General features: G+C 43.6%; 1 protein-coding gene across 7 annotated transcripts; it reads left to right on the plus strand.

Moving 5' to 3' along the window:
* The first annotated feature begins 3,607 nt into the window (after window positions 1-3,607).
* On the plus strand, window positions 3,608-120,522 carry LOC146172892 (xibalbin-1-like). 7 transcript variants are annotated; one of them, XM_084584857.1, is made up of 6 exons: window positions 3,608-3,766; window positions 7,774-7,929; window positions 76,206-76,329; window positions 88,777-88,911; window positions 101,085-101,142; window positions 117,863-120,522. In XM_084584857.1, exons 3-6 carry the CDS (start codon window positions 76,239-76,241, stop codon window positions 118,002-118,004), a joined length of 426 nt encoding a protein of 141 aa, XP_084440983.1. In that variant the 5' UTR covers window positions 3,608-3,766; window positions 7,774-7,929; window positions 76,206-76,238; the 3' UTR covers window positions 118,005-120,522. The 7 variants fall into 7 exon arrangements, with proteins under 7 accessions (XP_084440983.1, XP_084440982.1, XP_084440980.1 ...); XM_084584858.1 differs by lacking the exons at window positions 3,608-3,766; window positions 7,774-7,929 and adding exons at window positions 18,363-18,498; window positions 18,974-19,219; XM_084584855.1 differs by lacking the exons at window positions 3,608-3,766; window positions 7,774-7,929 and adding exons at window positions 18,369-18,498; window positions 51,244-51,375.
* The last annotated feature ends 23,657 nt before the right edge of the window (window positions 120,523-144,179 follow it).

Here is a 144,179-nt window from a genome sequence, read left to right on the forward strand (position 1 = left end):
CAGAGACAAGGAAGGGAAGGAAGCGAACAAAAACACGAAACAATAGAAAGAAAATGAGGTAGCGAGGAAGGAAGAAGGTAAAGAAAGAACAGAAATAAAACATAAATGGACAAGATGATAAATACAGGCAGCCGGGAAAAAAATTTAAAAAAAAGTGGCTCCGGCTTAGCTGGGTTAAGCCCGGTTCTGCAAGCAAAAGCTTTTTTATGCTTGGTTAAGCTGTGTTGCTAGGCCAGGTTAAACTCATATAGGCCTCAACCATGTTTAGAGAGCGAAAGCTCGATTAAGCATGGTCAGCCATGGTTTGCTGGGGTTTAACTCGTTCATGGCTGTCTGCGATCGTGAAGGAAACGCAGCGGTAGCATTGGTTCGACCGCGCGACTCCTCCCTGTCTCTCGGCGAACTCCAATGACGTCACAGTCGGTTCTAGACGACCCAAAGTTGTCGAGGACATTTTGAAATAAACGATTCCAGAAGCGAGCCGCATCTGCAGCAGTGGAGTTGGGGAGAAATGGTAATCAGGGTACTGGAAGGATGTCAGGAAACGTTGTTCATTTGCGGAGATATGTACGGGTGGAAATAACGTTTACCAGGTTTGTGAGGAAGAAGCATAGAAGAAGAAGCGGATCAGCAGCAGAAGAAGAAGCAAGCGTTGCAATCCGCGCACAGCACGTGCTAAGAATGAGCCGGCACGGCGCTGGATTCTCACGGATTACCTGAAGTCAACATCGTAAAAGAAAATAGCGAGAACAGACAAGACACGTAAGGAATAGACACACACATGCCTGTGTGCGTCTACTCCTTACGTGCCTTGTCTTTTTGCTCTGTTTTCTTTTACGATGTTAAATCATCAACTCGCCCAGCAACACTCTTTGATAGCTAAGGTCAAATTTACCGCACCGATGACCTTGTCTATGCGAGGCCTGCGAAAATTCCCTTTAAACGGACTAAAAGAAGAGCAGAAGAGATAAAAGATTGCACTAAAGAAATGATTAAAATGATTACAATACCAATCATTACAATACTCGCCAATGCGAAATTTGAGCAGATCTATTTACGTCTCAGAAACCCTGACGTCTTCTTCGTCAGCGGCGGTGTCGAGAACCATGCATCAATTTTTTTTAGTCGATATTTATTGCCTCATGGCATCAGTAGGGTATGAGATGAAGGATGAATAAATGATTAAATGAATGAAAAAAGGTTGGCTGATTTTATGAAGTCCAGAAGTGAGCGATGATGAGGTCCCTGCGTCCAATTTAGTCAATGGCACATTCCATTCTATACTAGAATTACGTTTTACTGTAGTAATGTCACACAATTCACGCCGCTTCAACAAACGAAAAGTAATACCATCTTATGAAGATGGGAGCAAGCGGTCTTCCTGTGCCTTCCCACTTGCCTTCCTATTGGCCAAATGCATTCGCTCTTTTCCGAGCGTTTTTCTTTTCTGTTTTTTTTTTCTTTTCATGGGATACTACCTCCTCTTTAGCTCTGTCAAACAGCGCGTTGAGTGCATTTCGCTTAGTTTGGCCGGGCGTCGATGAGTGGCTGCTGCATGGGGAAACGGAGGTTGTGTATATGAATCGGTGCCGAGGTAACGAGCGAGGCGGCATATAGTTTCTGACAGCTAACGACAGAAGCATTTGAGTGCAACGCCTTATCGACATTCAGTGTTAATGTCTAGGCAGCGAGTCAACATTTAACGTGAACACATTATGGCGCAAATACACCCTGAAAAGCTCAAGCGAATCCTAGCGCTGGCGCTCACTGCTCCGGACACGGCCAGTCTCTAAGAAAGCGCGCTTTTCTCTCCTCGAGACTGGCCGTAGCACCGCGGGAGAGGAGGAATAATTATGCAGGAGGAGGAAGAAGGTGATGGCGTTACTTTTAATTCATTGAGGGGCTTTGCTAGCCGCTGTAGTTTTACTGTGATGATGAGGATGATGATAATGATGACGATGATGGTGAAGAGGAGGGGGATCCCGTGGCTGTCCTTACGCATGAAAGGGGGGGGGGGGCTGAACCTTCGCCATTTCCATATTTTTAATAGATATCTCTTAGCATCATTAGCGTCCCCTTTTTAACGGGATGCTCACAGGTGTCACCCAGCTCGTAATGCGTTGAGAGCTCAATATTTTAATTAACCTGATTATTTCCTTTCTGCTGTCAAAAACTACACTCTTTTGACCTTTTTAGCTTATCCTCAAGTCACGTCTTACTTGCTTCCACCCTTTCATAATTTAGCTCGCCATGACTGTCCTGAAACCCCAGCGCTGTCTGAATCCCTGCGTCGGTGTGTAGAGCACTGATTGAAGTGCCTTACATTTTATAATAATATGTTCCTGCTGAGGAGCGTCGCCTATTGCCAATAGCAGAAATTTTGTGAGGGCGAAATATCGCGCGATTCCTAAAGCCTCCGCTTGAGCAGCGACAGCCGAAAGTAAATGGGTGAAATTTTTTAAATGCTCATCAAAACGAACAAGAGCGTAATTTAACATGCTTCTATAGCTCTGTGGCGCAACTAATTAGCGCTGTGTTTTTGAAAGCGAAGAGTGGCAGTTTGAATCCTCTTGTTCTGATTTTTTTCTTTCTTTCCTTTCATGCATTACTCTACCGGGTATTTTTTGTCAACGGGGAGCAAAATTTGAAGAGACATTTAAGGTTCACATTTATCGGCAGGAGGCGATAGTGTTGCCTCGGGATTCCTTCTCTGCCATTGCGTGCATGTTCAGGATGACCACGACAGGTGGCCGAAGAAAGAGCCCTAGCCCAGAAGGCCCTAGGTTTCCCTTTGCCAGTCTGAATAGGGCGGCCACCCGTGACACCCTATTTCGGGTACACTTATGCTTTGCCTTAATATGCAGGAAGAGGTTTCTCAGTATCTCCACCGTGCGATTCAGGAGCCTGCCCGAGACATGTGTGTTCCGAATGAACTTGGCAGGTTGCATGAGGCCGAAGAAAATATAGCACCCCAGGTTGGCCAGTTGGTCAGCGCCGGCTATTATATAAGTTGGCTCCATGGGCATCCAAGAATGCCCATCGATTACGCCGGCGCCGACTGCAACGCTGCTCATGCCAGAAACGGACGCCTGAAAGCTGAGCGCTAAAAAAAAAAAAAAGAAAAAAAAATAGGAATATAGAAAAAAAAAATAACGAAATAAACAATGAAACGCAAGGAAAGGAAAAAAATGAAGAACGGAATATAGAAAGAGAGGAGAAATGCAGGATGGGGAAGGCATGAAAAGTTGAAAGAGAACGAAAGAAAAGTAAGAAATTAGGAAGAAGCAAAAAGACCAGAGAAAAGAGGAAATGAGAAAGGAACGGAACAAGGAAAGAAAGAAGGGTGGAAGACAGGAAAGAAAGGAATTGCGCAAGGCAAGAAATGCAGAAAAATGCATGAAAGAGAGAACTGGTGAGGGAAAAGGAAGAAATTGAAAGAATAAAGAAAGTATCCAAACACAAGCGGCAGAGATGCTCTTGGGAAATGACGTGGCGTCGCGCTCCCACACAGGAACAAAAAACAAGGTAGGGGAAAACAAAACAAAAAACGAGCTAAATTGAATGGCGCCTTGTTCGCTAGGCCGGTGTTAGTTGCTGCATCGCCGCGGCGGAGCCCCCGGGGGGTGTAAGGGATGCGCCACGTGGCTAGTTCGTCCTCAGTGCTGGCACAATAGCGATGGGCCTCCCGTCGCTTCTGCTCTGACGCTGCACCTCGATCGGAAACTGCTGCAGCTAGGGACCGAGAAAGTAGGACCTCGAACGTAGGGTGAGTTTCCATGCGTCTCAATGAAAACCAGGAGAAGGAAAGTGAGAAATTGCTTGGGGGGTTCTGAATGATGATTTACCTAGTGATGAAATTACTGATGTATTCGCCCGTGAAGAAAATGATACTCTAAGCCAAGAGTCGCACAGGTCTGGAATGATCCGGTTTGATTCCAACCTCACAAGCGTCTTTTCTTCGTGCGCAGTGTGTTGAGGCATGCGTACATATGCTCATTGCTTATTGGTATCACAATACGCAGAATATGAGATGCGAAGGCTAGAAATTGGTTGTACGAGACGACGTAGTGTAAGGCCCGTTATCCCAATTAGCGTCGTTTTCTAAAGCGCCGTTTCCTCGCTGATCTTGGATCAATTGATTGGTGAAAACACAGGAACAGGATTTCGGCACGGATGCTTCCATTCCCGGTTCCTGTGTTTCCACTAATCAGTCGACTCGAAGTGAGGGTGAAAACGGCACTTCAGAAAACGACGCATACTAGAAATATGAACTCAGCTGTCCGGCTAATTTTGGACTATATGCACTTCTTGAAAGTGCAGGCATAATGCGCAGTACACGGGCTTTGTTGAATTTTGCCTCCGCCAAAGTGAGCCTGCCGTGGCCATACCATCCCGCGTTCCAGGCTCGGGTAGCCAAACGCTAAAACCACTGAGCCACCACGGCGCAGTCTATACGGCGGGGCGAAAAAGGGGAAGCGCGCATTCTGTAAGATGGTTCTCATGCACGGTTCCTTCAGAATTGCTCATCATTCCATTAAAAATAAAACAATACAGATTGTGTGTGCCGCCGGGTCGTGTCGTCAAGTTCGGCATATTGGCTCTGGCCTAAATACGGAGTCTATTGAAGACGTGCGATAAAGAAGGCGCGAAATAATAAGGAACGTCAAAAAGTATTATGTGCAAAAACAAACAAGAAAAAATAATCATTCGTAGATTTTTCCCCAGGTTTCTAACTTAGTGCTTAGTCTGTTTATTTTTACTGCATTTCTAACCTTTAGCGTTCAAATTACGTGAAAGGGATCGTGACAGACCGCGTCAGAAGAATGTGAAGCATTGCAACAAAGCAGCATTGCAGTGATACGTCCGTGATAACGTGTTGATTTAATATGCTTCGAAGTGGCTTGGTATCGTTTATGAGATGTAAACCTCCCAAAGTGACTCAGGCTATAAGCGACGCATTAGTGGAGGGCTGTAGAAATTTCGACCATCTGGGGTTCTTTAACGTGCACTCACATCGCACAGCACACTGCCGCCGGTTTTTTTGCCTCCATCAAAAAGCGGAATTCGATCCCGTATTTTTTCGGACAGAAGTAGACCTCCCTAACCACTGCAGCACCGCGACAGGACAAATCTTCGTCGAAGTGTTTATTTTCTCGTCGGACATCATGAAAGTGCCGAGACACAGGGGCGAAAATAGAATTTACGATTCTAACCGCGTCTGATATCATGTGTACAGAAAAGGGAAGTTTAGCATGCTACCTCGAAATCATTTTCGTCTTTCTCGTTTCCACCACATCAGACTTTACCATGTCGAGTGGTCGCTATGCTTCATGTTCAAATTTGTAAGCGCCTTTGTGATGGCAACCTCTAAAGGTCGACGCGCTTGTCGAAATCAAACCGCATGTTGATAAGAACATTACTGAAGCGAACGAAAAATCAATATCAGTCTTGTGGTATTCTGTTCACAATGAACCAATTCCAAGCGCGATTGCCAGCGGCGCAGTGGATCTGCTTTCAATTCACTTGATAGTCAAGCTCAGTTTTCATGTTAGCTCTGCCCTTGAAAACGCTTAAGCGTCAGGTGAAGATTTAATCTCGTCAAGATTGCACCAGTCCCTCTCAATAACGCATCCGTCTTCAAAACACTTAAACGTTAGTATTCGATTACTTGATGTGTTAGCGTCGCTAGAATAAGTCTATTTTTGAATTGTCAGTGCTAAGCGTTCAACTATGCCACGAGGGAGGCAGCGGTCATACTTTGGCCTGAGTTCAGACAGAAAATGGCATAAAAGAATTGCAAGCATTACCCTGAAACTAGAGTGGGCTCGCAGAGTTGCAGCGCTAAGAGTATTGCAACGTCAGCATGTTCGGTTGGCAGGGTTGTGTCAACAAACGCACCGTTTGCTTCCCCACACAAGCTCCCACTAACCGCGCTAACGGACGTCAACCCGTGTTTGCATCGGCTGCCTGGATGTCGACCTGGTGTTTACCTGTTTCCCGAGTAGACCTCTATAATTGTCACGTGACCTCAACATCAAGTGAAGCTAGAGGTCAAGGATAACAGCGTACCCTTTTGAGGCAAACAATCAGACTTTGGTGGCGGTAGCCGGTAGATGTCATTACCACGGCGCACCGATACTCTTGTTGGTGGATGCACTGTTTTCATTCGCCATAGTGCGGAATGATATCGGGTTGCACATATATGCTCGATAACCGCTATTATTGCGATTGCTGCACTACAGGTTGCCTTTGTGGCACAATCGTGGGCTTCCAGCCTCACAGTTAGCTATATTGTGTGATGGCAATGGTGCATAATGACTATCGGCGTCAGCACTTATCTCTAATGGCAGTAGCGGCACGATTTCTACCAAAGCAGAGTTTTCAGCATCAGCATAGCTACGCAACTCTAGTCTTACGCAGTGGGTATTGTGTCTATTTTGGTCGTGCCAGCCTTAAACACAACGCATACACAAGTACTATGCTATGAATGTGCAAATGTCACACCACTGTGACTGGGCTTGGGGGAACGTTTTCTCCGATGCAGCCGTGCTTTGATGCTCTCTAGGTAAGCGCTTGCCCTAGGCACATTGCGATTACAGCGGCTTTCGTCGACGGGTGCCGCTTTCCGCGTATATGATTTGGCAAGTATGGTGACAAGAGTTTATTATATTTCTCGGGAAGAAATTGAAGCGTCATTCCTACATAGGCTTCATCAATGCAGATGAATGAAAATTCAGAGAATGAATCTCCAATATATGAGGTGGGTGCATAGTTGTCCTCGACAAGATCGACTCTTCTGAGCTAGACGAGCACATACTGCGTCACTCTCAATTGTGGGGCTCAAGTGACGCATTACTCTGTTATGAAGGCAGCGGGAGGCGACATGTTTAGCTCTACAGGTAGAGCCACATTGCCCTATACAAGCCAGGTGAGCCGGACATCTTGGTCCAAAAGTATGGGCAGCAGTAGAATAGATTTTTTTTTTTGTGGTGCCTCACGCACTGCTATCAATAATAAATAAATTCGCAAATAAATAGAAATGTAACCAACAAAAAGTAAAAAATTTCGCTTCTGGAGAAAAAAGACAAACGAGATTGACTGTAGATATAAAAAGACTACTTGGCACCTTCGAGATGACATTAATGTGCAATAGTCTTGACCTTCCTTAGGTTATAGGCATCACATTTCGCTGTTTGCGTTTAGGTATCATCGTTCGTGCTTTGTTGGCTGCTGATAGTATGTTTACAAGCAGCTATAGGATTCCACTAGTCGAAGTGAAATTCAAGCAAGGAAACAGCTGCATTGAAGAATGCCGAAGCACTGTATGTCGCTATGCTACAAAAGAAAGATATAGTATAGGGCCTTCAAGACAAAACAAAGCAAAATCCTGAACCACCAGAGGGTTGGGGCGACTGGCCAAGAAAAGAGGACCAGCAGCACCGGTATCGGCACAATGACGTACCTGCAGTTCCAACAAAGCTCTCAAAAACTACCAGAGGTGCTGTCAGGAGGGATCAATGAAGACTTGGCAGACAAAATAATGACCAACGCTCTCAGAGAGCTGCCCGATAAGACAGTAATTAAATTACGTTACTGCTGTTAACGAAAATTCTGTTCATGAAGCCTTGAGGTTTATCAAGGACGCATTGAAGCGAAGATAAAAGCAAAAAAGACGCATATGTCGCTGTTTACACGTGGGCAATTCCACAGATTTAAGGGGGGAAATTCGAACTTCTTGCCGGTATAACAATCCATAAAAATAATTATTTGCAGGGTAGAAGAAGAAGCCGACCTCACGCTGCCGAAGGGATCCGAACCCACTACCTCCGATTTCCTCGTCAAGTGGTCTGCCGATTGAGCTACGGTGACATTCATTGTCCTGAATGCCTTTGTTTCACAAACATATACAGTCTGGCCGAACTGTCAAAAGTGAGCGCTCTCCGGCAGTTCAAATATCCTGATTTCTTCTGTGTTTATGTCGCTTGCAAACTATCCTAGGACTATCCTAAATAGTTATCACCAGCACCCCCTCGTCAGTACACTCTTAATCTATTTCCACATACGCGTTAAAAAATTTCCGGTAACTTCCACTTATAAGTGGAACTTTTATGACTCGTATGCGGAACCAGACTAAGAGCGTAGCTGTGGACATGAAACGTCCCCTGTTATTGCGAATGTCACTTGGAGGCGTCACCGTGTCGCACATTACATGAGAGCGTTGCGTATAGCCTCCATCAAAACGCGGCCGCTGCGGCCGGTATCACCAAACACATAGCTGCATTTTACGTTCAGTGGGTCACGGTGAAAAACGTCACGAATCGCTTCCACATTTCGGTCGGGCATCGGTGTTTCTACAAACATTTAGAATGTTTCGAAAGGCATGTGTTTCTAGCTGAAATGTCGAATTAATCTGTTAACTTTTACACTAGAGCTCCCTGAATATAAAACTTTGCTAAGTTATTTTTTTTTTTTAGTTGTAGTGGTTTATTTTTTTCTGCACGTTAAATCCTAGCGCCATAAACCAACTGACCCTTTTGGACAAGACACATGGTCCTTCTATGATGCAATGTGTTGCGCCTGATCGCACGAGTTCTGCTATGCGCTTCGCCGGATTGTTTTCTAAATCTTGGTGCGAACACTCTGCCCTGCTTTCGTCACTCGTTTCATCCATACATGCAATTATGTGTCTCCCATTCCCACCTTCGTTAATATCCGTTTTGTTTACTGTAGCGCAAATGACTGTTCATCCCTCTTTTGCGCGTAATAAATAATGCCCTTTTGAGAAAGTGTTGCAGGCAATTAACAAAAATGCCTGAACTGCCGAGTGAGCGTGAAAAGGGTGATTATTTATCAATGACTGGTATTACCTACCCTAACTGCCGTCAAGCTAGAAAACAAAACACTCGGCAGCTATAAAAAATGTACAGCAAAACTAACTCGCTCAGAGTACTTCAAATGCACACGGTATACATTTTTAGAAAATAGAGAAGGTTTATACACTAACGGCTGTTGCGCTTTGTGCTTGCAGTCACCCCAAATCAAACTTTTCTGAGTCAGTCTAAAGGTATGCTGTAGGCTAGTTCAAATGGCGGAATTTAGAAACTAGCAGGGTTTTGCTATGAACCATTCTAGAGGCCAATAGAATGCTAGGACTCCATTTCACTGAGCGTCGCATCTGTCGTCTTAGCTCTTTTAATACATGTTTGAAAGTTCCGTCAGGTGGCAGCGGTTACTATAGCAGTATAGCTCCTGAACAAAAAAAATACTTTTCATGCGTTCCGTGGCAAGGACATATGAGCAAACTGCCAAGTAGACTGCCTGCATTATCTATTTCGCCTGATACGCTGGCAAAGTGTAGCGCAGCTAGCACAAGGGAAAATAATTTCACATTGTGCTCTGTTCGCAGATTTGGGGTGGGAATACAGGCTGTGTGTCTAGGTGGGATATCTGTTTAAATAACAAGTTGTTGGATAAAACAGGCTATGTGTTAGTTCAAACAGCCGCGAGCGTTACTGTTCGTTTCTTTCTTCAAGAGAACGTAACTCTACTTTCTCCCCGTCTTTCTGTCCGTCATCTTCCATTATTTTTTCTCTTCGTCCTTTCTGTAAACTCGTGCTTCAGATATTCGCGATTTGCAAAGATATTCATTCTTTATTGTATGAATGGCCTTGAAACAAGCTTCAGACGAAGCATCTAAACGCTGCAGCCTTTGACGAGCTAGCCTATTATTTACTAAATTAATTCTGTGAAGAGACCCAGTTTGTGGTGTTTACGATCACTTAACGCGTGACTTTATGCGTATAGTGGCGTATGGGGACGCCAGGTATGAGAGCAAGTTGTGGTTCTTAACCACCTGAACAAACAAAAGGCAAGCATAAAGCAGTACCTCATCTGCATCTGAAGCATCCTTCAAACACATCCGTCGAACTTTTTGTTTTTTATTTGTACAGGCTTCTTCTTAAATACTCTTGCATCCTCGTATCAATGCACCAGTGCTTGGGGTCTTTCCACAGGCGTCACGAGTAATATAGGCACTCACGTCAATGACATTTAGAAAAGGCGGAATGACGCTCCAGCCACAGTTTCGCAATGCGGCCTGGACTCGTGATTTACATAGTGAAATCGAAGTTGTAAGCAATGGCACTCTGCACGCTCTCATTGTTTCATTCTGAAGAATTTTCGGACTTCCGATTGATTTCTTCTGTGTGTTAACAGTAAATGTGCGCACTGTGATTGTATCCCTTCAGAATCGATGGTTCTCCGCCTTCTTTTGCGTAGCACTACACACGCCATCTTTTGTCAACCTACGCGTTTATTAGTCCGCCCACCATTTCGTTCGCTTTTTCTTGAATACACAGTGGTAGAAGTCTAGAAAACCACGTGTAGGTGTGGCAGCAATGACTACCGCAAGACTGCACCGGGGCTGTATGTCAGCGGGACACAGTTTCCGAGACACGTCATACCATCTTTATTATCAGAAGGTTCAATACGCTCTGAACAGCTGTCGACATGTGCTGCTTAAATCCAACAGCCAGGTGAAAAGGCCCGAGTGCTCGCTCTGAATGTTTGTTTTATCCATTGCTATAGTGTCTCTTGTCTATAAAGGGCGTCCGAGCTAAATTTAGTCAAGGACAATTGACAAATAAAATATATGAGATAGGCCAGGGAAACCACAGGCCGTTTTGTGCAAGACAAACATTGCCTTGTTTTGCAAATAATTGAATAATGAAAGGGATATTTTTTCTATATATTATTAAACAATGAATTTAGGCAATAAATGTGAGTGGCAATGTGAGTTGGAGAGCTCTTTCAGAAATACAAAATTTATTTATTTGCGATTAATTAAGAATTGCGCATATTTTTGTTATCTCCCCCATATAAAGCCCTCGAAATACAAAAGCAGTCACTTTACAGGCACATCGTGCGTCACAATTGCGCTGCTCCCCGCCGTGGTTTGAGTGAAAGAAATCAGCTGCGGCCGTGGTTCCACGGCCCCGTTGCTGTAACAGGCCAAAATGTCTGCGATGGTTTCTTCTCTCGCGTCAGCTAGTCAGCACACATGATAGTGCATGTTGCAGCAACGGTAATAATTTCTCATCCATTCATTTCAACAGTCCTAAGCGTTAGTGCCAATATTTCATCATTTTCGTCCGGTCGTTGGAAAGTAAAGAAGAAATGAAGGTTTGCGTGAATGTTGCGACAGATCGTGGAAGTTTGCGATAGTTCGTTAGGTTTCGCTTAACAAATTTACGACGGTTTTGCATTGACTGAACCCGGCTCGGTGTATACCGCATATTTAAAGTGCGTTCGATACCTTCGTTTGTTCCTTAATTTACCTTCAGATTTATTTCCATTATTCTCTCGTTCAATAAAGAGTCTATGAAGCAAGCGGAATTATGGATCATAACAAATTTTGTTTGTAAACCGATTTAGAATGAAACTTCACATGCTAAACTTTTTACCCTTCCCCATGCAATGCCGATGGAGTCTCTTTCATTCAAATAATTCATTCATCCATTCATATTTACATTGTATGCGCTGTGCATATATCGCACTTTTCAAATTGGTTGTTCTACTGCGAAAGATTTAAGTGAAAACACGTTGTTTTTGCAACCTTACAACCACACAAAAATCATTTCCAAACTCAGGGCTCGCTTCAAACGGCCGGAAACATACGTTAAGGGTTTTATGACGTAAGGCCTGAACGTAAATACACTTCACTCAAAGTATGAACTCTGAGAGAAGCCTGGCAAACAATGTAGAAGCAAAGATAACTCGCCGCCTCGTGACAGCACGCGTAGCTGAAGGCAACGCAGATGCCTCTGGAGTTGCTCAGCGTGCCGAGCTCCGACAAGCTGCGCACATCGTTCAGACAACTTGTGGTTCTAAAATGATAACAAGAAGTTGACACGGCGACAAGCACGGTTGGGGAAGAGAATACTTCTCACTGTCCTTCACCGAGGGCGGCGAACGACTAAACCTCAACCTGGCAACGAACGCGGTGAAACGTACGCTGTCATGTTGTTTACAGCAGAAAAAAACTAGGATAGAAGGCAACAATAAATCATTCACGACAGAGTAGCTAATTAACTCCCGTCTGGACACATTTTTGTCCTCTTCCGCGTGCCAAGCATTAAACAGCAATAATTGTACTCAAGGAAGACAACGGCAAACGAAAAACGTTTACCTGGACTGATGACATAACGAGACAAGAACTTGTGAGAGTTTTATCAGCTAATTATAGGCGAAAATTTGCGAGAGAAACTGCAGTTCACAGGGCACATAAATGTTTACAATATGGTCTTTACATTAGACATGCCAGGAAAAGTTTACAGTCTCATTTTATTTTGTTTTCAGAACATTGAGGAAATAGTTGATCTCTACTGTTCATTTTTCAACACAGTGCCGGCTTCTTGTAGGGCACTGCAAGAAAGCATTTTTAAAATGCGTCTATTCAAAACCGTCTTGCGATCATCGCCTCCACAGGTTCGTTTGTTGTGTAGGCTGACCACATCAACGTTCCTCCATTGCTTAAATGTGTGATGCATTAGTAAGGGACGCTAAAAATATCCTGCAAAGTGTGAAAGTTGGGAGACAAAATAAATGGCTTTATATTAAAAGCATATACAGCTAACTCCGAGGTACTCAAAGTAAATATGTCATAACGCAGGGGTTACCAATCTCTACTTATTGATATCGCAGAGGTTTACGACACTAGATGTTATAGTCCAACAAAGACGCTCTCTTGGGAAACACATTCAGCTGCAACAGCTATCTATCTCAACTCATCGGAGTAGCTTATTTAAATTACCAAACATCGCCACGAAATGTTATCTTATTTAAGTATAACGCCCCCTTTTAGAGACCATTCTAAACCATGCTTAACAGAGCGTTCGCTCGTATAACCAGGCTGAAGCCATGCTTTAACTCCCTCGTCTTTTTTTATCCAGGCTTACCTATTGTGATTTCATATCATAATAGAGGACAAAAAAAAATAAGGCTATATTCTACTGAAAAGGAATTGCTACATACCCGTCGAGATGTTTCTTGGCAGCTCACATAACTAATAGGCGCGCTGTAGCTGATCAATATTCCTCATGTGCACGGCATGTTCGACTTGGCCGTCTGCAAGGTGGGGCTCACTAACGCCACTCAAGGTTAAAAATGCCAACTTTCTGACTTTAGACTCATGCTGCGCTTTTCACCAAGGCTTGCTTGCACTGAAAACTAAAAACACTTAGCTGCCTAAATAAAACATTTTTAATATCATACCTTATCGTTTAACGTATTCAAAATAAGGGAGAAGGTTTGCTCGAGAATGTGCACTCTCTGCCTTCGAGTCTGAAAAGACAGACGATGTCCTAAAGAGATAACACGCCCTCGTCTCACCTGAAACGGGCATGACAAGCGGCTGTCAGCGAGTTTGTTTTCATATAGTGTGGAAGTCATGATATTTTGATTGTCGATGTCACAGAGACGGCAATAAGCAGCGTTGGTGCGGTAGCTTATTGCCAAATTCTAGATGATCCGTTCCCTAGAAACGGCTTGCGCCCAGGGGAGACTTCGGATAGGCTCCTTCGAAGCGAGGATGCCGTGACGTCATCCCCTGGCAACGCGAATGGAGCACCAAGCTCTGATGTGCGGCTCTTTTTAAGGCAAAAGCGTTTAGAGGCTGATGACTCCTTTTCTCCTCCTTCTCCTCTCTAGCGAGCGCAGCCAACGGCGGAACACGCGGCGCATTTGTGGTGTAAACAGGTCTTGGCGCATGCGCACTGCCACTCTTTTTCAGGCACCACGAAATGCGCGAAGGGAAATGTCGTATAGCTTTCGCTACAAAATATGAGCACACTGAAGAAAGGTCCCACACGATAAATGCTCGCTAGCAACAACCGCGTTTAATTCAACGCTCACAATAAACGAAGGCGGCAGAAAAAAAAAAAACCGAAAGAAAAAAAAACACCAAAGAACAAGACAGAAATTTGCCATTACTACAGAAAAATGCAAGTTGTGTCCCCAAAGACTTCAACGACTTTCCTTCACAATGACTTCATGAATGAGTTCAAATCGCTGCGCTGCGCAGGATTCATGACAGAAAAGTACTACTATTCTAAAACACACAAAACTTAAGTGTTTACGTGCAACACTTTCATTCTGTGTACGAGGTGGCAGCGCCGTACGGGCAGACGTTGATCTGAAAACATCGGTCGTAGTTTTTCGTCGTTCATAATTTCCTTCGAGAATGCTGTTGCTCATTGTACCGCTACCAAAGAGGCCCAAGCCAAACATACACCAGTGACTGCGCCTTCAATCGCGCAGCAGAACGCAACAAGTGTGAAATGCGAAACGGAGGGTCGGGTTAGCCAGCCACCACTTTTTCCCCCGAGGATCAACGCACCCCACAAACATAGGGAAGAATCGGCCATGGCGAGAACACGGGCGAATGGGCTGCCCAACAACCAAAAGTGATGAGACGTGCCTAGCGACGAAGAACGTGATACAAGTAGCAGCAAGACGAGAGGCTGAGGAAAAAAAAAAATGTTCAGAAAAGTGGTAGTAAGTTCGGCTAATCAGACGGTGAAGTGGAGACAAGGAGGTCTCTGGCTAGTCTTTAGACCTTCTTGGTTGTTGTCTTTATGTCCTCGGCTATCTTATTTTGTCCGCTTCTTCCTTCCTCTCCTTTTTTTTTTCCATCTTTCGTCCTTTATGTCTTCTGCTCCCTCCTCGGGCTCTGTGTGCTCGCGAGGGACCTTGGCTGTCTTGTATTTTCAAGCACCCGGTGTTGTAACGCGAAGGAGTTCTGTGGTACGCACGGATCCCACACGCGAAAAACACCATGTATAGAAGACTTGGTCCTGTTGGTTCGGCCATCGCGTATGACCGTGGATAGGATTCTGATTTCCCATGGCGCAGCCAGTGTGACAACTGCCTCAGCCGGGCTGGTTAAGCTATACGTGGCAGGCTTCACAGAAAGCCGGTTCGCAGGAAGGGGGAGGGGGTAGGTGAGTACTGCCCCCAATAAGGATTCATTGCAACGGTGTTCGTGCATGAGGTAGCCCAGCTTCAATACGCGATAAAAAAAAATTAAATGTAGTATGCGCCCTGACATTCTAGTGGAAATTAAGAAGAAGAAATGGGCATGGGCAGGACATGTAGTGCGAAGAGAGGATAACCGATGGTCGCTTAGGGTAACAAACTGGATTCCAAGGGAAAGAAAGCGTAGCAGAGGGCGGCAGAAAGTTAGGTGGGCGGATGAGGTTAAAAAGTTCGCAGGAGTCAAGTGGATGCAGCTAGCACAGAACCGGGCTAAGTGGAGAAATATGGGAGAGGCCTTCGCCCTGAAGTGGGTATAGTCAGGCTGATGATGATGATGACGATGATGATGATAATGATGATGCGCCCTGAAGAAGCCAAGTAGAGCAAATGCTGCAGTATAGATTAAGACAGCAGGCAAGGATGGCGGTTCTACAGTATTTCATCTCATTTTGTGTGTATACTACCGGCATGGCACTGGCATGACAACCGGCTCGTCCGTACTCAGTACCAGCCTGGGGTTTTATCATGAAAAGCCGTTGTGATTAGACATTCTTGAAAAGGTCTTCAGGTATACAGGGCTTCGACATGCAGGCTATCTCTGGGTGCTTAAACGTTACTCAGAGTGCGAGTTTAGAGAAGTGAACGTCATGAAAAAAGCGTCTCCAGTTGACGCATGTAACTAACAGAGAACATACGGAATGACAAGATGTCTCAAGGCAAAAAGACTTGTGTTCGCTTACTGAACATACAACCTCGTGCCAAGCAAGAAATATAAAACAATAAGAACGGCGTGTCTCACCACGACAGCAGCCATCAAATCTGTCCCTGTTATGGTTTCGCCTTTTTCCGACTGCTTTATGAGCAATGAGCATCTGATGCCAGATTAGCTAAGCTAAAGAAAAAAAACTGTCCCTACAATCATCGTAAGTTAACATGAGCCGATCTTCTAAAGAATTTTGACGTCCGAAATTCAGTCCCAAAAAAGAGCAGTGCTTGTCCAATAGCCGTGAAGATGCGTTAATTTGGCACCATGTTTCCTTAAGTTCAGTTTGCTGATATGCCACTCTTGGAACAAGAACACGAGTAGCAGTGTTTCTGAATAATTCAAGTCACTGTATAAAGCGCTCCCAGTCTATAATACTTACATTTTCTATTTTTGGTGGCACTCAATTCTGCAAAGATACTATTGCGGCTCGGATGCAGGGATTGATTGATTGATTGATATAAGCATTTATTGAATTTAGCAGACCATGGTGAATATATTTTGATTGACAGGAATTATTTTTGGGTGGGGTGAGACAGAGCAGTGGTTTTGTTGTTAACCTTTTCTACCCTTCCCAGTCGAAACAAGCTACAGAACTGAGTCAAAAATACGACAAAATATCCTGTAGTTCTGTCGTACCCATCAAATATTTCTGTAGTTCTGTAGCACTTCTCTGTAGTTCTGTTGTTTTTCTGTAGTATATTTCTCTTGTGTGTAGTTCTGTAGCACTTTTCTGTTGTAATTAAAGAAATTTCTGATGTTACTACAGAATGTTCTGTTGTCACAACAGGTTTCCCGTCAAAAGCCGCACAGAAATTCTGTAGTAACATCAGAAAATTTTCTGTAGTTTTTTCCGACTGGGTTGATTTTGCGGTGGGTACAAAACTGTTGCCGCCTTTCTTTTAAGACGAAAGCTTTTCTTGGCGCACTGGCTGCGGAAATGTTCGCAGGAAATGTGCGCACGAACTTACACTTAAAAAAAAAAAATATGTCCCCAGCGGGAACTGCACCTCTGTCCCTCCTATCCCCAACCAAGCGCGCAAACCACTCGGCCACGCGTGGCTGTTTTTTTTTTTCTTTATTACTGGAATATTCATACAAACACAAACAAGGCTCGGGAGAAATCAATCGTAACTTTTTTTTCCTTGTTTAGCATGAGGATAATAGTAGTGGTGACAACGACGATGCAGTCAGTGATAATAATAATGATGCTACTAGCGATAACAATGACGCTGCATTTGGTTGATAATTTTATGATATGGATGATGATGACAAAATTGCCAGGTGTACTGGCGAGAATAATTAGAAAACAACTTACTGTTCACACTGAAACGAATTCCTTTGCGCTTGCTAATTCGAGCACATAAGTTTCCTAGCGAAAGCTTAGAAACACCTTGTGCCATTGTGGGGAAAGTGTCATTTATACGATCCCCATCTGTGACACCTTGCGAGTTCGATTCACGCAGGATTACAGTAAGAAAGGTAGTGCACTTTCCGCTTCTGTTTTTTTTTTTTTTTTCACGCAGACGGGCATTTTATCACCTGCCTTCAGCTTCTCTCATGCATCACGATCAAGTGATACTACAGCGGTGGCTTAACTCCCTAAAGGCATATAACTCCCGCTTATCGTGCAGAAGGGGTTGGATCCGACCCTTTGTGTTGCCAGGTATAGCGCTCGATTTCTTTGGACTACACTGCTCGTGGAATCCGGCTTCTGTCTCCACCATATCTAAATATGAATAGAATGCGTCATTGTGCTCTTTCATCAATTGTGTTCTTCAGGCAAACAAATTTTTTATCACCTTTAGAATTAACGAAATTGAACAATGGACACGAAATTGAAAATGGGCGGACGATGAGCAGTGCAGAAAGGGTCTGAGAAATAACTCAGGTCACTGACATTCTAGTCGAAATTAAGAAGACGAAATGGGCATGGGCAGGACATGTAGTTCGAAGAGAGGATAACGGATGGTGTATAAGTGTAACCAATTGGATTCCAAGAGAAGGTGAGTGTAGCAGGGGGCGGCAGAAAATTTGGTGGGTGGATGAGATAAAGAAATTCGCAGGAGTCAGGTAAATGCAGCTGGCACAAGACCGAGTTAATTGGAGGAAAATGGGAGAGGCCTTCACTATGCAGAAGGTATAATCCACCTGCTGATGATGATAATGATGGTGAGCTCTATAAGTAAAAGGGTTAGTTAGCTACGTTCTAGCTGCCGACACCATTATGTGAACCGTGAGCAAATATCTCGCATGATTGCAACTATAGGCACCACTAACAACGAACTGGTTAATGGAACAACAACCATTTCCTGTGACTGCCATTCCACCGAACGATGCCGCAAAGATAACAGTTCTTCTCCTCATAACCCGGCCATGGCCTGACATTTCTCGGCCGACAATACCCAGAAAGAGATGACAACGGAAACGCCGCTCTACACGACGGAGAAGCAAAGATAGAAGCCGAGCCCACAGACTGAGTGGGATAACCGACCGCCTCACGTGGACTTCCGTTTCCGTCCTGCTGAAAAGCCGGATGACGTCTTCGGAAGCGCCCGCGCCATCGCAGCCCGCCACAAGTTGCTTGGACCGTCTCTTACTCATCGTTGTACATGCGCCATCTTAAATGCTGATGAAAGGCTATTCAGTTGTTTCTTGCTGATTTTAGACATACGCTGGGGGCCGACAAGGGCATTGATGAGGTCAGTGCGTGTCTACATGTTTTTTTCTGCTCATCCCCTTTTCGGTAACAAAAAGCAATATCTAAAAAGTTTTCATTATGTTTCCCGCTATTTCGTGCGCTTGTTATGCCAGTGCATTCCCTTCGGTACCTGCTCATACATGAATGTCGTTTCGCTGACTGTCGCCTTATATTATGTATATTTGGTGCACTACTGAAGAAAGTTTTCACTGGTACCTTCAAGTCTTCCTTCCTGTTTTCTGAGTTGAACGAGCTGACGCTTTGTTTTTATTTAAACAAAATGGAATAACACTACTTAGGCTAAATCAGGCACTTGGCTAAATTTGGCTACAGCTTGTTTGAAGCGTTCGATGATAGCCTTGATGATTCCGATAAGGCGGTAATTTTTTTATATTTATCTGTCCACGACGGAGCCATTTAGTTTCTTCCATGCCACTTCATTATTAGCTTTTTTTCCTCCTGCCATCACCCTGTAGGCATAACACTTGGCTCGATTTGTCTTGACCTGGAGTGCCAAGTTGAGCCATGACGGGAGAAGCATTGCGACAGGCATCATTTACAAGACAACTTGGGGCGGCATGCCACTAATTGAATTTTCTGTAAAAGCGAACACGCATGGAAATTAACCACTTCATGCTATATACTAATGACAAACACGGTGCGGAAGAGGTCGAATACATTACGGGAAGAATGAAACCGCTACACTCACAGAAACAGTTTAGGTAAGTCTAGTTTCACAGCTTTGTTAACTGGCATGGTGTGGGTATATGATATCAAGAATTGTTCTTACGGTTTCGGTTGCCCATTGGCTCTTAAATCAAGTGTGGCACATAGTTCCAGGAAACAAGCCTTATAGTTTCTTGCCAAAACGTTATTTAGCGATAGCAGGCAATCAATGCACGCCTCGGTTTCACGTCGGCGCAACTGCAGTGGGGTTGCTACAGCAACTAGTTCCAGTTTTGCTACCGCAGATACAGACGAAGGCAAGGGTTACTGCGTAGGGAAGATGGCATAGACGTAGCGGGGCTATATACGAGCAATTTAGGCGCCATTTACCTTAGTTCTCAGTTTCTCGTCGACCGTTTTTTAGTCGACGCTTCGGCAGGCGCCTCCATGCATATATAAACAGGATGTCACACAACTTTCCCGATTATCCATTTTATTCCAACAGTTTCGGACGGTGGACCGTCCTTCTTCAAGGTAGAATTGAGAAAGTTGTGGGAGAATCGGGAAAGTTATGTGACATCCTGTTTGACTTTAACTCTGGCCCATTAGTAAGAAGCAAACCACGCCTAAGTATATATATATATATATATATATATGTGTGTGTGTGTGTGTGTGTGTGTGTGTGTGTGTGTGTGTGTGTGTGTGTGTGTGTGTGTGTGTGTGTGTGTGTGTGTGTGTGTGTGTGTGTGTGTGTGTGTGTGTGTGTGTGTGTGTGTGTGTGTGTGTGTGTGTGTGTGTGTGTGTGTGTGTGTGTGTGTGTGTGTGTGTGTGTGTGTGTGTGTGTGTGTGTGTGTGTGTGTGTGTGTGTGTGTGTGTGTGTGTGTGTGTGTGTGTGTGTGTGTGTGTGTGTGTGTGTGTGTGTGTGTGTGTGTGTGTGTGTGTGTGTGTGTGTGTGTGTGTGTGTGTGTGTGTGTGTGTGTGTGTGTGTGTGTGTGTGTGTGTGTGTGTGTGTGTGTGTGTGTGTGTGTGCGCGTGCGCGTGTGTGTACCTCCGAATAGCGCGTCCGGTGCTCTTACCGACTGAGCTATGTCGACGGTTGTCCATCTTTCTACATTCTTGAGTATTCACGTTGCCTGTAACCGAACCTTGAGACTGTTCCAGCGTCACCCTCATTCATAGTGGTGGACGTTGCACGTCCTCGCGGTAACACAGGACACCCTTTTCTTAGACCCTTCATTCTTGAGATGTAGGTGCGAACAATACTTTTTATAGCTTATGTGGTGCAAAAAACTGTCCTTCAATGAAAAGAGAGAACAGATATTTTTTGTTTAACGGCATAACTATATATCAATGTTCTTGAATCTTCTCAAGAGAAAAAAAAAATGATAAACACGCTTAGAGGAAGTGAATCATATGATTCGGTTGCAAAGTACAGGTTACCTGCTGCTTGAAGGAGCACGCCTGAGAACCAGAGCAGCTAACGCACTGGCTACCCTCGTTTCAAAGCAGTCCGAAAAGTCTACACATACAAAATACGAACGGGCAGCCTGAAGAATGCATTATGGTTTGCAGCAGGCCGGAAGACAAACGGCTCTACGCATCCCACATCCCAAGAACCCGGGCACACAGTCGACACAAGCATTCCACGAAAATTGCTAAACGTTTCTCTTCCAAAACGCGAAAAAAAAGCGCAATACGAAGACCCTCCGACGCACACCGCACATACGCTTCATCATCTCCCCATCCTCCCCAAGCTCCTTAGTTGCTTCGGCGGTAAACAAAACGCTCTCTCCCCCGGTACCTCTACTCTAAACCCCTCTATGGGTATACCGAGGTGCAAGACCCTCTGTCTCATGCACCCTCCTCTATAAGTGCTACTTCTCTCTCAATCTGTATAGCAAAAAAAACGCACAAACTACTTCCTTCTCTCATCTGCTCCGCAAACGTCTCTCTCTCGCAAAACGTTGGTAGCAAACGTTCTCGTACAGTACAACAGAAAGAACAGCGAGTGACAACAAGGCGGCCAGGGCCTGGTTGGGCCGAGATAAAAGAGACACACGGTGCATCTCTTGTGGTGCGTAGCTCGTCTGTGCGTGTGTCGTAGCACCGACGTGTTTACTCAGTCATTTACTCTCTCCTGCACCAGACGTGCGTGCCTCTGCAGAAACTGCGGAGGCGGTCTGCGTGGGAGGCCGGACGCATTACACGGGCTCACGAGTCCCTATCTCTATCCGCATATGTGTCCACGATGACCCCAGTACCACCGCGGTGCCTACGGTACACACAGACATGGAGAGCTTAGCGAGGCCCGCTGAACAAACTGTGTTCTTCTAACGGGAAATATGAATCGCTTGCGAAGAGACGTCGCATGCTTTCTTCGTGCGGCAGTTTTTTATTTTGTTTTTCTTGTGGAGGCTCTTTATGAAGCTCCTGCGCTCTCGTAAATGTTCTCCATCGACAAAAGGAGTGTGGAAAATTTTAGCAATGCAAACAGGCTGCTAGCTGCTAGTCTGTGCTGCAACTTTCAGTTTCGATATAACGGGATGTCCTCCGCCTTGCGTGCACAGAGGACTGTTTTGGAAATTAGAAAAAAATTAAGAACCACGACGCAGTTATCGACTGAACTTAGTCTTGCGATCCTTGAGGGGTCACAAGCTTCAAGGCTGGGATGTAATCCTTCGAACGTTCACTTTATTCCGGAGAACGTGTCCACCGACTCTACTGCTTTTTTTTTTTTTTTCATTCACTGCCTTTCTCATTATTGTTGCTACCTCAGCTTGCGCTACTGCTTAACTACTTTCACATTCCATTGTCCTTATCGCAGTTCTTGTTTACTTTGTGAACATGTTTATATAGTACCAACAAATATCTTTCTACCACCACTGTAGTAGCCACTGACTGCGGTTTTAGCTTATATGGGCTAAAGCAGGCGCAAAAGCCAGCGTACCATCAATTCTAAGATCCTACGTTAAGCTAAACTCTATATCCAGCATATGGCTTAGAGCTCTCTTGTCGAGAATGCCGAGCCTGTCCATGTTCTTTTTTTTTTTTCGAACTATTGCATATGTCGTTTATATATGTTTTGTATATATGCCTCAAAGGCCGTTATGAATAGATATTACATGAGGGGATAGAACATTGAAGAAACGAAATTCTCAATGGATGATCTCAATGAGGATGAGTCGGTTAGATTCACGAAGGCTTTCGACAGGTCATTCAAATCCCTTGCAATATGTTAGAACGATGGAGGATAAATGTGCAGATGTCGGGGCAAGCGGAGTGTAGACAGTCTTCCCGTGGTTTTTGCCGTCGGAAATGCGGTGGGTGAGGCTGATAATATTAATGAATGAATGGTAGCAAAACTTCTGAAATAACACAGCCTGGCTATTTCGCGATGGTTTGCTAAGGTCATGAGATTAGCATTACACTTTAGTTCAAAGACACAGTCATTATAAGAATAAGCCGAGAAAGTAAATTGTGCAGTGTGATTTTATACTGCTTTAAGAGTAGTTTGAAGGTTATTCTGATGAAGTCCGGCCTTGAACTGCTCATACATATTCATTTTTTTCAGGGAATAAGTGTTAAATAAGCGTTACTATAATTAAGTGTTTATTTTGCTGATAGGGGTGCTTGTCGCAGTTTAGCCGGAAATAAACAAAACGATTTACATTGTTAATAAATTGAGTTATGTGAAAAGGACAACTTTGATTACGTGGTAAATGAATGCCTAGTTATTTGTAAGTTGCCACTGGAGGTAATTTCGGAATTGCCGATAACATACCTGAAGTATGGTTGTTAAGTTCGTTGATGGAATAAAAGAGGTGTTTTCTTCCAATTTAAGCACATTAGTCGTGTGTTACACCAAGTTAATATGCTCTGAATGCAAGGCTGAGAAAGCTCAAGGTCATCCTTGTTATTTATAGGAAATAGATGTCATGCAAATGTTAGAACACTTGTTACTAGGCGGACCGTTCATGCATGTCAGGCAAATACAAATAAGAGGCCCAGAACTGGGCCCTGAGGTACCCCAGATAAAACAGAGGAATAAGATGATGAACATTTGTTACCATGAACGCTACTATTCATTAGCGAGGAAGGTAAAAATCTAATTAAGGAAAGATTATTTAAGATTAACACGTGAGAAATTTAGGAAGAGTTGTTTGTGGGGAACTTGGCAGCAGCCTTTTCCAAAATCGAGGATAAGGGCGTGAATTGCAATTATAAGGCAAGTGATGGAGTTCAGCTCGTTAATGAAGAGAGCTAACTGCATGTCGCAAAATAAACCTTTTAGAAAGACATGTTAGTTAGGGTGAAAAACTTTGGCAGACATTAGGAAGTTTATAATTTGGGAATATTCTGTATGAATTTGGAAGATAATTATAAAGAGAAAATTAAGAACCTTTTTTCTGGACCGGAGAGACCTTGTCGGTTTTCCACTCGTGTGGTATAACACCTGTTGAAAGCGATTGTTGAAAAATATGAAACAACGTTGCACTAGAAGTATATTTTCTGTTTTTCACTACTATAGCATGAACTCCATTCATACCCGGCGGCGATATTAGGTTTAAGGAATCGATTACATTGATAATATGGGCTCAAAGGTGAATCCGGCATAGCTGGGAAGTTAAGGACTAAAATTCGGGAAGGTCACGTGGGCTCGTATGAAGCTTATCGGGTAGGGTGGACGGAAAAAAAAAAATATGTGTTCTGTTTTTTACAGATGTGGGTTTATAGGATATCTCGACTTCGCAATAATGTCGCCGCGTGTGCGAATTATTTGTTCTTTGTTGCTTTCTTTCTGAATATTCTTTTTTTTTCTTCATTGTTGTTAAGACGGTTTAGCGTCGTGTTAAACCAAGGCAATTCACGGCGTTCGGTTACAGTGATGATAGGTGTATGTTTGTCGATTAGGGTATCCATTTTGTTCTTCAGCAAGCAGTTAGTTTCAGGGCTGATTTCGTAAACATCGGCTGGGGGACCAAATCCAGAATGCATCGAGTTGACTGTTAAAGTTCTTGTAATTTCATGTGAAGTGTGATAGCTTTGTTTGCATTTAAGAACCTGGTGTGTGAATGAAAAGCATCGTGTGGATTACTGAGTGGTCACTGGTAGAGGCATGAGTGATATTAACTTTCTGAGGGACACGTTAGTATTAGATCTAATATGTTAAATGATTGAACATTGTCTTTTTGGGCTGGCGATCAGTTGCGTCAGAGCAAACACTCCGTACGTGTTCAGGCAATGGCGTGCAGACGAATCAGACTGGTTACGCCTATTTATTTCGGAAAAGATAGAATGCCTTAGTACGAAGAGACTGATGTCCAGAACTTTTGAAGTTACCACGTCAATGACATCATGAAATGAATGGACAGAGCGTCGCTATCAGAAGAAGAGTACCAAGCGTAGATTACAGTTGGTCTAAAGGAGGCTTTCGATTTCGAGGGAGAGTCAATTTTTACCGTGTGGAATCGCAGATTACGAAGAGTTGCAATTAAGACCCCATCGCCTCTTTTACCTTCTCAGTCATGACGGAAGACGTCGTAGGTTTGGAAAATTAGCAGCACTTCGTTATCTGCGATATTCTCATTTAGCCTAGTTTCTATTAGTACGATTACGTTGCTTTCTGTGGTTTCGATTAGACTAGTTAGTGCATCGCGCTTAGGTACGAAGGCTGTAATGTTGGTGTAAAGTACTGAGTGTGAGTTAGGAAGGCCCTTTTTCGATGTGCTTAATTCATAACTAGGGCGGTCCAAAACATGCTTACTTTCTTTAATTTTTCTTTTCGGTCGAATCAGGTTCTAGCTGCTAATAACAACAGCTCGGGGACGACTTAAACAAAAACGTGGCTATGCAGGTAAGAGGCACAGATAGTAAGAGGGCGGCTGTAATGGAAGTATGTTGTGTGCATGTTGGGTGGAAGGAGTACAAACACCAGCGGCCACTGCTGCCTTGGGAATACATCGTAACACTACACCAATGTGCCAGCACAGTCGAGGCTTACGCACACAAGAGGCACAAACAAGCCTTAGTAGTAGAAAAGACATACCAGCCTGATGACGCAAAAAAAAAAAAAAAAGACACAGGAGGAGAATGGAAAGAAGCAAGCGAGTCCTGGGAACAGCAGTCACATGACTGTCTCCCTCCCCTTTCCCACCCGCCTTCGCAACAGAAGACGGGCACCCGTGACAACGAAGCGTTACACGGGAAAGCTCTCACTCTCCGCACACAGAGAACCGGCAGCGATCTGCTTATGTAAGTTTATGTTTTTGCTCGGTTTCCAGAGAAGACAGATTAACAACGTGTGGACAGTTTTGTTACGAGGGTCGTTCGCCCGCCTCATGTAACGGGTATGCGCTGCTGGTTTAGGGTTCTAGGAAGTCGGATGTTGACTGGCCGAGGAGAGGGGGGAAGGAGGGTCCAACCATGCAGGGAGGATCGCGTTTCACGTCGAGACTCGGGTTTGGGTTAGCTGTGACGTGCAGAGACGCCAGAATGACGTTATCAAAGTGGTATTCTGGGACAACGGAGGGTATTGAACCCTTTTGAAAGAGCTCCTGCTCCATCGGCAAAATGTGGCCGCTCGAAATGCGCGACACGTCAGTCCCCAGGTCTCTGACGTTGCTCTTAGCAGGACCCGGAACCCCACGGGAAATGACCTAGGCTGGTGAGCGGCATTCTGTTGCCCTGGAATGCAGCCTTTTCATGCGTGAAGTGGATAGATTTTTTTTAAGCGATTAGAAGACGTTAGGACATTGAACCCTTCCTTCATTGGAAACAAACGGAATTGCCTTCGACGTAATAAAAAAAAACAAGAAAAAAAAACGAGATGACCCGTACAACAGCTCGCGCTCACAAGTTCTAGGAGCAAACTAAATAAACATGATTTATCCAGAGGAATTATTTTTGTGTTGCTGCATTGAAATAACAAAAAGCAAACGAAATCAGTTTGGTGCAGTGTAATTGGGGGCCGTTTGCACAATCAAATTTAATGAAAACAATCAGCAGACTTCATTCGCGGAACATATCCTTGCTACCACCTGAAATACAGGCCATATGTTTACAGTTTCCAGAGTTCACAATAATTCATCATTTTAGGTGAAGAGAATGCCAAGCGTTGCTGCCATCCGATTAGCGTGTGTTTAGCAGCCAAATTGCAATTGCGCCGGCTACATTAGCTGAAATAAGTAAAATGGAAGAAACGTACAGGGGACAGATGTTCAAAACACAGCCCTAAAAACCAGGGGCGTTTCTAAAGTGTCAGAATGACTTTCGGCAGTAGCAAAACACGTCCCGCCCTGATAAGAAAGATCTCGGAAAGAGTTGAAAAACTGGCCACGAGCCCACGACAATGCATCTAAGAGCGAACAGGCCCTAATTTGAGTTTCTCATTGTACGAGGAATCGCAGACGCGCTCGGGGGTGTTTAGGACAATGTCTCCGCCATTCTCAATGTCCCATTGCCGCACCATCCCTGACCATCGGAGGGCGGCGGGAAGAGGCTGAAGGGAATGAGCAGCACCCAACGCCAAGACAGGCGCGCATTGTGTGATGTTCGGTCTTTCCGAGCCCCTAAGTGGCCGAAGAGGCTGCTCACATCCCGCCTGATTTGAAGAGAGGTGCAAGCTACGCGAGCATCGTGCCGTTGATCCTTGGTCGAGCCAGCTACCAAAGGCATTGCAACTGCGGGGCGGGCGCCCCATTTAGAACGTCCAGCGTGAAGGAATCACCGTTGGACCAAGCCGGACAGGCTCGCGCCTTCACGTAGAGCAATAATAGAAACAAATGCCGGACCCAGTAGGACGAATTAGGCCATGCTTAGGGAACCTTTAGTATTTCCCATGGGATGGCTGACCGTGGCAGATTAGGCGGGGACCGGAATGCACGACCGATATCCGTCCATGGGAAAGTGATGCATCGTGAAGCGAAACAGTGCAATGAAGACAGATACGGCCAATGTCCAACAATGGAAACTGATACGTTTGGGTGCAATAATTGCCTCAGTTTGCGAAGATATCAAGGCCAAGGAAACCATTGGAACTGGTCCCTCTGCCTGCGTGTGTTGTCTCTTGCAGCGGATACAGTTTTCTGGAACCCTGGGAAGACAGTCGGGCCTGATATTCAGCCCCGTGGGCATATCTAGGGGTGATCGCTGCTATAGACCGTCATGTTTTTGAAGCGAATTCGCGATTTTTTTTTTTTTGCGATGTGTACTTTAGAGGCATGGGTTGCGTATACCTTACCGATGTCAGGGGGGTTTGAACCATTCGTCTGGCAAATTCACCATGACTCGGTGATCTGAAATGTGGAACGGGCTAAGCTTTTTTTAACCAGACCCCCCCCCCCCCCCCTTCGCGCAGAGTCTAGAAAAGTGTTCTGGGCTACTTTCGGATGCAATGCATTCGTGATAAGTGAATATTATGTCTTTTCCTGCCATTCGGAAAAGCTTAATTCAGCAATCTATGCTACAGTGATGTCAAGTGTTTGAACGTACTGTGCCACTCTGTGTTACAGCCTCACGGTCTTCTGTGTCTATTATTGCTGCCAGTTATGAGGCATGTTTCTGTCAAATCTTGTTCTGTAGATGCACGTTTATACTTTTTTTTTACCACTGGTTGTTTTTGCCATGTGCCTACAGCTGATTTGTAGGGGTGGTGAGGCCCGTCAAGCGGTGTATAATTCACTGCATTTTTCTCACCATCACCAGTTTGCGTGTACAAACTGAAGTAAAAATTGATTTATTGAACTGAATCTTCGGCTACGCGCGGGTGAAGGGTATCCCCTGTTGCCGGTGAGTTCCACGTTTTTGTTCTGTCTCTGGGCTGTAAGATTGGCTGAAAATGCCTGAATTTGTAATTACAGCAAATTTCTGCACATCAAAATTCAAGTATAGTTCTTCATTCCGGTCATCGTACAATTCATGATCAAAACTGCCTGGGACTGGGCACCTCTGGTGCGAGAAAAGCCTCCCAGACTTATCATTCTAAACTCGATATGTGTTGTTGTAAATCATGCTTCACAAACTTTCACGTCAAGTTATATAGCGGAGTGTCCAGTTCAATGCTCCGTCTCGCGCCACCCCTGTATAGCGGCTTCCCCGCACCTTTGAATATTTAACTCGCAAAGCTGATTTTAACGCTGGTCACAAAAAAAAAAAAAAAAAAAAAAAAAAAAAACAACATTTTCAGAAGTGAAATAAACTCGATAAAGAGAAAGAACGGAACCTTTTTTCAGATGCAAAATAATTTAAAATATTAAAGCCCCTTCATCTCGCTTCCCGGTTCAAGGCAAGTCCTTCCATGCAGAGGATTCTGTACCCCTGTTTACTGAGCAAAGAATTTTTCTGCACTAAGTGCGGCAGATGAGTGTCTGCTATAATAAATCGATGGCTACGAACTCGTCAAACGGTGCGAAGTTACAAACAGGCATTCGACCTTTTCTACGTAACAACCTTATTGGTAGCTACAGGGTAAGGGAAGGGGTGACCAGGCAACAGTTTTGTGTACTTTCACGTGGTGGCTTCAGCATGACCGCAAGCGTTAGACCTAAATACCGGCAAATGAAGAGGTGACTATACAACGCAGAGTACCTCAGCCACTCTTACAAAGGACTAGCTCCTGCTTTGAGAGCGTCATTTTGGTGTGCCTTTGGCAGGCACCGAGAAAATCGAAGTGTCTAAACATTAAGCCTGGTCCTCCCTTTCCTCAGGCAGCCAGCTGCTTTCGTGATAAGTAAACTGCGTTGCTTCTAGTCGAGCCGCATGAACAAATTTTTCTATCTTTTCCTTTTTTTTTGCGAACTCCGCCTACATTTAGTTGCAAAGCAAGTTACTTCACCTTTCGATTCAGAGCTTTGAACAACTGCTATGACAGTAAGCCGCTTAGGCCGAATTCCTTTCCAGGGATTACTTCGAGGACGGTTCTTGCATTTAGACAGCCGAAACAAATCAAACTTTGGCGGACAATTTTACCCCGAAAGAAAATTTCTGGCTATTCCACGCTTCGCCTGTATTGCCCACATCCTGTTTTACTGCAGTGTGTTGTCAGTAAAGAACCCATTATGTACCCGTTTTCTTGAACTTGCCTTTAGTGTTGCCTTCAAGGAAGGACCCGGTTGCCTCCAAGGAAGGATCAAAGTTTCGTTTGGTTTAATTTTCAAGGTTTAACGTTTCAAAACGACTCAGGCTTTAGCGTAGTGGAGGGCTGCAGAAATTTCGAGCACCTAGGGTTCTTTAACGTGCACTGGCAACGCACAGCACAGGGGCGTCTTGCTTTTCACTCTCTAATTCTCCAAACTTTAGTTATACAGAGCGAAAAGCTCTGCATCGGCAGGCGAAGCTATTGTAGATGACGATGTAGAAGTCGTAGCAGAATCAGTTATTGCTTCCTGCCGTCATCTTTCACAGACATCCTGCCGTTGCTTCTTTAATCGAGCTTCTCGTTCTCGATCGGTTTCAACAGCTATAGTTAAGCGTGTTCCCTCTGCAGTAATAGTCCTCGGCGAGTTATATCGATTGGACGACCGGGCGCGGCCTGATGCCGCCTCCAAACAGTTGCCGCACTCGGTCCGCCGCGCGCCTCCTGCATGAAGAAACTAGAGGAGAAACCGCAAGCGAATCAATTTGATTAACTCTTATACCCTCTCCTTATCACGTGGCATCAGAGTGAAAGAGTCTGCGAACGCTATCGCCTCGTTCTTCGAACTCGGCGAACGCTAAACGAAGCAGATATAATACCATCTCCCAGTCGGGAGATATAAACCACCACCACGCAGCCCAGGAGCGAATGCAGGTGTATCTCTCTAATGTGTCACGTGGTATAACGTCACAGTCACTGCTGCGCTCCGTCGGCTCAAAGCCAAACGCTCGCACGGCTTGACCTAGCCAGACAAGGAACAGTGGAGGTCTTCGCTCTAAAAGCGGCTGTGGCTGATAAGTGGCCAACTCCAAAAGTGAAGAACGACCTCATGCACTGGCGAATATTTTTTCCGTTACCAAGTATCCCTGTGCCTGTGTCGGTCTTGCTGCACTGCATGCACGAGACGCCATTGTGCGATGCGTTCCTCGCTTCTCTTTTCGCGCCTGCTTCCGTAGCGATCACTGTCGCTGCTTCAACTCGTTCGCTTGCAGACTGCTTTCCAGTTTTAGAGCGATGCCTCCTGGCTATGAACGCATTCTGGTAAAGGTGACAAATTCATGGGACTTCCGCTTTCACCCCGCCATGAACACAGTCATTACACATTCATCAGGCGCTCGGCGCTCCTGTTTAATTAGACGTCGGTTTCCTGTAATTCGGAGGGACGGGTGCTTTCTACGACCGTTTGTTCGAACTCACGTCCATCTGTACGCGGTAGCGATGTTCAATTTGCAGTAAATCAAAGGGCCGTCTCCCTCTTTTTCATTATTCGTGACGCTCATCACTGGTGTCTCTGCAGAGCTCCCGTGATGAGGTTGGGGCAGGTTGGTCACTGCCGCTTGCTGCGGGGGCTAGCCTGCCACAGAATTTTTATCTGTTGTAGGCCTTCATTGCACTCGCCACCGTTTCGGTGGTGGACGACGGCAGTTGTTGCTGCACGCGTCTTTATCTCCCTCTGCTTTTTTATTTCTTCTCTATTTTCTCTTCTGTCTGCACGAGGCAGCGGAGGTGGCTCAGCTACAGAGCCAGTAGCAGGTCCGTGCATTTTATTTTCCTTCTTCCTACAGCCACAACAACTGGTGTCTGCGCTCCTATTGATGTAATGTGACTCCCGAATTGCGCGTCTTTCTTTGCCACGACACTAAAGTGTAAACCAGCATAGTAGCGCGCACAGAACAAAGGATAACGATGATTGGAAATTTAGCAGTGTTCACGCTCATTCCCTTTGCCGTCCGCAATACCTTCTTTTATCTATTTTTCATTTAGCATGTCGCTCTATCCCCTAAAAACAAGTCAGCTAACCACTACAACTAGCAGATGCGAAGAATGTTCTTGAGTCATGCATTCATAGAGCGCAAACCCTGCAAGAGTGTGGGTAGCCGGTTCCAGGGAATGCGGAACATCCACTGGACCGATCTCGGCTAAAGACTTCTCTGTTGAGGCGTCGAAAACGAAACATTACGCGCCATTCGATACTCATTCTGCACAACCTTTCAACTTGACTATGTTTTAAGAGTTTTTTTTTTGTTTTTTGTTTTTTGTCGTGGGAAGAAGAATTTGAGAAGGTTTAAACAATGAATAAAAATAGAACTTCCACCATCAACTAAACCACTAATGTTAGTAGTGAAGATTATAAGTACCGAATACGAACAGGTCACACATCCTTGAGGCTGTAACTTAGGGATTGGAGGCAATCGCTGGCACGTAAGTGTGTGGGGGTTCAAATACCGTTGGAACTTAGACTTCTGAATATGTTTTGTGTGGTTCTGGCGTGCGGTTGAACAAAAATTTCCGGATGGCGAGAACTGAAACTGAGAAGAAGGAGGAGAAACTGTATCCAAATTTATGAACTTCTACAATACCAAACACTATCTATATCAGCCTTTTTTATTACCCTGTCAATGACGCCTTGCTTTGTTTTCTGTCAAGTTTAGTACGCGTTCGGTATAACGAGTGGTTCGCTAAAGGGGGATTTGCTGAAAAACATTTTTTTTTTTTCAACTTAATCACGGTTGTCGTGTAACATGTGAGCTTATGTATGTGCGCACGTCAAAACATCAGTGTGAAAGCACTTGCACGGAAGCCACTACACAGAACAAATTCTTGTCCTGCTTCTGGAGCCTTACATATTTATAGCAATAGCTGCATAGGAACGACAAGCACAGTCATGACTATAAAGGCGGGGTATTTAATTAAGCAATAATAAAGAGATGTTTAGGCGCCGGAAATATGCAATTCAAATTACATTTTCGGCCGAGCATGGAGAAACATAGGTATTAAAAACTTTATGAAAGCTTGCGCATTATATGTAGATGAGTGTATATATATATATATATATATATATATATATATATATATATATATATATATATATATATATATATATATATATATATATATATATATATATATATACGGCATTTTATGCTACAAAAGTAGAATCAACGAAAGCTTTAACAAAATTTCATGTATTTCAAAATAATGAATGAACCCTGAATTTAAAATTTCTGATGTATAGGTCAAAACGTTTAGCTGAGCTTATTTACTGGGGATATGCACGATGCCTAAGCATTAATACGTTGCCATTTATGCGAACAGTGTTTGTTTCACAGTGACTTCAAGTGTCTGGAGCCACGTCACTTTCTATAACGGTATTTGCCATTAAAAGGGTCGGAACGCCCCGAAATAGCTGCCGCAAGCGAAATCTCCCCATAAAGTACTGCTTCACGCTGAATACGCCGGTAAAGATAGTTATTTTCCTTGGGCCTAAGTAATTGCGCTGAGGGCCCATGATGAATAAACGTCCTTCATCTGGAAAATACAATAAATTACTCTAAAATTAGTAGCACACAAGCGCCATATCCAAGTTCATGGGCTCCAAGTTACGTTCCTTATCGCTCAGGAAAAGATTGTAAGCTGAAAAAAAAAATAAAGAATCGCTCGAGATTACCTAATGTTATATCAGTGTACTTGTACCTCGAAACGTCTGGTTGCTTTATGCGATTCTGTAGTTCAGGATCTTCAACGAGAAATACGCTTGAAAACCACTGAGCACTGGAAACTTCTCTTTTTGTCCGAGATGGAAGGAACCTAGTGCAAATCGTTTCGACAACTGCTCTCTGAGAAAGAGCACCAATTCGTTGCTGTACGTTCTCAATTAGTCCAATATAGGTTATGACGCTTAGACCACCCGCATTATGGTTTATTTAAAGTGTTCTCGGGAAAACAAGTACGCCAAGTCCTCTAGGAGCTTGTCCATAGAGACGGCAGCTTGAGCCCGCCTACCTGAGATATTCTCCTTCACCTGACGGTCCTTAAATCAGAAAGGTGGCAATTATGGCATTCAATGTATTTAAGCCTTGTTACCCAACGTGTGATGATAGGGTTCAGAGCGACAGGCGGTTCCGAGTGCGAGTGGGCGCTTTCAAAACCCATTCTTGACTGAAAAAGAAGTTCGTTAACATCCTTTCGGTGTATCGGTCCTAGCACGAACTTGCCCTTATCACACTTTTCGACCTTTCACAAAGGTTGTGCTACAACCGAAAGGCTGAAAGAAATATGTTTCAAGTGTTTCAATGTGACTCTTTGAATATGCTTTTAATCAGTTGCCCTGAAAGCGTTTGATATCCCTAATATATGTATAAGATGAGGTAGGGGCACACAAACGAAAACAATGGTTTATTTCCGACGTTTCGGCCGGAGCCCGGCCGAAACGTCGGAAATAATCCATTGTTTTCATTTGTGCGCCCCTACCTCATCTTATATACATATTTCTGGATCCTTGAAGACTTATGAAATATATATATATATATATATATATATATATATATATATATATATATATACAAGTGAAAAATTGCTTCATACTGTTTCCAAGTTTATTTGGAGTCGACGTTTCGGCAGGGCTCCTGCCGAAACGTCGACTCCAAATAAACTTGGAAACAATATGAAGCAATTTTTCTCTTGTATATATACTCCAAATAAACTTGGAAACAGTATGAAGCAATTTTTCACTTGTATATATATATATATATATATATACAAGGGAACAATTGCTTCATACTGTTTCCAAGTTTATTTCGAGTCGACGTTTCGGCAGGAGCCCTGCCTCCCTCAAGACTTCTTGAGAAAGGCAGGGCTCCTACCGAAACGTCGGCTCCAAATAAACTTGGAAACAGTATGAAGCAATTTTTCACTTGTATGTAACCTCTAGCAACCAAGTACGTCTATTTACTTATGCTATATATATGAAGGAAAGAAGTCAACAGTCGGCGAGGCCAAGGAAAGCTTTGGAGGTGGCACTTTGTCTTTTTTTTTATTTTAATTTTTACTTGGATGACCACAGAAATTAGTAATGTAATCTGTTTTAGGGGAAAGATAATTAAACACAAAGTAGAAGAAAAAACAACCTGCCGATGGTGGGAACCGAACCCACGACCTCCGAATATCGCGTGCGGTGCTATATATATATATATATATATATATATATGTGATGTGTGCGTGTGTGTGTGTGTGTGTGTGTGTGTGTGTGTGTGTGTGTGTGTGTGTGTGTGTGTGTGTGTGTGTGTGTGTGTGTGTGTGTGTGTGTGTGTGTGTGTGTGTGTGTGTGTGTGTGTGTGTGTGTGTGTGTGTGTGTGTGTGTGTGTGTGTGTGTGTGTGTGTGTGTGTGTGTGTGTGTGTGTGTGTGTGTGTGTGTGTGTGTGTGTGTGTGTGTGTGTGTGTGTGTGTGTGTGTGTGTGTGTGTGTGTGTGTGTGTGTGTGTGTGTGTGTGTGTGTGGTTGGTTGGTTGGTTTGTGGGGTTTAACGTCCCAAAGCAACTCAGGCTATGAGAGACGCCGTAGTGGAGGACTCCGGAAATTTCGACCACCTGGGGTTCTTTAACGTGCACTGACATCGCACAGCACACGGGCGCTTTTGCTTTTCGCCTCCACCGAAAAGCGGCCGCCGAGGCCGGGATTCGATTGTGTGTGTGTGTGTGTGTGTGTGTGTGTGTGTGTGTGTGTGTGTGTGTGTGTGTGTGTGTGTGTGTGTGTGTGTGTGTGTGTGTGTGTGTGTGTGTGTGTGTGTGTGTGTGTGTGTGTGTGTGTGTGTGTGTGTGTGTGTGTGTGTGTGTGTGTGTGTGTGTGTGTGTGTGTGTGTGTGTGTGTGTGTGTGTGTGTGTGTGTGTGTGTGTGTGTGTGTGTGTGTGTGTGTGTGTGTGTGTGTGTGTGTGTGTGTGTGTGTGTGTGTGTGCTTTATACTTCTGTCCCTCTGCTTTCTCCTCTTCATTTCTGGCGATCCCCTTTCGCGATCTGTGTAACGAAGCTGCTTTGCCAGGCACCGCTAATGAAATGCACGCATCCTACGCAAAATCATCGACGTAGCGGGAACGCCCCGCTACATTACCCGGCCTCGGCAGCCACCACAACTCCAAGAACGCGAACAACACAAAAGCAACCCTTCCGCTACTCCGCCGGCTACAAATGCAGCGCGGAAATACAAAACGAAACGAGCAGCCCAAGTACAGACGCAAAAGAACGCGCGTAACTGACGCAACGGCAATAATGGCCTGTAATCCATTTTCGGCGCCTACAAAGTGGACTGGCCTTCCTTTCGTCCCGAATGCTGGACCAGACTTATCCCTTCCACAAGGCCCAATAATGCAGTGTAGGACGGCCTCGTTATGTAATTTATTCATCTCCATCGGGGCGTACATGCAATACACGCTGAACAAATGAATATGATGTGCAGCGTCGTGGACTGTAGGCGTCCGTTCTGCGCTCTCATATATATATATATATATATATATACATGTATGCAAGCACTAACAGCCAGAAGCCCGTCGATGGAGGAAGAAAAATAAATGGGAGCTGGACTAGCTGCGCTTGCGGAAGGGCATAACCCAGTGTATGGTCAGAGCGTGGTCAACCAGACAGTTTTCCTTATGCTGCTGCCACTCACGCCGACTGCATTGTTGTCGGTTGCGTCGGCATCCATGGTTGCCGTAGGCAACGCCGGGGATAAGAAAGACAGCCGAGACAAGCTGTTCGTAGTGGCGGAACAAGTAGCGCGCTGTTCTTTCGGGCCGACTGCACATGATGAACAGCGGTCGAATGAACCCTCCTTGCCCGATTGGAAGATATATTCCACTAGGGTGCCTGTGAGGAGGGAGATGATAGACTACGCAGCGTTCACGCTCGCTGCACACTGGCAACATTTCGCAGCCCAAACGTTCTATCCCTTATCGCGTGTTCGGTCGGCTGTGCGAAAGGCCTGGCACGCAGCGAATATGTGCCACGTGGCGATCGGTATTGCAACAACCAAGCGTTTATGTGGGAATGGCTATGTGGAATGATCTTTCTTTCATACAAACAAATAAATAAATGAAAAAATCCAGTTTCCTTTTTTCTGGCGCACTTAACGGCAGTAAACAGAAAAGCTTTTTCAGTCGATATTACTTATGTAGTGCGCTCGAGAATAAGCCTTCGAGACGTGAGATGATGATCGTGCGAAGCACAGCATTACTATAATGACCACTACCGCCGTGGTTTGATCTGCACGCAACGTTTTCGGAGAGAAAATGGTAAGCTTCAAATAGAGCTTTCTTTCAAATGTAATGCACGACATCACGGAGGACATCACACAGTCTTCATTCGATCGCAGCGGGGAAGAAATCACAGCTTTCCCAAAGGTCCCAACAGCAGACAGCAACGTTTTCCTTAGACTGTGTCTCCACTGACAAAATGTAACGTAAAGCGAAGTATATATATTTATTTTTTATTTTTGTTCGAAACAAGTTTATTTGACATTTCCGAAGCGCGCAAAAAAGATGAAACCTCCTCCTCCATGCAGTAAATAGTTTCGTACCTCAATACTTGCTTCTCTCTGAAAGGAATTTTGTAGGACGGGGTTTCACTAGCCGCCACTGTTTAAAAACTCATTTCTCTATTATTTTGCACACTGTTATATATGCTGGCGGCACAGAATGTAAAGAAACATTGCCGTGCTTGAGAAAAGCCGAGTATAGTCATTTGGACTATTTCCACGTTTTATTGTACACAAAAATACATGTAGCTTGGCTGTTACGTTGAAGATAACTATTGCAAAATGTCTTTAAGTGAACCTTTCAAAACGCTCAGCGGGCAGCACACAAAGATAGACAAGGAACAAGACTACAATTTGTCTGCGCACGAATATATGACAGATGAGGTTAGTTTATTTGGTACGTACAATGAAACGTCGTTTCCTGCGCTTTATAGAAATTCTCCTTTTTCAAAACCCATCCACCTAAGCAGACACACACGCACACACGCACTCACAAGGAACTCACTCTTTCATGCACGCTTGAAAATATTTTGTAGCATTCTGATGAAGACTGGTCCAATATATATATATATATATATATATATGTGTGTGTGTGTGTGTGTGTGTGTGTGTGTGCGTGCGTGTGCGTGTGTGCGTGTGTGCGTGTGTGCGTGTGTGCGTGTGTGTGTGTGTGTGTGTGTGTGTGTGTGTGTGTGTGTGTGTGTGTGTGTGTGTGTGTGTGTGTGTGTGTGTGTGTGTGTGTGTGTGTGTGTGTGTGTGTGTGTGTGTGTGTGTGTGTGTGTGTGTGTGTGTGTGTGTGTGTGTGTGTGTGTGTGTGTGTGTGTGTGTGTGTGTGTGTGTGTGTGTGTGTGTGTGTGTGTGTGTGTGTGTGTGTGTGTGTGTGTGTGTGTGTGTGTGTGTGTGTGTGTGTGTGTGTGTGTGTGTGTGTGTGTGTGTGTGTGTGTGTGTGTGTGTGTGTGTGTGTGTGTGTGTGTGTGTGTGTGTGTGTGTGTGTGTGTGTGTGTGTGTGTGTGTGTGTGTGCGTGTGTGTGCATAACAATTTGTCAGCACCGGCGCGCGCTGAGAAATTGTGAAGAAATAAGATTGTTATATTCTGTGTTCACTATGACTTAAATTGAATATATGTAACCTCAAAATAAAGCCACTAGCACGTGCATCGATCTGGTAAACTGAGACCGAAATAAGTTTCATTATGTGCCCTTCAAAACACTCGGCATTCAACGCAGCCGATCGAGAGTAATTACTTCAAATACAAACATGTCACGTCACGTCACGAGAACAAAATAGCGCTTCCTGATTGCACGCATCGAATGCGATTAATTACTGCCTCGAGTTTCGCGGGTCATTCCAAGCCTGAGCAACAAATTTTGCGCAGGCAAACAGACCACGGGAATCGGGATTGGCACCACCTTTCTTTCTTATCATTTCATTAAGGGACGATGCAGGCAGAAAACGCGGCCATGTCATCTCGACGCTGACATGCGGGAAATTAAGGCGCCAACAATCGCAGGGAACCGTTCATTGTTTCCTAATTCACTGCGGCAGGAATAGAATTATTTAACGTCTGTCCCACCTCGCTGCCACTTAATTAAACCCCCGCAATCAATACTCCACCGACGAGGCACATTAAAAGCTACGTCGCAAATCTAAGAAACAAAATCTAAAAAAGTTTAATAACCCGCCCTTCAATGAACTAACTGCCACTTGACAGTCTGGCGCAACCGCTCCATGGACATCCGAAGCCTGACGAAGGGTCCACTTCAAAAAAAGAAAAACTTTGAAAATTGGAAAAATGGAAAAATGTTTGAGAAGATTGAGGTAAGGAAGAATTCAAGGTGCATGAAATGTTCACCATGTTTAGGATCCTTTCTGAATTGTAATAGTTGGAATGGCAAGGTTAACCAAACGAGGTGTGCTGCCTGATTACGAATCAAATACATAGACCCCTTATGGTTTATGCCCCGCCGGGATGGTACAGTGGTTACGGCGCTCGACTACTGTGTCCAGGGACGCGGGATCGAATCCTGGCCTCAGCAGCCGCTTTTCGATGGAGGTGAAAAACAAGGCGCCCGTGTGCTGTGCGATGTCAGTGCACGTTAAAGAACCCGACGTGGTCGAAATTTCCGGAGTCCTCCACTACGGCGTCTCTCATAGCCTGAGTCGGTTTGGGACGTTAAACCCCACCAGCCAATCCAAACCAAACCTTATGGTTTATATTCAGGGTGAAGTAAACCTTCAAAAGTGTGGTCCATTGATGACATATTATGCTCAGTGGAAAGGTAGCGAAACGATGGGACAAAAAAAAAAAAAAAAAAAGCCAGAACAGGACAGATGCTCACCCGTCGCTTCTTCCCCTTTCCTTGTCCCGTCTTTTCATAGGTTTCCGTTAAGCATAATTAAATAAACGTATCGTAGCTTTCTTGCTACCTTCTGTGATACAACTTACACCACATTTCGGAAGCCAGCAAAAAGCGAACGAGACGAGTATAAAGACGCATATACAAATGCGACGCGGATAAATTTTAAACAGTTCTTTTCGGAGAACCAGGCGTAGTGGGAAAACATCGAGTCTCCGCGCAAACTGCTCGATCAGAAATCTACGCCTACTACTAACTTATCAGGGCTACTTGAGAGAATAGCTATAGATATTCCGCTCTTCTATTCTAGGAGAGGTTCGATGACATCATGGGCTCGCAAATCCAATTACACTGGGATGTCGTCGGGGCGGAACTGGCGTATAGGTCGAATCTTGCCGCGTATTAGAAACGGAGGCATTTTGTTGGCTTCATTGGCCCACCCAAGCTTGCATCAGCAAATACCGTTTCCTACATGCGTGTTCTTGCTGCCATTCCCGACTCTGTCGACTTAATTAAATAGACTGAAATGTCAGCACTTTTTCTAGGCGGCGCCGAAGAAATTTTGTATTTTCTTTCTTTGCATCGCAAATCATTAGTTTCACCTGTTTTCAGTAACGTTCTTCAACTAGCCGTTTCCTTTCAGGTGCTTATATCTCTTTATGCATTGGGTGCGTATTCATGGTTTTGTTTTGCAGTTTCGTGGGAGCAACGTGCTTCATTTTATTAAGGCCGCGGCAGTTTCCTGTCAGCAATGCTTAAAGGCACCAATCAGTCTTGAGCCCACAGGCACGTATATAATTATGCATGAAAACCGATATTTTTCTTAATCCGATAGCGGGAAACGGAATTATTTGGTCATTTTAGATATAGTATATCAGTGTTTTTTTTTTTTCGTGCTATGCAGGATAGAAGGGGGAGGGTGTTGAGAGGAAAGTGCGAGCTCCGCGTTTTCTTTTTTCTTTTTGCCTTCACCTCAATTTCAAGCCAAAGATAAAAAAGAAGAGTTACGTGAAATTGGTTCTTGCCAATTTTGTCCCGTTCAGAAATGTCTCCCAGAATATTTTTTGTAGCGCTGAGGTTTATCATTTTTCCTTCAAATACCGGAATTTTTTTCAGGGGAAAAGGGTCTCGCATTTGCTTAATATTGACATTCTCGAGTGATGTATTGTATTTACAGTTTCAAATTTTAGCCCTCCAATTGAGTATTACGTATTGAGATTGCATAGCAATAAAGTTTCTCATCCAAGCTCTGAGATGCAATAACGCGCGAGATTTTTTTCAACCATCATAACGCAAAAATGACTTACGAAAATCACAATAAATGACTCTAAAGGTCATGTTATGAAGTGTTTTTATCAAATGTGATTTTAGCCCATCATTTCGATCCCTTACAAAATACCACTGAATATAAAAAACTGCACTCCCGATTATAATGGATAGAATGGACTAAAAACATAGTTGTGGTTTAACTCTAGTTGACCCTAGTTGAATTGCTATAGCAACGACGGAACCTTCTTTTACCTGCTACATTTTTCCCCTATCACTCCCTATCAGTGTAGGGTGCTATATTATGGGGACACTTCAGCTCATCTTTAAAGAGTATGACACCAGAGCTTTAGCTACGAGTCCACATATAAATGAGAAGGGTTCAATGCTGCTGAATCGAATGTGAAGCGAAAGCATTATCTGCGGTTGACCGAGCACTCTTCTTCTTCGGCTTTTTCTTCGTCTTCTTCTGCATATTTTTCTTCATCTTCGTCTTTTTCTTCTTCATCTTCTTCGCCTTCTTCGTCTTTTTCGTGGCTGATCAAGGTCAAACGTGGCCCTTCCCGGAAATACGCGACGGGCCGAAACCTGGCGCAGTATTGCTATCGAAATGAAAGGTGGGCGACGTTTACAGCTATTTGTTTCAAAGTATGACAAAGAATCCAGTTAGATTTCGTAAAACAAAAACAAGAAAAAAAGATAACAGCGGTAGAGCGCACTTAGCGGGCGCCGTCTTTTGCGTAAGCGTTTCTGACGGTAGCCCTCGTTTTCTCGTGCTGTTTCTGCAAGCTCAACGTCAACCTACGCTGACCAAACTTTTCTTTTGTGTGCTACACAACGAAAGTCAGGGAAATGAAAAAATACTAAACAATTGAGCTATTTTTTTTTTTTACATTTCCAATCTCGTCTCTGCCTAGAATCCTAATCTCCGTATTCTCGCGAAAGAATTTCAAGTCCAACTGACAGAAGCGAAAGGAGTAATCTCTGCACGCTGCCTAGGCGGGGAGGGGGGGGGGGAGAGGGGGGGGGGGGGGGGCGTAAACTTTTCTGCATGGCTCGTGTTCAGAGCAGCAGCAGATTTCTTATCAAGATTCCAGATAATTAAATACTAACAAACTAATGTTGATCTGCCTCCGATAGTCGCTGGCGCGAGGACCCCCTGGATTACGCGACGTTACGTGGCATTGCACGTCTCTGGGGGAAGCGAAATCGCATTTCTCTGAGGGAGCGCTGTTATTGCACGCTATAAAAGACCTGCACATCGCCAGTTAGGCACGGAACTGAAGCGACTATTGGACCAGCGAAAGCGGCAGGTAGTAAAAGCCTCGTGCCTAGGCACACCCTCCCTTCCTTCTTCGGAGAGGCCTGTCCGGAGATTCGCGTATCCTGTGACGCACGAATTAAGCACCGGCTAGAAACATTGCAAGCCGTGACAACTAACGATTGAAGAAGGGAAGGCGGCAGAGAGACGCGGCCCAGGAACCGTCTCGTCGTAGGCCCAGAGAGATTGCGCGTTGGCATTTAGAGCCTACGCGCTGCTCGGCTTCTTGGCGGGTGCGGTCGTTTCTGGTGACGCATCTGCCCGTTGTGTAATTATTTCCGGTCGCCGTTGGCGCTAGCATTTCATGTCTTTTGTAGTCCATGCGTATGTCCATGCTCTAGCAGTTAAAGCTTTTGTAGTTATACTGATCATATGCGAAGAAGGTAACGATGAAAGTTTAAACAAGGAGAGCAATTACACAATTATTGTAGGAAAACGAGAAAACGAGGGAGACGAGGGAATTTCTGTGCTGTTTTTGACAGTGAACTTATTGTGACAACAGAAGTTTCTCTAGAAACGTCAGAAATTTCGGTAGTTACAACAGAAAAGTACTACAGAACTACAGAAAAGTACGGCGGAAAGAAGTGCAGACTTATGGGAAAGTACTACAAAAACAATAGAAAATTCGTACATTTACGACAGAGCTACAGAATATTTTGTTGTAATAATAACAGCGTTCTGTAGTTATTTTCACTGGGAAGAATTCAGAATAATAGAGCGGCTGATATAGGTATTGCCTGTATAGAGATATAAATAAAATGGACAAATAAACAATCTCAAACTATATATTTCGTGCCCTAAACTTGAACTTCAACTTCTTTGTGTCTAACTTTTAAATGCTAAGAACGCTTTCTAACACCTCTCTCTATTCTGGTAGAACGACTAACATATTTCTCTGAATGGCATATTCAGGCTTCAAAAAGATAAAAGTAAAGACCCTAGTTCTCATGCCGAAAACATTAATTCCTAATTGTTTTACGAATATATACTTGCGAATATATAATATATGCGAGCGGTCGCGGTGGTTACAAAATGCGGAATTGAAATTTGCAGGTTTTTCATATAAGCACCCGAGAGACTGTGAAAGAAGTTCGTCTCAAAGATGCACACCCTCCCAAGTTTTCGACTTGAACGCGTGAGCGTCGACCAACAAGTTGATAAGCGCCGTGTAACAGAGCGCAGCGGCGACGTGTAATTCCGTCTCCTCAACGGTAGGTTCCCGCAACTTATTTCTCCTCACTGGTTGCCTCGCAGCGCGTTAAACAACAATTGTTACCGAGAATGTCTGTAAACACAACCTAAAGGTAACATATACTCACTGAAGGCAGGAAATTATTACGGTTACTACATCTGTTCTATTACGGAAGGCTTTAAATGCGCTCTTATTCGATTTTACAATATTTCCGCTCTCTGTCGCCAGGTGACGCTGCTCAGAGGACCCACAGAAACAATTAATCATATTATACTCGAATGTAATGGTATCCATCTGGAAGCCGATGCAGGCGCAGTCACTCTTCCTGAAGCTCTGGGGTTTAGAGATAACAGTGGCCGGATGAATGAACCTGCGGTGGAAGCTAGAAAAAATGATTGGAAGATTGGTGGCTTAAAAGCAGAAAAGTGACATAATATTAGTAATGTATAGAAACAAAAATTCGATAAATATAATGATGGTATAGTTAACCAATCTAAAACATAATTAAGATATAGGAGGAAAAATGAGCATGATAGCAACTGCTACCACCCTGTTTCAAAGGGGGCGCTTCTATATCCCATCCATCCATATCGTTGAGAGAACGGAATGACACAGCGGCGACCTGTGCGAGAATACACGTGTGCGCGCTATGTGCAGCCCGGTGAAGCTGTGCTATGTCAGGTTGTTCCGGAAACAGGACCTTATTCTCGCTTCGTCTCAGCACGCTATCACGATATCTTTTTTTGTATTATTATTTTGTGGACATCGCCATCATGTTATAAATAAATGGTGAAGTGGTAGCACTTGAACTGGGTGGAATGCGAAGTAAGCCCACTGATTATGCTACGTGCGTATTGGGATTTTTTTATGTATTTTTATGGTTTTCGCATCAGTTTGTTGCCGTGAAAAAGCTAGGTGTCTGTTACAGCAGGTCATGCTGATTTGAATCTTCCATCTTGCAAAGAATAGCGCTGACGTGCTTTCATTATTTTAGCGCGAAGCAAGAACAAAAGAAAAACAAGGCCTCAATAGGAATTTCTTTACTTGCGCTGGTAAGAAAGCAGATTAAATGCGCTGCACAGCCTGAAGCACGAGAAGAACGACGTCATCTAATCGGACTATTTCGCTTATCAGTTCACACGACGCCATGTTTCCTATTCCAGTCGCTTAGCGGCATGCAGATAGCGGAAGGAAGAGCGATGACGGACAAAAAAAGCAAGGGTTGGTTTCGGCTCTTGTAACAGTCTGGCCGCTGCCCCGTACTGTTCATCGCGTAAGCGCGTATTTTCGCTGATATGGCCGGCACTTGTCGAATCGGCCTACGATGCTCTTGCGTCCAGGTGAAAGATTGGGAGGACGTATGTGTTTATCTCGTCTAAAAAAATAATATTGACTGCCGGCAAAAACAGTCCGAGTGTAAATGGCTGAGGATGTGCTATCAAGCTAACCTTTTTTTTTTTTCAAAAGTTTTGCTTACTGGGTTGTCCAAATGTCACAAAACGCAATTTATTTGCCATGTTAATGGTACTTAAAAATCTTCAGTGTCGCTATATACGAAAGACACTGTGTGCACACAGTCTGAAAGGTTTACATGGAAGCAATTGAAAGTTCATGTGATCTATAGTTGGCAGTAAAGGCTTAACTACATCTGCCTGTTTCATTTCTTTCTTTGCGTATTATACGCAAGCAAATGCGTGACCTGGCGCTCGGTCGACTGAGGACTTGCGCAAACAAATAAAAAAAATTGAGCGCAGAATTTTTGTATTTTACTCTTCCATTGGCACTGAATTCAGCCAAAATGGAATATCTTTCATAAGCTTCCACATTCATCCTCGCCTTGAACGGGATATAGGGAAACCCTGGGAAAGGAAAGCTTTTTTGAGAGCTCAATCGAAAGAAAAAAAGTCGGACGAAGTAACAGTGGCATGACGTACGGGCGAGATAATGCGAAAATAATTTCACATTAAGAAGCAAAAAGCCAGAATTAGCCGTGATGGAGAAAACTCCCGAGTACAGGGAAAATAATGATTGAACAAATAAGTAAGGGTCTGAAAAAATTATGCACATTAAAGAGGACGACCGTAAGTTGGAAGTCAGATATACCTATAGCAAGTAACAAAAGAGTAGTACGAAACCGTGGAGACTTTAAGGTAGGCGGAAGCGGTGAAGAGAAACAAAACTCCGAAGGGCGATTTGCATTTACAAACAGCAAGAAAATGGTAAGTAGTACAGTGAAACACAGAGATCATGCACACCAGCGTATTGTACGTTATACGCATTTAAAGTCTTTCTATTCCACAGTTAGCGGAGGCTGCTTGATCTGTGTATATCAAGAAGAGAAAAAGAAAAAAAGACGAGGCGACAAGTAGTTTCGTGAACGCTTCTTGATATAAACGTATTACTATCTTAGCATTTAGCGTTCTACTGTGTGAAAGAAATTCAATTTGTTTTCATCATCATCATCAACCGGACGATACCCAGAGTAGGGCTTTGCTTGTGAAATGTTTTATTCGCTTTAATGAGAGGACGCGGACCGTCGAAGATGGTGAACACCGGCCTCAGTTGGTCAACAGCCCCAGTCCGGGCCGCTGCAAGTGCCAGCCGCCTCGCGAGCACGGCGGGCCAGGGCCTTTTGCGCCCCGACCGACGAGCATCCGAGGGGGGAGGCCTCCCAAGGCCTCCCAAGAAATATACAACTTTCAATGATTCGCTACCTTGTGAACAGCTGTTCCTTCCCGAGGCTGTTGAATAGTCAGTCTTCTGCTTATTGATTTTCAAGTCTACCTTTCCACTATTTTTGTCTAGGTCATCTTTAATTTCAGTTCATCCCCTGAGTTACTTAGCAAGGCAATGTCATCAGCAGATCGTAGATTACTGAGGTATTCTCCATCTGCTCTTATCCCTAACTGCTCCCATTCCAACTCTCTGAATACTTTTCTAAGCAAGCTGTGAATGATATAGGAGAAATCGTGTCTCCTTGCCTAACACCTTTCTTTATGGGAATTTTGTTACTTTCTTTATGTAGAACTATGTTTCCTGTACAGCCACTATAGATATCTTTCAGTGCTTTCAAATATGACTCACCTATACTCTGATTTCGCAATGTTTGCATGGCGGCCTAGGTTTCTACTGAGTAAAATGCTTTTTCATAATGAATGAATAATATGTATAAGGGCTGATTATATTTCGAGTATTTTTCTATCACATGATTGATGGTATGGATGTTATCGATAGTACACTACTCTTTCTAAAAACTTACTTGATCTTTTGCTTGATTGGAGTCTAAAATTGCCCTAATTTTGTTGGTGATTACCTTATAAATAGCTTATATGTAACATCATCATCATCATCATCATCATCATCAGCCTGATTATACCCACTGCAGGGCGAAGGCCTCTCCCATATCTCTCCACTTAACCCGGTTCTGTGCTAGCTGCATCCACTTGACCCCTGCGAACTTCTTAATCTCATCCGCCCACCTAACTTTCTGCCGCCCCCTGCTATATGTAACATATAGTAAGCTGATTACTCTGTAGTTTTTCAAGTCCTTAGCGTCCCCTTTCATAACAATTAAAATAATTCTTGCGTTCTTCCATGGTTCCGGTACTGACGATGACACCGGGCACTACGTTTACTGGGTGGCCAGTTTTCCTAGCATGATATCCACCCCGTCCTGCAACATATCTGTTGTTGCTTGATCCACCCCAGCTGCTTTTCCTTTTTTCATAATTTGTAAAGCTTTCTTAATCTCGTCCTTCGTCACTGGCGGAATGCCTGACTGCTTTTCACTGCTGCCTATCCCATTATTGTCATTACTTCTTTGGCTACTGTAGAAATCAGTATAGAACTCCTCGGCTACTTTGACCATCTTGTCCATATTCGTGATCACATTGCCCACTTTGTCCCTTAGCGCGTACATCGCATCTTGGCTGTGCACAATTTTCTCTTCACCACTTTAAGGCTGCACCCGTTCTTTAGAGCATGCTCAACTTTCTCATGTTATACTTCCTTATGTCGGCCACTTTACGCTTATTGATTAGGTTTGATGTCTCTACCAGTTCTCTCCGGTCTCTAGGGTCGGAAGCTTTTACACTTCTGCGTTTCTTAATCAAATCCTTTGTCTCCTTAGATAGTTTATCGGTATCCTCTCTAACTATGCTACTACCTACTTCTATCACGCACCCCGTAATTATATTTCTGAAATTATTGCACATTGCTTCTAGACTAAGGCATCATACTTGGTTATTGCTGAATATCTATTAGGTGGTAAGATCCTGAATTCTTCTGCCCTCCCCCTCATCGCTAATTATTCGATGAACTTCTTTTTTATTAATCTGTTTCATTCCCTCTTCAGATCTGGATTATTTCGAGACCTTACCATCCTGTGATCACTGCATCGCACATTTCCAATTATCTTTAAATCCTGCTTAATGCCGGTGTTAGAACACAATACAAGGTCAATTTCATTTTTTTCGCCCGGTTAAGGCTTTTCCATGTTCACTCCCGGTTTTCTTTTTTTTTTCGTTTGCTGAAGAAGGCATTTATGATTCTTAAGTTATTGCGCTCTGCAAACTCAACTTGTAACTGCCCGCTGCTATTCCTAGAACCAATTCCACGGTCACCCACCGCCTGTTCTCCAGCCGGCTTTTATTTTACTTTCTTGAAATCCTTCCGTGCATCTCAGGTACAGGTATCTTCATGTTGTCGGCGCTGGAGTCTAGGCAACATTAAACCTAATTTTCTTTAACTCAACAACTTCGGTGCACAAAAATTGATAACGGCACTTCCAAGACTGTCTTGACGATTTGTTATCTTAAAAAATAAGTTCTGGAGCTCTATTTTAAATAACCTAAACTATTACATATATCTCGCCGTTCTCGTAGCTATCGGTGGAATGGTCTTATATAGTTTTAGATATGACAAGTACACAACCTCTTATGTAACATTATGTAACATTATTATGTAACATTCAAAGTCTCGGGGCGCTTCCGTTTTACACCCGCCCGAACACACCGACCTTGGCGTCCCGGATAGACCCGAAACAGTGCCGGCGCTTGTTTGCTTCCAAGGCGGCCCAGAAGAGTCGGACGCGACCTGGGTCGCAGCCCCAGTCGGAAATCAAACCAGAGCAGTGATGACGTCATTGTCAGTGTGCGCAGCCGTAACCGTGCCGTCTCGAGCCATTTCGTCCATTCTTTTCTTTCTCTTCCGAAGCACGGCACGGGCTTTGTCTCAAAATAAGAACTGGCGGGGTGTTGTCAAAAGCTAAAATGGCAGGGACGCAGTTACGCGAAGCGAGACCCACCGTTCTCGGGAAGCTTTAGAGCGTGACACGGTCTTCCGGGGCGGCACATTTAGCAAGCAGCTTCTTCGCGGCGGACCCTGAATCCTGGTGGTGTTCGCGTCCCGCTCTTTCTTCCGGTTGTTTGTCTTGTGCTTTCTCGAAATGCTTCCCCGCAAAAGGTTTGTTTTTTTTTTTTTTTTTTCGGGTTAACACGGAGCGAGCTGCCGACGATGAGGGAGCTATTTTGATTGCTGTCGACTTTCAACAACAAAAACAGAAACTTTTCTCTGGCGAACTCTACCGCCCAGAAAGACACGCGAGATACCAAATAGCAGACATGAAGAAAACCTTAATCCGGGCAGAAATATAAGTATCGTTGAGCGCTTACACGGTCGCAGGCGTTCACTCGAACGCTTTTGTTGCTTTCACGCACACTGTGGCATCTTATATCCCACGAAAGCTGCAGCTTCTAGCATCACATCGGTGCCCTTGCTTTTGTTATCCACTAGCAATGACAAAAGACTTGGCGACTTGGCAAAAGTTAGAAAAGAAGCTGTTGTTATAACAAGCTCTTTCATTCTTCGCTTAACCAGCCACCGCTTATCACAGCTGTATCACTCGTATATTTCACCGTACTGGCCATCTCTTTCATCTTGCCCGGCCAGCATCACGCACATCTACCTTTTCTGCTTCGTTCTGTGTATTAAACTTCGCTACGCCATGTATCCGCTAGCAGGCCACTTGACCTTCAACGAGCCAGAGGTCACTACGTGGCTGTATTGTTTAACCTTGATACCAACTAGGATGTACCCCCAATTGACCTTTGAACTTTGATGACAGATACAGCATCACGTGTTCCCTCTTGTAGTTGATGTCTTCTCAACTCCATAGGCTCGACAATTTAACCGCTGCAAAACAACGTCTGCATATATCTGAGCCTAAGCATGACCAACGTAAAACCTAGCAAGGCGACGCTTTTGTTTAGCATAACTAGGGTTATACCTCAGCATTTTTTTTTTATTCGAGCAGCAGTGGATCGTAACGCATACCCCGTGGCATCGTCAACGTCGCTTCATCATTTACTTTTCAAGAACATGTTTTCGATCCGCGTAATTCCGTTTTCTCAACGGTAGGGTCCTTCAAATTCTTTCTTCTCACTGGTTGCCTCTCAGCGGGTTAAAAGGCGATTGTTACCGAAATGTGTCGCTTAACTCAACCTAAAGGTACATACACTAACTTAACGCATGAAATGATTACGTTGAAGGTAATAGAATAGTGTTACCGTTGTCATGCCGTCCCCTCGTGGCTCTGTTCATGGCTGGCTTTCTGGCTATAAGAGTTAAAATCATCACATAATGCAATCTAAAGTGAAACACCCCGAAGAAACAATCTTGGTAGCTTATGTTACGCTGCGAAATCACAGTGGCACCTACAGGATTCGAACAAATGTTTTATTCGTTCAGTGCTCAGGTTAGTGGTGTCACTCCATTGCGCCACTGAAGCAATGAGTACGGTAGACTTTAAATGCGCTCTTATTCATATTTACAATTTTTCTGCTATCTGTCGCCAGGTGACGCTGCTCAGAGGGCCCTACCGTTGAGAGAACGGAATCCCGCTTCCGATCCACTTCAGTGCTAATTCGTGTTAAGGCGAGATCCTTTCTTGGCTGATGGTGAAAACCTCGCGTGCGCAAGATCTGTTCGCGAGATCTGACTGCGAGATTCCATGAGATGTGTTCTCCTTTTTTAGCGTTCTTGCAGTCTCCATGACATGCCCGGCCCATACTATCACCTGCGAGAGAAATGCCGGTAATTGTTCTCAACGCAATAATGCCGACGCCTGATTTTCTGGAGAACGCGGCCTTTAACATTATTGTTCTATAACTGCTTCAATTATTCGCAGAAATCAGGCATCACAGCAGCGCTGCTCTATTACATGAAGGAGCATTGTTTTCGCCTGATAAATTATTTTTATTCCAACAGCACGCCAAAGGCGCCTTGCACTCCCGGATTGTAACTACAGTTGAACTGCGCACGAAATTACCACTTGGTATTTGCATGGGTTAGTGTGAAATGCGCTTCTGAAGCGTACTCTGCCGCATGAATTGTGGTAAAAACCACCTGTCAGTAAACTTTTACTTCAGCCATATTTTAGCTGTTGAAAGACGGCAAGGTGAGGTCGGCCAGAGACACGCTCCGTAACTTCCTTACCTCCTTTTCTTTCGCATACTGTATATGCAACCTTTTTTTTGTTTATCTATTTTGTTATGTTGCCATTGTACTCATTTGTCTCTATTTTGCCGATGCAATTATGTTCTTCACCTTGTTTGTATTTCTTATATATAATGATGTGTAAAAGCCCCTCCCCTCTATAACACTACTTGTAAGCCCTGAGTGTACAAATAAATAAATAAGCTGAATTTTTCGCAATACGATGAAAGTATAAAACAGCTTAATTTAATGTAGATTAACGCCAACGTGGTAATGATTAGCATGCCACATCTCTGGACAATCACATTCAGTGCACGATAAAAACTATTATCAATATTCTGCGGCACGCCTTCGCTGCATCCGTAAACGTAACTAAAGTACACACATACGTAGATATTTTAGTGCTTTGCACCGATGCTACATTTTTTTTTCAACCCTAGTCAACCGCCTACCGATCCAGTAAACATTAGGAGGATGCACTCAATCGTATTCCCGGTTTAAAGTTTTCTTTTGGTAGGAATGAAAAAGGCGATAATGTTTCAAGGGTTACGCATAGAAAATGTTCTTCTCTATCCCATAAGTGCATTTCATTCAGTTTCATTCTTCAACCACACCATCGTTAAGGAGTTTTTACGTTCTTTAGAGATTTTTCTTCCTGTTACGCTTTGAAAAGGGACATAATATGTATAAAGAAGCGGGATTTTGATTTCCCCATTCTACTTGGCACAAGATGGTCTCAGTAGCCAATGTGCCATAAATGATTAAACCTCTGCTTTATGCGTCCTCGACTCACGGTTCTCCGCTTTTATCTTGACCGCGCCCTTAACTGTTCAAGCCCACACCTCTCCCGAACTAGAGCAGGGCGAAAGAGCTCCTCTCTATCATGCTCGCTCAAAAGCAGACAGGTGAGGTCACACCGGAACAAGGGCGGTTCCAGAAAGGGATCTGCAAACACAACCACCTCAACACATTTCCCTCCTTCCCCTCCACTTCAACGGGCCCTCCTATATCCGCAGCTCTCCACGGCGTCTTCATTTCCTGGCCTGGATTGGAGGAGATCCGCCGCCTTCTTCTGCGCACGGCTTAGGATTCCTGGCTTGGCCTCTGCGGAAGCCACCCTCTTCCACCCCCGGGCTCTCCTCTAACGCGTTGGTCTTCTTTCTTTATTTCTTTTTTCCCCTTTTATTCTTATTCCTTCTCCCCCATCATAGCATCGCTGTTTCCATCTAAGAGCTCTTCCTATCTTAGCCCGGTACATTCGTTTCCGCGCAGATTTTCTTGAGCACCCTTTGATCTTTCTGTTTGGGCATGCCGTCCCACGACTCGACGTCATCTGCCCTTTTTTCTACCTGCTTGTCCTCCTCCATTTGGTGAAGTGAGGGCCTTCGGTTACTTCTTCGGTGTGTGTGCGCATTTGTGTGTGTGCGGCCACTTTTTTCCCGCCCCCTATTGGCTGGCCGCTTTTCCCCATTTTCTCCCATCGTCCTGCCATCGCAAACCGCCAAACCCGTTGTCCCCCCAAACGCTCTTCAGTTTTCTCTTTTCATTACTTCACCTTCACCACGCATGGCTCCTTTCGAACTTCAGATACTTTTTTATTACGTCTACTTTGTACGCGTTATATATTTGGTGCGCCAATGACATCTCTTTTCTATTTTGTGTATATGTGACTTTCGCTTGCTACTAGATTTCCACTTGCTTTCTACAGTGGCTTGATCGTCACAGTCTTACTCTTTTCGCACTTGTTTCCTTCCCTTTAGTTTGCTGCGCCCCAATCAAAGTCATCATTCGCAGGCTTTCTTTAGCTGCAGCCCTTTTTGCACTTTATATATTCCGTTCTCTTCTAATTTTCCTTATTTTCTCCTTGCAAGCAATTTCCGAACTTGCGCCCTAATCCCGCGATCTTCACGAACTTCGCTCTTGCCGACCGCCATCGCGTCCCAAAGCTTGCACACTCCGGGCTCTGAAACCAGAGAGGTCCACAGTCAAAGGTCGCAACACCCTGCCTTGATTGTAAGCTTACTGAAAGATCTAGTAACACGGGATGTTGTCCAGCGCCATCGCACGAACGAAATATGAGAGTTCCTGAGAGAGCTCAACGAGGAATGGGTGGCAATGTTACTTTGTCATCGGAGTGCAGTGGTAACTGGGTAGGCAAAAAGAAATAAGCAAAAAAAAAAATCTCTTTTCTAATTTTCTCGGAATGGCTCATCTCAGCAAGGGCACCGTGATGAGACGACATTCCTGGTCTATTTGTAGCTACTGAACTGCTTTTTTTTTTTTTTAATGCATGATTTCATTTTCTCCAGTACTTTAGGGTAGCACTCACAAGGAGATTACAAGGGAAAGAAATCACACCCCCCTTTCTCCTGAAAGCTTTCCAATAACCACTATTAAGGCAATGCTATATAAAAAAAATCACTATTAAGTACAGCCGTGAAGTTCATATCTCTTTATTAGGTGCATGCCCGTACGAAACTGCCTTGTTTCTTACCTAGTGAAAGCAATTTCAGTTTAAACACCAAGAAGACGATGTTCTACAGTAGCAAGTTTATTGTGAACAGTTTTTTAATAATTAAGGATCCATTGAGTCAATAACCTACGAAATGACACACAATTAAAACAACAAAATACTCAATCAATTAATTAAATTTTGCTTCTACTTGAAGCGCTGTCGCCGGTTAGGAGTGAAAGTACCTCGTTCTTTTTTTTTTTTTTCTTGCCATTAAAGAGACTATCAGGATGTAGGAAACGTAAATTGAGTTCTTGGAACAGAGACAAAAATGTGAGTTCCTTTTTAATCAGCCCGAAACTCTCAGAGCGAAACAGGCGCATTACAAAACCCAAGCTCATTATAGTGAAAGGGAGGTTGGGGGATCGAAATCACAAAAATTAAACGCAGCCTTCATTTTGCTCGGTGTGTCGAGGCAACCGTGCAGGGAAATAATTTCGCCATGTATTTCATGCGGTTCATCATCGTCCTTTTTATTCATACATATATACTTGGTGCGTAAGGAAACTCGACCAGAGTTCGTTGAAGAAACTTGCTGTTTACTGGTTTATTTTTATTATTTCTGCCACTACCTCTATTTCCAAGATTTCAGAAAGTATATTTTTGTTTATTAAAATAGTATGCACATGTTGCAATCTTTCATGAAATTTGCCGTCAGATAGAGATATACAAATAAAACTACCACTCGGCAATTTGTGCGACACTATGAAAGCAAAGGAAGACGCTCGGGAACAGCCAGTCAACTACGAATTGCGCTATCTACGAATTATTTCAAAAGCAGGGCACGAGTAAAATCCGGAAAGGAGTATCAAATTATTATAGCACACGCTGCAAATTTGCTTTAGGCAATCAGTTTGACGAGGGAAAACTGAAATATTTAGCTTTTATATGTTAACGGTGAGTAATAAGACATTTTTAATTAGCTGCCAAGGCCATTCGCGGTGACTTAATTAAAGCGTGGAAGAACTTTAAACACTCAGGAACATGAAGCAACTGCCAGTTCAAACAGCTGAGAAGAATGGAAACAACCTCTGTAATATGGAGCATATATACGGGCAGTGTTTTTAACCGAGTTCAATGGGTTTACAAGCAAAACCGCATGCTGGTTTCAAATCATCCAGCCATAGCCTAGGATTTGATGGACTCTGGTTTCGTGTGCAAGTAGCATGTTACAGTGGAGCAACACGCAAAACGAGCTGCAAGCGTCTGAACCTTTGGCTAGGTTTATTACGTTTTATATAGATGTGTTTAGACCATCATATTGCCCGGATGTATTTAAGGCCGGAAAACTTCTCCTCCAGAACTAACGCGCATATGTGAACACCGAATCAGAAGAGAGTGTGGACAGCAGCTCGAAGGCATATTTCCAAAAATATGCAGATTTGCCATGAAACCATGCTTGCAAGAGCTTTAGAAAGACTTATTAAAAATGGTCCTGATTCCGGGGTGGTTTATGGTATAATAAACACAAAAATATCTATTTTATAGTGGCGGATTTGTTCATAGATCAATCGGTAGATCAGTTATGGTTACAATATAACTATTAATGAGCGATGATCTATATTGGAAAGTAAATATATATATGCTAGGAGTCATTAATGAGAAAAGTATTTGGTTGACATGAACTAAGCCACTTTTGCAAGTCTTCAGCAAAAGACAGGGCCGAAAGCCTATGAAAAGTTGATAAATATTTATTCCACCTGTTAATTTATATCAGGCGGCCAAAAAATGACGCCGAATAAATGATAAAATCTATATGCTCCATGCTATTCATTACATTGCTGAACTCGAGTTAAAGTTTAACATGTATATTAGCAGTTTACATGAAAGGAAGATTGGGTAAAGACGCTATCAACGTCCATTTGTTACCGGGGTAGCGTGTTTTCAGCTTAAAAAGTTCTCATTTTATCATTTCACAGATGTAATCGATAGTTTCCTGCATATTCGTTGACTGTTCCGTCTGCTTGTCATTCACCACTTTGTAACCGCTCATGATGTAGGTGTTAATGCTTTGCAGACGTATTTGCATATTTAAACGAGGCGTGTCCTAATTACACACAATGTCCTTTTTTTATGCTCTTCTCCAAGAATAAAGAAAATGGAACCAAGAGCGCTTGGTTAGGGGAGAACTGCTATGTCAATTCGGGCTAAACATGTTTTGGAGACTCCCGTATGATGAATTGTAGTTTTGAAATAATCGAGTCCACTGATTACCTTTTAAATTACCTTTTCTAAGCAGTGGTATGCCGCGCTTAGGTGAACAGTAATCAGTAATTACTCCATTATTGCAAGAGGGACCGAGGTCTCTTTGTGTGTTTTACTGCTTTTATCAGAAGAAAAGTATGCGATCTTGAGGGCGTTATTAAAAAGTGAACATAATTATGAAATGGCTGACGGCCTTAAAGAGACACTAAGAAGAAATGTATGTTCGTATACATTATTAAATCACGCAGTTGCATCGGCAGCAGTATTTTGCGAAACATTGATGCTTGTGAGGCTGCAAAACGTTCAAGTTTTTTGTCACCTCCAGATTTCATAATTATAAACTACTCGCTTCACCACACTTTTATTGCGCGGATCCCAGAAGGTTGGTTTTGTTGCCATTCACATCAAAAAGACAATCGTGTAACCCTTTCCCGTTCAGACAAATAATAATAATAATAATACAATAATAATAATAATAATAATAATAATAATAATAATAATAATAATAATAATAATAATAATAATAATAATAATAATAATAATAATAATAATAATAATAATAATAATAATAATAACAACAATAATTGGTTCGCTGGATTGTAAAGGCGCAGTATCTGTCACACTTGTTTCTGTGGACACCTGAACCACGCCATGAGAAAAGGGAGGAAGGTGGGGGTGGAAGGGGAAAGAGAGAAACAGGAGCCGTAGTGGAGGGCCACGGAGTAATTTCTACCACCTGGGGATCTTTTTATAAATTCATCTTCTCCCACTAATAATGTGTCTTATACTACGACTTTGTACATTGTCGCACGAAAAAGACAACGTATATATACCATTTTACAACTTTTCATCGGAACCACTTACAGAAAGAAATATGCACTTGCATCACCTCTGTGGTTATGGCTCTCGACTGCTCAAATGAAGGACGCGGGAGCAAATACCCGGCCGCGGTGGCTGTATTTCGATGGAGGAGAGACGCAATGGGCCCGGCCGTGCACTGAGATCTCAGTGCGCCTTCAAGTACTTCAAGGCGATTAAAGTTACCGAACCTCTCTACTATACACTATCCCTCATAGCTTGATATTCAGTCGGTATGGGGTCACGAACCAAATTAAATACACATTCAGCCTAACAGTTATCAGCTCATATGCGTTGGCGGTAAGAAAATAAAAATAATCAATATCGGCCGACGCAAAAGAGTCCGACGTCCACAATTCCACTCAATTTTCATAATTCGCGCGGGACGTTTTCATTACGTTCTCTTTCCGCATTTTAATGGACTTCTCCGTTTAAGAAGGCGCTTGAATAATTCTATTTGCATACATAGAGAGTAATATCGCTATGATTCTTTATTTAAACCTCGGCCCTTCGGAACCGCGCTTGCATTAAGGAGAGGAATGATTTTTTAGCATAAATTCTCAGGAATTTGGTTCTGCAAGTCCGAGCCACTTTAAGCCATAAAGAACGTACTGAGCAATATGCTGTCCACAAAAGTTTGAAGCTGATCGAGTTCCACGGAAGCGTACTTCGGGCTCTAGGCACGATGAATCTTTAAAGGGTTAAATTTAGAAGGAAAGCGCGTTTTACTTACTGTTGGGAAACTGAAGCGTATGATACTCATAAATCATTTTTTATACTTACCCGCACAATTCAGAAATAAACAACTCGCTTTTCCGTCGCATTACAATGGAATGCACCCGAGCAGGGAGGAAAAAGCAGTGTGAAAATCTTTCAGCAACATTATTGCTATCATGATTTGGTGGCGAAAGTCACATGAAAATAGGTTGCATTGTTAAACTCTGGTTCCTTTGATTGATTGATTGATTGATTGATTGATTGATTGATTGATTGATTGATTGATTGATTGATTGATTGATTTACTTACTGCTTGGTAGAATAATTGTATTATTCATTGTCATTTTGACTTTTGTAAATGTTTTGCGCATAAACAGATAGCAGGAATAATCGATAGCCACAAACCCACACTACTTGAATGCAGAGAATGCACAACACCGTCCATGGGCTATCCGTCAGCACGAAAGTGTAATACTAGATCGATAGTTAGAGGCATTCGCATCGTTTCGCGGCTGAAGCAAAACATGTAATGTCAAGCGCAATGTTCAATAGTTCGCACAAAAGCGATGTCATTCGATACCTGCAAATCTTACTTTTGTGATTGGTGCCAGCGACGAAGCAAGGAAACGAGACTGAGCAAAAAACAAAAAAGAAAGAACTGCAGTTTAAACGTTTTTGTTTGCAACAAAACACCGTTCGGTTTTCGCGCAGAGTATTCTTTTTTAGTCTAATTAAGGTTGTCAGATTTTATGGCTGTGGACGTCTCTCATAACCTGAGTCGTTTTGTTTGGGCCGTCAAACCCCGTAAAGAAAACACTGTATGGCAGTGGGCACATGGTTCTTCATCCCGATTTAATAGACTTCTATTGGAGTAATATTACAAAGCCCACCGAAACCACTGAAAGTTGACCTTTCGAGAGAGTAACTCGCGGACTTTCAACTTTTTTTTTATTTAACTCTCCCATTTATTTACTCCGCACAGAGTACAATTACCGATTTTCCAGAGCTCTACTGTATCTCAGGGTCATTTCTCAGTAGTTTGCAACATTAGCTTTGAGAGAGAGGGGGGAGGGGGGGGGGGGAGTAAACGGATATATCCAAGATTAACCTGAAATAAAAGTAGTTGTGTGAGGTTCAGTGTCTTCTAACAAATACTGGATGCCCTTATAGTCAAAGAAGAAACTCAAATAAAAACTTTTGCAATGCACCAACGACAGCAGGCAACTTTGCGAATTTTAAATAAAGTATTTTTTGTGTCTTCCCACCGCACAAATAATGGCACATAGCTTTTTATCCCAAAAGGAGGAAATTGAAGCATTTCAGTGCTACATTCTAGAAAGACGAAATGATAGCTGTATTATATATACATCACTCTCGCGATTGTGAGCGGAGCAGTAAACGATGTTCAAGCAAAACACGCGTCTTTCATTATATTGAGATCGAGTATCAAATTGGAGCTAATTACATGATATTAAATTTCAAATATATTTGGGCAGAATAAATTTGGGAATGTTCATGAAGTAAACAAAATTATTCGGGAATGTATCCCTAACTCGTGCATATTGATTATGTATTTTATTGCCTGAATGAATATGTAATATTTGTTCCCTTATAACCGGATAACAACAGTCCGTTGGTTGCAGTGTGTAGCTAGCTGCTGTGGGAGGGTGTGCGTTGCAAATTTTCGGCCCTGTTTCCCAGCCTCTTGATCTAGGGAATTTAACTGCCTTCCACGAGTAACGAAAGAGTTGCGTTCGGAATTTTAGCCTGCACAGCGATGTGCGGAATGTCCGTGTTCTGCTTGGACACTCAAACATTTATGTTAGGAGTAAAAAGATGTCAATTATTTTTTCTCAATTTCTTCTCAACTGCCAATTTGCGCTAAGGAACCAGAAAACTTTACCAACGTACATCCTCACGCCGCCATATTATTCTCGGTGGCACTGAAGTATCTGCGAGGTGATTTCTGCAACATAGAAAAAATGAAAAAAAAAAAAGTAATCAAGCAATCGAGTCTTCTTTTGTTTAACTTTTTTGCTCATCAGAGAGTAAGGCAAATATTCTCCCTGGATGTGTTTTCCCTGAATTTAAATACTGCGCCTCTGTTACTAAGGATGCAAGACCAAAGGTCATGGCAGTCATTGACGTTATATACTTTCAGTGACCAACAAGAAGAATTTGCAGTCAAATGGAGACAACAACCATAATTTTTACTTGATGGAATGAATATCTGGCCATACGGTAATTATGAATTAGCATGTGCTGATTGACAACGGCAATGCGCGGCTAGTGTTATTACGTGCCGTATATGTATATTTTTGTTCAGCTTTTATACGTGAAGGCAGCAGTGCTACCAACCAGTTTCTGGCGTCATGCATGCCGCTTCTAGAGCTTTACCGGCGCTTTTGCGTTCATCACTGCGGTCCTCAAACATCATTTGCAGGCGCTGAATATCTACGGCGCTGCATTTCTTGTCCGTCTCTTCGGCAACTTTTATTCCATAGCTATTACGAATCCTCGGGTCATTTACTCCTGGATGTGGGGATTAAATTGCGCCGCATTAGCGCGCAAGGAGGGCAGCTAAAAGCCGCAAGGATGTAGGCTGTGCTGCTGTCTTCAGTGCCAAAATGAAAATGGCTGGCGTAATCCGCAGAAGTTAATTTTTCTGCGCGCTGCTTACAGCGACGTGTGGGAGGCAAATGTAAGAGCCATTAGGGAGCCCGTTACTTGCGAAAAATACATGATTAACCATTAATTAAGCAGTAAATATTTTTTATTTTTACCAGACATAAAATATGGGCCCCCGCACCCAGCAAGTGCTGACACACGAGCATATAGTGGCCTCTGATTACAGCTGGATACGTTAATTGCCTTTCTTTTTTATTTATTTAAGGGCTTGTACAACATGTTTGCTTCGCCCGCATCCATCTAAAAACGACTGGGAACAGAAATGTTTGTTACAAGTGCTTAGCTTGTGTTGTTATCATCTTATCGACGGTAAAAGGGTTCTTTTTTTATGCAATGGGAATGGCAGCCCTCGGGCGCCGCTACAACTGTGCCATCGCGTGTCTTAAGACTACCCTGCCGCCATTTGTTTGCTTAATAACAAATTCGGGGTCAATTTCTCGGAGAATTATAGCCGCAGGCATCGGCGATAGCGTTCCTAGCATATGTGCTCCCGAAAATAACAGCCGACTACAGCTCATGTCATATTTGGCTTCTCTGCGGCTCAGCAATGTGCCCCTAAATTACCGAAGGCAGGTGGCATGGAGAAAAGTTGGTATTAGGGCTTGAACATTGCTTGTTCTTTTTGCTAGATTTTGCTGTGATGGGTGCGAGACATCTCATTCCATGCTGCGATCCTCTTCGTGACGAAATTCAACAGGCGAATGGTTTTGTAGTGATCGCTGGCTGCAGCCGATATGAAGCGCTGAATTACGTACAGGAGGCCGAAACACTACAATGCTGTTGTTTTGATGCAATGAATCAGCAAGGAGTATATACAAAAAAGAGATGCGGGCACTTTGGAGCCCTAAAGTGCGACGAGGCGAAAGCCTTTGCTTGATACTCCGCTAATTCCGACTTCAATTTACTGCGTCTGTTTCTGTATGCTGTGCGGTGCGGCGTTCGAGCAAGCGCCAAGTGAAAGGCGCAGCCCTCACGCCTGAATCGGATGCCCGGCGGGATCAGCTTCGTATCAGCTTGAATCGCCTGGTGATGTCATCGATCATGACCGGATGTAACGTCATTATGACGTGACGCAACGTCCCGTCATAGCCGACAACGTCACCAGCTGATGACATTCCAAAATCGGGGTATACAGCGGAATCTCGCCAAGAACGGTGGCACTCATACCCAATGGACACTCATGACCCTAAAAATGCTTTCGCCCTAAAAACTACAATATGCGTCTCAATTAGCACCAGGCTTTCAGGTGACTCTTATTAAAGAAATGGTCTGTCCTTCGTTTTTCTATTTTCCACTCAGACTATTTAAAATATGGACATGAAATCCAGTGCACTTCTAGCGCACGCAGCATAAATTAAAACATCATTTTAAGAGACATTTAAAGTGTTTAATAAGTTGTTTGAGCCTCATGCTTTCTTTTTCATCTTGTAATGTGTACAGTCTGTTGACATGATCATATCTTTGGCTGTAATACTCTGTTTTTTTTTTTAGAATGCGTGAACTTCTTGATGATGTTCTTATTGTATGTAGCACAAGCAGGGAAGCCTATGTGACCACATTTTCGTGTATCACCATGTTACTTCCGCGATATATTTGATATCTGTTTGTTGTTTTATGTTTGGTTTGAGTGCTGTCGTGCATTTTCGGAGCTCAGGAGCCTGTTAAGCTCTTGAGAGCTTTTTTTCTCTCGATTTTCCCTCTCATATGTGGGTAAATAACCTTCAACTTCAACTTCAGCCTAACTGGGTTTATTGCAGAGTAAAGCCATATTACATGTCTCTCTACTAAACCCGCTCCTGTGCCAGATGCAGCAATGCAGGAACGATTCGCAATTCAGGTAAATTGTTATGGGCGTAGTACATTCTTTAAACTGCATCGAAGTGGTTGGTTATTCGTTCACCACCTGTCATTAAGAAGTTAATACTGCACATTTCAAGTATGTTACTGTGCGTAAACGTTATGCAATGAGCTAGCAATGCGAAACACTATTCGCTCTTGACCTCAATGTTAAGACCTGATTGATTTGGTTTGGTTTGTGGGTTTTAACGTTCCAAGGCGACTCAGGCTATGAGAGACGCCGTAGTGGAGGGCTCCAGAAATTTCGACCACCTGGGGTTCTTTAAAGTGCACTGAAATCGCACACTAGTCCGTGTATTTCTTCCTTCCGTCCTCATCTAAGCCGCACAGTTCTTCAAAATGGCATACCAACTCGCCCAAGCATCAGTCCTAACGAGCACATGGGCACCTTGCTTTTCGCCTCTATAGAAAAGCGTCACCCGCAACCAGGATTCGATCCCGCATCCTTGACCAAAGCAGTCGAGCGCCCTAACCGCTGCGCCATCATGGCGGGGGAAAACGTCATTGACATTCCACGAGTGCCACTAATGGTTAGGATTTTCCTAGAATAAATAAAACTAAACAGCATGATCACTCGCCATACAGGTCCACTTCATGCTCGGTCCAATGAGAGCGATGACTCATTTTACATGCAATGAAGACTTTTATTGCTATTTAAGCACTGGAATTGAACCTTTGTCAGGATTGGTCGAATCTTTTCGGAAATCTCACTGGGTGTGTATGTCGATGAGTAATTATTCCCTTTTTGCTCCTTCATGACTACGCTGCAGGAAAAGAATCGATGGTTGAGGAATGTATGTGGTTGGCTTTTACATATATAAGTAAATCGTTAGCTGACTGAATCCTGTAGGCGAGTACGAGCGCTTTTATACCCCTTATGTTGTTACCAAAACGTGTCTGTTCATTTAGCCTCTCTCGGAATTTGAATTAGAGTTTCTGGCTTGAATCAAGCGCTACAGGATTCAGCCAGTGGAGCAGATGAAGGAAAAACACCATCCACGTCGGCATCAGCTCACCTTTTGCGCCGTCACTTGTTCAAACGGCGGCTATTTTGACACGACAGGTGAAATTGCGCAGGGAAAATATCATTCAACAACAACGCGAGCACGCTTGAACCGCTTGATGAAAACGTTGTATTTAACGCCTCTGATCAATGTTACCTATATGGTGAAAATGATAACGTCATTTCTTCGACCACATTCTGCCGAAACAAAAACTATTGAGGCGTCTCATGCACACTCACCGACGTTGGAACCTGAGCGAGAGATCAAGGGCTGTAGCCACGCGCATTTAACGCTTCGCGTTGTCTTACGGTCAATGCTTGCATCTGCTTTCCCCTTCAGTGACTGTTCGGGTCACATTACAGGAGGTGCCTTATAGCTTTTATAAACGGCTGCACAATGCAAGATAGGTACTGTTTTGAATATCAGGAGTTACAAAAACTTCTTTTGTTGTTATTGAGGAAGAAGTTGAAATGCACACATCGTCTAAGCGTCTGGGTTGCTCGTTCAAAAGGGCCGCTGGCACGCAAACACAGGAACAGGTACACGGCTGAGTGCGCACGCAGCAAGAGGGAAAAGTGGCTTGCTGCCGAGGTCATATAGTATTTCCGAGCAAAGTTTCTGCAGCCAAAGCCACTCATTCGACGCCAACCAAAACTAGCCCCGCAAAAGCACAGCGGAAGGGGTCCAGTGTTCCGAGCAGGTTGGTGCGTTCACTGCCTGAGTGTCGAGGCCAGAAAAAGACCGCGCGGTTGTGCTTGAACACCGACTGCGGCAAGCCACAAATCAGGGGTAAAAGGAGACGAACGGCTTCGAAAACGGGTCGTCCAGAAATAATCCCTAGCTCTGGAGGAAGCCAATCTACACTCGGTAAAAAGAACGCCCCCTACGTGTGACCTCGGTTTTGTCAAATAATGGCGACGCGGTTCTGGGAGGACTTTTGCTGTCGTTGATACTCTTGCGGATTTCAGGAGCTGCGAGAGGCTTGAATTAGAGATCAAAAATACAGCAGAAAGACGCTAAAGTGAGGACTACAGAGGAAGCTCTTGCTTGACGAAAATAGAAATGGCTATATTAACGCTTACAAAAGTCATTTTCCTGTTCTGCAAGACCACTTGAATAGCTTCGTTTGCCATATGACGGCCAGGCCAGGCTACGGGCATATCAACGTCTCTGAAGAGCCTATTGTTCAGCTTGCATGCCTCTATTCGCGGAGTGAAGCACGCTACGAAGGAAATAAGATTAAGGAATATATACTTAATAAAAAGTGAACTCGCCAAGGAGAATATATTTTTAAACTTACAACGATGAGCAAATTTGTCTCGCAGTTTTAGAGTTCGTTTTCTTATATAAATGTTAATAAAGTGAATATAAGCGGATAATTTTATATCTGTGGTGATATAAACGATAACTTAAGAGAATTGACAAAACTTGAAGTTGGGCAAGATGGGGCATAGCTACTTGACTGAAGATAAAGCGCACAAGGAAGCGCGTGTCCTGTGTTTCCTTTCTTTTGTGTGTGTCTTCCTTGTGCGCTTTATCTTCAGTCAAGTAGCTTAAGAGAATGTTTGAGTGTCTCGTTTCGGTTATGGCCGCATTCCGCTTACATAGGCGAATAACCTTAATGCGCAGTAATAGAGCATTCGTGTTTCAAGTACGAACGCGGTTGTTTGAAGAATGATATATGTACCATTCACAGCTCTCTTTCTCGATTTCTGTTCAAATTCCAGGAGAGCTAATATTGTCGTGTGAATGGAGTGATTAAAAAGAAAATAAGCGAATTCATTTGCACTTTTCTAGTGGCTATAACAACCTAATCCGCCGACATGATCAGGCTTCCAAGCCTGACATGAATCAGAAAGAGCAGGTTGGTAATGTCCGACTTCGAGCTAAACGATCACTCCTGTCTACCCCTCACGCATATTCAGTGTCTATCGCTGGTGCTTATCAGCCGATGCCGTTTCACTGCGTCCGCAATTTCCATGGTTACCCCGCGTTCGGTTGCGGAAATAACGAAGTGCTTCCAGTTTTTACTTAAGGCAAGCAGTCGATGTGCGCAGCATCAGCTAATCGATGCGTTGGTAAGGAAGCACTAAACTGTCCTCTTTTTGTTTTCTTTTTTTTCTTTTTTTGTAGGAGGGCGATGAAGAGCCGAGAACTTGGAGTCATGTAATAATCTGCTCTTGAAAACAGACGCCAATATGTGAAATCTGGCATCCCCTCCCTACCTGCGCTTTCAGGACAGGAGCGCTGCTAATCCGGCCGCTGATAAGGGGGCACATGTTGCAGCTGCCATAAAGAGGGGCGTTACCTGAAAGGAATAATTGACAAAAAATAAAAACAAATGTGGAGTTCATTAGAGTGCTTCGTGATGGGCTCGAACTAGCTGCACCATATAAGGGAGAAACTCCTTGATAATCCCCACGTCAAACTTTTTCTATGACGTTTTTTGGAGGGGCTATTGCGAGACCGGATGAAAAGTTGCGTACGTGACGTAGCTAATAGCGGTATTAACATTTTCCACCTTTCCCAAATACACTTTCTCACCCCCCCCCCCCCCCCCCCCCTCCTCCCAGCTTCAATTTATAGTCTAACTCGCTCACCTCCTCATCCACTCTTGTTACCCTTTTTTAACAACACAGACAGCACAGAAAGCAGAGATCTACTTTCGGAGTGCATCGCATGTTGAATTTGTTTTCTATTTTCTGTTCTTGATATAGTTCAACGCCACCCAGTGGAGACTCAGCGCTCTGCGGCCATGTCAGGGCGACTCTCTCTCTCACTCACTAAGCCCAGGGCTACTGAGAGAGCAGTGTCGAACAAAAGCCAACAAAGATTAGCAGGCCAGGACGCAGGGTCGCACACACACGCACTGGAAGAGGTCAGGTCACGTGAAGTGAAGCGCAAACGACAGCTCCGCACCCTCAGTTCCCAGCCGGGACGAGTGCCAAGGCGAGAAACTTTGCTTGGTTGCTTGTTGTTTGCCAAGTAGTTTTCTCCTCTGTATCGCCGCCGCGAGCGGCGCCACAACAACACTCATCCGATCTCTTCCGCGACTTATCCCCGCGCCCGCCTCACGCATAGCGTATTTACTCGTCTATAACTACACGGTTCATTCATTCGCTCCATTGAGTCTCAACTTGATCGAGTTAATAAAGCGATTATCGGTATTTATTATCCAAACTTCCTATGACAAGACGTATCACTATATTCGCGTAAAGACATGTGATATATGCAAAAGAAAGAATGAAATGGACCGCCTAATTGAATTGCATTCCTTCAGATTATCCGAAATTCACCCCGCTAAATGTCGACCTTTGTGTGTTTATTTACATATGTTGTCAAAAAAGTTTCACGTTGTGAGCGAGAAAGCCGGGTAACGCTGTGAGCGAGTCTCGGCGCGAAGAGCGGGTTTCCGCACTTGCCGAGAGAGCGAGCGGGCTTGGCGATGGGGCCAAACTCTGAGAGAGCGGGAGAGAGTGCGCGGGCGTGTCTACGAGAAGGTCTCGTTCCTCTCTCTCGTCTTGAACTGCAGACGCCAGCTTGTCTAGTCAAGAAGGATCCAGAGCTTCCCGTCTTCACACTTCGCCTAAGTGTGCTGCAACCCACAGCTGATCTTGCAGAGAAAAGAAAAGAGCGAGGTTGTTGGACGTCCTCCGACAGTCATTGAGAATCGGACTACCGTTGGAAGGGCTGTGAGGATACTCTACGGTGCTCTTAGAGTTTGAGTTGGATGACCTAAACGCTCCGCTTCTCCTCGTGCTTGTCAAGAAACTTACAGTGGACCGGAAACTGAAGGAAGACTCTTTGGCTTAGATAAACTGCATTCCATTGCACTTTCTTTGTCAGTAACGAGCGTGCTAGAGAAGGTGATTCGCGCGCTGTAAACCTGAAAATCTCCGGAAGTCTGTGTCCAACGCAAGGACAAGTAATTTTGTTGACAGCAGGAAGAGAGTGCATCGTCAGTGTTGTGCACCACTAGAGGACATCAACTTGCCAGAACGAACATCTGTGATTGCATTTTTGTAACCCAATTAGGTGCCAGAGTGCGCAATCGTTGCTCTCTATGGGCGTGCGACAGTGTTATATAGGCAACTGCCACCACTGTGTCTAGGCATCCACGTCACCGCGGTGATCGTCGTGTCCCCGGCCCAGGTAAAGGACACCGTTCATTTCGCCGTCCAAGAGTGCGTTAAAGGCTGTTGTGGACCTATCTTCACTTCCTCAGCAAACCGACAGCTATAAAAAAAAAAAAAATCACGGCGTTGTTGCTTTAGGACTGTGCTCGGACAAAACCTTAATCCATATTTCATTCCTTCTTCAACAACGCTCTCTATATTCCGTCGGGATTGCTTCAAAATCGGATCTGTCTGTGCATAGTAATTGATTAAATATCAACAATATCTGCCGACATCCGCTCGTGCTTCCCCGTCACCGCCAGATGCCGGTTGCTCACCAAGAATAATTCTTTCCCGAGTGTCGACGTTCTGAAAGGATTTCTTGCGTTCGCTTCAGTTTCTTTATTTTTGTACCGTGAACACTTTCAAAGTGAACTTGCTCTGGAAAAGTGCCTGAAGCTGCACCAGATCATTGTGACTTTTTTTTTTTCTGACCGGTAAGCTCAACTATCTCTCCTATTTTTCATAGCCTTCAGTTTTGTTTTCGAAACGCGGCAGACAATGTTATGTAACGTTAAATGCTTATACCCTTCGTGTGAAGGAAAGAACCAAGGCCCCATCAGGAATTAAAAGCAATTTTAATGGTTAATCTGATTGATTTAATGAAATGAAAGCAGTTTCAAAGGGTAACGTTTACATTTAGTAATTGGTGTACTTTTTAAGTAAAAATGAGTGCCCAGGGTAATTAAGACACTGAAACAGGCTTCAGCGCTATCGTTGTGAATTAATGCGAAACGGGTATGCTAGCTTTTCAGTATTTCATGTGGTCAGGCATATTAATGAGCCTTTCGCCACTTGACTGTCATTTGCTTTGTTAAAAAAGTTTGGATCTGTGATATGCTACAGGTTGCAGAAAGCATTAATTTGTTTATTTTTTTTTAATTGACGGTAAGGGCCCGCGCTTTAATGATTTGGAGTCGAAGGCGAGAGTTGTTCAGTGCTGGCTAACTTGCAAAGCTTATTATTTGTCGCACCATCCGTAAGAGAAACAACGTGGGTAGAGAAAAAAGCGTATAAGGGTTCTTTTTCAAGGGCAGTGCGTTCACTATACCTGGAACGTACATTCGGGCGTAGGTATGTAGTGCAAGATCATCATACTTTCATACTTTCAACAGCGGCTATAGCCACTACGCCACATTCAGCAGTAAACTGAAGTCCTGGTTGACTTTACTCGGGAAAAACGTTTATCGCACTGTGCGCGGTTAGACTCTGGCGCTAAAGCAATGTTCTTTTTTTTACAATATATGCAATTTTGTATCAGCAGCTGCCTCAGCATGTTTCATTCGCTATTCAACATGCATGCAATATGGTGTGGAGGTTCAGTGCTATTGATCAAATACGTTTATAACAATAGTGCGCTTTATACTGGTTTGTTCTTTTTCATTTTTTCTGCTCTGTGATGTAGGCAGGTCAACCTCTGAAGCTATAAATGTAAAAAAAAGCACGTCTGTTTTGATTGCCTCCTGCTTACAGCTGATGGCTTTTAGGCAGATCTCATTACAATCGCAGCTTTTTATAAAAGGAAAACATATGCCTAACTGTTATGCCTAGAATACGTGTGGGTACATTTCACAAGTGTTAACATCGAATAGATTGTCAGGGCACTATTCCTGGAAATTTGACTCGAAAAATGGATGACATATTTTAAATTGTTTTTTTTTAATCATACTACGCCGACGGACGCGGTTAAACTAAACCAGCAGACATCTCTGTGTAATACCTGCTCTATTAACGCTTCAGGGACTTCGCTACAGCTGCCAGAAAACAATTTCAAAAGGCATTAAGTCCAAACGAAAGCAATAATCCGTTCGGCTTGTATAGTTTTTTCAATAGGCGCACTCTTGGGAGTTTTTGTCCGGAAGTGTTAGCAGTACCTAGGCTGTTAACTATTGATTCCCTGTTGGCGGCAGATTCCCAAACTTTCCTTTCGACTAAAATATCCTAGCTAACAAAACAATCAAGCCTTTAGCCCTTGCTCCTTTTCTCATTTTACCACTTTTAGCCATTGGTAGTAACAGGCATGAAATTATTATAACTCCCACAACTCGCCGATCCCTTCCACCATTACTGCTCAGTCAAGCGATTGAAAAGAATATATTGGTGTCCTGTACCGTTAACGCTGCTCAAAAGGCGGCAATTTTGGGAGATTGAAACTGGCTTAGAAATTATACAGTGAGCGAAACCACTCCTCGGAAATACGCGGATGCTTTTAGCGGCTTTAACAAAGGTCTGTTGTTTCTGCCCGTTTCTATTGCTTCCCTCTACACCGTTTTAAGAGCATTCACTTCGGCTATACGGCCAAAAGTACAATCATAGCGATTTTTTTGAAGCCGCTTTGTGGTTTCGAGCTTAAAGGTCGGCTTTTCATGTTATCTATTTCTTGAAAGATTTACAAGTTCCTAAAAAGGTGTATTCTTTGATACAGGCGGCTGATGCATATCCTAAAAAAGGAATTCTCTGCTTTTTGACCATGAATGCTCTGTACTCAGCAATCTGCAAAAAACTATTGTTATCCTTGGATTCTTTTTGTCTTTATCTCTATGGTGTATCAATTAAAGATTGTCTTTGACACAATGACGGGTTAAGGTCTTGATAAAAGTCGTCGAGGGCTACAGAGCGGCAGCGGACTAGGGCAAGCTAGCGGCTGAACGTCACAGGCCCAACTCAAATATAGTTTTTCTCACCTCGAGGAGACACGTAATCGCGATCAGCGCAGAGCGAAGACGCAGAATCCACCTTGGCAACGTGTATGTTGTCCAACTTTCGTGTACGTATGAATGCAATACCGCTAGTGGCGCGCCCGTTATAAACTCTTTGCGCCTTCGTGCCTCTATATGAAGTACTTCTCTTTTTATTTTATTTTTTTTACATGAGGATCACACCTTAAGATTTTTCAAGGGTGCTTCAGTTAGGCTTAGCAGCGCGAGGAAGCAGGATCTAATCCCGCTTACAGCGACCACGTTTCGATGAAAACAGGAGACGCGTGAACGACGCCAGTTGGTAGAACTTAATCACTACCCCCTTGCTACAGTAAACGTGCAGGTTTGAGACTTCAATCTCGGCACATCGAACAATGAATTAAGCTAGTTGCTAGTAAGGTCTACTTAACTGCGTTATCGAAACCTCGTGCACGTAGGGCGTTTGAAGCATTTATAGGTGACTAAGATAAAAAGATTGAAGGTAACATTGAAAGTTCTCGACGCAACAATAAGACGTAGAATTGGAAGTGTATTTGTTAGGTACCAATACCTGTTAGCGCAATAAACGGAAAGTGCAGGTAAGCATTCAACGCCATTCTTTTACGCTCCGTCAGAAATTTGAAACAGCTCATTATGCATTCTTTAATCTGGCTGAAAGAGAATCTTAATTATTGCGGCAATCCCGTTAGTTTTGAAAACTCGCGGGAACAAGCGCGCTAAAAAGATGACTTGAATTAACAGCCTTTAAGAACGTTTCTAGCGGCAGGAGTAATTAAATGCTTGTGTTAATTGAGCTTTCAATAATTCAAGCTAGGTCGCCTAATTGAAGTTTTTGCTTTAATGATCCGGTATTTTAATTCCCCACTCCTCTTCCTCCTATTTCATCTTCACACCTCATTCAGGAGAGGTTGCGTTAATCTAATGGCTTCATTCAAGTCTTTCTTCCGCTGGTAATATTCTCATTTCTTTCACTGCTAATTATTTCTAGCTAATACGCCAAAAGCGCTAGGGAACATAAAGATAGAAGTGTAAGTGTGGAAAATACAAATACAAGCGTTTTAAAAAAAGAAGGCTCCTAATGGTTCGTTGGTCCCATCCATCGGCTCACACACTGAAGCGTTGCAAAGGCCAAAGCCGTTTCTGGCTCCTTTAATCCCACTGTACGCTCCCGTCGTCGCTTCATTTACGCTCATTAATCACAAGCAGTGCGAAACAATGGCGCGGCCCGCATTAGGCACGGTAAGTGGGTATACGCTTACTAAGCCCCAATCGCTTTTTCTTCTTCTGTTTGTTGTTTGATACTAGTCTTGCACTTTTTTATTGTCAATAAGCTCGGTGAAAACAGGCATTAAACCGTTACCTTTACGATCGAGGGGATCATCCATCACATTTAGAATCTGTAATTCTTTTCTCCAAAATATTCAGTTCCGTTCCGAAACAAGGGTAATTTATCTACTCTTTACCTGCGCTGAAAGTCAAGAGGCAAAAGCCAGTTCTCGTTAAAACGTTACGCGTGAACGTAATAGAAACGCGTGCCGAAAATGCTCAGCAGTTGAAAATTGCCATGTGGCCATTATTTGTGACCCTTCATGCAGTACGTTTACCGTTTCCGCTACAAAGCAGCTCGGACGCTAGGTATTCTCCGAGTGTCTGCAGTCCTTTTCATTATCTGCATATGTGGGAGTGAAATCACGAGCATTTTGCATTGTTGAGACGGAGAGCTCGTTGCGACTTACGCTCAATATCCCCGTGTTGGCAGCCATTCCCGACGGTGCCAAGTGCAGTCTATGCTGGCGCCAAGTTCCAGCATTCTGTGACACCTTGTAATCGTGAATTAATTAGGACCTACTGTTACACGCGCGTTGATAGGGATCGTTCAAGCTTGTCACCGTCATCGGCGGTGTTTTTCATTGAAAGATTTTTTTCCCCTCGCACCCAGTAGTCTAACCTGCCATATGGGACAAGTGTGGATTATTATATTTTTATTATCAGACTGATTAAAATATCTTCTTACCCCGACGAAAACGAATAGAAGTTAAGAAGGGGGGGGGTGGGGGGGGGGGGCAGCGCGTAAATTATATAGCGAAACACTATAACCCTGCCTAGTCGATGGCGATAGTTCAGTTATAAAGATGTGTCAAAAAATGCGCTTCAGTTCAGCTAAGCCCGGATATGTATGGCGAAAGATTGTTACGCTTAGTTGCGCTGCGCTGCTGAGCCAGATTAGACTCATATAGGCCTGAACCTAGTTTACAAGAGCGAAAGCCCGATGAAGCATGGTCACACATGATTGGCTCTGGTTTGACTCCTTCACGGCTGTATGGGTACGCCGAGAACATCGAAGCCGTGTCCAGGGTCCAGATGACACGAAGGTGTCGAGGGCATATTTTGGGTAGGCAGGGGACTGTGGCATTGTGTCAGGCAATGATGTATATATGTGGAGATATGCATCGCTACAATAAAAGATTGTCAAGTGTGAAGGACAAGAACAAGAAGAACAAAAGCAAAAACAATAATAATAACAATAAGAAGAGGATGCTGATGATGATGATGATAATGCGCCATTCTACCTCAAAAGCGAAAACAAGCCCCGCCGCGGTGGTGTACTGGTTAAGATGCCCGACTACTGTGCCGGAGCACCCGGGTTCGATCCCGGTGGTCGGCGGCTGCGTTTCGATGGAGGCGAAACGAAGGGGCGTCCGTGTGCTGTGCGATGTCATCGTAGTAGTAGTAATAACTAAAAGTGCTCTGGTGATCGAAATTGCGCCGTAGCCCTCCACTACTGCTCCTCTTCCTCTCTACCCACTTTCGCTCCAACCTTCCTCCCTTCCCTTACGGCACGGGTCAGGTGTCCACAGGAACAAGTGTGACGGATGTTGCTCCTTTCCCTTCCTGTGAACCAATCATTGTCATTTAAAATGCGCAATAAAAAAAGCTTGAACATCGTCCCTTATTTTCTCCCTTCGTTATTTCAGTATATGTTCACTCAACTGACCAGTAACTCACCTTAAGGCAGAATGTTGAGAAAATGTAGCCTTAACCATGTTTTCCGCAGCGTCCATATGTCTTGGACACTAGCTTGATTACCTGCGGGAGTTGTCTGAAAAATGAGTTGTTTCGCAAGGGGCAGCTTAATCGCACTGTTGGTACTGGCAGCTGTTTTCTGCGATACGGTCAGGCCCAGTAAGAAGTTTCCGCTAACTCAGAAAGTTAGCTGCGCCGCTTTGCACTCGACAGAACGGAGAGCGTGCCAGTAGACAGTGTAGAGCTAGCACTGGTTGGAAATCCTAAAAAGCTGGCCAGTTTTAACGCGAGACAAATTTGTGACGTCCGCTCTCTCGACCCCGTGCTGGAGTTAGCCTGAACTTATATGCCATGGAGGTAAGTTTGTAGGTGGAGTAATTAATGTATGACGATGAAAACATGAAAATACCGGCTTTCGTTGTGGCAGTTGTGAGCTTCTTCATTAACAGTGACGAGTCAAGGATGCTGAATATAAAAAAACAAAGCGTGTCAAGAGTGGACGTGAATCAGTTGTAAAAAATATCTACTCACCAGTCGCATATGTCCTTCCTCATGCTAGACCAGATCAAAGCTGAAATTGTCATTTCAGCACATGCAGATTGCCGCAAAGGTTACCTTGCAACTCCTTGCTATAAGGGAATGTCACTGCGTCGACAAAGGCGTGGTTACAGTAACTTCATCAGCCCCTATAGACTGTTCGATGATAAAATTTATATATATATATATATATATATATATATATATATATATATATATATATATATATATAACACCATTGACGTCGATGCAGATTGTTAATTTTTAAAAAAAAGAGAGCTTTTAATTATGTCGCAAGTTTTGGCCAGTGTTGACTCGAGCTGCTCAAAGCAGCATTTCATGGCACCATCCATGACGTCAGGTGCGCGTGACATGTCAGATGCATGCACGCGAACGTCTCACAAAATACAAACACCTCAAGCGTCATGCAAAAGTTTGCACAACGTGACTCTTAGCCAGCAGTGTCAATTCGCACAACCTACGCAGAGAGCCACTTTTTTTCATCCGAAGGCATCGGTGTAGTTTACGACAGAAAGTTTCCCCACTCTGCTAGAAAAAATAGGCGTCACATTTACTTCAATTTGTGTGTATGTCACACAACCTATTGCTGCCGGTTGCGAGCAATCGTCGGGAACATTTAAGGGGACAAAGAAAAAAATCAAAGCATCAAGTTTTCTCGGCGGTATCTGGGAATCCTTTCAGTTCCCTGGAATAAACACAGTTCCACTTTTCACGACAGCTCAACAGTTCACTCGAAAAACCAGAATTCCGAATACATTTGGAAAGAGATGAAATAAACCCGACAACAAATTTACTAGAAATGTCCGAAAGCCGCTAGAAAGGCGACTACAGGCGAGCTCCACGCCATCCATCAATGACAACTTGGGACGCGATGTATGCAGAGCCGAACGTGTCGTTTGCAATATCCCACGCAAAAGGAGAAGCTCGACTCAATCTGCCCTGGCGTAGCAAAACGAAGAGCCAGGCTGGTAAAAACTAGTAAGCAACAAGAACAGAAATAAATATGGCATGAAAAAAATCTTTCAACTGAACCGACCGATTGACGTTGCCTCGACGAAGCGCAATAGGGCGACCAACCAGTTACCCATCAGTGTGTCGTGGAGTGACGTCTTTCCTCCTCCTCATCTGTCTCGTGTTCAGGTGTTGCAACCGTGGGCAGACACCCCCGCACAAACCCCTTGGAGAGCCTCGCGTCTTAGTGAGACTCTTGGGTTGCGCGCGTCAAGTTTTCCGCTCTTGCTGCAGTGACGTCTTTTGTGTCTTGGTTGTCCTCTTTGCGTCGAGTTCCATGCAGTGGGCTGCGTGTGCATGGTGAAGAGAACGTATGAATAGTGCACGCGCGTAACGAGCAAAACAATGCGATTGTCCTAACCAAAGACTAGATGTGCACCGGAATCATTCGACGTCTGGCCCATTTGTTATTCGTCGAATGTCTCCTGGGCTGCAGCTTTACTCTTTTGGCATCATTTGGTGAGCTTGGGCTGAAAATGACAGAACAAGGGGAAGAAGTTGTTTCGATTACATGCTTCCAGGACTATTAGAATATGCTTCAACGAGAGTTTGTCCATTCGTTCGTGCATTTAGGGGTTCGTTTTCTTTCGGCAGAGCAGCACGCATCGTTACACCATGCAGCGTTCGTCAACGTCAATTGTGCTGAAGAAACTGCATTGAAACATGGGACAAACAAAATTCGGGAAGATGGTTTCATTCTGGGAAGAGAAATTATAAACATACGACAGGCGGGCCTCCCATCATTTGCTTGCCTACTGATTACATTTATCACACGTGATAGGAAGGAAGGAGACAATTATAAACTTGGAAGCAGCCAAAGTGGTGCAGAAGAATTGCTACCAGTGCCTTTACCAAATATTATGTAAGCCTTAGTCTGGCCCTTTCTTTATATATATACGTGTATAACTGACTTTGGAAGAGTAGGCTACTGGGCGTGTTACTCGTTCAGAAGAGCAGGAAGTTGGGCAAGTTGGTTAGAATGCATGGCTGCTGAAGTGTGAAAGGAAACGCGGACAACACACGCAAAAGGACACGGAACAGCGCTAACACGAAAATTAAATTATTTTGGGAAATACAAAAGAATATGTAGGAAAGCGAATAAAAAATTCAAACTTGAAACAAACAATCAAACATAGGCGGCAATTTTCTTCCGACACCGAAACAAAATAATAAACAAACAACTCTAGATTATCTTTGAAATCCAAGAGATGCCGCCAAAAAATTCAAACTCTCTATCCGCCAAACGTACTGTTGGTTTGCATAAGCATATTTCTCATCTAGGCGCATATAAAAATATTACATTATCTCACGACCAATTTGGTCACGGTGTCTGAAGACAACTATGGTTCTCCCAGAGGCGTGCCACTGTATCTTTTTCTTTGTCGTTAATTTGACACGTGGGGGAATATTTTGGCAGGTGGTTAAGCAAGTGCCCACCTTGTAATTCTTTATGCTTTCCTAATTTTTTATTACGCTGCGTTCTGTCTTCCCTGTCTATAAGCCACCACAGGACATGAGTAACTTGTACCCAACACCACACGGAACAAAAGAGGCTGTGTGCTTTATGGTGCACAGATTTGTTCTTTTTTTCTGCATTTTTTACCCTTCCGTAAACCTAACAGATTTCACGCAGTTTTTGAGTAGCAGAGAAAACAACCGGAACCATGTAGCGTCTTGCAACGTTCTTAAGACTGTGAGACATTCGGTTTATATAATAAATCACGCAGCTCTGCAATTTTCTGCTACTGTGACTTTAGGTCTTAGTCCTGCTTTGACACACTTTAACAGTATATCACAAGCGCACATGATTACATGTTTTGGTATAACCGCTTGATATCATCAGCCTCCTCATCTGTGTATTGAAACATTTTTCCATTGAATGCGCACGAGACATTGAAATCGATGCTTTATTGCACGACGCTACAACGCTTCACGTCTTTCTTCATGCCTAATACCTCTGTCACACCGAACTATTTCGATCCTCATTGAACGCAATCTGCATTCAACTCAGTGCAGATCGAGGATGTCACACGGCAACTTTAAAGCGCAATCGAGTCCACGCCTGCTTGGCTCGAAGTTACTTCCTCAAGTGTTCATGAGGTTTCGAGCACATTTGAGAGCCGGTATCGACACCCTCGACATCACCTAAAACAAGCGAAGGAAACTTCTGAACGGTCATTCAAAACGCCTGTGTAGCCCCGGACTCTTCAGTCCTTCCTGCAGGTCGAATTCAATGTGGATAGAAAGTGTTCGTGTGTCAGAGGTATTACTCATGATGATGTCGAGCCATGCAGACATTGTCTCTCTCATTGAAGATCCTTTACACTTATGTACGTATATTACGGTCCAGTCTGGTGATCGTTCAGTGAGTGGCGTTAGAACCCACTTTGTTGGACCGCACTATAAGAACTATACGCTACAGGACGACTGGCCCAGTCTGCGGCGAGGAAATAAACTAAAGGTATTATTTGCCCCCAGTCCTGGCAAAGCTTCTGTGACGTTGCGCATCCGTCCCGCTGCTTTGATTGTGCAAATGCCTGTGTCTGGCGAAGGCTGCACTGCGTGCAACTTTCCCCCGGTGGCGCGTAGGCGCGGCTTCGTCGACTACGCTTCCGGTTCCGTTGAAGCGTTCTGAGTCCCCTCCTTTCTCTCTCGTTTGTATCGCCGCAGGCTCAAAGTGTCGTCAGCTGCGCCACGACCAGCATGGACAAGTGTCTAGCCTGGATTGCCACTTTCCTCTGCCTACTGCTGCTCGTCGAGGCCATGGCCGAGGCGTCCCCTTACAATGTCCCCGGTGAGTGTTCCGCTGTGCAGCACGCTCAATTTGGGCTCCACCTGAAACACGAAGGGTTCTAGCTACTCAAGGGTGCTGGGAGTCACTTGCCCAGTTGAAATGTTTTAAATCACTAGGGTGATCATTTAGGTTTCTAATTTCTCGCACTAGTTTATTTATCTCTTTTCTTATTCACTCATACAGCCTTTCATTCATCTAATAACTCAGTTGACCAGATAATCAGCATTTAGTCTCTTAACTCGCTTGCTAACCAGTGATACCGACCGGTTAGTTATTCTCTTTTAGCTAGTTATATGCCTAGTTATTCAGGTAGGCAGGTACTGAGTCAGCCGGTTGTGTAGTTAATTATAAAATTATTCAGTAAGCTAGTCAGATAGGTTATCATCTAGCTCTAGGGTGGATGAAAAATTAGTGACGGGCGAAATGAACTCGCGGGTAGAGGGGGGACTGAATGGTAAGGAAGACAAAATACAATAACGCTAATGCGGCAGTACGCCAGCTGGTTGCTCTTAAAATGGAATAAGTGTATCACTTGCAAGTGGCGCAGTGTGTTCAGTCAAGGTAATTTGATTCTTCACTTCGGACATTATTTTACCTTTGCCTTTCTTTCTTTCTTTCTTTCTTTCTTTCTTTCTTTCTTTCTTTCTTTCTTTCTTTCTTTCTTTCTTTCTTTCTTTCTTTCTTTCTTTCTTTCTTTCTTTCTTTCTTTCTTTCTTTCTTTCTTTCTTTCTTTTTTTTTTTCTTTCTTTCTTTCTTTCTTTTTCTTTCTTTCTTTCTTCCTTTATTTCTTTGCTTTTGTCCTCGTGAATCGTGTCATTCAAATGCTATGCCGTATAGTAGCTCACAATATTTTTTTTTCGTTGAGTCAAGTTATTTTTATTTACGGCATTGTCGATTTACTTCGCTGATATTTTCATGACATTCCTGCTTGGGCAACATTAGTGATTTCGGTATTTTATAAACAATAAATTGATATAAAAATTCCATTCGGCGCTTCACCATTCCTTGATTAATTGAGGCTTTCATAGCGCAACCACTAATGAGCACATAAACAGTTCAACATTAATGGTTCAAGACTGGTGTAATATATTCACTTGCGTATTTTGTGATCAAGTCAAACGATGCCCTCCATTCTTCATAGGCAATGGTTGTTCGAAGCTCTGAATCCTGTTGAACATCCAGTTTGAAAGCTTGAGTACCTTCTTCTATGTTATGCTAAAATTCTCTTAATTAGCAACAATATTCTTCTATTTCATATAATTAATTGACTATATAAAAGCAGGAAACCTTTCTGCAACCTTCTGAGTTTCACTTCCAAGCTACAACACATCGGACAAGAGCAGCGAAGTAGAAGATTAGACTATTAAGTTCTGTGACAAGTACAACGCAAAAAGCAATATTTGTGCGCCTTCCATTTCTTAACTTGCTATTTTCCAATTACTGTCACCAGCCAGACCTTAAGACAGCAAATCTCAATGCTATTATGTGACGTCAGTCGGTCATTGCATCATAAAGGCAGCGCTAGCCAATAGGGAGAAGGCAATAATACGGACTGCAAAAAATATTAGTAGGAAGATTCAGTAAAATGACCAAGCAAAAAAGCTCTTATTAGCAAGAATGCATTCCCCTTATAGCGTCCATCGTATGCTTAAAGAATCATAAATTTTGCATAATGCAAAGCCAACCATTAATTCCCGAGTGAACATTATTATTTCCTGCCTTTGAGCTTCCTAATTCTCACGCTTTTATTTTATTTGTGCTACTATAAGGCGCCGGAAATGCAAAGGACATCGCGTAGTTAATAATTTCTATAGAGCGCCACACTACCCTTCCTCTAGCGGCTTTATGTTTATTACTGCATTAATATAATCATGAAGCCCGACATAAGTCTCGTTGGTGTGAATAGAACAGTGAAATTTTATGGCGGCATTTTTTTTAGAGCTTTAGAAACAGAACAATTTTCGCGCACAGGTACGTCGATTCTAAATAATATCACTATGTCGTATTCAACAATTAACAGGCAAGCAACACAAAAGAACAGAACATATCTAAGAAAGTAATTTTCTTTTCCGAAGTGCTCTATTTCGCACTTTCCCGAAAGCAAAAACAAGCTCACACTTAATCCATGGCCGGCGTTAATGGCAGGCGTACATATAGCGCTGGTTCTTTCAAGTTCTTTCAAGAGTCTTGATAAATCGATTGGTCCTATAAGTCTTCAAGAAAACAAATCTGTCCCTGCGTAAAATACGGCCCTGATGAGAGACACCACCTTGTTTATATCTATAGTGACGTATTCACCTCTTAAGCATTCTAACGTGGAAGTTTGGGCTTGTTAGCACGTGACACGTAAGCAGATCCCTTTAGTCAAAGGCTACCGAACAACGCACCCTGGCACTGAGTGGTATTTTGTAATTATATTACTATATTGTTGCAGCTAGTCACACCCTGTACGGTGGAACTAGCATTAGTCTTTAGTAAGAAAACTTCAGGTGATTTTGATGCATTAGGAGAGACTTGTATACTACAGCTCGCCTGAATTTGCTGATTACGATGGTGATAACCGCGATTATATAAAATTTTAAACACAGACAATTATAATATATTTGTAAACAATTATAATACAAAACTATAAATTATGAAACTGTAAACACAGATAACCAAAGTCAATAGAATTTATTGACAGTAATTCGAATAAAATGTCGCTTTCCCCCCCCCCCCCCCCCCTCATGGCCATCATGTCCATCCGGCTTCTTAATCTCCTCACTGCACCGAGCCACTCGTGTTCTCAGACAAGCCAGCATCGAAGCTTGCACAAGCGTGATTAAGGGGATATACGATCAATTACGTTGCTATGCAACATACAGACTGCGCAATGTGACGGGCGTCACAGCTCAAAACTTGGCAGTGGCTTAGCTCTGCTATGCCTGGATATACGTAGCGTAAAGCGTAAAGCGCCCACACCAGTGCGGTTTAGGAAGTTTCAGTGTTCCGGGCCTCTCTCGCGGCCACCCTGAGAAAGCGTCTTGTTGTGACTGTACATCGGCGCGCCCCTTTTCGAACACAACCAGCATTTAATTAAACGCATTAAAGTTCACCGGCGTTCTATAATTTCTCTACAGGAAAGGAAAGGCGCAGTATCTGTCACTCGCGGAATGCCGCTATTATTCTCACTGTATACAGGGGGAATTCTGACGAGGAAAGCTTGGTTATGTGAAAAAGGCATATATGTACCATGGGGGACAAACTGTCTTTTGTATAACAAAACAGAAACAATCGAACATGTGTTCCTTGGGTGTAACAACGCTATCTTTTTTTTGGGACGTGTTACAGCGAACCATTAAAAAGGATCTTCCTCTTACACCGCAAGGTATCAGGTTTCTGCCAATTTAAGGCGATGCCATACCATACGATCTCATATTCCTGATGGGCCTGCATTCTGTGTGGCTCAGTGCTATGGATTATCGTCACGGTGACACTGATGTAAGATTCGTGTATGAATGTTTTGGTAAGAGTATTGTGAAAATACATGATGTTTTGCAACATACAGAATATGATGCTCAAACCGAGGTGGTGCTTAAAAATCTTGCACAAATGAAACGACACCATTTTTCGCAGCCGGCAAGCGGCCTGCAAACGTTGTAAAAATTTATTACTGTATATTTTGTCATTATGTGCATTGCGCAATAAAGGAAAAAAAAAACGGGGCGTGACGCAGTGGTATAGCGCTGGGCTGGGGATCAATGGGATTGAGGTTCGACTCCCCGGTGGAGGACGATTTATTAATAATTTTTTCATTATAGATTCAATGGTGATTGGGCATAAGACTTCTGGTCAGTTAGTTTTCGCGCATGCGCAGAAGTGGCGACTCCCGCACAGGCGAAACTCGGCTCCGACCCGCGTAGTGTAGCTTTTCGCTACAATATTTTTGTGGCGTTAAGAGTGTCTTGAAACTTGAAACGCAAGCATCGTGCGCACCAAGCCTTGCGTAATTCTGTATTATACGGCACCAATACTATTCATTCTTTTTGAACTGTATTAAACTAAAATCCCTGCTGCTGTTCTATTGCCACACATGACGTCTTTCTTTTTAAAGAATCGGCGTTAGAAAGAACTTGGACGGCTTTTGACCAAACGACTCACAATTCCTACCATATATTGACAATTACTTCTGGTTTCAAGGTTAGTAACAAATATTGCTCAAACAATAAAGAAGGAAGATTTGCCTTTGAGTAAAAGATTGTGCCGTAAATAAGTAACAAACTCTTACTGACGCTGCGTACTTACCATGGTGCATGCAAATTAAAGTGACATACTTTCCCTCATGGGCGAACGATCCAGCGTCACGCTGGTCAAATGCCATCGGGAAAAGATGGCCACAGGTGGACAGAGACAACAATCTACAAAGTTGTGAACTGGCCGCACTTCATCTTGTCCTAATGCCATTTTCCCCCACCAGGATGCAAATTACCTCATGTAAAAGGCATACAGAGTATCATACGTGGTAACTGATCTGCTACACGTACTTGCGTGGATTTCAGTTCGTTTTCATGGCATTGAAAAAACGAGACTTTTGTTGCAGCCGCCGTTTTGTTGCTATACAGAAACAAAACAAGGATAACCAATAAGCAATAAATGGTGAATAAAGATGACTATAGAAAAGGTACATTTGGGTTTCGCTTTAAGATGCAATCTCTTGCTTTATCTGCGGTTGGTCCATAATCCAAAAAGCCTGGGGGCTGCAGTCATAGGGTCTCGCGGGAGTTTAGTCGAGTGTCCTCTTCAGGCGAGCGCAGTAAAAATATGTCTACGTCCAGATCTGGCTACAATTTCTTCCATTCACAACACAGTCCAGCGCCTCTTACGCTGCTGAATAAGCAGCTTCCTTTGAGTCGTGATAAATAACACTCAATCCACAAAAGAAGAAAAAATGGAAACCTTTCAGCAAAAGAAGGAACACATGAAACCGAACTCAGCTGAGGTTTCGTTAGCTTTGTTCTGTCACCCGCCTCAAAATAACGAACGGTCTTCCTGTCTCCCAGGTGTAGTGACGTAATCTTTTGCAGACTGATGAATTATCCAGCAGGAAAGCCGAGTGGGCAGCCCCAAGCAAGGCGCCCAGAGATGGTCCCACGGGGCATTCAAGAGACGTGAGAAGACAGTGTTTTGGAGGACTAGGGCCACAAATGGACTGTGCGGTCTGATCATCGCTCACGCCAGTGCCTTCTTTATGAGACGTCCTGACTTATCTATTAATGTTCGCTCCTTTTCGAGTGAACAGTTGCTCTTGGATGGGACTGGCAATGCTGAAAAAGCTAGTTTTTGTAAGAGTTTGTAGACAGATGCCTCATCCTTCAATAAGCACGAAGAACGGACGGCATGGATTTGCGCTTTCTCCTAGGATGAAAGCCAAGGCCTTCGCTTCGCTACTGCGTACAGTAACAGTTGTGCGTTCACCCCCCCCCCCCCCCCCTTCCCCTTCTTCTCTCGCTGCACTTCTTCTGTGGTATGAAAAAGTAATCTACCGATGGGATAGTTATTACGAGACAAATAATGCAATGTTTTCAAAAGAGGAACAGCATTGAAAGTAAATTCGTATGCATATAACAATAGAAATATAAATAAACTAGAGAAAACAGTGCTTTGCATGCGTACCATCCCCGTGAGCAACTTTTATAGGTTAGAGAAAATATTTCGAGCTACTGAGCATTAAAAAAAAGATAACTGTAAGGTCAGACATGCTTCTTTTGGTAATAACATCTGAAAAGAAACTTGTTAGACCCTTTTGCGCAGAGGAATAGGAACCTGCCGGAATGAAAATAATCACTGTACAGCCGCAATCCACAAACGAAATGCGTAATACCCTTAAGCCTAACGCCACCTGCACAAAATTATTTATAATTTGAAAAGATGCGCTACTTAGGCGTACAGAATTATGTCAAAGAAACGGACATAGACGTTAAGTGCATAGCGTTTGAGCCTAATTTCTATGCTCATTTTTTTTTTTTTTTTTTTGACGCAACTCTGTGCGCCGGAGAAGGGGTAGGCAGCGAACGCGATGGTTAGATGGCATCCTTGAGGCACTGCAGATGAAGTTATGTGATGTTAAGAAGATAGTGAGAGACCGGAAAGCGTGGCGTGACATGGTCCATAGGGTCACGAAGAGTCGGACACGACTGAACGACTGAACTGAACTGAACTGAACTGAAGCAGTGCATCCTTTCAAATTGTTTTTCCAGCGAGCTATAGTGCCAATCCATTCCTAATGAAATGATCGGCGTCAAGATATACAGACTACCTTGGCTCTTTCTCACCCTATAATGGGGCCTACATTGCAGACGTGACACTCCTGTACACAATTCTGCATGCGTCTAACCATGCGTTAGCAGCCAACTGCACCCACAGCGCTAACACCTTCCACGGAGTTACTCCAATTTGTACTCATGTGACGCCTCCATTTAGACGTGGATGAATGCGAAATCCGGCACCTGCAATGTGAACTCGTGTTGAACGGCACCATCAGTTGCTACCATAACATACATTCTTTCGGAACCATTTTTGGAGCATAAATGTGTCTTAAGATACATGACGTGGCAGTATGAAGTTTCTGCAGATAGGAAAGACCATGGACTATTGGACAGTGGACGGACAGGGGACAATGGAAGCATATGTAGGCAGTGGGCAGTGGAAGATAACAAACACAGCGGACAGGGAACCAAAGGAAGATTCCTTCTTGCCTTGTCATAGTACTCTCGTAATTGTCTCTTGTATGATATTCCATAATAAAGAAATGCCATGGCATCCACTCACAATGACACATCTGCAGAATGGGCCTAACAGAGAACACGAAAAAATGCATCGCTGTCTTAAGGGATTTGTTGGGTTGAAATGTGTCTAGTTTAAACGCGACACCGTTAAACACCTCGTTACCAGAAAATCCGGCGTCTGCCTTGTGAGCGTCAAATCTTGGCCGTCACTCTGAAAGGGGGTAGTTTGCAGGTAATACGGCCATGTACTGGCTGCTCATCGGGATGTGGGACGTCATGAGACCACATGCGAGAGCAGAGCTCGCAGACGCTGCTAAATTGGACTTCGCATTTTGAAACGGGAATGTGAGACCGCAATCCGAAATATTGATATAGTATAAATGGAGGTGTACGCTTCATTAAAGGAAGCATTTTATTTGACTCGGCGTTTCGACCGGAAGATCGCTCTTATTCAAGAGCGTTTCTTTTCGCTACTGCTTCCCATTTGTAGGGGTTGAGCTAATAAAAGGGTGAAACATGTTAACAAAAACTGAAAAGGGGACATAAAGGTGTATAATGGAGAGGAAAGCGACCTGGGGGCGTACAGAAAATGTAGACTGCGGAGAAGCATGATATCCAGGAGTCGCCCCTCTTTTGTGTTTGCTACTAGGTGCTTGCTGATTGACAGGCGTGTCACGCTGAACTTAAGTGGTCAGCAGCGTGCGTGTCTACAAAACTGGTTCAGTCGAAGAATCCCCATGCAGAGCTATAAAGCATGTCCGTTGACAAAGAAAACACACACACCAAATATTTGAAAGCATTATCTGGAACGGGATATTCTTTGCTTTGTAAAAGGATCGGTCACTAACCAGATCAACATAAAAATACACGTTTCGGTACGGGATTCGAAATTTCTTTTTCATTTTGACTTGGTCAGTGATATTCTTATTACCATACTATCATACCTGACCAGACCAACTTTCGTCGAACCCTTGACTACATGTTCTTTACTTGCATGATTAGTACTAACAGCAGTGGTTCGGCAAGTTCAGGATGTCGTAGTACCAGTAACGAACTTGTATTTATTATTGCGCTCATTACTAATTTCTCTAGTAGCTTGAGTAACGACAAACAGTGATGTAGTAGTCACAGGGTAGACACAAAATTAACTGTCGGCAGCTAGCCGACTGTCGCTCCACATCAAAGCAGCCGCTACATCTACATGATCCCGCTGATAAGCACTGCATCACGTTTCGTTGCCCCAGAATCGGCGGAGACGCGTTTAAAAATGTACCACTAGCATCACGACCCTGTACGATCCGATAGCTTCCAAGACCAGAAGGAGATCAAGTTTATCCGTCGAGGCCCTGGCGAGGCACCGGCATCGCTATCACCAAGTAAGGAAAGATCGCCGGTGACTCGCTTTTCATTGAGACAAATTGTTCCTCAACTGCACAAAAGTTTCCGAGCTCAATGTGGGACGTTTTCTTTTTCGCAATATGTCAAAGCCGGTTCGCCGCCCTCCTGAGTCCAACTTCTCATTTCCTCCGCACGTCGGCACTCACCTATCTGCGAGGTTTGTTCTAAGTGAGAATAACACCCGGGCTGTGTGTGTCTCTTGTGCGGCGGCGGCCTGTTTGTTGCCGGTGGCAACACGACCAAACGATGTCGAAACCTTCTGGCCGGAGACTGAGCGTCAGGTTTAAAAGAGCCGACGTCAAAGGCAGCCGCTCGTTAACTCAAGTTTCAAATGATGTCACTTTTTTCATACTTATCTCTTTCTCGGGCTGCGGCCTTTGCGGCCCCGCAGGGTCGTCCCTCTGATCTCGTTTGCTTCAGATTAGTGGCGTCCAAGACAGTCGCTGCTCTAAAGTGCGCAGTAGGAGAACGGCCAATATTTTTGCTAGCTCCCCTGCAAAAACAAATTTTTGTCTTTTTTTTTATTTACAGCAGTTATTTCTTACTACTTGAAACAAGCTTGTCTTTAAAATACGCCTCGGAAGAAATACAAACCGAAAAACAATCTTAAGCCGCGTCCATTTGCCTGGAAGGAATTGCAGGCTATTCCACCAGGTCAATTTAAAATGTGTATACATAGCAGAAAACATCTCTCTGTAATGTTTTATTAAATACTTATCAGAAACACTAAGTTTTCAGTTGAATTTTGTTAACTAAGAATGAATATGGTCATTCCTGATATTACGGTGACGAGAAAGAGAGCACTTCATGAATTGCCAAAAAAATTTCCATTGGACAACCTAGCCATTTGCCCTTTAAAGTGTTACTAGCAATGAGCCATTTGAAGACATCGCCAGTAGGGCACACGGAGAAAAAACAGGAGAAATAAATTCATATCTTACGATGTTGATTGAACCTAAGCTCTGTATCTTTCCGCGTGTGCGTTATTAAATGGGCATGATCGTCAACATCTCTGCGCTTTTGAAAAACTTGAACACAGAACATGAAACAGCACGAAACACAGGAGCGCAAACTATGAACTCAAATTTTATTGCAGTATGCACACATATATAAACTTCAGACGTCAGCACTTCCCAAAAAACGATCAAAGTCAACAATGGTGCTGTCGTATCTACGGCGCTATGTATCACATTTGACACGGCATATCATTTTTCACTTTATTACTTATCCAAGAATCATTTCTCTTGTTTGGATAGCGTCACTGTTGGGTCGCTTACACATGACCCTCCTTTTGCACATTCGGTAGAGGAAGCCTCCCACAGCTTTCTTCAGGGTTAGCCTGTCTTTGGATTTTAGCAGAATTTCAGCTTCGTGGAAATAAGGTGTGCAATATTTTCATCTAGGACAGTCTGGCGCCAGATATCTACTTCGATTAATCTGCTCACAGTTGCGCCTCTGTCCGATAAGCTTTTCGTTGAAGCATCTGCCTGCTTTCTCTACATGTACTCGACCGCATGAGAGCAGAACCTTATAGACGATTCCTTCGCAGCACTCGACAAACATTTTGTGTCTAACACCACAACACACCTCTGGTACAGACTTGCGCTTCTGGATTAATTTCGCACAAGTTCGTTCACGGCATGTCTTTCAGCAACTTTCTTCGTTCTGTGCGAAAGGGCATGAATGTACGGGCGTACCACAGGCCCTCTTTTTGTTTCTTTTCTCTTGCCTAGATGACTTTATTTGACTAATTCTTTTAGCACTTTCTTGGCAACGGAGGCAAGCAGCGGTGTCGGGTGACCAGCTTTCTCTAACCTAGCAGCCTGCGCGCTGAAACCAGATTGAACCTTTCGGCTGCGGGACTTTTTAGTAGACCTTTTAATAATAATTTTTGATCACGTGTTTAATTTGCGTAGTCTCGCTCCTCAGCTTCACCCTATAGCGTCCTAGTAGTTGAAGTGGAAGTTTATTCTTATATTTAGTTTCCTTAGACAGAAACTAAAGGAACCCGAACAGAAGGTGCGTACTTGCACCTGACCAGGTTCAGAGCCCCATACAATTGTACAATTTGTACAATTTGTGTACAGTAATAAAATTTACTCCACTTTTTATTCAAAACGCTTGAATATATTTATCAGTGTAATTTTGGTTAAACGCCCTCGCATTTTAAAAATTTGTTTTATACTCGGCAAAGCTTGGATGGCAGATAAATGCTTTTCGAGTTTTCTCGGCTGTACTTCACTGTTCACAATATATTGGCGAATGTAAGTATTTAGCGAGGCCACTAACTTCCCTAAAATCTCTTCAACGAGGAGGATTTTATCTCGGCAACTTACTTTATTGCCTACCGAGTGTATGCCTTAAAAAATGCCTAGCTTATGAAAACATTCGCGAACACCAATAAGTGAACCTTCAGTCAATTTTCCAACAAACACAAAACATAAGTTTTAGTGGACGGCGCGCAAAGTGATTTAGTTCTGCAAACCAACCGCTGATAAGTCGCCATGGTGTAAAACCACTTTTAAATATTGGGAGATTCGATCGCGTCATGAGCTCGTCGCGCGGTTGCGTTTGTGAAGAGGTATCGAATTTCCCTGGTGTCTAATCAATAGTTTTCTGTTGCCAATACCAATAGCCTTCTGTTGAACGGAGGAATTCAGGCAAAGGAAGACGTCTGGATAATTTTTAAAACGTTTAATCATAACATCAGACGATTGTGTGTGTGTGTGTGTGTGTGTGTGTGTGTGTGTGTGTGTGTGTGTGTGTGTGTGTGTGTGTGTGTGTGTGTGTGTGTGTGTGTGTGTGTGTGTGTGTGTGTGTGTGTGTGTGTGTGTGTGTGTGTGTGTGTGTGTGTGTGTGTGTGTGTGTGTGTGTGTGTGTGTGTGTGTGTGTGTGTGTGTGTGTGTGTGTGTGTGTGTGTGTGTGTGTGTGTGTGTGTGTGTGTGTGTGTGTGTGTGTGTGTGTGTGTGTGTGTGTGTGTGTGTGTGTGTGTGTGTGTGTGTGTGTGTGTGTGCGCGCGTGCGCGTGCGTGTGCGTGTGCGTGTGCGAGTGTGTGTGTGTGTGTGTGTGTGTGTGTGTGTGTGTGTGTGTGTGTGTGTGTGTGTGTGTGTGTGTGTGTGTGTGTGTGTGTGTGTGTGTGTGTGTGTGTGTGTGTGTGTGTGTGTGTGTGTGTGTGTGTGTGTGTGTGTGTGTGTGTGTGTGTGTGTGTGTGTGTGTGTGTGTGTGTGTGTGTGTGTGTGTGTGTGTGTGTGTGTGTGTGTGTGTGTGTGTGTGTGTGTGTGTGTGTGTGTGTGTGTGTGTGTGTGTGTGTGTGTGTGTGTGTGTGTGTGAAATGAGCATTGTGCTCAGGTGCTCTCAGTATCTGCACTGAGAAAGCCAGCAAGGGTGTGCAATTAACGCGTACGTCCGCCTTTTTGGGCCGTGGTGGCCCACAGCTCCATGGTTCAATGACATATTTTCTGCTTATGACTGCCGAAAATAGAATGAATAATGTTTTTTTTTTTGCGATTCTTATGTTCAGTTCGGTATTAAATCTTTCAGTGTCATTACTGCAGCGAGCGCTACCTGGTGCAATCAGGCTTTTTTTTTTTTTTAATTTGGAAGGTTTTTACCAGCCAAAAATGGACGCATACACAAGGGAGAACCACACATGATAAGGGCTGGACTAATGACAGAATTTTTTTTAAACACAGTATTAGCCGCGCGTGCGGCAAGCAAGGTGCTTTCCTTTACTCTTCGTCATCGCTAATAAGCATCGCGTATCATATTCAAAGTCAACAATTTAAGGTTCTCAAGTCGAGATTTCTCGGCGAAACAGTTTAAGAGCAATGCTTTGAGAATGGAGCTTTTAAATTTCACGACTTGTTCACAAAACCACTAGCACTGCATGAGCGAACTACAGAAATGACTAATGTGGTTCTCTAGGATCCACTGTTACTTTTTCTCTGAATTGGTTGATTCGCGTTATAGTACGATAGAACATAAAAAATAGCAGTTGCTAACTATGAGCAAGGATACGCGGCAATTGCATTGCTCCGCTGAACACACAAGAGATTCAGATTTTTACATTTGACTACACCAAACAAGCCAGAGGCACCAGAATAGTTAAGCTTATAATTTGGTCTTGTGGTCAGCTTTTCTTTTAGATAACAAATATGAACAGTGGTCAACTTTCTGTCACGGAAGTGATGTGTGTGGCCGTCACTGTAGATTTGAGTTATATACGACTATAGTATCCGATTGGGCTCCGCGTACTGAGCATTCTCGGTCTCCTCCATCCCGGCAGGTGAGGAGACCGTCGGGGCGTTGTCCGCCGAGGCGGACCCCTACGAATTCTGCCGAGCGCACTTCGGCACGGACTTCGCGCTGAACCGCGAAGTCCGACGCGCCGCCAATTCGGTCGAGAAACCCCACGAGCCAAGTAAGCCCCTCCGACTCTCGTAAACGATACCCCGCACACCCCTCCAAGCCCTCCTCATTTTCATTTCCTTCTGCCGGCTCCTTTGCTCGAGTATGCGCAACTTCGCACCCTTTTACTCCTTGCATCGTGCTTTTTATAGACTAGGCTTGGCTCGTGCAGCGACTATTGCAATGGCTTTTTCTTTGATCTCGGCTTTTTCCTTGCCAACTCAAATTGTCCAGCATTATATCGCACGCTTTGCTTTGCCTGATTCCTTTTGCGCAGTTTACTTTGCCATGTTTTGTACTGTACCCAGTGTAACGTATTTACATGAAGTAATAATCTCTCCTACAGCAACCACCGAGTTATCCTTGTAATTGGCAATCTCACCTATCAGCTATCGTATTTACCATACCTTGAGACAGCTGTTATTCCTTCGGACCACTAAAAGAAACTCGTGCCTCAAATGCAAAAACGATTACCGTATGTACATTAAAACTGCAGCAAATCAGCTCACAGCCATCATCGAGTGCCTTCACTTTGAATCAGAAACCTTTTTCGACGAGTGCAGTTCAAAACCAACTTTCTTTTTGCTTTTTATGTCACTCAAAATATGAATCTTTTCCCTCGTACGAGCACTCTCGTTCGAGTGCAAGTGCGGAACAAATTCATTGTGGGCTTTGTCCCGTTCAAGGTAGCACTTCGCTAGGCCTACCGGGTTGCCTTTTCCTTCGCGTAAAACGGCATAAATGACGCGCTGCCCCTTCTGTGTGCAACTCGTATTCGAGTCATTACGACACTGGAATCAATATGAGCAGAGACTGTAGCGTTTTCGGGGCACACCATCAGTGCTTGCTTAAGTACAGCACATCGAACAAGACAGCATTTATAGCTGCCTCTCAGCTTCCTCGCCTCTTCACGTTTTCGGTGATCCCAGCATTCCAATGTCCACCTGCTTCTCTTGCGAACACATTTCTGTGTAGAATTTTATTCCATAAATGAGAAGAATTGTTTTTATGGTGCGCGATTACCATACGATCATGTCATCGTACGAGTGGATTCATTCGGACTCCAAATGCTACGAAAGCTAGCGATTATCGCAGAGCAAGGGGAAAACAGTGGCAAGAACACGCCGCTTCGATACAGGTAGATATCTGCTTCAGTCTGCTCACTGAGACAACTCGCATGACATATCACAGAGTTCCTGTCAGGGCTTCCTCCCTGTAAATAATAGACCATATATTTTGTGCATAACCATATGCTATTCCTGAATTATCGAACTACGAAATCGTGCAGGAGACTGAAAGTCGCATGGTTTTGAACATCATCCTTCTAATACTGCACCACTGGTTGGGCTCCATCGCTTTTGACTAGTGCAGTGTGCTCATCTTCCACCAATCCAGGGATGCAAAGAGTGAAGACGCAGTCGTGACTTCAACGCCTTGAGCGTGCAATCGATCAATTGCTGGGGGCATCTGTATACTAAACCTAACTCTTCTTACCTAGTGAAAGAGAAGGCTATTATGAAACTATAGATAAGATTTTTATGTAGCGATAATTGTCACTCCAGTCCAAGACATGGTGTAAAAAAAACGAGGTGTTTTTGCGTCGGCTGACGATTACCTTTTCTACCACTTTCTTTTTTACAAGGAATGTCAGCTCTGCTACCTGGAAAAAGTGAGCAAATAGAAATGTGAACCTTTACTCAAAACTCCTCGTCAATAAATGTCCCTTTCTACTGACGTTTATGCGGTGTTTAAAAACAAATTTGTCGAATACAAGACAGTGGCGCCCACTACAGCAAACAGGTCATTTCAAGAAAAGTTCACCACAATTCAGCATTGCCCATAAGAATCATCTGAAGGCGGCGCGCAGACCGATCTATACAGTCCACAGGGTGAACTCATGCGCAGGAACGTTCCTGCCCTAAAGGCCACCGATAAAAAAGAAATGTTTATACTTCACTTTAGTTCGATTTCCAGGAATGATCAATCAGCCTCGCTAAGTGCCCTTTATCGAGGCTCGTGGGAGGAGTGCGCTATAAACGATTGCTTCCTCCCGGTACACGAGAAAGACGATCGGTGAAGGAGCTTATACATAATAATTGCGAGGAAATCTTTCAAAGTTCCCGGTGGTCGTTTTCATGGTTGGTTGCGTCGACATCAATAAATATTTTTCAGAAAAGTTGGGATTAAGTATAAGTGTCTCTGAGTAAGTATCGATATGAACGTGAGTGCCCAAAAGTTCTCATTCAGGTACTTATAAACTGAGCTAGCTAAACGCCGGAACTGTCGCAGCTGCCAATCTTATTGGAAAACTTGTGTCTCCAAACTCGATTTGAGCTTATTTTTTCAGAGTGGGTAGAAGATTAAGTGGACGAACGTTAAGGATGCGTATGGAAGATTTCTTCACAGGAAGCTATGAGGGAGTGGGCGCCTACGTTCAAGGTAAATGCTTTTCGTGGCCTTCAGTTTTGTGAAAATATATTTACCATTTCTTCCATATTCCCCTTACGAGGGTAAATACTGGTCGCTTTTTCTCTTACGGCATTAAGTGAACCTCGCATGACATGCTGCATATTGATTTCTTACTGCTGCTTCTCTCATTAGGTTAGTATACTAACCTAATGAGAGAAGAAGAGCGTTGGATCAATATATTGATCCAACGCTCTTCTGCTGTCGATGGCCGTACACGTTAACTCAGCCCACGGGTTAACCTAGAAGATTAGGTTCTGAATCTAAAGTATGGTAATAAATTAGAGTATAGCTATCACTATGGTACCGGTATCATCTTTTTCTCAGGAGTGCCATTTAGGCTCCTGTCAGCTAACAGATCGAACAAGCCACAAATATGCGCATGGATCGTACGCCCAAGAAATCTGATTGGAGATCGATGCTGGTGGCCATTGCTCTGAATAAGAATTAATTATGATGGCGACGAGAACCATACCAGTAGCTTGCTTAGAAGCTGTTGTCTAGGGAAGTTGATAGGCATAATTGGTAGAGCCAAAACAGCATTAGCAGTAGCGAAAGTTGTAGGATCATGGCAGTTCTGTGGATCAAGGAATTATGATACTTGTAATTATGATTACGACAGTATGGTATGAGCGTTGGCAGCGATGTTACCACTTTGACCTGCACTATTTTGCTAGAATGGTTTCACACTAACACAAGGCTTACTTTTTAATGATCAAGAACTTCATTTTTGCTCGGAGCCTAATTTGAGCTGTTTATTACCGGTTTCAACACAATTGCCATGCCACTTCTCTCCTTGTCGCAGGCCACTGCCGAATGTTGCGCGGCTGCTTAAGAGCAGGCTTGTCTTCACTTGCTGCCAAGAAAGGACCGAGCTCGCTTACCTCCACCCGTTTAACATCGCTTTTTATTGTTTGAATACAAGAACCTGTTCCAAGCTAGTAGAGTGGTGTATGCCTATCTTTGTGACCGCCATCAGCGCGCCGGGACATGCTGACTGTGCCTATAGCGAGTTGAGACCTGGAGCCCAAAAAAGGACGGGGGTTGGATGCAACCATCATGCAAACCATGAACAGCGCGTGTGTCTGTAATGTTTTCAATATTTAACGCGATGGCTTTAAAGACCCCGTTCATCGATAATTCGGCGTCAGCGACGACGTTGTGATCGAAAAATCGGGAGCATGGCGTTGGCAGGAAGTAGCTGGCAGCTGACATGGCCGAGCACTAACTGGTCGTAGGGTTGCCTGATGTTACGTTTGGCAGAAGCTGCCAACTCAGACTTCTCTTTTCACATGGGAGGGGAAATCAGAATCAGCCTGCCAGGGCCCTTGCATTCACGTTACCTCTTGGCCACGCAGACCAGTTTATATGGCTTGGTTAAAGCGGGTATTTATACGTGGGCTGGTAACCTACGCTATCACGTCGTACTCTTTATGGCGGAGCTTAAGTGTAGCGGGTATTTATACGTGGGCTGGTAACCTACGCTATCACGTCGTACTCTTTATGGCGGAGCTTAAGTGTAGCGGGTATTTATACGTGGGCTGGTAACCTACGCTATCACGTCGTACTCTTTATGGCGGAGCTTAAGTGTAGCGGGTATTTATACGTGGGCTGCTAACCTACGCTATCACGTCGTACTCTTTATGGCGGAGCTTAAGTGTAGCGGGTATTTATACGTGGGCTGGTAACCTACGCTATCACGTCGTACTCTTTATGGCGGAGCTTAAGTGTAGCGGGTATTTATACGTGGGCTGGTAACCTACGCTATCACGTCGTACTCTTTATGGCGGAGCTTAAGTGTAGCGGGTATTTATACGTGGGCTGGTAACCTACGCTATCACGTCGTACTCTTTATGGCGGAGCTTAAGTGTAGCGGGTATTTATACGTGGGCTGGTAACCTACGCTATCACGTCGTACTCTTTATGGCGGAGCTTAAGTGTCCCCCATAATTTTTCTTCAGGGAAAACTGCCCCGGTTGCCGATTTCAATGAGTTTCAAGGATTTGAATTATTACGCCGGCCAGGTTAATCATGCGAATTATCTTGGCGCTAGCAATTCAAACAATGGAGCAATTAGCGATTATAACTGCGCCGGCTATCAGGCTTCTGCGAGCAGCGCAGCGACAATGCATGGAGGGTACATGATGGCGTCACTGGCGATACCGATATGTTTTCCGCATAGAACCGTTTGATTCGAAGAAGTAAAAGCACAACTACCGAAAGCAGATGCCTGTAAGCATTATTTGGCGTCATTAGAAAATACGCCGTAGGATGTGCGCGAAGGCAACGAAAACATGAACTATTACCGTTCATGACGCCATCACCGAGCTTCTCCGCAGTCCTTCAGGGCTGTGAGGAGGAGACCACATTTTAATCGTCGATTACGTCATCAGTTTTAATGATAGCGCAAAAACACTTTGCAACCATTACGTACAGCCTATGGAAATTTTAATTTTTGAATATCGCAGAATTCTTAAAACGTGATGCAGCTGTCCTTTAACTTTCCTCCTCTTCTCTCCGTGCCGCAGGGCTTACTTCTTCATAGGGATTACTTTGGTTGTCCTCGTGCTAAGCTGGAAGGGGGGAGGGGGTGAAACCTGATCAGGGACCTTAAGGCGACCATTGGGAAGCGAGTATAGCGAGGCCAGAAGGTAACTATGGTAACCTGCATATCACCTGGCATTTTTTTACCTACACGTCTTTTATCGTATTTCATGGAAATTACCCAATGCGCAAACCGAACCCTCACACAGATATCTAGTTCTTTTGAGGTAGGCAAGTTAAAGAACGAGCGATGATTGCTAGGATACCCTACCATCGCTGCTGCAAGTCAAGAACTTTTTGCGGTCATTGAAAAATGATACCACCATGTAACAGAAAAACATTAATTGCGCTGATGATGATGCTGATCATGATGATGATTGATGGTGTGGTGTGAGTGGCTGTGAATGTGCCTACTCCAGTACCGCTGGTAGAAAGTTGTGGTGGCGGTAGAAGGGGCAATGCCGGTGACACCTAACCTTTAGCGTACGTACAGCCGAATGTCCTAGCCATGTGCCAACGCGCAACCAATGGTCGATGCCCGAGGTACACCCACGAAGAGACAGCTTCGTGTCCCAAATGCGGAAAGGATCGATAGGCGCACCTACATGTTCCGCGATGGGTGTGTGCGCTTCCCGCCAGGGCACGCATGCGGCGTCTTCCGAACAGGCCTTCTTCGAGCGCCTCGTTGTACAATTCTCTCCATAACCGTTTGTACTTATGCATATTCTTCGACAGTCTGCTATCGTACAGTAAAGACTCACCCTTATTAAACTCTCATGCGCTTTGTTAGGCATTCCGTTTACATACAGCTCGTTTGCCTACAATTGGCTTCACGTATCCTTTTACGTACTGTGCCTGTCCACTTAAAGAAACTTCAGGTGCTAGCAGCTATTCCTGATGGTTTTGGGTCGTTAAGTCTCATGTACCTTATCATACCATACAACACTTTTCCATCCGGTGTAATGAGAGTATCAAATGCAGTACGGACTATGTTGTGTGCCTCGGAATGTGTAGAATATGCGCGCGAAGAATTCTCATAAGGCAGTTTCCCGCAATTTTATGTCAGTCTCACCCGAAGTAATGAATTCCTGCGAAAACATCCTACAAGCCCTATAGGTGGTGGTGGTGACTATGGTTTATTTTTGGGGGAGGGGATACTGGTCACGTCTTATGTTGGCCATCTTTGTGGCATCACTCTTGGTGACCAGGGGGAAGGGGAAGTTGGAATTAGGGGAAGGTTGGGGAGGGGAAGGTTGCTGACGCCGTATATGTCGCCGCCATTTTCGCACGAAGCACTATAGGCCCATGCAGGCCTACAGAACAGAGCTGAGGCCAGACTCCTCCAGATAAATCAGGAGGAGCCGGTGAGCAGAAAGTTGGTTCCGAGCTGGGAAGAGCAATTGCCCTTCCGTATCAGCAGGGAGACCAAGATTCCGATAGCCTTTCAGAAGTTTCTGGCGATGGCCAGCGGAGGCTGGACACACGAGGAGCAAGTGTCCCAGTGTGCCAGTATTGCCGCAAGAGGGACAGGATGGGCTGGGAGCTCGGCCACAGGCATACATGCGGAACGGAGTCCACGTGCAGCCTATTCGAAGTCGTAGGAGGAGCGCAACCAGATACGTGTACAAAGCAGGACGCATTAACAATAATATATTCTGGGTCATTGGACGACACCTTCATCAGAAAGGAATGCAGTAATGCGCTCCTCAGGTTTTAAAGAACTCGGGGTTGAGTTCAAGACTTTAAGTGTACGCTCTCTGAACCCTTTTATTATAGATCTTTGGAGACGCTACAGACTCCTTTCCTTGGCGCTGTTTCTTTTCTTTTTTCTCCCTTTGTTCCCCTCCCCACATGTAGGGTAGCATACTGGGCATCGTCTATAGTTAACCTCCCAGCCTTTCTATTCTATTCCTTCTCTCTCTCTCTCTTCACATACGCTCGCATAAGTGCAGATATTGTGCAATGTCTGCACTTATGCGAGCGTGTGGGAAGAAAGAGAGAGTGCAGACATTGCGCAGCAGATATTGTTCAAAATAGACCTTTCCCTTCCTGTTAACCAATTGTGCAATGCAGAACACAAGCCCCATTTTCAAGCTATCCGTTCAACCAAATTCCTAGTCCTGGTCAGGGCAGTCTTGGAGGACATATGCAAATATTGCTTAGATAATTCTCTATGCAATTTTTGAAGGTACTCTCATTGACAGGCTGGGGGCACAATTATATTGATCTTCGCTAGGTTTCAGTATGCACTTGCATTTTCTACGCGAAATTCCATTCCTAGACAGACAAAATTCATCACATGCCTAAAAAAAATCTAAAGTGTAATGTTTCAAGTGGAAGTCGTTTTTGATTGCTGTTGTCTGGCATATTTTGAAGTTTCACCATACTATTTAACCAGCCCGCAGAGAATTCATCAGGACATTTCTAATTTCCCGCTATTTATTTTAAAATATTTATCGTAATTACACTCTTAACAAGCCGCTGTAAGCAGAAGGCAAATTTTAAAAGGAAAAGGTCGCTAGTCATTATACGTTTAGACCATTCGCACTAATATTGTCATTGTAGTGGCTCCCAATATTCCTCAGTAGTCTTACAACTACTAGTAATCACCAAAAAAGTTGGAAGCCTCTTTTTTGAATTCAAATTTAGTACCAATCATTTTTTTTTTTCTTCAGAATTTTACCCCATTGTCTCTGCCCCGAGATAAAAGAGCCATTTATGATGAAACGGTGGCGCTTCATAATGTTCATTGGAAGTTTTTATTGCCTGTGCACTAGAGCGGTACGAGTGCTTTCAAAGAAATGTGGAAAGTGTCCGAAAACAAGTGTGCAGACTACGGTCATGCGAATTGCAGTTTAGCAGGATTGCACCATCCGTGTATAGCAATTCCTAGTACTGCTCGCTCAATTCGAATAAGGAAGAGGAAAGAGCTAAGTTAATAAAGTATCCGCATTCATTCGCTCCAAACTGCAAGCGCTCGTTTTTCCTCCAGCCAGCTGGGTTACCCCACTGCGCGTTCGTTTTGTGCGTCCACATTGAAATGCACTAGCGTTATCTAATTTTGTCCAAACAGATGTTGCAGCAGTTTTCATCAGCGTGACCTATCTCGGACATGCTAGAACTAGAGGCTACGTTGTCATCCATAGAGTGGTCTCTTGGCACTCTAATTTCAGTGTATGTGACGTCACCCGCTTGCAACATCGTGCGAAATGTTGTTAGGAAGCAGGCACTAAAGGCAACTAATTTATCTGCACATACGTGGATGCCTTCGTCGTTTCCTGGCAGCGAATGTTAATTAGAGCCCGGTGAACTAACGAAAGCGACTTTTTTTTTTTTGTCTCCTTATCACATCGAATGCGCCCTCTTGTGCAAGTCGCCTGTGTAGTGCTGATAAAGTGCCAACCAAACTATGGCCTTTTTAGACCTCCCTTTCTCTGATGGCTTGCTTTTATGGTGCGAAAAGTTTTTACTTGAATTTTTCGCCAGGCGTTCTTCGCCTCATACCCAGGGAGCCATGTCGCATGTCACGATCGAAACGTGGCGTGAGAGTTAAAAGGGGCGTGTAATGGTTTCCCCGTGGCACACGCCCGTTGTTTCGGGTTTGTGCCGTCCATACCTGCTCTTTGAAACAGTTTTCGTTTCGTTTTCCATCGTTCTAAGTTACGGCAGCCGGCACACGAAGATTCCGGAAGCAATCTCTTTCTGCCCATTCCCGCAAGAAACATAAATCATTAATGCATTTCCATCGATACTGCATAGGCGAGAACTTCCAGGTTTGGGCAGGTTTTGGCGAAACTTACATGTATAATCCTCGAACCGTCTGGTAAGGCTTGGTTCCTCTGTAGGTGTTGAAACGTTTGCTATAAGGCAGGACGACAGTCCTGGTGAAAATCGATGCGACTAAATTTGTTTAATACGGCTAAACGAATTTAAGCCGCAGAAACTTGCAAAGTGGTCTAGTGACATTTCAAGTGTGGTTCTGTTCCTCTTCAGGGACCTGTAACCAAGCAGCACGGAATGGCAGATACAATTGGCAGTTGGCTAAAGCCTTACCATGATATGACAGTATTAGTAGGTTTACTATGTCTTTTGTGTTGTTGGTTTTAACTCTGAACATGTAACAAGCGTATTATTCAAACTTAGCCACTTGCGCTCATGCTTTTTCCTTGAGTTATTTTGTTGTTAGTTCTCTAGTTCAAAAATAATAAAAGAATCGCGGCAGACTGAACTGACAACAATAATTGAAAAACACTCCTAAATTCGACAGACGGTCTTTTCGACATTATGTGCTTATACTACATTTGTTTATCAAAGGAGAAACTTTAGTGTCGCTCTGTACCAATGAGTCGACCAAAGAAGTATATTCGATAAAGCGAATTTCAAAGGTCTCTGGAGTTATTGCAAACAGTAGGCGACTCAAAGGAACGTCCTTTTTGTAAAAGACAGTATGTATGTGTACTTTTTGTGTTGCTTGAATATACATTTTGTGTGAAAAATCTGAGGGACTATTTCCTGTGTCGCTGCTATCCTGGTCGGACAGGAGAGCTATATCTGGTATAAAGTGCTACAAATTGATTGCTTCTGAGGCACAACGCAGAGGATTTTAACGCAACGGTGTAAATTAATTATTTCAGTCTCTCTCTTTCAGCATAATATACTTGAATAGTCTACAAGGATATGTTATAGTTATTTTATTTGCTTGTTTTCCTACGTCTTCCATGCATGGGCTCTTGCAAAATCATATGAGTGACCCCGAAGGTCGCTCTCACTCGTAGTCCACACTCATTTGCTACGTGACTGCCTCGTCTATCAGAAAAGGTCAAATTGCCAGCTTCGCGCTCAACCATGAATATTCCAGCGCGAGAGCCTTCACGCAAAAAAGAAAATCATTGCAGCGAAATCAGAATTGAGCCTTCAATCGCGACCACCGGCGGCTGCATTTCGATGGAGGCCAGAGACATCCGTGTGCTGTAAAAAAAAAAAAAAAAAAAAAAAAGAAAAAGAAAAACAGTCGGTTTTTTTTTTTTACGCAAATATTAGAACATTTGAAAGATATCCATTATTCGTATTAATCAAGAAGTATATAGCTGCATTGAAGCAGCAAAGAGTCTTTGTATATAGCTGTTTGCTGCTTGACCATATGTTTGGTCACACTTACTTGGCTCTAAAGCTGTCACTGCATGTGGCAGGAAGCGGTCAAAGTTTGTGTGCACACCAAAAGCAGGAATGGGCTCAAGGTAGACAGAGTACGGAAGCCTCTATTCAATCGTTCTAACAAAGTCTCTAAATTGTTGAGAAGCGCCGCAAGTGACAGCAGCAGCGATTCGGAGTAATTCGAGTCAACAAAGGTCTGGCCTTGTTTCCGTGCCTTCTTTCCCCTAGCATATTTTTTTTTTTTTCGGTTTATATATTTTTCACTTTGATTTATTTCTTTCTAGTGAAATATAACGTGCAGTTCAATATATATCTTATACAAATATTCATATGGGAATAGGATCTTCCCACGTTTCTGTGCTTTCTTTTTCCAGGTACTTTCTGTCGTTTTATATTTACGTTCAAATTTGCTTTTTATATTTCAATATGTTCTCATGGACTATTTGAGGTTTATTTCAGTTTTTCACGTGACCAATTCTGCAGGCTATATGTTTGTATGTTCCTCGTATTTTTATTTGTGCTTCATCTTTCTTATGCCTCTTTTTTCGCATGACATTTAATGTGCAGTTAAAAGTTTACTATTCTTCTCTCCAAATTAATCATGTGGACAAAAGTATCGAAAACATTTCTGCATTTTTAAACTATATTATATTCATTTGGTGCCAACGGCTCTTTCTTCCTTTGTGAAATTGTTACCACTTAGTTTACAACTTTTTTCTCTTGTATGACAAGTCATGTGAGGAAAAAGTTGATCACCTTTTTTTTTTTACTTGTTTTCTCCTCAGTTTGTCCTATTTAATGCACGTACGTCAGCTGACAGTTCTGTCGATGTTCCTTTAATGTTTCTTAAACAGTTTAAAGCCCATCGCACTTTTCTTTAAGTCATTGAGAGGAAAGGGGTATTAGCGATGTCTTTGTTTTCGCTTCTGCCTAGATTGTTTTAGTTTGTCCACGTGGAGTTTCAATTCTTTTTCTTTCTTGTTCATTTTGTATGCATGCAAATTTTATGATGTTGTTTCTTAAAGGAGTTGAGGCACCAAGTTCGAGGCTATAAAGAACATACTATGGGCTTTCTCAGCATATAAAATCACCCATTGCGAAGTTCTGAATACAAATACCTTTTTACATGAATTTTAATTAAGCTGCACAGAGTCATTAAATACTTTCTCCAGATCGAGACCCATCGTTGGTTTCATTATTAATGTATGAAGCTCTCAAAGGTGCCAGTGATAACTGGTGACGTCATATCACAGTACCATGATGTTATATGAACTGCGCGGCGACGCGCGACATCGACCACCAGCTGTGGGCGGTCGATGGGGTGATCGGCAGACGCCATCATTTGGGTGCCGCCATCTTCGCCCGGACTCAACATTCTCGCCGTTAAGACTACGACCTGACTAGCTTGTCTCTGTGCTTTAATTTAACTTCAAAAAACGAAACGAAACTTTATTTTACATTTTCATGCTTCGCCACTCAGCGGAAGTGGGAAAAACAGAAAATGCAGCATGTCGGCTTATTGAAGTGTTTCAGTTGATAAGCATTTATCACCAGTAGTTTCAGCTAAGCCAAAATTTCGCTAAAGTTAAACAGCAGGAAATAAAAGATATTGTTCTGTAGCTTTCGCAGTATTCTTTTCTATTTAAAAGCAGGATCTTTTAATTCTAAAGATGGGAATAAATGGTTTTTTTTCCCAAATTTACTTCTTTTTTTTTAGTCCTCCCATTCGGCGATAGTGACGTGACCGCAGCCGCGGCAAGGCGCACCAACTCAAGTGGTAGACGTCACGTGTGCGCAGTCGCTCCTGGTATGAAGGGCATTGCGCGGCTTTGCTGACCTTAGCAGCTGTAGCCAGCAGAGTAGAACTTTAGGTCCGAAATTGCGAAGTGTGGAAAGAAGTGACACATTACATGCTTATGTCACCATAATATGCTTCAACCAGCGATTAAATTTTGTATTTCAAAAGTCTAAAAATATAACCATGCTGTTCCTAATGAGTTTTTTTTTTCTCTTCACTTTAAGGAGATGACCTGGATGATTACAACGACAACCTGGCCCGTCTTCTATTCTTCACACGAAAGTAAGTTTCCGGAAGTTCATCCTTTGGCTTTAATTCACGCAATACCTTCTTATCTCCTGATGGCCTTTTTTTTTCTTTATTATCTTCACTCCTAATGGCTGTAAGAATTCCACTATACGCCTAAATTCGTACATAATGCGTAATATACCTTGTTAAATGTGTCTAAAAGCCAGCTATCTTCAAAATATCGGGCCTCTGGCGATAATGTACCCCCCCCCCCAAAAAAAAAAAAAAAGAAAAAAAAAAGGGTGAGAAAAAACTTTCATTGCCCCTTGCTCACAACATTTTTTTACACCACGCCATAGTTCAACAAAAGCTTTAGTTGTGGTTTAGCTCTGGTTAACACTAGCTGAATTGCGAAAGCAATGGTGGAAGCTTCTTTTGCCTGCTACATTATTCCCCTATCACTCCCTATCAGTGTAAGGGGCTACATTATTGGGGACACTTAAGCTCATCCTTTAAGGGTAGGACGCGAGAGCGTAAGTTAGCAGCCCACATATAAAGTCACGCTTCAACCAAGCCGTATGGACGTGCCTGCGTGTCGTAGGGGTAACAAGAATGCAAATGTTTCCGGCAGGTTGTTTCTGATCACCCTCCCATATGAAAGGAGCGACCCCAGTTGGCAGCTCCCACCCATGGCATAGGGGTAACCTGAATTCAAATGTCATGGCAGGCTGATTTGTTTTATGAGGAGACCGTAGCTAGGCCTCTTCACGGCGTAGCTACGGCCACTTGAGTCTCAGTTTGGCTGTCGTAGTATTGCTTTCGCAACAAAAAAAATATAAAGATTCTGGGAAATTTTGTGAGTTGTCTATTACGGAACAGTAAGCCTCGTGAAACTTAGGAAAATGCATTTTTGTTCATTGGGTGAATCTACGATCATTTCTCCACACCCTTCTGATTGTTGTATGACGCTGCAGTTCAGGCAAGGGTGTAGTCACCTTCCTACCCTGTGATGTTTCATTATAATCTCCTTCATTTCGTAATGTCAAATGTAATAGATATTTCATTAGCTAAATCTGGCAAGAACCGTGCCTCCGAGTTTAGGGCCAGATCTTTCTAAAATACTGTCACTGGTGGAGAGCGATCAGGCTAAACTGAAGCAACGGAATGACGACCAATTACTGCGCCGCTGAGAGGACTCAGAAGTGAGAACACTATGGCAGTAGAAAGCAATGGCTATAGGGAGCAAAATAGCGCCTCCTCTCATTGCCTCCTGATCTAGTAGTTAGTTGATGTTCGATAATGCAGCTGCATAAAACTACCGCTTGTTTACACTCACTTCTCGCGGTTTGTTTAGTTTTTGCGTGACAGAGGAGAGCTGATACATTTGGAGCGCACGCGTCGCCATCTGAGTAAAACATGACGTGTTAGTGTAACATCGTTCAGCGATGAATTCGATAACCAACTGCAGTGAACATCTCTCTGTTTCACCATATAAAAGTTTCGATACTGAAACGTGCTGTTAGTTATGTCTGGCCTTGAGAGCGGCATACCTTTTTTTTCATGTGCCCCGTTTTTGTGAGCTGTGAGTACGCTATAAGTGCTATATTATTATGATAGCATAGTGCTCGATGAACTGTGATGACAACCGAGAGCATGTTAAAATTCATAAAGAGCATTACAGGGTGTGACCAAAGACGCGTCAGGTAATCTACCTGAGTGCCTAATAATTATGAAAGCCAGTCACTCATACTACATCTCGACAGCTCAACCGGCTTTTCAATATCAAGACATGCAGTGCGAGACACTTATAGTGCGAAACGGCTCCGAAAAAAGATTGCTCTATTTGCAACCCGAAGTGCGCTTACAGAGATATTTGTGTGTTAGTTCTCTAGCAGTTATACTGCTGCATAATGTCCGGAGTCTGATAGGCCGAAGGGCACCGGTGTAGTACTCATCGGATGTGTTACAAATAGTGGAGAACTTGAGGGACCAGCAATAGGCCAGTTAATTACAAGAATGCTGCTGCTTCAAAACATTGCGTACGTCTGGTAAAAACTTTAACGCCTCCTCAAACTACGATACCCCTTGCTTTCCTTCCATCGAATCCAAACAGAACTTATGCCGTTATACTCGACGGTTCTTGAGGCATACAGGTGACAGCAAGCTGCAAATTGCTGTTTAGTGCCGCACCACAAGGTCAACTTGTGGTGCGGCATGTCACAACAAAATTTTCTATGGCATAGAACTCGATATCGTTCCTGTTATGCGAACCCACTGTGAAGTCAACAGGTAGATTGCGACTCTCCTTGCCGCCATTGTAGTTTTCTGTACTGCTCTTCTTTACTCCTACTTATCTATTTCATGCAACTGAACAACGCACCAGAAAAGTCGAACGCGTTGGAAAATGCAACGCACTCTATAACAGCACGAGTGAAACGAAGAAAAAAAAATAAGCTAAATAGTGTTTTTTTTTTTTCTGTTACTTATAATGCGAATGTACCGTTAACGCAAATGCGGTGTTTTAAGTGCTGCAACCTTCATGTAAACGACTGCGCACATACTTTGTGACTGTCCTCAGTTTGAGCGTGAGCGTGCCTTCCTGGCTGCTACACTCCGCTGCTTGGACTCTCGCCCTCTAACACGAGCTAAGATTTCGGGCCCTTGGACGACACCTTCGTCACAAAGGAAAGCAATGAAGATGCTCCTTAAGTTTTTGAAGGACTTGAGATTGACTTTTACTATAGATCTCTGGACATGTGATAGACACCTTTCCTTGGAGCTCTTTCTTTCCTTTTCTCCCTTTTTCTCCTGCCCGCGTGAAGAGTAGCTTAATGGGCATCGCCTAGTTAACCTCCCTGCCTTTCTATTCTATTTCTCTCTCTCTTTCTCTGTCTCTCTCTCTCTCTTAAGTGCTAAATGCAGGAAATCACATCCAAAGCATTTTAGCACTTAAAGCACCGAATTTTCGTTAAGTTTGTTTTATGCCGTTCGCAGGCGGGTAGCCAGTTTCAGATTAAGAAAGCCCCCTAAAGGAATATTTTACATCGCGTCCACACAACTACAAAGTGCACAAGGACACGCCAGCGCTTCATCGCCCTAAGAACACATCCGATGCATCCTGGTAATAACCAAACTTACTGTTAGTCTCATATTGCAGTATATCAAATGCGTCATTGTTGCCCGCGTCGTGCTCAACGCCACGATAGATTTAAGGCCAGTTCAGGACCACTCGCCCTCGCCGCACCACTTTCCGCCTCGGTCGACGTCAAAAGCGGCCGACTACGCTTCGATCGCCGGGTATTTGGCATAGCGTGACTTTAGAGACAGCTTCGACCCGTGTTCGTCCAAGGTCGCCGTAGCGCAACCTATACGTAGCAGCAAAACACTTTTTTTTTCTAACCACAAGCTCATAAACACAAGGCCAAGCTGCTGTGCTTTGTCATTTTACACCGGGTCTGGCTACAATCTGAGTTTACATATGCGCAGCTGTTTTATATACGACCAAAGACTTCAAGGCTAAACCAAAATACTTTCCAATAGTGTGCTAAAGGCTATCCAATAGTAACGAGGATTAATGGCCCCGCAGATCCATAACATCAGACAAACAAGATGAAACATTGCGGCGTAAAATAACTGATGCACCGCGGTGTAGCAGTTGAACAACGATCATTATTTCTTTTCCGCACACATATTTTTCCTGCTAATACAGTGGAAAGATTCGTCGTTTGATTGTATTGCCTTTGAAAGCGCCCGATTTTGCATGAACCTTCACATTATGGTTTATGCATCAGAATATTTATTTGGTTCCCTGAACAAACTGCTTTGAAAACGAGCTGCTTTTTTTATTTTTTTAGGACGACGAGGTGTTTCACTCTAGGTTTCGAGCCTTCAGCGTAGCGCGGCCGGTAGCCACGTCTTACTCACGTGACGCTGTGACGTCACACCCCACGTTACACTAGGGTGAGAGCTGGGCTACCAACTCAAGCGGTCGGCAGGAGTTACCAACTTGGGTCTCTCGTTTCACATGGGATGGATATTTCAGAATCAGCCTGCTAGGCCCTGGCATTCACGTTACCCCTAAGGCCACTAAGACACATTCATACGACTTGGTTAAAGCGGGGCTTTATATGTGGGCTGAGGAAGAAGAAAAAGAGAAGAACGCTCGGTCACCCGCAGCTAATATCTTGCGCTCAATATTTGGTTCAGCAGCGTTGAACCCTTGCAATTTTTTCACTCCCACTTTGTGTAGAGAGTTTCTTCCCATAAGCTTGAAACCGGTCCCCAGGTGCGCACTTCGTAGGCGATTTTTAATCACTGCTTATAGCTAACATATCTTAAAAAGACGCTATGAACAATTCGATGCAATTGAGCAATCCGAATAAGCCTTCTTTTCAAACACCGGGACATATTATCTCTAATAAATCAAGAACAGCAGCGAAGAATCACAGACGAGCGCTAAAGAAACACATATTTCATAAAAACTGAAAGTATCATTCTTTTTAATAACAGCTGCAAAAAATTAGAGTCGGCTTATGACACGATTCAGACCGGAAGTTTTGTTTCCTTGCGTAATATAGTGTCAAACTGTCAATGCACGTAACGAAAAACTGAGTTTGCACCCAGAGTTAAAATGGAAAAGGCACAGTTATACCACCCTACATTCAGCCCTGGAATCTAAAAGAGGAAGCTAAATAGCGTAATCACACAAATTCATAAATTAGTCTAATATTACACCCGATTGCACCAGATGGCTATTACTGAACTGAAATCACACTATAAACCGTAGACACAAATCACCTGCCATAGTTGACAGGAGATAAATTGGGCTTCCAAAGGAGAAGTTATCACGTAGGGGAGAGGCTTGAAGGTGATTATCGCGGTCAAAGGAGGCCCTGACGCGCGGTGGAGGCATAGACAACCCGATGGTGACTGGCACAGGAATAACCAACCAGGTGAATGGCTTCCTACCAGGGAAAGGCTGAGAGATAATACGCCAATATTCACCCGCTTGTTTCGCTTCTGTGCTGAGCCGGCAGCCTTGGCCTTAACATTTTTTTTTAATTCAATGCCGCCTTCGCGTTAAATATTAAGGCAAAAGTTTTTATAGGCTCATGAATGTGGGCAAGATTTGTGCGGCAAGGAGGGTGTCTCATCATCATTGTCAAGAAATGAATCGGTTGATGAGTAAAAAAAAAAAAAATCATTGCGTGAGGTGGAGGGGGGAAAATGCGCCTGTGTACAAAATGTTCTCTGATGTGACTAATTAGTTAAATAATTAGAGCCAAAAAATTTACTGGACGTCAAAATAGCAGAAAACGTCGATATAGTGTACAGAGGTCAAAACACGTCCTAATTGTGCTAAACACGTCAAAATTGTGCAAAAAAACATGAGATTTAACGAATCGAAAAAAAGTAACGAAACGAAAAAAAAAGGGAAAAACAATATCATATATAAAAAGTAAAAAGAACAGAAAAGAAAAAGACTAGGAAAAGGAGCGAAATGAAGAAACAGAAAAAAAAAGAAGGAAATGACCGAAAAAGCTGCTAATGATTGCAGAGAGCCGTAGGAAAGGCTTTCGCCTTACCGCACTTAAGAAAGATCTGAGTTCCTCCAAAGCAGCTTTAGTTTTATTGTAGAAAGTAACTGAGCCCGAAATCCACTCGACGCTAGGTTTTGTGAACAAAATGCTCTTCTTTAAATAAACATTTGCAGTTGCATTCACAGTCGCATGCATTTTCAGTGCGGATACTGTAGCTTACGAGTTCATAAATTCTACTAATTTTTCATTGCATTTTTATTAGTTAATTTGATGGGGAGGCGGAAAAACTTCAACTTGGTAACTGAGATTAGTATTCCAGCCTTAAGGAACAAAATTATCACGCTCAGTTGCGCAGCCAAACTATAGGCTGCTGTATACCCGCTTGGCACTATTTTTATAAGACAAGAACACACAAACCGTAAACCTCATGTTTAAGTCTTTAGCAACTGATTTCTTTTTGCTTTTATTTAACTCAAATGGCAGAATAAACATTAAAGTGGAAAGTTATCGTTCTCAGGCTCTTTTTCGCTAGTTCTCCTTGCGGCGATAAAGAATGCATGATTCATTTACGTACGATTCAAGGCTATTTTATCATCAGATACATGCGCAGTGGTACCCTTTGTGTCTATCGACCCGGCTATCCACCACCGCACCAATCAGCTCGTTAAATGGCGGTCGAAATGCAGGCACGTTCGTTCACTTTCCTGTGAAGCGAATAGGAAGTTGGCGTGACTATGCTATCCTTAAGGCTATCGACAGTGAAAGTGGAAAGGTAGCGGTATGCGGTATTTTGAGGGACGTTAAACCGCTAGCTCAAGAAAGAATAAACATTTTTGTCTCAAACGCGGTTCACGGTAAAGACGAAAACAGTTTTAAAGGTTTAGTGGGGTCAAAGTTCACAAAAACGCTTATAACTTGAAAAGCGACAAAATTTTTTCGAAGTTTAAAAATAGACCGGAAGCCGTTACATACAGGCGTGTGTTGCGCCACCTTTATAGCTTCATACTTGAGCTTAACGCTTTTTTATTATTCATTATTTGAAACGTTACTCGACGTTCTTTTCACCTTTCCTGAAGAAGCCCAGTAATCGCGCAGTGGTGTTTGCTGTGCGAACTTGGGTAGGAATAGCTGTTGTATTTATAAGTGACCCCTCTATTTTTCAGTGTCAGGCATATGCGCCGGAACCGTACTTCCAAAGCCCTCTCCTTTCTCGCTCTCCTCAGTCAGCAGCCTTCGCCTCCTATTTACGTCTGTGGACGAGAGTATGATATATGAGTAGCGTCACCTCGACTGAAAGCGGACAAAGTCAAACAGAGGGCAACATAATATATCTTGCCGGCAAAAAATTAACCCTGGAGATGGATTACGAACAGTACTCGACCTGGGTAGCGTCCTCCCGTTACGAAGTGCGCGATGCGGCTAGCTTCAAAATATAGACTATGTTCTGGAATTACCCCCTAAAGTTATTTATGGTATGAGGCCAAACTCGATTCACAACTCGCGTAATGAGCGCCAATAATCTGCCAATATATGAAAATTTGAAAAGTACGCACCAACATATAGGGCTAAAAAATGTATGTCGGGGCAACATGCCAACAGTCTGCTAATGCCTAGGTTATGGATTCAAGTAAATTTGATCAGAGAAGGCGCGAAAAGAACAAGGGTTTAAAAAGCAAATGCGTTTGTACTATTCTCACTTCATTTCATGAATTACGTAACCAGGAAAAGCGCAGCCGTAGGCTTCATTTATTACACTTTTTTTTTCGGTTGCCATAAGGAGAGCTGCTCATACGGTCTTTTAACCATGTACTAAGTTCAGTTTTGGGGATAAATAAACTAAAGTATCCCTCACACCGCGAACCACTAAGTGAAAGGCGGGTAGTTCTGAGGCTTACATAATAGCATTCAACTGGTCGGATTTACAAAGGCGAGATTTTTATCCCTCACACTTGCGAATCAGTGAACATGAAACCCTCCGTGACACACTAGTATGGCACCCAAGAAATTCGAGTCCCCACCAGCGCCTTCAGTCCTGATGCCTCTCTATCTGCACTCTTGCAATAAGGCTGGACATCCTTCAATATCATAGTAAGGTTCACCGCGGCCTCAATTTATTGTGTTCACAAAGGACTGCCGATGATCGGTGACGTCGAAACAAAGTTAACTGGCTTAGTTTTTCAAGCTCCCATTTCAGACTATGTTGGGATATTTACAAAGGTTTTACTGTTATTTTTCGTTTCATATGATTCAGCAGTGTTCTCTGCCCTTACACATATACTTTCAAAAGAATATATGCATTTGAGCTTACGCTAAAGGATGTCTTGGTGATTATTAAGCCTTATTTTTTCTTCACCGTGATAGGCAACAATGCTGATTTCACGCATTGACAGACCAACTTTACATCGCCGCCTTCACGCTTCGACCACTGTCACCATGGACAGTGACCACCTCTTTATCGAAAATGGCAGCCTTCATCCGTGAAATAAGAAGAGATGTTATCGGTGTTTCCCTACGAGTAGTCGCTATTGTGCTATTCTAAACTGTACGATCTGTGAAATTATGCAACTAAAATGAGGCTTGCTCACATGTTCATTGGATTGAGAACTCTTGTAAACAGGTGTGGGACTGTAGTATGTTATTGTCTTTTTGAACTATACAGGGCTATGGAGTGTGGGTACGTGTGTTTGTTGTTGCAGAAATGTATTTAACGCGCATACGGGTGGTTTAAAACTTCACTATCCTCATTTTGCTGTAATAATGGCTCTAGCTCTGTGCTGGCTTCCATTGCAATGTCTTGGAACTTAAATGGGGCACTACATGTGTTGCTACATACTCCCATGTAGGGTGCGCAGCCCACAGAAAACGGCTCAGGTAGGAGTCTTTCTTGGTAATCATATTGACTTTGAAGAAGTAAATAAAGTTCAAAATGTAACCATGTTATTATGCATGTGCTTCTGCAGTAGGTGCAGTGGAAGAAGCAACGTACAACATTATTTTCACTTTCTGCACTGCGTCCTGATACGAGTCGGAGGTCAATAAAGCTATTAATAAACAAATTCCGAATGCATCTTCGGAAGAGTCTCGTTGAACATTCGTGGAGATGATTACAAGGTCCTACTTTTTCCCATACTCCTTATGTTCTTCCATTCTCGTTTCGGCCTACGTTTGTTACAATTTTAGAACCTCGCGCCAAGAGCTGAATAGATGCCTGTTTATATTCGACTCTTGTTTGCTTTTCGGACCCTTCTTTTGTGTGTGAGCACCCTCTCGTTTTTGAAGTTGCTCAGCATAGCGTCCAGAGCAGCAGCTGACTTTCTCCAGCGGGATGGAAAGAGCTGGTAATCTATTTCTTGAATTCCACTCACGCCAATAGCCACCCACATTCAGTCCTTTGACTGAGAGCTTGTCTACCCACACTAAACCTTGGACTGTTTCATTTTCCTAGCGCATTTCTTTTGGTAGTATCTACTTTTCGCATGAGCTCATGATCGCTTCTTGCGTCGATATCAGATTTACTTTCTTGATAATTTTAAAGTGAAAACTTTACTTTGCTCTTCTGTACCTTGGTCGAAGTGGTTTTTATATGGCCTTGATCGTGTATATAGCGGCTTCCACCCGCTTCTCCGCATGGGGGACGCGAAGCCGGCAGCGCTCGCTTCTTCTTCTTCTACATCATACACCTCCTTCTCCTTCTGCTTGTTCTTGTTCTACTCCTAATACTCTTCCTTCTTGTTCTACTCCTTCTTCTCCTTCTGCTTCTTCTTCCTCTACTTCTACTTCTTCTTCTTCCCCTTCTTCTTCTACTCCTTCTCCTCTTCCTCCTCCTTCTTCTTCTTCTTCTTCTTCTTCTTCTTCTTCTTCTTCTTCTTCTTCTTCTTCTTCTTCTTCTTCTTCTTCTTCTTCTTCTTCTTCTTCTTCTTCTTCTTCTTCTTCTTCTTCTTCTTCTTCTTCGTACCGGTGCAACAAATATACAATTTTGCCTGCCGCAATGGTACACTACCTACCAGTCCCATTCGAGTACCCTTTCCCTTCACCGCTGCCCATCTGACTCGCCTCCTGGGACATCCCACGTCAAAACCCCTTCGACACCTTCGTTTCGTCTAGACTCAGCTGTGGTATCCTTGCGGTTCGCAGACATCCATGGAGGAGTCGCGCGCTTTCGCTTTGTCTACTTTTGTTAAACTGTGTTAAACTTTTTTAGTTTTGTTATTGCTTACATTTTTCAATACGTGCAGGATCCTATGGTTTAGTAGCTCGGCTTTGCTTAGCTTCTACGGCACTGGTTGTAGTGGGCTTCGATTTTGCTATTTGGATTACCAGTTTTATTTTACCCGCCCCGGTCAGTAGTTGCTGCTATTTTTTAAGCGTTCGAAGCGGTACAATGAATTTATTCACGCGTAATTAATCTTCTTACTCACTTCTTTCACTCAACGCAGTAATGTAATATCAATAAGTAAAATCAAATGCATGCTTGGTTTCTTTAAAAAAGATAATGAGGATGGCAAGAAAAAATCAGCGATCGCAACCAATTTAAAAGTGTCGCCGTTCATACTAAGAGGCACTTTTGTAGCGACTGAAATGGCGACTTAAGTGGGCAATGTGCGTGACACACAAAAATTTCTCTGCACACACGTAATATTTAGGCACAATAAAACATAGTGCTTACAGATATATTTCCTAATTCTATACACATTTGCACACATTATGGGATTCTAAAGTACCTTACATAAATTGTAGCAGTTTGTACTCAACGCCTGTCTTGAAAGTAGATTGAAAACGTCTATAACAACATTTTCTCATCGTCTTTCGACTCTTACGTGACTATGGCCGCAAATGTGTTTGCCATTCAGGTTACAGAAGTAATGTAGGTGCGTATTTTATGAGAAGAACAAAATTCTTTTCCATTCCAGAAAACAGTGCACAAGTACTCAGTATTTAAACCAGAACCAAAAAAAATATCATATTTTTCTATAGCAATTATTGTCACCGATAATATTTTGCTCTAGGCCGTTAAAAACAACTCTACGCAGGATACATGTTCTCTTACTACTAGCAGTAAACAGTGAAGTGTGAACGGTGTAAACAGTGAAGTGCGTGGTCATTGGTCGATTGACCTCTCGCTTTCTTCTGTTAACTCACTATTTCCTGCTTGAGTCCCCGCTCGCGCTCTGCCCATGACATTGTTCAAGTTCAAAGTTCCGGAACATGAGAACAAACTACCTGACTACCTTCACTCCAATAACTACCGAGCAGTGCGTTCATCTTAACTTCCCATTCCCAGAACGCTAACCTAAGTACGGAAACATAAAAAATAACTCTTTATATAAACAGAACACAAACTGTCAACTGATTTCATTAGAGGAGAATATCATCTTTCACTTCATCATCATCAGCAGCAGCAGCATCATCATCAACAGTCTGACTAAACGCACTGCATGGTAAAGGCCTCTACCATAGTCCCCCTGGATCTTATCAAATGAATCTGCCTCAATAAAATTAGGCGACAGTTTGCACCCTGTCTGAATATATGTAGGGTTGTTTCTTTTTTTTTTGGGCGAGTAACCTGAGTAGCACGCTAAAAATTTGAATGCGTAAAACCAACCGAACGCACTCGCTGCTTTATATAGTTAGCATTAGTCCTCCAGGAGCTAAAACCGCAGTGTAGAGCGGAACCTTATTAACGAATGCTGGGCTGATTGTCCTCCAATCACGCGGCGTCTTACGCTGCAAAAAGAAAAGGGCGACAACAAGCTAAAACAGTGTCCCTCTTTTCTCTCCTATGCGGCCGATGGGGAATCAGAACGATCTTTCATCTTTCACACAAGTGTGGGTCCAGTGTATCCGAAGTGTGCAACCAACTGGATGCTTTTACTCTGATACAAAGCCAATAAAGATGCACCTCTTCCAATCCCTCTGTTCAATCCGGGAGCCATTCCACTCGACGACAAACCGGCGCCCTCTTCAAACCGGAAGCAATATGCTTTCTTTCTCTTCGCTTCCAACTCTATTGTAACCGCTCTTTCATAAGACCGCTCGTCCAAAGGTCCGATCGTTGATGCACAAGACAGAAAGGCAGAGCCATTTCCTCTTGTTCTCAACTGAGAAACTCTCTGTTATGCTGACGCCTTTCTTCTGCACCCTCAGGGATGCATGACATGTAGTACGTTTAATCTCGTGGTCATGCAAAAAAAAAAAAAAAAGCTAGATAGTCCTTAGGCACTTTCGCGTGGGCAGTAGAGATGGCCGAGCTATCGATGCGTTATTCTCGAGATGCTGGCTGCTCTTTCTTTTGCCCTCGGCGACGGCGTTCGATGATGTTCATTGTCCCCACAGTAGCACAGGCATAACAGGGGAACAAAGGTGGCACCACTCTTGTTTTTTGTATCTTTTCCACTGACATTCCGAAATGCCTTCACGGATGCGAGACAGCCGAAAGGACACCGAGCTCGCGAGAGTCGACGCAAAGGCGAACCAAGACGTGACCAAAGCGTAGGCTGAGCCGGGTTAGCTTCCCCTTTCATCGCCTTTGGGGTTATATTTTTCGCTCCTTTCTTTACTTCTCCTCTTTTCTTTTCCTATACACAATGCAGATGCTTGATAGACACGCCTTTGCTTTCCTTCAGTTAGTTGTTCTGTAGGAATCCACATCTTGACCGGCGCATTGACAGCGATGGTTAGTGGTCGAACTCGTCGCTTCGTCGCAGATTCTTCGGCACCAAGACACCTCTCGCGGGAGACAGGCGTTGGCTGGATTTTGGGGGAGTCGCGCACGCCAGTCCGTCGAGAGTAACGACTGGTACGAAAAGCGAGGGCGAAAACTGGACCAACAGAACCAGAACAAAAGGCAAACAGGTTGTCTTCATCCTCCCATTGACATTCGGACTGTCAGGAGCCTTTCAATTGGAAGCCATGTTTCGTGTCTGAAGCGTGGGTATGAGGCGGCGAGCAAATTTCATTTACCAGACAGTCAGGGCGGAGCGATTGATTTCTCCAACGTGTGTTTCCTCGTCTGAGATAGCGACTACAGTGTTCCTACGCTGATTTCCTTGCGCCCACAATAGGCTCTCTTCCAGTACTGCTCATTTCCGTGAATGCATCGCATTCTGTACATGGCGCAGCTTTTGTTTTAAAACCGAACATATTGGAATAGGTATAGTTATACTGCCATGGATTTTAATAACCTTAATTTCCCTATACGCTAAGACACTATTGCACACGACAAGGCGTACTTTGTCGGAATAGCTCTCAGGGTTTAGGGCAATAAATAAACATTATAATAACTGTCGTGTCGGTTCTTCCTTGTACTACAGGTGCGCTGCTTCCGATACGGAAAGAAATGCATGTAAGCGAGCAGTAAGCGCACGCCTGCAGACAAAATTGAGTCATTAGAAAAAGTAATCTCGACGCGAGTACAAAGAAACAAATCCACCATATAAACAAAGAAAAAAAATCAGATTGTACGCCTATTTAAAACAAAAACCTCTCTGCAGAGCCTTCAAACATTTACAACAAAAAGTTTGCATGAAAACTATCGCCGTGTTCTTGTGAAACGGCTTCAAGAACTTCGTTCTCGACCTCGCACTGTAATCACTTCATTTCTTACTTTATTCTTGTTTTCCATAAGGGCTGATGAAGGAGAAGGGGCGCCCTGACTTGCTAAATCCCACCTACTATAGCATACTGCACTAATTATGTCAATAAACAATCGAAACGTCTACTCGAGTCCTTAAAGTGAAGTTTCGTGCTCGCCGAATTCAAAAGTTTAACCTGAGACATCAGTTCTAGTTTTTAAAGAATTCTGGTCTTTATATAACATGAGGCTTTGGCTGTTCGGTGTTCAATTAGTTTTGTTTTCTACAAGAGCACGGCACATGCATGTCAACAGTGACTCGCGCTCAAGATTCAGGGTATGTTCATATGGTTTCTAATAAATATCGAATGAGGGAGAGTGAGCTGGAATAAAATTAAAAGACAACGTTGAAGCTAGAACGGCACTGCAATCTATTAAATTGAGCAAGATTGTCAGCACGCTTTGAACATTCCGGTAACTGGGTTACGTAATCGCGTAGGCGATCTTAACTACTACACTACATGTGAAAAATTCATAGCTGATTTTCTAAACCGCCACTTTCGCACGTCATATTTTTTGAAGCGAACCGGATATCACCTCGAGAAACTGCAAAATATCCTGCAAATGCCAGTTGTACAAGAATAATCCGGAATAAGTCTATATTGTGCATGAAAATAATCTCCGAGATTATACGTAACAGAAGCAGGTTGATTTACACATTGTGAGGCGACTGCACACAAATATTCAGGCGTACGTTCACCTGACCAATTTTTTGAACAAAACAACTCCTGCGACCTGCTAAAAAAAAAAAAGGGCTCATCATACAGAACCGAGCTTTCGGGAAATGACTAGCTTCTTGCAGCCTGTACCTGCAACCTGATGCCTGATGCAAACTATACCTTCATGCATAGTTTCTTTCGCATATATGCCTCAAGAGTCTGCACGCCTCTCGCGTATCAGATGTCATTCCCCCAGAAGCAACGAATAAGACCCGAATTATTATTTTTTAAAACTTTATTGCAGCCGATACAGGAGGTTTCCGCTCAACTACTCATTGTAAAGACGAAGAAGAATGACGTTCTTATGGGCTAGTTGGTAGGATTCTTGCTGAAGATGCTAGCACGAACTTTAGGATGAGAGAGGCACAGAACATATCACTAACAACATCAGTAAAGAGAAAGGTCTCGATGTTATGGTTATGCCGGTGATTCAATTAACGCCTGTCTAGATGGCCTTATCCTTTGTTTAATTGCGATAGCAATACTGCGCCAGGTTTCGAGCCATCGCGTATCCCCGGCGGAGGCTACGCTTGACCTTGAACAGCCGAGGAGGAGGAGGAGGAGGAGGAGCATCAGCAGCAGCAGCAGAAGAAGAAGTCTGGTAACTTACGCTCTCGCGTCGTACTCTTAAAGGATGAGCCTAAATGTCCCCAATAATATGGCACCTTACACTGATAGGGCGTGATAGGGGAATACTGTAGCAAGCAAAAGAAGCTTCCGCAGTTGCTATCGCAATTCAACTAGAGTTAACCAGAGTTAAACCACAACTATTTTTTTTTTTGCTCACTTATGCCATGCACACAGCCCTCTCAACCTCTCCCCCTCCATTCACTCCTTATTTACTCCATGCGTACATCTATAGCATATTTTTACTCTCTTTACGAAAGTTGTTTGCAGTGATGTTTCATGTGTCTCCATCGTCCAAAATTACATGCTAGCATCCATGAGGAACGAGGAAGAACATTCGGAAAATTCCCATCAGTGGCATCCCTATTGATACGTCTGCTCGGCCTGGTTGTTCAGAAACTGTTTTCACGTTTTGGCTTGCGGAGGCATGGCGGAGGCTAGACGGTCAGGCAGGAGAGAGAAAACCATCTGCGAAAGAAGGGAAGGAGAGAAAGACCGCCAAATCTGCTGATTGCGGTGGCTCTTACTGCACTGCTATTCCTATTTCGAAAAAAATGTTTCCTTCTTCACGTTCCGAGAGCGAAGCCTCACATTCGCAGGGAGAGAAAATATTTCCGACTGGAGGGTGTACCTTGGTCCTTTAAGGTCTTAGAAATGGTTCTGACTGCGACGAGCATTTAGAAAACTCGCGGCGAAATTCAGTGGGCCGTCGTAACTGCGTGCGGGAACAGGGCAAGAAAGTGGAAGTGGAGGCATACTAAGCACAGATGATTTCAGGGAAAGGAAGCGCGTCTTTACATCGACGACCCGAAAGAAAGGATAAGCTTTACGACGTTATTTGGCCGCCTATCTACGCTTTTATCTCCTCGTTCTGATTATGTCCTTCGTGTCACAACAAAATACCAGAACTACACTTCGACGTCTCCCCAAGGAATAGTTTCCATTTCGGCAAAAACCAGGATTACACCTCGGTGTTCTCTCCTGAAGGCTTCGTCCATTTATATCTCCCCTGCTCTTGAAAACCCATCTCCACTTTTCTCTACGTGCGCGACACCAAGGCATATAACCATTCCATATTGCATATAAGTTTCCTGCATATTCCTTGTCTTTTTGTTATTGTATGAACGTAGTAGTGGTAACCTTTATGCTGACTATGACAAACCAGGTCGCTTCGCTTCAGTTATTTATGAATTCTGACTGGGTACCTTATCGGAATATTAACGATGTTTCTTTGCTAAGCTTGATAGAGTACAGCCGTAGAATCAGCTCAGGCCAGTGGCGTACAAGTCGAATTCAGAGACTGCATTGGACTGCGCGTGCAAATGTATTTCTGATAATGTAGCAAGCGTTGTTCCTGATTAACACTGCTCACTTCTGTGACTACCCCTGCTTACGAAGCTTAGTAGAAGAATACTCTTTAACGGCATCATTTGTCAAAACATACGTAGTTCACAAATGCCAGAAAAAAGTATATGAATCTTTCTCATTCACCTGACCCTAGATCAGTAACTATACTTTAATAGTTACTGACCGTATACAAAACAAACGCCAACTTGATTGCGCCGAATGCGATAATCATCCAGCATATAGTCAGCAAATAAACAAGAATTATTTAAATCAGTTCTCATGACAGTGTTCCTGGGGTAGCATGATGTCACTTATTGGCTCCTGCAGCCAGTCTAACGCTGGAACCGAGTGTTGCCACTACGGAACCGGAAGAGGTGTCAACATCATGTTCCGGCGTTTCCGCCAATCAGATGACTCGAGGTCGCACGAGATAGCGACACTTCGATAACGACGCAAACTCGGAATACGGACGCTGCCTTAACTTTCACTACATGGGAATGAAAACCCCGGATCAAAACTCATATCGACCACCATACAGTGGCCATGCAAGCGTCGCATAAAATCAAAACCTACATGACTCTTGCGCGTCATTTTGTAGTCTTTCTCTGTGCTTCTGTGTAGCGTTTTGCGTTTTCTGCATAGGTTATGCCATTTACACTCTCTACAAGGTCTTCTTTGTGGATGATTTATGCAAAAGCGGCATAAGCAAAGATGTTTTCAGGAGGCTCCTTTAAGGCCAATGCTATCTGAGCGTGCTCGGGAGCCCACCGACGGAGAAGGAAGTCTACGTCGCTCGAAAGTCTTTAAACTAGAGAAAGGCCAAAAGGCTGGTAACTTATTTCATTAGTTTCTTAAGATTACTGTGAGAAAGACAAAAGCCTAAACAATGTTCGTCGCCTTTTTACTCGCAGGAGGAGTTGCGTTCGTCGCGGAGGCAGTTGCGACCACCGACCCAACGATTGCTGCTACAACTCATCGTGCCGCTGTAACCTGTGGGGCACCAACTGCCGGTGCCAAAGGATGGGCCTCTTCCAGAAGTGGGGCAAGAAGTGAAAAGGCCCCTCTGTCCCGTAACCCTCCCTCTCAAGGGCGAGCCGCAGATCCACCAGAAGGAATGATACGCGCACTCTTGAGAAAGAGGAAGTAGAGATGGAACAAAGAAGAGTGGCAGAAAAAAGAAAACTACCAGCCGAGGCAGCCTATGTCTCTTTCTGTGGTATCTCGTAGTTTTTTCGCGGTAGCTGTTTGGTTGTTTTATTACGAGACTGGCGCATTTCGAGGGTACTCAACTGTTCACTTAAGCTAACTGGGAGCTGCGCTCCATTGAACTCACTTTCTCTCACTGTTACGTACATGCGAGGCTTGAACGCTCTTAATGCGAACTGAATTCGCGAAGTTATTTTTATGACATGATCTTTGTTCAGATTTTTTTTTTTCACTTGTTTCTGGCGTTGTGCGCACGCGATTTTTGCATTCAGCTGACTTTCGAGCTTGTCGCAGTTCCGGCTGTCGCGTAGGAAAGCTAGAATAAACGTGCTGACGTGTCAAACAAAGTTTGTACATCTTGGAGTGCTCTTTCCACCTGATTTATAGATGCCCGAGTAGAGTATAGTGGGAATTTGAAGCCACGGCATCCGCTTTGCCTCTTTGGGCCAGTGAACGAGCGGGTTCAGCTAAGTAGATTCGTAGGTAGTGCGGTCAGCGTCTTGGCTTCAATTTCGGCGCGCGACATTTTGGCGCATTTGTGACGTGTCCAATGAATGCATTTATCCCACACAAGCAAAATGCACATGCCAACATGTGTAAACGCGATTCTACTGTGTACCCACCTGTTCGTGCTCGATGCTACGTGCCGAAGCCTGAATGGTGTTCTTCTGCATTTGGAGTAAGCTCGAGTCTACCGGAGGCAACTCTGTTTCTTTAGTTGCCTCTCCCTATTGCCTTGCAGTGCGCTGATTGTATTGATGTCGCAACTCTTGCCAAGGGCTTCAAATCTGCCACCACCAGACATTAAACTCCCTGTTAAGCGAGAAAGTTTCTCGAACAAAAGTATAGGCGTATATTCACTTCATGATAATGCAATCGTGAAAGATAAGATATATTATAGCGCTTGCAAACAGTGCTCAAAACACGAAAGCAGAAAGCGTTTACAAATAAAACTGCGCTGTTAATTATGACCAATTTTCATCCCTTCTCACCGGCCCCCTCCACGCCTCCCCTTGCAGAAGTAAAGGAATTAGAAACGACGAATGACTGTATCGAGTAATTCACGTCTCTCAAACTTTTCCTCATCATATCTGCTCCAGCTACACCGAAGCTAAAGGTTATTGGCCCATTCTTTGTTATCTCCAATTGTCTTGAGCACTCATCAGCTAACTACCAAGAACGTTAACATTGTTACGTTAAAAGGCCCAGCTTCTCGAGAATTCTCAGTAAATCAATTATGGTCGAAATTAAGAAGCGGTCCATGATAAATTAAGTTACGCCTGAAATAAACGAAGAACAGTCCCTAGTAATTTTCATCAGAGGAAAGCTTATCTATTCCGTGAAATATAGAAGAGGCAGTCTATTTGAGCCTTGGGCAATTTGACTGTGGGCTGCTGACGTCACAGCCGCAATGCTTTGCACATGTTAGGAAAGAATGTGTGTTCTCATTCCAAGATAAAAAAAAACGTTCATATGTGTTTATGCATGTATATACTTGTAAGAATATCTCGCCGTGTCGATCTGTAAATTTCCCTCGATATTGATGTTTCCTTCGCGTGTGTGCAACATAGCAACGCTGGTTCTTGTTATCTCGGTGTGTGTCAGTTTTCTCTTTTCGTTCATTATTGCTAACAGATATTTGTTGTAACTCCATCCATCATTTATCTCTCTCTATTTCCAGCCTAAAAAAATTGCGGTCTCAATTCCAGCTGTGTTAATTAAGGCTTTGTTCTGTAGTGCCGACGACCTTCTTGATTAACATCTCATTTCCGAATGTCTTCTTAGTATAGATGATTCCCCGATGCATTGCCATGCGTTCTGACCTCACAGGCTCCCCGCGCGTTAATTCCACGGGGAAAACGAGTAACTGTGTCTACTGCCTCTATACAGCATGTGTAGAGGAGCAGAAAGACTAAGCACTGAGGCGAGGGTTGTGTAAGCCTTCAATGTCACACTTCGCCTTGACGACGGCTCTTAAAGCCGTGGCGAGACTGCGTGGCTTTTGTATACATTGCTGCAACTGTGCCCTCTATTCGCAAGTGTACGTTCGAATGTATGTTGTTTCTTGCATGTGCCTGTGGCGAACAGCCGAGGCGTGTGTGTCAAACTCGTTTTATCTCGTGAAAAGTAAACTTCTCAAAATTGAGAACAAAAAAAAAAACGCATACAAGTTGTTGTTGAGCTCAGCAACTGCGCATCTATAGAGCATCTATATCGACGGAACTTCGTGCTTGATGTGCGCCTGTGTGTTTTTCCCTACACTTACCTAGTGCAGGGAGCTGCAAATTGAACTCAAAGTTTTGTGTTGTTCTTTGTTATGCATTGTAGATAGTTGTAATAAAACACCCTTCGTGTCTGCAAGAAACACTGTGAGAGAACAGCTGAACACACTCCCGAGATTCTGACGGCAAAGTTCTCGAAACAAATAAACCTGTATTAAATGATGTCATACCAAGCAAAGCAACTTTTTCGGCCACCAGTATAAGGTGGATTTTCTGCCGCGTTATTCGATTATGCAGCGTAATTTTTCCGCCGTTTCTCTTCATTTGTGTTGGGAACGGGAGAAATGTGGTTAAAACTGTTTTTCTTTCCGACGCAAACTTGGATAGTCTTCAGCAGCCAATAGATACACAGCATCACACGATTCGCTGCCAAGATCCACTATATTTCGGATTTTACAGCGCCATGGCTGGTCTCGAGGGAGGAGAGTGCGCTCTCCCTCGAGACCGACCGTGAGGGCGCGTGCGCAGATCGCATTGTTAACACCAGGTGGAACCACCTGCTTTTCAACGGTTCTTCGCTTGTCGCGTCGAGATCAATCTGCACATGCGCATGGCGGATCACTATAGCGGATCGCCCTATGCTAAAACTCTCCAACGATACGCTTTGGGTGCCGTGTGCCTAATAACTGCATTATTTCTTCATTTAATCTTGTTAGACTGCCAGGACATAAGGAGATTTAGATGCTTCTTCCAGAAATTAGACGACTAGCTCCTAGCGCAAATAAATGGCTGAAGTGTTGGTGACGCAAGACTCAGGCTATGTATTTTATCTGGAACAGTATGTACATTAAATAAGAAGTCCTAATGGATACCATAGTATCCGCCTGACAGCGAAGCCCTATAGTCTCTCAAAACTCTTCGGAAGAAAACGTTACAATCTCTCTCAAAATTATGAGGCTTAGACATTACAGTTGCACTCTGCAATGTTTTCAGTTTATCTTTTGCTGCCGTTATAAAGTTGGAAAGGGCCATGGTTAAAAACGTCTACCTCTTCCAGTGAGCTCTATAACGATTAAAATATCTGAGTCCATTATTCAGAGTCATAGGCCCGCTGAACGTTTCGTGATCGCGGCTGATAGTGAGACCTAAACTAAACCAGTATAGACTGGCCTTATTATTCTAATAACTTTTGACAGGTACTGAAATTATTTACACTTTCGCCTCTACATTTATAATCAGTTATGTTTGGTTTTCCATTCTTTGAAGAAATGAATACGAAAATGTCAAAGCTGTAAACATTTTTCCTGGACATTTACGCGGGTTCCCTAGAGCTGGAATGAACAGGCCGATAAGACGCCTGTATTGACATCGCTGTTTTTCTACTGAGCACACTGATAACAGTCAAATACATCTTACTTATCCTACTTTTGTGACCTGACTGCATCTCAGCGCCTTTCTAAGCGACGAAGTTTCGAGGAAGCTAGAGTGGTACACAGTAAAATATCAAGTTACCAGTCACAGCCTTGATCAGTCTTGTTTCTTTACGAGATCTTTGGGTAGCGCGTCACGCGTTTAACCAGCGTGACTTGTACACGAACTGTAGCTATCAACGCGCTCTGATATTTGCTTATGCACTGTTCAATTTAGCTTCTATAGTCGCTCCCATGATATATTTAATAAGAACGGCACGCATAATCAAGTAATTTCTATTATGCACATGTCACGACGCTCGGCTAAATGTGGCAGCCTGTTCCTCCACATCTTTCGGTGGTTGTATGTACACTCAGCATTGCTCGTATACTGGAAGCAGTGCTGAGAAGCCTTCAAAGCGCTTTCCGTCACTTCCTGCACAAAGTTTTGCGCTCGGATAAAACCTCCACGAGCGAACGTTATTTTGTTTTTCGTTTTTAACAGCTCTGCGAGTACTGAACTCACCACTATTGTCCAAGCGACAAATATAATACCACCATACTTCACCTTCTCTCGAATCGCCTCTGCGTCGAAACACGGTAAGCCGCATGCGTTATTATTCTTTTCGACTTGAAGGTGAAGGTGAAGCAACGTAAACAAAAAAGTACGTTCTTTTCCGCAGCAGGGTATGACCGTATAGCATTATGGGGCGCACGGAGTTTATCCAACTCAGTTTGTACTCGCTAGATCACAACAGCATCGCTTTTACAGTCTGGCTCCCGTGTCCAGTGTATATTTCTTACTTCTTCCCCCCAAAAAATAAAGATAAAAATCCTTGCTGCAGCTCTATTTCTTGGCGCCATCTACATGTCCTAAACTGAGACTCCTGTTGTGTGCCTTCAAACATGACTTTCAGACACAGTTTCCAAGAAGGCTTCCTGAAAATTGTGCATCTCCCTCGCGACGTCTCGGCAACACCCTGTGCGTTCAGGCAGGTTGTACCGTGAATGCCTTAAACGTTTGTACGCTGAGCTATCTGATTCTGAGAAGGCTTGGCCGCCTGCCAGCAATATTAATACGAACAATGGGCATCAGTATTTTACTGTCTTAAATGGGCCAAACAAATGAAAAGATTTAGGCTTCGCTAGGCTGAATCAAACTTGAATGGCATCGCCTATTGGGCTCTAGGAATACACATATTAACATATAAATTATATGTAACAGACTCTAATGTGAAAGTAAGGACAGTAGAATGAAGAATTTATTAGTCTAAGAACACAGTAGCAGTGCACCACATTCATGACCATGATAGTAATAGAGGCCGTTTCTATCAACATGAGGTTGATAGTGCAGTGGTATGGTAAAATTGTTAAGCGCATTAAAACGAATAAATAAAAAGTGTGCTAAAATGTACAGCAGACAAATTTCTCCTGTTTTAATTCGAAAACATTTCGTGGGCAGAGTGTGTCCGCATGATCTGTCAATAGAGAAAAAAAAATGAAACGAAATGGCCGGGGCTCGACCCAGCTGTACCTAGTTTACAGAGCGGGAGCTCGATTAAGTGTGGTTACACATAGTTTGCTGTGATTTAACTCCTTCGTGGGGGTCTGCGAACGTCAGAGAAACAGAGCAGAAGAACTGTTTACAAAGTGCAACTCTTTGGTAGCTGTTTGCGAACATCAAGGACACAACAGTCGAGTGTACATGTCACGAAGATGTGGAGGCCATTTTGAAGGGAGAGGTCCCAGGAGGCGAGCCAGGTGGGCAGCGGTGGCAAGGGAGAGAAAATGTAAGGCAAGGGACTGGAAAACTGTGTGGCGTTGTGTCAGGCAATTTTGTATATTTGTGAATATATGTACAGGCACGAATAAAGTTTTCCAGGTGTGTGACGAAGAAGCAGTTGTGGGATGTAGTGAGAACGCGAAGCCGCGGAAGAAGTGAGCTCCGCCGTCTACGCGCTCCGTACGTGCGAAAGAGCGGGTGGCGCCGGCTCCTCACACCTCATCTAAGGTCATATTACAGCCGATGACATTGGCGAAACATTCGAACTCGCGGCAGAATGAACACATCAGCCTCCCTGGCCCAGGCACGAGTGCACTAGTTTTTATCGCCAGATTCGGACAGAGACGCTATCGGCTGCGGCGACAGTATATAACATCGTATAGGAAAGCTGACGTGTCGTCTATGCAGCTGATTTTACAATAAGCAGGTGAAAAGCTGGTACTAATACATACAGCCGATCACGCCCCGTGTAAAACTGCAACATACTGGCGTGCTTTGTAGTGAACGGCATTGTCTTCATTAAATTTCAGCGGCAACACACTATCGTGATGTGCAGTGAACATCACCATCTCCATGGAGCTTCATTTGCATTGCGCCGTCAGTTAACCTATGTGAATACGACATAACCATACGTCTTCTTGCCAAGTGCGGCCGAGATCCGCTAACGCATCGTCGAACGAATCCACCAGGCTGCGTGACAGTGCTCGCAATGCTTTCGCAATACTGCACGAAAGCAGACTCTTGTGCACCCGTTAAATTTTCGAACACCTCCTGGGCATGAAGAAGCTAGACGCGAGGATGCGGTGTTATGCGAGTTACTTTCACAAAGTTTTCGAACGCAAGCAAAGTTTGGTTGGTTGGTTGGTTTGTGGGGTTTAACGTCCCAAAGCAACTCAGGCTATGAGAGACGCCGTAGTGGAGGACTCCGGAAATTTCGACCACCTGGGGTTCTTTAACGTGCACTGACACCGTACAGCACACGGACGCCTTGCTTTTCACCTCCATCGAAAAGCTGCCGCCGATGTGAACAACCCCGGTAAGAATGTGTGCACATTTTTTAAGGAGTTGAAGTTCTGAAATATCTGAGAGCACGTAATTCATATTTCATTTCATTTATTTTCCTTAAAGGCCCTGTGAGGGGCATTACATAAGGGGTGGGTACATCACTGTAGGCGGCAAGTGTTAACACGATGAAAAATGAGCATGAAGATTGTCAGCGAAGGTCGCGGAGCACATGATGGCTGCAATGTCTCTGGGAAGGTCGTTCCAGTCAACAATGGTACGGGGAAAAAATGAGGCTGCAAAAGTAACCGTGCGGACACGTGGACGAGAAACCTGGGAAGGATGACAAGTGCGATGAGATATACGGGTTGGCGGGACAATGTAGGGCGCGCAGGAAAGTGAACTGTGATAAAATTTGTAGAATAAGCAAAGGCTGGCGATACGACGACGAACTGAGAGGAGTGATAACCCTGATTTATCTTTCAACCCTGACACACTGATGTCGTAGGAATATGAAGAATGAATGAACCTGGCTGCTCTGTTTTGTACTGCTTCAAGTGCGTTGATAAGGTAAGCATGATGAGGGCTCCAAATAGGTGAGGCATATTCTAATTTTGATCTGACAAGTGTTTTGTATGCTAGCAGTTTTACGTGATCGGGGGCATGGCGGAGATGACGTCGTAAGAAACCTAGTGTTCTATTAGCAGTTGAGATAATATTTGTGATGTGTGCACTCCAGGATAAGTCGTTACACAAGGTGACACCTAAATACTTATATGATAGACAAGACTGGACAGGGATGTTACTAATAACGTATGGAAAATGAAGTGGATTATCGCGGCGGTGAAAAGACATGCGTTTACATTTATGTGGGTTAAGTTCCATTAACCAAACGTCGCACCATTCCTGAATGCGGTTAAGGTCGTCCTAGAGAGAAGTTTGGTCAATAATAGTAGTAACAGAGCGGTAAATGACGCAGTCATCTGCAAACATGCGAATTTTAGAATTGATGTTGTCTGGTAAGTCATTAATATAAATTAAAAAGAGAAGGGGGCCGAGTACAGAGCCTTGAGGGACACCAGATGTTACAGGAATGGGGTTAGAATTGTGATCGTTAATAGTGACAAACTGCGTGCGATTAGTGAGGAATTCTTCTATCCATTTTAAAATATCGGTAGGCAAGTTCAAGTATGACAGTTTTAATAGTAATCGTTTGTGTGGTACCTTGTCGAACGCTTTTGCATAATCTAGGAAGATAGCATCGGTCTGCAGGTTAGTGTCAAGATTACCATGCAAATCATGAAGAAAAATGGCAAGCTGTGTTTCACATGAGTGGCCTTTTCTAAAACCGTGTTGTGACGGGTGAAAAAAGTTGTTGGAGTCGAGGAAGCTCATGATGTTTGTGTAAATGACGTGTTCCATGAGTTTGCAGGGTACGCTTGTAAGAGAAATGGGTCGGTAATTTAGCGGTGAATTTTTTTTTGCCTGATTTGAAGACTGGAACGACCTTACCACTTTTCCAGTCGTCTGGTATTCGTCCCGATGAGAGTGACTGTGAGAAAAGTAAGCATAAAAATTCGGCAGAAATATCCCTGGTATTCTTCAGGAGCTTCGAGTTAATATTGTCAATACCGGATGAAGATGAAAGTTTCATAGTTTCTATTAAGGACGAAATACCTGATGACAAGAAAATGACTGGTGGCATGGCACAACCTGTTTGTGAATGTGACATCGGAAAAGGCATTTCAGTCTCGTTAGTAATTACAGATGCGAAGGCAGCATTGAAGATGGTGGCACATTCGGCTTCAGTGAAGACTGCACCTGACTCATCTGAGAGCGTTATCTCAGTTGCATGACGTGGGTTTATGACTTGCCAAAATTTTCTCGGGTTACTTTTTAACAGATTGGGTAAGTCTGAGTAGAAAAACGAGTGTTTAGCGTAACGAATAGCGGAGAGATATGATTTTTCGGCTTCGCGATATTTTGCCCATGCGCAATTTGTATCGTGAAACCTGGCTGAACGGTAAAGACGCTTCTTCTTATTTTCTAAACGCTTAAGTGATTTATTAAACCATGGCTTATGGGAATTCTCCTGAAAACTGAAGAGGGGAATGAACTGATTGGTTAGAATTTCTAGTTTATTTTTGAACAACGACCAATTTTCTTGAATCGACTGAGAATGAAAACGTGACTCAAAAACTGGAAAAAACGCATTGAGTTCATTATTGATCATGTCATAATTTCCTTTGTCATAAAGGCGAATAGTTTTATTGAGTTTCCGTCAGCGCGTTGGTTTGAGGACGATGTTAGCATGAATAACTTTATGATCGCTGATTTCAGGCAGATAAGTAATCGACTGAACACTGTCTGGGTGATTTGTTAATAAGAGATCTAGGATATTCGCGCAATTATCAGTTACGCGGGTAGGTTCTAGTATAACTTGAGTGAGGTTCATGTTATTGCAAAAATCTAAGAATTCCCTTGCTGCGCTATTATTAGCTATGGGTGTGGTATGGTTTTGCCAATCAATATTCGGGAAATTAAAATCGCCAAAGAGGAAGACGTGCGAATTAGGGTGCTTTGTGATCAGTCGACTAAGTGTGTTATTAATTTGGAAGGAAAAATCAGGAATGCTGTGGGGTGGCCTGTAACAAACACCGAGTAAGACTGTTAGGTGCAGCGTGACAGTGTAGCCATAACATTTCTAAATCAGAAGAATCATCTATTAGTGAACATGTAAGGTCCTGGCTGACAGCTATAAGCACGCCCCCTCCGCGTCCTTCGCTGCGGTCTTTTCGAAAAAGTTGAAAATTCGGCAAGTCCGCAAGTATTTCATTATCTGAGATGTCACCGTTCAGCCAGGTTTCAGTTAGTATCAGTAGATTACTACTTGATGATGAAACGAGACTAGAAACAAGCTCCCGCTTGGAAAGAAAACTGCGAATGTTAGTGTATATAACGGAAAACGCGATGCTAGATACGGGACGATTATTGAAACGGGTGTTCGGCGGGTGTTCGGCAGAAACGGGTGTATGGCGGGATGATTGCTAATCTGACTGAGACTGGGTGGCTGCTGCTGACTGAGAATGGGCGGCAGCTATTTCTTGTACTGTTTCCGAGCTTTCGTCAAATATGTAGCGCCTAGAACCGATGTGCAAAGTCTTGAAGTTTAAAGCGAATTTCGCGGAGTTTGAATTAGCAAACGCAATTAGCTGCTTTCTAGCGTGTCGGACTTCCTTTGAGAAATCTTCACCGACGCTAAAGTCGGTGTCTTTAAATTTACGGCCATTCGAGAGTATTGTGCTTTTAATTTTGTGTGAATTAAACTTAACAATGATTGGACGAGTGTGTTTAGGTGTGCAACGCCCAAGGCGATGAGCGCGTTCAATGCTCTCTGGACTGATTTCCAAGCTCATGTTCGCGAGGCAATGTTGGATAACTATTTCTTCGGAGTCTGCGTAATTTTCGGACGGGTTGGTATCGGGAATACCATAAATATGAGGTTATTACGACGTGAGCGATTTTCTGCGTCATCGATCCGTGCCTCCAAGAGGTCAATCTTGGAGGCCATTGCAGCATTTTTAGCTTTAATTGTGCTCAATTCACTCTGCAATGTCGAAAAGGCTAGTATATGGCCCTCCAGATCGGCTATGCGCTTAGACAGACTAGCTATAGAATTGTCAGTTGAGATGATGTGGTTCTTAACGTCCAGTACTTCGGAAATTAGCTTAGTGTGACCGGCTGATAGATTTGTTAATTCGGCAAGCACCGCTGCGGTAGCGTTAGGACCTGGATGGGGTTCAATGTCGCCTGCTAAAAGTAGTAAGGCGCGCACAACATTACTACACTCAACAACAATGGAAACGCAACACTGTGGGCTCGGCAGCTGAATAAGGAAGTAGTTACTAGATCTTTTTGTAAGCAAAGAATACTGGGCACCAACCTGCGTGATGAATGCGAATGGGTTAGTGAACTGCGCGGGAGCGTAGCCACCGAGCCCACAGAGAAGCACAGAAGGTTGATCATCTTTTATATCGGCTGCTGATGTCTGTGGTGATGAGGCTTTCCAGTTGTCTTCCGGGGAACGGTATTCTGGCACGGGCTCCGTCGGACATGACGTAGCTTCGGTTCCGGGTGGATAAGAAGACAGGGCGGCGTAATCGCTGTAGCACGAGGCCACATGCTGAGCAGTAGCTGGAGAGAGGGCTAGCAGTGCGGCGAACAGCGCGTTGGCAGTGAACGTGAACACCTGCATGATGAATGCGATTGGGTTAGTGAACTGCGCGGGAGCGTAGCCACCGAGCCCACCATATACTGCCCCTCCTCATAATTTGGGATGAAATTTGTCATTTATGACATTTTTCGTGAGGCACCATACTAAAGTGACGACCAAAAAACGTACAGACTAAATGTTTGTGCCTCTGCAATGAAATCAATTTATCAGTAAACTCAGCAGCGATAGCACAATAATCGTAACCTATCCTGTGTTAATTTGTCTTATACAATATTATAACCAGTTTCACTAAGAATGCCGTTATTATATTCTATCATTTTTCTTGGCTTGAAAAGATTGTCTCATACGATCCAGACTTCTTAGGCTAATGAGAACCTTCTTTTATTGAGGGCGGTACCAATTTCATTTTTCTTTATTTTTTTTTTCATATAAACAATTCTGGCCAATATTAGAAAACGGACTAACACAGTTCGAGCACTACCGTGAAAGCATCTCCTTCAGGTTCAACCCCACAGCGCCTAGCCAAAGCAAAAGAGCTGTAAAGCCTTTATAAAATCCTTAGCAGAACAAAAGGAAACTATAACGCTGCCAATAGTTGTTTACCGAAATCACTTTTCCTTTCGACATCTTCAGACCAATTAGCAAAGTTTATTACAAAATGGATATACTAAAAGACTAAGCTCTGTTCTCACTGCATAATGGAAATAGAGTTTCCGACTTTAAGTTCGCCTGCAAACCAAAAATAGGCACACGAGATTAAAAACAATATGCTCTGCAATCCAGTCCAAAGCCGAACTAGAAAAAGTTAGCGCTTCATGTGCCGAGAAGAAAGAAAACCGCCACAAATGCGGGCCCTTGTTCAAGGTAAAGACATGTTGCGACTCGCAGTCGTCAGAAACCATACATATACCGGATGCTGACTCCTTCCCGTAAGCAGCGATTCTGAAAGGCTTCCCCTGTAGCACAGATGCAGTCGCTAAAATGGGGAAGGCGTGGGAAGCGGAGGACGGCAGAAAGAATACACAAACTCGAAACGTAAAAAATAGAGCAAGACTAATGGTCTGGCGAGCGCTTCTAAAAGAAACCGGGATATTGATCTCATAACCGACGTGAAGGTTGCAGGGGTTTTTTCGAGCGGACTTAGCAAGCAAGAAACCGCCCACGGTGGTATTCTTACGAAGTCATATAGGTCACCGTCTGGTCGTGAATAGAGCTGACACAACACGAAAAACAAAATACATTTTGCATTTCCTAAGAGGGCGGGATATATATCATAGCACATTATAAATATGGGCAGAAAATGAGCTTTTTCATATACCTGTGCTGTATTGTAGCAATGCCAACAACATATTGCGCGGTATTGTACGGAAAAAGCTTTTTTTTTCCTTCTTTTTTTTTTCGGGGAGAGGGGGGGGGGGGGGTACAGTGTTTAGATGGGACAGTCCACTAGTCTACTTTACTTATACGTCCGTGTTTTGTAACACACAGGTGGGAGTACCTCTATTGCAATATATCTCAGCTAGACTTCTGCGTGTGTCTTGCCAAATGCGCATTACTCAATGTCACACCCGATGCAGAGACGAGAGAAGGACAAAAAAAAAACAGTAAAACTGCTAGGGCGCCATAATTCACTTTCCGCTACACACGAGATTACGCTTCAGTTATTCAGCAGGACCACCTTGCCGAGTCACACGAGCTGGTATTTACGGCGTCCGCGTGGTAGCAAGGTTGCTTCTAGGAAAATGTCGCGCCACCGAACCGTGCTGAGTATTGTTCCTCCAGTTGTCAGAATCCTTGCTGTCGTCATCCGCCGTTTTCACTTAGCTTCATCTTAAAGCCAGCAGCGCGCATAGACTGAGAGTCTTCAGATAAATTTACTCGATTCTGTAACAGGTGAATTGTTTTATATAAAACCGAACCCGTTTGAGAACTTCAGCTAAATATCACATTGAGTTCTTTTGCATACTGTGATCAAAAGCTTACGTGCATGTTCATCGCTGAAGCAGAGTAAATTTTGCATACTGTGATCAAAAGCTTACGTGCATGTTCATCGCTGAAGCAGAGTAAATTTTGCATACTGTGATCAAAAGCTTACGTGCATGTTCATCGCTGAAGCAGAGTAAATAACCTTGCTCGGAAAGGTTGAATTAATTACATTTGGACACACTAGTTGCTTTTAACATTTTCAGGTGGTCACCAGCAGTAGCAAGGGTTAATGAACAAAACACTATTTCAATGGAAAAGACTGAATGTTCCTAATAAGACGCAAATGAAAGGCAAAGAACATAGAAAGGGAACCCGCGAATACAGACGCAAGACAAGAACAAAGAAGGCACACACCACAACGTTGGACTTACAACTCATTTACTCCGATAAAGAATTCTTCGTCAGAGTAAATCAGTTGTAAGTCCAGCGTTGTCTTCATTGGAGTCAATCAGTTGTAAGTCCAGCGTTGTAGTGTGCGCCTTCTTTGTTCTTGTCTTGCGTCTGTATACGCTGGTTCCCATTCTATGGAATATGAACCAACTAGAACAGCTGTTTGCACTCCTGAAGACCAAGAACGGTTTAATTGATTATGCAAGCACGTCCTGCCCTCTGAGACAACTCTCAGGCCCCCCTCAGGAAGTTTCTTTATGCCTATATCTATTCCAAGCCCAAATATGTGCAGCATGTGTTTGTAAAGTACCCTGACTGACAGCAAGCTAAGTGTTATTAAATTCATTCAGAGTGCTGTGCTTACGCCGCCTGCACACCAACTTCTGAATAAACTGTACTGAATTTTTGTACTGTACTCTACTCTCTGTACCGAACTTCTAAAACGGTCAAAAAGGAAGAAGATCGTTTAGAGACGGCCGCAACTAAGATAGGTGAGCGGCACATTTGAAAACCTTGCATCTGTAAACTTTTAATCAATTTCACAGTTTTGTAAACATTGAATTTAAACTTGATTATCTAGAAATGTTCTACCGGAATCAGTTGCCCTTAACGAGCACTGACATAGGGTCACTTACGTAGAGAATGCAGCAAACTATATACTACCGTCCTTCCATTATCAATGTGCGGTGGAAATAGTATGTGACCTGAAAACCCTAATATGACAAGATAGTTTCAGTCTCCAGAACACACAAGTCAACATTTATATTTCCGGCTCACCCTCACCATGATGGCGTATAGAGCCGAACCTGTTCACAATGCATTTCGTGAACTAATGGTTTCTGTTTAAAAAAACCGACGATTTCGAGCATCTTCCTCACTTTCTGCATGCATGGAATACAATGATATTTTATTCTCTGGGGCTTACTGAAGAAACTTGTACACATCCGGTTTATGATGAAACAATCTGCACTTGTTTAACGTTTTTCAATCTGATGCTTTCATCCATACCGTCAGCCTCATTTGAAAATAACTAATGTTCCATGGCTGAGTTTGTAAGAGCATCTGACCACCGGCCGTCTCAAATGTACCTAATGTTGCTCCAAATGCACCTTCATTTGCATCCATCAAGATGCAATATACATTGACGTCTTTTCAAGAGTAGCAGATACACTCATCACAAATGACTGTCATAACGGCAGCTGGACTAACGTTCCTCGTATTCTTCAGGTGAAGTAAGAGGTACACAACCATCGCACCATCCCATCTAGTCACATACTAGCGCATTCTAATATGGACAGAGATAGACGTGAACAACACAGGAGAACTCGCGTTCTCCTCGTCTTTATCTGTCCGTGTCCGTATGCGCCAGTACGTGATTGCAATGGACCTACCAGCTCTGCAGTCTGTGCTCTGAGACTCATACATATCCATTACGAAGGCGCAAAGCTCGAAATTTCAGACACTGCATTGGAGAGACTGTGAAGGTTCGCTCTGAAGGAGCTCTTCAAACCTGTATTTCTTTGCTTTGCAGGGAGGTCAACCAGAACATTCTTTCAAAGCTATCGCACTGTGGTTGGCTTGTTACTACAAGCATCTATCTCCGCTCCTCTGTCCCTCTTTGTGCATCCTCTATACGTTCCTGCATATTGGTCTGTTTTGAGCACAAAACCCGCCTGCGTGTGAGCAAAATAGAGCACACCCCTGCATCCCCATGAAAGTACAATCAGCGCCATATGCGAGCTTGGACACTGTGAACCAGGTTCCAAACATAGAAAAGTTTGCAATATCGAGACAGTTCTTGCCCAGTGGGCGCTGCACCGCGCAATGCTTAGAATAAAGCATTGCGGAACAGTCTCACATCAAAAAGTCGTCGGTTGCTCTCCGTGATCGCGGGGAAATTATTGGGCAATAAAAAGGTAATATTAGGTAAGGGGTAGAATCGATATAGATAAAATCATATAAACAGATGTGTAACCGTGCAGTGCCAAACTGATGTTATTAGTAAATATCTTCTTTACTGACGCTTGCAACGAAAAGTACTGATTTCCGTGCTTCTGTGCCACAATTTTTACAGCAAAACTCATATGCACATGTTAGGTGGTTGAACCAAGTCGCCGTTTACGCCGTTGCCGAAGTAACGTCAGTGAAATTGTATATTCTAGTATACTATAGGTGTAACTGTGAAAGAGTGTCACGAGACTCGAGCCAAGAGAAAGTTACAAGCCAAACAGAATTTCTCAGAAATTGCCGAAGTAGCCTTAGTGAAGTAGTATATTCTAGTATACTATAGGTGTAACAGTGAAAGAGTGTCACGAGACTCGAGCCAAGAGAAAGTTACAAGCCAAACAGAATTTCTCAGAAATTGCCGAAGTAACCTTAGTGAAGTAGTATATTCTAGTATACTATAGGTGTAACAGTGAAAGAGTGTCACGAGACTCGATCCAAGAGAAAGTCACAAGCCAAACAAAATTTCTCAGAAAAAAAAAAAAAAAAAGAAGAGCCACGAACTACAAGAAGAGCCCTGACCTCTGCGCCAGTTGCTTGTGGCTTTTTTTTTCTCTTATCATGAGCAACGTTCCCAAAATTGTGAGAAAAATAAAGAATGATTTGTAACAGTGCACATACATACGTACAAACATGTATCAAATTATTTGCCTCAAGATATCTTGCTCTTGGCGCATGATAGTCTTAGTTGCTTATGCGCCAAAAAACATAACACAACCCAACTCTCAAGATATCACACAAACGCTCAAATCGCTGCGTTCGATTTTCATCGCATTGAAAAACAAGCCATCTACAGGAAAGATAAATAATAGGGACCACGTTAATGCATAGCAAGCGAGATGAATATCTTGCTAAAAACTTTTTAGGTGATAAAGTCCTAGCTGAAAGCGAAATTAGTGGGAATAATAGGGGATGGCTAGGGCCAGGGTAATGCGGAGAACGGTTAAGAAAGAGATGTGGTGAAGGTGGTCTTTTCCGCGCCTAAAAAAATCTGCTTTGATGCGCGCGAAGGTGAACAAAAATAAAAAAAGGCCAAATGTGGTATACCTGTCACCAGAAGCCATATACGGATTGTGAAGTGGGGCTGTGTACACGCTTCCTGTGTCATGGGGAAAAGTGTACAAGGGCAGACCGTTAGGTGCTATAATGATCGAGCGATAAAGCACGCAAGGTTTCCCACCGACCAGCATCGCCAATAGCCAATAGGCAAGGGGGGGGGGGGGGGGGGGGGCGTGGAGTTTGCCTCAAAATTGAAAGCATTCCAAAGCCTGATGAACATGAAGCTACCTTCTTGGCCAGAAAGAGCGCAGAACTACGTGTTTGAACGCTTTAGTCCTAGCTCATCTCTTTGGGGTCGGCGTTTTCTTTTTGTCATTCATTTTTTTTTCGTTCTTTCACCTTTTTCCCGTGATTTCAACCACATCTATTATATCCCGACGCCTGAGCGTAATTGTTTTCGTCTCATCACCCCTCGTTCTCGTCCGCTCCCTATCACCTTTATATCCTTCTGTGCGCCCCAATAAATATCACTTGTTATTCATCCTACTGTCGTGTTCTCTTTCTTCTGTGTTCTCTCGTTCTGATGTAATCTTCCCTTAAGCATTAGCGAACAGACTAATATTAACACTGTATTTATCATAGGTATTATATCATTAACCTACAATAACAACACTAAGGCGTCAATTACGCTTCCTTGAGGAGCACCCGACAAGACAGGACGATCTGAGGAACAGGCACCATCAAGATCATCCATTCACTTATGAGAGTCTCGAATAGATTATAAAATTCCTGTGGTTGATAATTTTATTTAACTTCAGAAGACTTTCACAAAACGACAGAAATCATGGCAAGAAGAATTCCATCTGGAACCTAATTGATTGACGGTGATGAGAAGGTGAAAAAGGATTATTAGAAGACTTGCCACACCCACTAGATGCCCTCGAAAGCGCATCAGCACCCATACCCACTAGCACATTGCGACAGCTTTTGTAATTCCTTCTTGTCCCATATATGACCTGCGGCGCAATCTCAGTGAGGTTCAAGGCTTCAAGCTCAAACTCTACTAGCAGCACCTGAACAATGTCGTATACTGGCAAGGTACTGTCATTTATACAAGGGGCGCCTTTGCTATCAGCTTTTGGCCTAGAATTTGTTTTTATACTAGCAAGAAACTGAAGGCATGACTTCAAATTCCAACTCATTTTCCGTTTCCATTTTTCGTATTAGTAACTAAGTTTCATACCTTTTCATGACGTAAATCGGTCAGGTTAGATTTTGTGGGAAAGATGACGTGATAAATGTGCGATAGAGAATGCTTAGTTTAAGATATTGAACAGCTAGAAGACTTCGCGAACCTTTATGTAGCGCGCTGAACCCTGGTAATGTATCTTTCTTAAATTGAATAACATCGGTCGATCGATATAAAGTGAGGCCTTCTGCATTGAAAATATATGCAAAGACCAGAACAACTCGAAGAGCGTATTTCGCAAATCTACTCACGTTCCTTTTTAGAAAACTTCAGCACTTTTCCGAGCTTCGGTCAGCGCTTTGAAGTTTTTTTACGGCAACGTTACAGGTCACAAGTGATGCTTCTCCATCACTGGAAGCGAAACCCGCAACTTTTGACCGCATCATGGATTCTTTAGCATCTTCTACTTGCTTTTTACCAGACGTTGTTCTTTGTAAAGTGCGACTGCAAGCGCAAGCCGGTTTAAACTCTACCTTCTTCCCGTGGACATTGCAAAGTGAAGGAGCTGCTTCATTTCTTTCAGTTCAAGTGGACTGTGAACATAATCACTGGGGACGCGTTCTTTTCTGTACCAAGCATGAAATCACACAAGCATCGTGAAAGAAAGTAATCAATTTTAAACGTTTCGTGGTCGCAGAACTCTATCCCTAGTACCCTGAGTGCAGTATAAATTTCCATTAAACCGAAAGGAGTGGTTACAATATCCGCATAGCTTACGCATCGAAAAACACTTCTAAAGGTGGAAAAACACCTCATTAGACAAGCGTGATGCTCAGATCAGGATTCCGTTTGAAGAATGTCTCATGATTTCGAAGATTACTGTGATAAACTTTAGGGTCTTAAGAGGTTTTTTGGCTATACAGACCAATGGGACGAAGTGCCTTTTATGTTTTCAGGGCGAGTAAAAAAAACCATTCGCAAAGCATTTCCCGCCAGGAGAAAATTCAGCATGAGGTCTTGGGTGAGCATACATCCATTCGAAACAGATATCCGGAGAAAGTGTGCTTTCTATGTTCAACATTGAGAAGCGGATTCTAAAAAACTACAAATTTAAAAGGGAATTTTGCAGCTACTGACGAAAGAAAACTCTATTAAAATCTGTACAAAGAAATAGGAGGAAAATCTGCTAAATGAAAATAAACAAAGTGAAATCTCGACGACATAGAAGCGGAATATCAAGGAAGCTACATGTGAAAGTTTACCCGCTACAATATACGCCAGAGGTAAAATGTTTCATGTACTCTTCAGAGACACACGCATGTATTCTCATATCAGGTCGTAAGAAGGAGTATTGTGGCACCAGAAAATGTTTGCAATTGCTTCTGAGCTACCAGATGTCTTCACCGAGAAAGTTATACGCTAAAATATGGAAATGAGTCCGATAAGTAGGCATGATCTACAGTAGATGCCCATAGATTGGAATTGAAGAGATGCGTGGAGAATATTGACCGGAGAATATCTCAGTCATCTGCGATCTTATGCAGACATTAGAGTGCTAATTAATCCGAGATACAAACTGCACTGTAGGGGACCTAGTGGTGAAAACGAGGACGGTGCGTCTAATCATAATTATGCAGAAAACTAAAATATATTCAACAGTCTCAGAAGATGGCAGGAGTTTACGACAGGAAGCGAAAAGAGTTTTTCGGAGAATACTTCTCCATAGGGAGAAAACTGAGACAATCCAGACCACGAGGGAATAAATAGGATTTGGAACTAAGAAGAACTAGGAGAATAAGAGTAGAGTGACGTGAATATGGTAGGTAATCAGAGATCATAAATGACTCATTAGCACCATCCCCTAACAGTATTAGGAGCACCACCGATGTTGCAATCGGAGTGATGCAAAGCTATTCATAGTACTACCGATACTATAAGTAGTTGCATAATCATTCAATAGTTGTAATATCAAAATTTGTTTATACTACCAGCGCCGCCGAGGTGGTGCAGGGGTAAGACGCCCGACTACTGTGCCGGAGTACCCGGGTTTAATCCCGACCGCCGGCGGCTGAGTTTCGATGGAGGCGAAACAAAGCGGCGTCCGTGTGCTGTGCGATGTCAGTGCACGTTAAAGATCCTTTTATGCGGATGACATCACTGTCTGGGCATGTCGAGGCAGTGACGCGACCATAGAGACTCACCTCCAAACAGTCAAACCCTATTGACACCTATGTCAAGGAGAGAGGCCTATCATGCTCACCGTCTAAATGTCAACCCTTCCTTGAACGACCCAAATCTACCCATCTTGATAGCCCATCTATCACTCTGACACTGGGTACACAACCGATTTCCGTAGTAACTGAAATCAGAGTACTAGGAATGACTCTCTACTTCCATGGAGCACATGGAGATGTAATCAAAGCAGTCCAGACTCATGCTCATCAAACTACTCGGCTCATCCGTCGTGCAGCGCCTCGGAAAACAGGCCTTCGTGAAAGAAATACACTTCGCCTCACACAAGCATACGTTACCAACAGAGTCGCATACGCTCTTCAATACTTACCCCTCACTAGCAAGGAACGCGATCGAGTGAACGCTTTACTCCGCAGTTGTGCAAAAACAGCCCTCCGCCTTCCTCCCAGCACCTCAGCACTACGCTTACTCAAACTCGGGGCCCGTACGTATGAAGAACTCTGTGAAGCCACGCTGACAGTCCAGACGGCCCGCCTTTCGCGTACACCAGCAGGTCGCACACTGCTCTCTTCTCTACACATATCCCCAATAGGACTCCCATTTAAGGGCACCCCATTCCTCCTGCAATTCGCTCCAAAATTGTAGTACCCCCCTTCCTAAAAACATGAACCCAGAACTGGAAGGGAAACGTAGAACAGCCAGGGCGTGAGCCTTGCACAGACAATATGGAGAAGACCCCAATGTAACATATGTAGAGGCGGCCCCTTATGCAAGCACCCCTCGTAAGGTACTAGCAGTTACTAACAATCATGCAAAACTTGAATCTGCTTGCTCAATTCTCACCGATTCTACAACAGAGGCGAAGGAGGCAGCCATTGCGCTAGCCATGACATCCACGCCCGGCGCGAAAATAATTTCGGATTCTAAAACAGCTATCCTAAACTTTGCCAACGGTCCCCCAACACCCACCGCCTTTTGCGTTTTTGGCAACAACGACAATCTGTCACCCTTATTTAGGCCTTCCCAGTAATGCTCACTCTCTGGCCCGAGGTCTCACTTTTCAGGCTGGGCAGAAATAGTCTTCCTCAAATGCCAGGGAATGCCTGCTGTCTTTTAGTGACATCCTTACCTACCACCGCGAAAATAAGATGACTTACGCACCCCCTGCCCCGAAACTCACAATAACACAAGCTGCCCATTGGCGCAAGCTAGAAACGCGTACAGCCCCATATCCCATCCTTTTCCGCGCCCGCTTTCCTGACCAGTTTTCTTCTTCCTGCAAGCTCTGTGGCAAACTTGGCGACTTTCTACACACACTACTCACCTGCCCCTCCCCTCCCTCCACGGGTGAGTACCGCTGACATACAACCGCTGCACACATTACCTCTGTCGGATATACGGAAGAACTGGCGTTCGTGAACCGACTTGAATTCACCAAATGCACTAAATCATTTTATTCATATTCATAATAAATAGAAATGTGCGCGAAACCTTTTGTTTCCAACCTATTTCTGAGATACAGTTTTCTTTTTTATTCACTGCATCCTTTTAATGTTTCCTTAAGTGACCTCGTTCCCGTACCAAATTTTCTGCCAGCACAGCTATTATTCCAGTGGCCATCCCTACACTTACGTTGTGAAATATATTTTAACCACTCATGCTTGCGCCTCAAAGGTGCTGTAGTATCTGTAAATAAAACAGTTATTTCATTGATGCTGTCCATACTCTCCTGCCTTAAATGAAAACACTGAATAAGTTAACGATATACCGACTTATTCTTTATATCTAATTCTCAGCATATGATTTTGAAACTTTTACAGAGAAAGTGTAGCTGGTTGGATGTTATTGAAACCCTCAATCAATTAAATATTCGATCCATCGAACTGCACTTCGTAACTGCAAGTGATGCTCCTCAAAGCGCCTCTCCTGCGGTCTCTTTCTGCGCATGAACCAGGCCGTCAGCCAAACGCAGTAAATCCTAATGACACAATCAACGTAGAACACGCTTTGAGGGTGGTGTTCAGTCTGGCGTGCTTACTGTTCTCGCTCAGCACGACTGGCGTGTGGCGAAGCCTGTTTTGTAGTCAGGAATTTATGCAGTGAATCCAGCCATCCTGGACTCACACGGGAGCTGTTCTCGCGTGCTCTGTTTAGACGTTGAAAGGGACGCATATATCAAGCATACCCTAATGTTCATGAGATATTGTATTTAGAGTGCACGTACAACAAGTCTGTATTCCTCATGAACGGTAGTCGGTCCCTCAGCATCATCCGCTGCAAACCCGACAAAGACAATCCGGCATAACGACACACTGCGGTTGTGCATTATCTATCCACGCGGGACGCTACTCTCCAATGCAAACAGGAAATAAAAACTGACTGTGAAACATGTAGAGACACTCTTCACGCATGTGCTGTCCCGGACAAATTTTCCACCACCACGCAGCTGCACAATTCTTCTCTGATAACACCAAAACACACTCCCTACTCCCGTCCGCTATTTACATTGCCGTGTCGACTCTTCCCAGAGTGCCACAATTGTCCCGAGCTCTGTGCTAATTATGAACCCTGCTCTATCGCCTGCCGTGCTGTCCTTGAATCTTCTCATTTCCCATACTCTACGAAGGCGACGGGCTTGGCTAGCTTTTCAGACTAGCTGTCAAAGAAGCAGGCATTGGTGACTTTGTTCCAAAGCCTACTGAGAAAATTATATAGGCCTCTGCCTTCGAGTAGATGCGATAGAGCCTTTAACACCGCCTTTTACATTACGAATTATTCGCATTGAGAGATTGGCACAGAGTTTTGCAAAGTGTCAAAATGTTTTTCATTGCATCGGTTTTGGGGGAAAGGAAGGTGCAGTATCTATCTCCCTTTATCGCTTACAATGAACGTCATACGATTGGAGGTATTTACGCTATCGGTTCGAATCGTTATTTCAAAGTGGCCTCAAACTTGACTAGCAGATGGATGCTAAATACGAAGCGCAAAGATGTGCCCCCCCCCCCCCCCCCTTTAACGGTGTACAAAGAACAGTTGCGTCACAAGTTTTACATGAAATCATGTGCCCGTTTGTTCAGATACTTTTTTGCCTTATTACTCCGTAGCCCTCCAATACGGTTCCTCTTCCTCTCCCCTTTTGCTCCCACCTTTCTCCGTTTCCTTACGTCACGGTTCAGGTGTACACAGAAACAAGTTTCGCCTTTGCCTTCCTGTAAACTAATTGTGCACTAATTATTATTAGTTACAGGTTAAATTGAAGGCGACTGCAGCGGCACCGGCTACGGCAATGTCATTCCGACCGAATGATCGCGAGCTGTATACGTTCCGTGTAAAATAAAAAAGTACATCTTTCAAAAGCAGGGCTAAAAGTGCTCCCCAAAACATTCTGCATGATGATGTGCTAGATGAAATCCTGAAGCGATGATGATGAACATGAGCATGAACAATTGGTGCCTGGAAAGACACAGACAGAGAAACAAAATTGTATCCTCTTATATACTAAAAGAACATTGTCGAGAATTGAACTCCGTGGAGCTGACAGGTTCACATTCGAGGAAATGATGGAATTGTTGCTTCAGACGGGGACATCAAAAGACAAGACAGGCACATGCGCAAATGTCAGTCTTATTCCCTCCAGCGCCTTCTGTTAACGCGCTCTTACACCATTTCCGTTAATGGCATCGGCATTGCTTCATATAAGATCAACTATAGTCGGATACAACCTAGGTTTGCAGTAACCGTCGCACACAATTCCTCTGTGACATAAAGTAGTAGCCTGTTCAGGCTTTTCTGGTTACCTAAACAAAAGTTAAATATATAAGACCAAATCGAGCCCTCAAGAATTTTGGTACATCTGGATTTTTTTATTTACACAAATATTAAAAGATTGATTCTGTTTACTGTTCAGCGCAGTTATACAGACGCCGCAGACTACTGCCCATAGTTAGCAATTGCTGTTTTAAGGCGAAAGCCTTTATTGCCTCGTCGTTGTCTTCAGCAAATGTCACGCTTTTGCGGTGGCTCTGATAGGTCAAGAGGGGATGAGACGTCATGGAGGTCTCGACCAATCTTAGCACCATCACAGTATGCGCGAATGTGTGCCTTATATGGCCATATGCCTATCAATGATCAATTCGCTATTAGTTATCAATAATAATTATTATCAATTAATCGTTATTTACTAATTACTGAATAATTACGAATTTCTAAGTATTGATTCATTGATAATTACTAATCACTAATTACAAATTGCTGGTTACTAAGTTTTCATTCGTAATAAGTATTGCTATTCATTAATTATTACTATTTCCTAATTGACACTAATTCCTTAACCTCTAATTAGTGCCGGTTGCATAGTTAATTATTATTACTAAGTAATGCCGCACGCCCAGTAAAATCAAACGTACAACAGTGACCTTACAACTGCGACGATACAAGGAGCGCGACCTCGTCGCTGCCAAGCAGAATTCACTGAATAAATGCACTCGCAGAATGTGAAAGAGTAGTCGCTCGTTTTACTCGTAGCAGTTCTGCATTCTGCTACGCAACAGCCGCGTAGTAGAATGCAGAACTCAGGCTTCCGCCTTACATCACTTTAGTCGCCAAATTGTCCTCGAATTTTATATGTTTATCCTACAATAACATCAGTAGTGAATCTCAACAACTTTGCACAATCCTGCGCAAGCATACCGAAATGCAAAGTAGGCGTGTCTGATATTATACCAGCAAACTTTATAGGAGCAATGAAACAAAATATATGAAAAAAGTGCATCTATTCAGCAATGAGTAAAAGCTTCGACGTTAACCAAAAGGCCTCCATGCGACGGTCACACGCACTGCTGCCGTAAACCAAAAATTACCTTTCGTCACTAAAGGGCGCGCATATATTCATTGCGACAGCTTGACAAGGAAAGCAAAATCTAATCTGCTCAACGAAGGGTACTTTTTGTTTGTTTTTATTTCCTGCTTGAACTGAAGGTGAAGAACTGAAAAAAGCAATATCTGAGTTTAAGCGAACGACGTATTCTCCTCCCTGCATTCTTCGCGACCGATGGGGAAAGAGGCGAGAAAATCAAGCGGGGAGAATGGGTCGCATCTTAGCCTTCTCGTCTTGATCTCTTTCGTGACGGATTATTCAAATGGGATTGGAGACGGATCCCTGCTCTCAGCTGCTGCTAGGAGCTGTCGTGGGCTGCATTATGTATGGCTCGCTAAAGACGGAAGCTTTTTTGTGAAAGGGATCGACAGCGGGGCTCAGTGTCTGCTGTTCGATCATCGACTACAGCCTAAGCGGGCATAAATGGAATCTTTAGCCGAGTAAAGAAGGGAGCTTTTAGAATTAAGGCAGAACTGAAATGGTGCCGCACTTTAACCGTACTCTGAATGCGGACAAGTTGGGGAAAGCATTTCCGGAATCTAGGCGGCGCGAAAGTTCTGCGAGCGGTGTCTTTTTTTTTTTTTTATTCACAGTTTTAAAGCAGTTTACGCTAACGTTAAGCGCTAACGGCGATCCAGGAAAAAAAAAATAATTCCACGTTTGAGGGCCACTTATACGCTTGATTGTCGTTTAACTCAAATACACTTACATGTTAAAACAAGCTTTGATTCAAATGAGATTTTCATATGTTGGAAGTAGCTTTCCTTGACAAGCGAGGTGTGCACTAACAAATAAATATACGAGAAAGCGCGGATTCTTAATTACTGAGAGTACGATTACTGTTCGAAGGCTGATGCCTAAATCTTGTCTACGTCCCTGCAGATGCAGGAATTCGAATTTTGTGAAAGTATTATTGATACTTCTATGGTTGAGGAACTTACGCTAACAATAATCAGATGTTGCGAATATTTTAGCTCCCCCGTCACCAATAACAAGCCGTAAACGGCTATTTCCTCTCCAAAAGTTGCAAGTCCCTTGCGTTACTTGCTGCTATCAGGGGTAAGAAGTGTATTTGTATCTATGAAAGATTATTTTAATGCAATTGTAGATGCTTTGAATGAAAAATACTGCTACTAACTTACATCTCGATAGATAGCTAGCGTAGTAACCATGAAGGTTAACTATGCTGAAGTGGGTTCCATCTGAACCTTACTGCACGATGGCGCACTTACATCTCAATAAAGAGAAAATAGCGCCTGCTCAGTAGTACTGCGGAGACAACCTCGTTCTTTTATTTTTATTTTTTTTTCATGGAATTGATTCTTGAACTTGCAGAACATACAGCGATGCAAAGAGGTGCGGTACAGGTGGTTCAATTAAAACCGTTCATAGTAATGGATTAAAATAGCATCACAATAATGCGAAAAAAAACATAACAAAATATGCTTAATAATACATTTCAGGACAACGCTCCTCATGAGTGCGGATGGAGAACAATTAATAAAAAATAATGTTACACTTCACACTGCAAATCCAGTAGTTTTGGTTCCTTAAGAGTACAAGAAAGTTTTAAACGCTGCGTTAGTAACGCAGGGGAGTAGTTTATTCCATTCTCAAACTGCTAACGGGAAAAGGATCCAGGTATGAACGAGAGGAAGAAGATGGTTTGCACGGTATGAAGAAGAACTGAACAAGGGTAAATGGGGTACGCCTCAGTTCGCAGGTAAGCCAACGT

The sequence above is a fragment of the Amblyomma maculatum genome, chromosome 11 (genome assembly GCF_055883805.1).
Source record: "Amblyomma maculatum isolate TAMU_Amacu chromosome 11, ASM5588380v1, whole genome shotgun sequence".
Taxonomy (NCBI): domain Eukaryota; kingdom Metazoa; phylum Arthropoda; class Arachnida; order Ixodida; family Ixodidae; genus Amblyomma; species Amblyomma maculatum.

Coding starts and splice junctions, on each gene's coding strand:
- LOC146172892 (XM_084584853.1), top strand. Junction 76,330..88,776: donor GTCCCCTTACAATGTCCCCG/GTGAGTGTTCCG, acceptor CCATCCCGGCAG/GTGAGGAGACCGTCGGGGCG. Junction 88,912..101,084: donor CGAGAAACCCCACGAGCCAA/GTAAGCCCCTCC, acceptor CTTCACTTTAAG/GAGATGACCTGGATGATTAC.